Raw genomic sequence first — 115,065 nt, 5'->3', positions numbered from 1 at the left:
GTAAGGTCCTCATGGTTTTACACACCGCGGTCTCCCTCCACTCTCCACAGGAGCTAAAAGCCCCGAAACAGAACGGTAATTGCCCAATTAGGGCCCTCGCTCTGTGGGCTGCAGAGCACTATGCGCCTCCACATGCTCACAGAGTCAGATAATTGAGCTGAAAGCAAATGAACGGATGGCAGACAAACAAGCTACTAGAAAATAATTACTTGGAGTGTTTCTTTTCAGTACCTGTACAGCGAATTTCATTATTGTCAATAGCCTCTAAAGCTGCTCGAAACTGTGGTATTTGTCATTTTCATAGAGACTTGATAATGACATTAATTTGTCTTAATGGGTTGGTTCTATTGTTAAAAATAGTAAAATGAGCAGAAATTGTCTTTCCTCAGCAGGTAGAGAGGACTTCACCACACTCCTGTCAGGCATGAGGAGATAATTTGGTGTGCTTGTCAAATTTCCAATAATTTGTTATATGGAACATGAGTAATGCTAATACCATTAATGTCCATTTTCCTCTAAATTCATTACTGCCCTTTTTCCCTTTTATGTTTTTAATGCCTCTGCCATTTTTCTGTGCTTCAAGAGGTTATACCAGGACTGATTAAAAACATGCACATTTATACTTTCGCCTCATACACACACGTGCATACAGACATAAACACGTCATTTGAAAATCTGTAAGATATGCCTCACATCAGCACTCCTCCTAAACAAGTAAAGTGTCTCTTATGCCTGAAATATCATTTCTGTTTGCTAGACTAATGTTAGACCACAAACAAAAACAATAACAGTATCAGCTATAAATTATAAAATGGTAAATAATCTAAATTGGCCACTTGATTTTGTTTAACATTGCTACGACTGCTACTAGAAGATGAATTTTATAGCGCTATTTATTGTAATTTGCACATTTTAATTTTGTTTAATATTGTACTATATTTTACTACATACCTGTATTATCCGTATTTCACAGACATCATGTGAAAATACTTGTTAAATTTAGCTTTGAAAGCCTAAAGTATAATTTTTCACATACATTTTTTTAAAAAAAGATTTCATTTATGTGTAGATATAATACAAAAATGTAAAATTATTTATTATAAATTGAAATTTTAATAAATAAAAAATTAATTTCCAAAAGTGATATTTCTTTAGTATATGCAAACTAAAAGATTACAGTCACCTTAAATACAAAAGAGCAGTGAGTGAAGTAATTATCCACAAAATAATGACTGTACTTTCTCTTTCTACTAATAATTTTCATCCAAACCAGTAATTCATTTTTAATTTTTATTTATATAAAAAAGTCATTTTACAGTAAAGTTGATTTGTTTAAAAAGTGTACTTAAACTGATACAAGTAATTATTGGAAAGTCATCAAAGAATACTATAAAACAAATGTAAGAACTTAACATTTTTTATTTGAATGTATGTATCCAGTTTTATTTCTAAAACCAAAGGCAACATAAATATATATATAAAAGCACAATGTACTATTTTATTTTCCAGGTATCTCACAGAATAAATAAAATCTTGCTAAAGATCACTAAAAATTGCCGGAAATAAAAATTTAAAGTAAAAAAAAAAGTGTTTACATTTTGAGCAACGGGGTTCTGTTATAGTCGGATATAAAAGAGGCAGCTGCTTGGAGGTGATTCTAAATTTACCTCAGTTGATGGCTCATTGTCCACATGTTGACAAAACATCTCAGTTCTGCTCACAATTAGTCTTTATGGCCAAAATCAAGATGTCAAGTTGAGCAATTTCTCATTTCATTCCTTCACTGTGCTGTCAATAATGTGTGAAGTAGAAGGAAGAAGAAAAGGGCACCAATATTAAATACAAAATCTAATCTGCTGGGGTTTTTTGTTTTTAAAGCAGACACTTTAACAAGCAGTTATTTGATAATTAAATTACTGAACTGGGACTCATCTGGAAATTATTAATCGAATCCTTAATTTATTGTCCCCCAAATGATCTCACACACTTTTACAAGATTTACTAGATTTATAGAAAAATGTTTTATAATGTTTTAAACTTATAGTATATTGCAATTTCAATAGAAATGAAATTAATACAGCTGTTGCTCATTGTATTGTACTATATGTTTTAGTTGAAAGGGCTCTCCTCATTGACTGTTGCCTCAGTGAAAATAACAGCCTGCAGAGGGCGCTGGTAAATAAAATGAGGTGCCTGTGGCAGTTGCATACAGTAACAAATATTGTTTTAAAATGAGTTGCATCAAACATATGTGACTTTATTATTCATTTACACTTGATGTTGGGACTTTGCAGTTTCCATTTTGTACACATTGTAATATTCCCCACACCACCTTTTTTATTTTAATAAACTCAAGACATAATTCAGTATAGGACTTTTATAGTGCTCAGTAATAAAAATGAAATATAAATCAAAATTTTATGTTGTTAAACTTAAAATCTTGTCACTTATCGTCAAGCTTTTATAGTAAGTAGATAGATAAGACGACTAAAAGCATTCAAGAATACTTTTAATAAATTGAAGAATCCAACAACGACCACAGGTTTTCAGGAAAAATGCTTCACATAATATTGTTAGTATGATAAAAGAAATGTATGCTGTATGTCTAGGATTCATTTGCTCATTGCTCTGCATTTTTGTGCAGTATAAAAATGTTACATCCCTGTTTTCATTGCTGTCTAAATCTAATAACAGTAACATCAATTATGGTTAATCCTCTGTCATTTTTTATCTCCCGTTTATATTATGGGCGTCTTTTGATGACAACAATACAGGAAATCAGGGCTGTGTTTGTAGATTGTACTGAAACAAAATGAAGATCATAATTTAACCCATTTCATCTGGGAACAAATATGATTTTATAACACACACATTTTAGTCAGTCTTCTGACTTGAGACAGTTTGCAGTGTTTAGTCATTCACATTTACCAATTATTCAAATATTTTTAGTTGTGTGTGACTCAGATTTAATAACACTCTTTTCACAATCTCAGCTGAACTTCATGTCTTCATCATTTTATAATTTTAATTTGCGTGCACAGTGTTCTGTCATGTGTATAAACGATTGTGCATACAACTTTACAAGCTTGCATTAAAACCAGTGATAAATGAGTTCATTCAAAACTGTAGAAACATTTAAACAAACACAGAAAAATGTGTCTTTATCAAAGGCAGGATTTTTTCACTCCCATGTTGAATTGCACAATAATTCAATAGAACTGCAAAACCCATTTTGCCAAACCCTGTTTTCAGAGGGGAAAAACAATTAAAATGTAGCTTTGCTAGTACAATGAATGCAAGTCTGTTGTTTGAAAATAAGATCAGCATATATTGAAATTTGGTTTTATCTGTAAATAAGACTTATGCAAGCGTAATCCGTAAATCTCTTTTTAAAACTTGCCGGTGAGTCATTTTGAAACCATCATATTATTACAGAAGCATTAATGTAAGCCCAAGTGATACTTCTGTCTGTATTTAGTTGTCTGTGAGTCTTTTTATATTGCTTGAAACGTCACAAAGTGGTTTAAGTGCCAGTGGATCACTGTTTGACATGATGACTGAGCTCGTGATTCATTTGTGAGGCCTGTTTGGAGATTCTTATGTAACACTCGGTTGAATAATACTTTTTAAATAGAGACACTCTTACTTTCCACAACCACTGATAGGATATTATGTCTGAATGTGAGATTTTACAGTGAAAAAAAAAAACAGCATAAAGAGCAAAAAACAAAATGGGATGCAAAATACATACAGTTTGGTCCATATATATTTGGACAGAGACAACTAGTTTTGCTTCTGTACATTACCACAATGAATTTTAAAAGAAACAACTCAGATGCAGTTGAAGTGCAGACTTTCAGCTTTAATTCAGTGGGTTGAACAAAATGACTGCATAAATATGTGAGGAATTCAAGCATTTTCTTTTAACACAAACCCTTCATTTCAGGAGCTCAAAAGAAATTGGTTAAATTATAATAACTGAAAATAAAATGTTCATTTCTAGTACATGGTTGAAAACCCTTCTTGTCTTGAACTCATAAATATCACCAGATGCTGGGTTTCCTCCTTTTTAATGCTCTGTCAGGCCTTTACTGCAGCAGCTTTCAGTTGGTGGTTGTTTGTGGCCTTTTCTGTCCAAAGTTTAGTCTTCAACAAGTAAAATGCATGCTCAGTTGGGTTAAGATCAGGTGACTGACTTGGCCATTCAAGAATATTCCACTTCTTTGCTTTAGTAAACTGCCAGGTTGCTTTGCCTATATGTTTTGGGTCATTCTCAGTCTGTATTATGAAACGCCGTCCAATCAATTTGACTGCATTTAGCTGGATTTGAGCAGACATTATGTGTCTGAATGGCTTAGAATTCAGAAGCCATGCACGCCCAAACCATCACACTGCCTTAGCCGTGTTTTACAGTTGATGTGGTATGCTTTGGATCATGAGCCGTTCCACACCTTCTGTATACTTTTTTCTTGCCATCATTCTGGTAGAGGTTGATCTTGGTTTCATTTGTCCAACGAATATTTTTCCAGAACTGTGCTGGGGTTTTTTTAGATGTTTTTAGCAAAGTCCAATCTAGCCTTTTTATTCTTGAGGCTTATGAGTGGCTTGCACCTTGCAGTGAACCCTTAGTATTTACTTTTATGTAGTCTTCTCTTTATGGTAGACTTGGATATCGATACGTCTATGTCCTGGAGAGTGTTGTTCACTTGGTTGGCTATTGTGGAGGAGCTTCGCATCACCATGGAAATGATTCTGCAGTCATCCACCACTGTGATCTTCCGTGGACATCCAGGTCTTTTTGCATTGCATCAGTGCTTTCTTTCTTTCTCAGGAGTACCAAACTGTAGATTTTGCTGCTTGCTGGGTTTTTTCTGTTTTTGCATCTTAAGGATGGATTTTTTCACCTGCATGGAGAGCTCCTTTGACCGCATGTTGTTTGTTCACAGCAAAATCTTCCAAATGCAAGCACTACACCTCAAATAAACTCCAGCCCTTTTACCTGCTTAATTGATAATGACATAACGAACGAATTATCCACACCTGCCCATAAAATGGCCTTTGAGTCAAATGCCCAATTACTTTTGGACACTCTCCCTTTAAAAAGAGGGTGGCACATGTTAAGAAGCTGAAACTCCTAAACCCATCCAATTCATCCAATTTCAATGTGGATACCCTCAAGTGAATTGTTTATGATATAACTATAATTGTAATATGTTTCAGTAAACAGGTAAAAAAACAAAACTTGTGACAGTGTCCAAATATATATGGACATAACTGTAATGAAATACAACTTTGTTTCCAGTTGTATGCTTACATACAATTTTAAATGTACTTTTTAGATGAATACATTTTTGTGTAAAAGCATTAGGTTCCTAGGAATGTAAACCAATGCATGGAAGTGTGGAAGTGTGTTTTCAGTACATATATTATACAGAAAAAAAGATGGGGGTGGAGGGGACTTCAAGAGCTCTCTGAAAATTGTTTCATGTCCCAGACAATTATGTTTGTGTTTTATTTACACTGTGCAGTCTTGTTCATGTGATCTTTTCAGATCACCTGCGAAATCGTTTTCATGAAGGTGTTCACTAAGGTTGGCCGATATGTAAAAAATATCTGTTTATACCAGCCACAAGTACACCTTCAGAATGCGTCTTCAGCATCGCTGGTAACATTGTTAACCACCTGCGCACACTGCTAAAACCTGATACGGTAAACATGCTTGTTTTCCTGTCAAAGAATTTATAAGTTTGGTTTGGAAGGAATATTTTACCTTCTTTTCTTGTTTGTTTCAGTATTAATATAGCTACTTTTTGGATTATTCATTTATTTATATATTTATTCAAGATGCGCCAAATCACGCAAAAGACTTAACTTTACGTCTGAGATTTTCTTTCTGTTCGCTGGAAGAGACATTTCGATTTTTAACGTACTTTTTGTTTAATTTTGTATTTGTTGTTTGGTCAAGTATGCAAGATGAATAAAGACTAGAACGGCCTGTAAACATGGTTATAGTGGAAAAAAGAAGCCAGTTTCTCTTCATTTCCCTCCCCACCATTGTGTTTTTTTTATTTAAATAAAATGTTTTGTTTTTTTCTGAACATAGGTTACTGCCGTTCTTGCTTTCTGTTATGGGTTTGAGTAAATGATTCGCTGCTGTATCTGGGCGCACTCTGAGGAGGGTGCATTTGCTTGCAGCTGGACTGCTTCTATTAGCTTCAACCAACATTATTAGCAAACTTACTCATGGGCAAATAAATAAATAAATCGCTCTTGTATATTCGTCCAATCGCCCAACCTCAGTGTTTGCACTAAATAAAGTTGTGACATCAAATACAAATGGTTTTTTAATGAGTTAAAAATCTGACCTTTGCTCCTGAACCTGAACAGGAAGGTTACTGGACAGTCTGCTTCAAAAGCTTTGCATTGCAAAGCATAAGCCTTTGTAACATTTCTATTGGAAAGGTCAATAAGAACGTACTCCAGAGTGTAGAGCAGCATTCTCTTCTGACCTCTGGCATCAAGAAGGCATTTTCACTCAGAGAACTTCCACTCACTGGATATTTTGGTTTTTTTTAGACCATTCTTTCTTAACACCTGTGTGAGAAATATGTGTTGAAATTCCAGTAGATCAGCAGTTCCTGAAATACTCAGATCAGCTCGTCTGGCATCAACAACCATGCCACACTCAAAGTCACTTAAATCATATTTGTTTCCCATTCTGATGCTCAGTTTGAACTTCAGCAGGTTGTCTATACGGTCAAGATGATGTGAATGCATTGAATTGCTGCCAAGTGATTGGTTGATTAGGTATATGCTTTAATAGACAGATGCACCTAGTAAAGTGGCCAGTAAGTATATGTAGCCTAGACATGCCACATCCATGTAGTTTTCATTGATTAAAAAAATTTTCTAGTTATTTTTTCTACTTTTTATTGTGATAGTGAAATTTGTATTAATGTTTTAAAATTATCTTAATTATGTACTAGTGTGAAAGGTCCCGTTTTTCTTGATGCCTTCAAAAATATGTTATAAAAGATTTTGTAGTGTCCCTATTGATTTTTAATAATGCTATTTTATTCTAACTCGCTAAGGATAAAATGGTATGTCACGACAATAGAGACCCACTAAACAATATTATCCCAGTATTTAAATTTAATTTAAAGGATATGCCCTGTGTCTCATTTGAATAATTCATTGATGGTGTATCTCCACCTGCTTCTGCCTCCGTGCCAATGTCTGAATTTGTGTGACGGAGCGGCTGAATGGTGATGTGTGACACACTCCAGATGAAAAATAACAGCGGCCCTCAGATCTGCACAACAGCTGATGAAGAATCACTGACTTTTATTGGTGCCGAATAAAAGGATGTGATGAAAGAGTCAAAGGCTGAGGGAGAGAAAGAGGGATTCAGAGGGAGGGGCGGAGGAGTGCAAAACAAGGCCCCATCCATCACATGAGTTGAGAAGACACATTCCAGTGCCCTTAGCAAGAGGATACATTCACTCAAAGTCACAATAGAGGGGGATTCTGGGAGAAGCTGGGAGGGGGACCCATCAATACACAACCTCACCCTTGGGCTCTCTGTGCGCACAAACTCAATGGCCCTTCCAGTCCAATTCATTTCTCTCTATGGGCATGACAAATGTACATTTTGCTGCTGATAAAAGTTTCCATACTAAAACAACAAAACAGATAAAACAAAAAAATGAGGGCATAGTTACAGCTGAAAGTTTAACTGCTCAGCTCTTCCCCAGTCACTTTCTCGCCATCTTTCTGTCCATCTCTTTCTCCCTGGCTCTGTCATTAACTAGATTCGGAGAAATTTGAGCTGGGGTCGTAGGATATCTGTCTGGCAGAGTTAGTGGGGATTTGAGGGTGGAGGGAGCAGGTGATGGCTTTCTGGAGTGCACTCATTTACACTCCTCCTTTTCTCTCGCTGAGCAGCGTGAAGAGGTGGGAGAGATGAGGGGCCGGCTCCTCTCACTCCTGTGAGCTGCACCTGCCAGGGGTGAGAGGATCAATTGTGAACTCTGACCTTATACCTTCCACAGTCCTATATTATTACCCACACCGTGCAATATATACATTAACGATGGACAAAAATGTATATTCACTGGCATGAAGTTCACATTGTTGCGCAGCTCTAGATTTCACTTTCATGAATGGACAGCATGTAAGATAGAAAAATAAAAAAGATATTAAACTGACTACTTGCAAAATCTTTAGGTTTATAAGGTTATACCAGAAAATGGTAAATTGAGCTGTATCTGATTTGTATATTTTAGCACAGTTATAATAAACATTTTAGGTGAAAAATAAATAAATAAATGAGCTTCCCTTGAGGAACAATCAGCATGGATCAATAAATACCAGAAGAAAAGTATTTGGACAAATGATGATCAGCAGGTCCATCACTAATGTTACACCTTTGTCGACTTTAAATGATCACAGAACTCATTTGTTAAAAGCAAAGACAAAGATGAGTGAAACAAGCTCAGCAAAAAGGTCAAGTGATGTTTGTTTGCATGTCAGTTGAATCGTTGAATAAGCAAAAAAAAAGTGTTCTATCAGCCACAGGTGGGCTTACTGTTAAAAAGAAAAATAGAAAATAAAATAGAACACCTGAAGCATATCCAGCCTGATGGTTGTATGGAAACAAATTAAAGATATGTGGGAGAAAAACAGCTTTAAAGATGAGTGAGAGTTACCCAATATGGCATTGTTCATAGACCAATTTAAATATTATCAACAAATATGGGTACACAGGGAGAGTGATTTGATGGTAGAAAGCTTGGGCAGAGAAAGTGACGCAACCCACCCCAGCTGCATTAAGGGTGTGTCAGGAGCAGCAAAGTCTGACTGTGTTTTCCTTCAATAGCAGGTGAACTTTTGTATTGTTAGTCAAGGGAGTCAGTCAGGGATGCACTGAACTGAACTGAATCAGCAGATATCAGTGTGTTTTTAATTCAGTTCAGTATGCTTTATATTGTAAGGTAAAGAGCAATCACTTGGTGACAGTGGAAAGGAAAAAGTTCCTTTTGACAGGAAAAGCCCTCCGACAGAACCAAGCTCAGGGTGGGTCCTCCATCTGCCCCTTCCAGTTGGAGGTGAGCGGAGGAAGAGAAGATAAAAGACACACTGTGGAAGAGAGATTAATAATAACTAATAATTAAATGCATAATGGTGTATAAAAACATAGTGAGTGTAAAAGATGAGTGAAGAAGCAACACTCTCCTACCAACCTTAGCCTGTTGCAATGTAAGTAAGGGAGATTCAGGGTCACCTGATACAGCCCTATAGACTTTATCTAAGTAAACCTGCAATCTGAGAGAAAGGTGCTCTATTTGGGTGATACAGTACTATGAGGTCTTTAAGATAAGATAGGACCTGATTATTCAAAGCCTTGGATTTTAAATTCAGCTCTGCATTTAACAGGGAGCTGAAGAAGAGAAGCCAGTTTGGTAAAATATACTCTCTATTTCTAGTCCCTGTCAGTACTCTTCCCACAGCATTTTGGATCAATTGAAAGCTTTTCAGGGAGTTTTAGTGCAGCCTGGTAATAATGAGTTACAGTAGTCCCGTCTGGAAGTAATAAATGCATGAACTAGTTTTTAAGCGTCACTCTAAGTCGAGATGTTTCTAATTTTAGAGATGTGCAAATGGAAGAAAGCAGTCCTACATATTTGTTTAATATGAGCATTAAAGGACATATCCTGGTAAAAAACGACTCCAAGGTTCCTCACAGTCTTACTTGAGGCCAAGGTAATGCCTTGAGGTCATCCAGGTTTATATTCCTGCAGTTTAAGTAATTGATGTGTGTTATCTGGTTTCTATATAGATAAAGCAGTGTATCATCTCCATAGCAATGATAATGTATGTTATCTCTTCAAATGATGCTGCCTAACGTGCACTAACAGGGACTTAGGAGAGAGAGACCTAATGCTTAATAAGCCACATTTAACTGTTTTACCCTTTGGTACAGCTGAGGATGCTATACTGTGGATGCTAAATTAAATCATACCATATATACAAATGCATAAATGATGCAGACAATAACCTAACTGGTTTACAATAGCAAGAAACGGTTACACCCGCAGAGTCTGAGGACGTAAAAAAGAGACAGACTGATTAAAAAAAGAAATAGTGACTAAAAGCACACCCAACTTCCTGCAGTAGCTTTTTAACGACCACAGAAACGTTGAAGTGGCATTATTGGTATTATTTTTCCCTTATACAAGAAAATAAATTAGCTTATTGAAAATTATTCCATTAAGGCTGAACAAAACTGCACATTTTTTCATTGTATCACATTTTTTAGTGGGAGGAGATAACATTGCATTCATCTAGACACTGTAAACTTGTTGCTTTCATCTTGGATTATGCACAAACATGTAACAGTGCATGTGTTTTCCTAAACTTGTGTTCATCCAAAAATGGGGCCACTTTATTTTTTGTTTTTATAGCATTTTGCTGGCAGCTCATTTTGTGTGTGAACTGGGTACAAATGGTTATTATTCTGTGTGATGGGATCTATTTGGGGTTTTGTCAAGACTTCGAGTGGTGTGAAAGTTGGTGTCAGCGGACCCCTGGCCTAGACCAGCTGAAAGCCAGTGTGTTAGTTTCTATGGTAATGGAGAAATAGTAACTAACTCCCAGCAGCGTCCCGCCGCGTGTCGCCTCCTCAATAGAGCGCATCTGCAGAAAACTGGGGGACCCCGTGAGATGGGCAGTGACCCGTCATCACACTAGCTCTCACATATATGGTCATATTATGGACATTGAATTAGCCTAAATCTCTTTTTCACACTGCTTACGTCATAACTCTTGAGAGACGTTAAGACGGAGCCATATATTCCCAGTTTTTGTCAAAAGCAGAGTGTCAGACTGAGTTAAAAGCCATTGCAGAGGTCATTAGAATGAGGTGGGGGGTGAGGGGTAAGACCAGCGCAACCACAACAACCATAAAGTGGGACAGAAAAAAAAATGAAACAAAAGCTGACTCCAAATCACAATGTTTACAATGAAAATTTGAAAAAAATAGGGGGGGGGGGGGACTCAGTTATGAAAATCACGCAGACGTCTGCTCTCATCCAAATGTTCTTTACTTTCTCACTCTTTGCCCCGAAAGTATGGCTGCCACTCAGGAAACTCAAACAGTTAAAGTGTAGTTACAGTTTAACACTTGAAAAATCTATTTTTCCTTAAGATTTTAAACAGAATAATTAAAACATTTTCCTTCTGTTTTCATTACATGTCTAAAACATCATGTGCATGAAAAGTTGTACCATCAGAGTTTTTAAAAAAAGAAAGCAATTGAAAGTGTCGACACTCAAACCTTTGTGTCCTAAAAAATGAAAACAATTCCAAAAACAATAGTGACTCTTGAATGGAGGCTAATGTGAGATGAATGGAGAGGAAATGGGCCAAGCTGCAGGAGGTCATTAATGAAAAAAAAAACTTTAGAGAATCACAGTGGCTTTAGTCTCTGCTTCCTCATCTTGCTCTTTTAGAGGAAAACACTGAGATGGGGGTAATTATGAACTGCTGAGCTAAAACTGAGTACTTAATGGTAACGTGGGTAGTTTTGGTGGGTGTCTATTCCCCCTCTTCTTGCTGCTCTAAGTCTCTGACCTCCCTCCTCCCAAACACTTACCCCCCTCTGTGATTTCCCATGGGTTTCCAATTGATTCAATTAAGTGAACACTCCAACACCGTATGATTGCAAGATTTTTCTACCAGCGCAAACCAGCCAGGCAGCTGCATCAAGAAAATGCCCATCAATACACGGACATTTTTAAAAAAGTTAAACACAAAATGTAAAACAGTTGTTAATTCAGCTTCAACTCTTCATCTCTAAGCTGTAGAAGAAATCCCACTGGAAACATCAAAGGATCAAAAATCAAAACTTGGAGGAAAAAAAAAGTGAATGAGGGGAGGGAAAGAGGGGAGGGTCAGAAAAGTAAAGTGGTGAAAAGGAGGGAGGAGCAGCGCGTCACCATCAGAAGTTGTTCTGCGCCGTAATTCAGCTTTGTTTTCTCTACAAAAAAGTCTCCAACATGCGCGCCTACAGCATAACATTCGGCGAAGAGAAATGAGGCAAACACAACATCGCAAAAGACGCTTTGCATTCTTCGGCTTTTGTACTTGTGGGACTTGTGAAAGCGCAACGGACACAAAATAGGGAACAAAGGGAGCAGTGTGGATGAAGGCACTATCTCTGACATCCCCAGCACTTTGAACAACTTGTCAGCGCAGACACTGAAGCAACTGCATTCTGTCACATTTGTGTACAAACCCCCTGAAAGGGCTTGCTGACCTGCCCATATCCCTTTATTGGGGTTCAAATGGCAAGAGGCATTCATTGTGTCTGGGAGAGTTCATTAAATTCATTGGTTTGACCTGTTATTTCTAGGCCAAAAGTCTGCTGATTTGGAAAAATGTGAGTCAGCCATACGTAATAGCCTACTGACCTCCGCAGGGTAACAAACCCTTTTGAAGAACATTTCAAGGCCTTCATATGAATAGGGTCAAAGGGAACGTTTGAGACATAACTATAGCAGAACCAATGGATTCACATCAAAAGGAAATTTGAAATCATCCAAAGATATTTAGACCTCTAATGGTTTGTCTAATAATAATTCTGAGCACAGCACGATTTCTAATTATTTTTCATTTATGAGGAGTGAGTGCGAGGACTGGGGCAACTTTGACGTTAAACAGCACAATTTGAAAATTCATTAGCGAACAAATGCTTTGTATACTGGAACGAACGGCAAAGTCGGTAGAAGTCAAAAAGTTCAGGGAAAAGTGCGCTTGACCATTTTAGTTCCCATAGCGTCGTCACATTTAGATGTAAATGGGCTCATTACTGAGGCCAGGCTGCCAAGTTAGCATCTATTTCTCATTTGTTTTTTGTCAAAATAGGCAAAGGCCCAGAGCGTTTGTTTAATTTTATTTATATTACTGTTTTGTTTTTTTTAACTGAAGAATGCAAATTATTTTAGATTGAAGCACAGGGAAGAATAATAAAATTTACTTTATCTACTGTATGTCTCACAGGATTTGGCCCATGGTTTACTCTTGTAACTTGGCCCCTTCTGTATTTTTCTTCTTTTTCCTTTTAGCTATATATGACATTAGGTTGAGTGAGAAAAATGCCAAAAGGCCCCAGGCTCATGATTAAATTATATGATCTGTACGAGTCTTCAATATGAAACAATAATATTTAACATTCACTGGAGGAAACTGTAAATTCTTATGGATTTTTCTCATTATTTTTGTATACTAATTTTTCAGCATTAGTATACAAAACTAATCACAATGCTAAAAATAAAAGCTTCACAAACCAGGGATTTGTGGATTCAACAGTATCAAAATTGCAACCTCTAATCAGTAAAAAGCAAAAGTTGTTAGACAATGATTTTCAGAGGCTCTATGAAAACATTTAGGTATATTAAAATTTTTACCTGAATGTAAATATGTCACACACACTCATACAAGCTTACTGTTGACAGGAAGGTTGAGCATGTCTTAAACTTATGGGGTTTTTAACACTCCTATATCTTCCTCTGTTTGATTTTTGGTCCACATGTATTTCTTTTTACCTTTAACTGCCACATTCTCAGCCAAGACAGAAAATGCATCATAGCTCACTTCATCCACATATTCATGCAAAAGATCAATCTAAATAACCACTGTTATTTTCATTTTTTATAGTTTATAAATAAATAGGTTATTCATCGCTGATTATTCATCCATTCAAAACATTCCAAGGATCTGTTTTTGTCATAATTAGCAGTTATTCATAACTGCACCAGTCGCTGGCACTCACGGTGTGGCTGTCAGCGAGATGCTCTGTGTGGCCAGCTGTGTAGAGACAGACATAGCTTTGATGATGCACCTAGCAACAGCACTTGACCTGGACTCAACCAGATCAGAGAGGCTCTACATGTCTGACTGAGGGATGGATGGATGCAGCAAGCAGATTCACCAACAGGGAAGAGCCAAACTTTTTAACGTGTCATCAACACATCCGCTGGTTTGCTGCTCATTCTAGAAACACTTTAGATTTCTATTTTTAGACCTATGTGTTCATACCTTCTGTATGTTTTTATGTTCACCCCAATACTGATTCACGGTGAGGTTTTCTAAAAGATTTGCAGGATGCACCTCTGGGAGTTCCAGCTACTTGTGTCAGCTTGACGTATGAGAGGTCATTTGTCATGTTTACAAAACACAGAGATGTGTCATTTTTTTTATATAAGTCTCCTCATAAAACCGAAGGGGATTATCTGAGTTTTGGATCAAGTTGTCGTGATCCTGAGTTTGCATCCAGCGTCTTCCTCTTTGGACTCTGTTTTCAGTTTGATATTTTTCTTTGCTTAGGTTATGTTCTCATTTTGATCCTGTAAGTTAGTTTTTCCTGTGCCCCATATGTGTTTCTGTGTTATCTCCTGTGTTAAGTCACTTTTTTCTTTGTGGTTTACTTTTGCCTGTCAAGTTCATGTATCTTAGTTTCTGTATCAGTGTGCTTGTCCCTTCCTGCTTTACTGTGACAGTCATTTGTCCTATGATCTCCATGTTCAGCCTTGTTCCTGTCTCATTAGTTAGATTACGTTCAGCTGTGTTCCCTCCTGTGGTTTGTTAGCACGTTTGTCAATAGCTGTGTCCCAAAACGTAGGCCGCATCCTTGCACTTCCGGCCTTCTCGGTCTTCGAAGGACCCGGCCCACATAGACCGCAAAGGCTGGGTCCTTCGAAGACCGAGAAGGCTGGAAGTGCGAGGCTGTGAAATCGGACAGTCTAGCCTTCAGATTTGCGTCACTGCTGTCTCGGTGGAGTTTAATAAACTCGGCCGTCTGCTCCTTGCTAGCTAAAATATAACAGGACACTGGCGTAAATTCTCGACCGTCTCACACTTTTGTTTAATCAGTTTTCTGTTTGACGTTTATTCAGCTGAGTGAATGGATTAATCCACCGGATGGATTAATAAAGTTCTATTTAATCTAATCTAATCTAATCTAATAACTTTGATCTCAGCCAAACCGATTTACTCCGGAACAAATAAAACACAGAAAAAAGCCAAACAATTACATTTCTAAGTTGTCCGAGTGACTTATATATCATGTTTAACCTTAGTAGTGAAAGACAGCGGGGGTCTGAAAACGATGAAGCCGGCAGTCCGCTGCTCTCGCCGGCTCGAGTGACCATTGAACCCCCCGGCTAGCTATCGAGCGGGTGGGTAACAGACGTCTCCAAAAACGTCGGCGCACTTGATAAACTTGATAAACCAAGCAGATATTTGAAGTTTACACGGCTACTTTTTCGCCTGAAAATATGTTAAAAGTTTATTTTGTGACCCAGAAAGATTAATAAGAGTAATATTAAAACTTAGTAGCACCCGCCATTGTTGGAAACTGGAATGGGCTGGGTCGTGCTATGAATTCTGGGATATGGTGGGCCACGAAGGACACACCCGACCCATCCTTCAAATTCGGGGAAATGAAGGACGCATTTGTCGGCATCCGCATTTGGGACAGCCTTCGTCGCCTGGCTGTGACGTAATTGGCCTTCAAATGTGGCCTCCGAAGGATGCAGCCTACGTTTTGGGACACAGCTCTTGTGTGAATTAATGTCTGCGTCTCCCTCTGTCCTGTTTTGCAATCTCCATCATTCCCAGGCTGTGTGTGCTGCCTGTTTGTCTAGTTTTCCTGTGCCTCATAGTTTAGTTTTTTATTTTTGGCATTCCAGTAATAAAGCTGCTTTAAAGTTAAGTTTTCTGAGAGTCTGCACTTTTGGGTCCAATCAACTCCTTCCCTCTTCACACCACCTCATTTGACACAAATATATATTTTAAAATTCTCAGCAGATTTGATCGTGAATATTAAATATACTAGCGAGTAACCCAAACATTCAGGCTCAGCTTGTGGTCAAATGTCAGACATTTATCCTGCAATTTCTGAACCTAGTTACAGTAATAAAAAATAACTAAGTGACAAAGATTGTGCTCGTGTTACTGATGATTAGAGAGTGTAGTGGAGTATTTCAAGCAATCGGAAAGTATTTGAAAATTACAGAAAAATTAATTAAGAAGGAGGGACAACAAGTTATACACGATTTTAAAGGTTTTATTAAAACAGTAAAAATACTATATTTTTACTTTAAATGGGACTTTGCTAACATCGCAGAGAGCAAGATAAGAAGCCAATGCTTCATATCAGGATGCAGTGATTTCTGATCAGTTATCAGCCAATAACGAGGTTACATTTAGACCACAAATACCACAATCTACTCCAAATGCATTTTCACCGCTTGGCTGATCTAATCATCATTTGAGTTGTTTATATTTTTTACTTCACTTGCCTTAATCATCAGTCCTCTTCAACCCAAAACAAACTAATGGAGGAAAAGGGAAAAAGAAATTACAATAGCATCTTAAAAGGCATTCATAAGCAGTTATGTGTACTTATGGTCTCATCTTTAGAGAGATCTGAAGTTACAATAAAAAGTGTTGTGCATGGTTTACACAACTGTAAGCTTTGATTTATGCTGAAAAAAAGGTTTGTGTACTTGTACTTGTGGACAGATGAAAACTGATTTACAGTGGGAACACTGTGGCAGAGCATTTGGATTTAATGTTTCTGGAAATGTTACATTCATATCAATAAAAGTGGTCCAAGTTAGACATATCAGTGTTGGGCCAAAGACACCAGGAAACTCCAAAGAAAACCTCACATATTCCACCATTTTCAGGCTTGCAAAACAAGAATGAAATAATCAGTTTTAATCACATTTCGACACATTTCTGATCTTCTGAATGTGATTCCTTTAAAAATCAGTTTTACAAAAAGGCAAACCATAATGCATATGTTTTGTAATGCTTTGTAAAATGTTGCTGGTTTGCCTGATTTCCAATCCTGTTGCAGCGACACTGAAACAGGGAATGTAAAAAAGTCCATAGACATGGTATTTTGAGTTTTTCTCATCAGTAAAAAGGCAACCAGATGTCAACAAACGTACAAACCCAACGCAAGGATAAAACATTCATTTTTAAGACTATAAAAATAAAAACACATTTCAACAAAAAAGACATTTTTTTAAGATCAGAAGTGTTGAAAATGTAAGTCTCACTTAGCAGTTTCTTGAAACTTTAGGTAAAGGTTAAATTTGATCTGTTTAATTGTGAGGCCCAGATGAGTTAAGTTGTGATTATGCATAAATTTTGTCATTTTTGAATGTTTCCTCAAATCAAAATAATTACTGACAGGCCACTACTAAAAAAGGTATTCATTTATTTGTATATTTTTAAGAAATTTTCATTACGGTTCTGTTTGAATGTTGAAAACCCATAAAAATATGACACTTATATTTTCAAGAAAATATTTAAGACAAAACTTCTCTGGTCTGCTCAAGTCCCAGTTCACCTGTAGAGCCTTATATCTGTCACATTATGGTACCTTGACTGACAGCTTCTCTTTGTCCATCTCCCTCTCTCTTAAGGATTCATTAGTCCCTATAGACTCCAGCAGCCTAAACATATTGCACCATTCAGCTGGTACTTACGTGTCATCTGTTATCTATTGGACTGGTGTTTCTGGTGAGCATATGAATGATAATCAGGCCTTTGTGTGTCCATAGAGGTGCAGCAGGATCTGCAGCCTGTGATGTTGCCTCAGGGGGAGATTAGGAGGGGCAGCCGGCCCTCTGTGTCACGTCGACAGTCACAGCGCCCATCCGCGGCTGGGCCAAACCCCACTGGGACCTTAAATCCTGTTACACTGTCAGCTAAAACCATCATTTGTATTAGAGATGTGTGGGTGTTTAAGTGTGTGTACATATTAAGTGAGGGAGGGATAGTGTCTTAAACTATGAATTATTCATACCAAAAAGAAAAGGAGATATTGACTACATCTCCATAAACAGACTGCTCTCTTTATGTCATCAGGCACGAGATCTTTGGGTATAATTGCGTAAAAGCCCCTGAAAATGTGCTTCTCCAACAGCACAGCAGGCACTGGTCAGTGTTATCATCAGGGATGAATTTGAGTGATGGCAATTGTTCCAACTTAATATCTTATAAATAATTTACTATTTCAGGGGTATGGCTTCCCCTCCCCATCAAACATTAATGTTAAGAAGCTTTACCAACTCACAGCTGCTAGTTACTGAACACATGAAGCTATGCTGAATTAGTCCGGCTCACAGGTTTGTGACAAAACATTAAATAAATTAACAGAAAAAGAAAAGTGCATGTGGATGTGGAGGTGATGATGCATAAACCTTATAAGTGCCCACAGGTGTATTTTTGCAGCTTGGAACTAGTGCAAAAATGAGCCGTTATAATGTGAGCAGGCTATTTTCCCTCGATTATTTATCTCAGTAACAAGTGATTATGGAGGATGAGATTCTTTGCACTTCTGGCCCGCGCCTCCAGAGGGAGGTCAAAACTATTTGTCAGTCTCCAGTTGGGATTGCAAATTAGGATGAGCCTCCCCTGCGAGAGGACCCATGAAACCTCTATTCCTATCCACGGGATGACTGCTGTACATAATTTGAAAATTAGGGCCTCTGATAACATCTTTATGTCGAGCAATGCGTCAAGCTGCCACCGCGTAGGCTGCATATCTGAGAAAGCTTGATATGAGGCATAATTCTTTTCAAATCTGAAGCGATTAGAGGCCTGAATTGAAAAAGAGAGAGACGCGTTTTACCCCTCCGTTTTCATCATCATTATTATTATTATTATTTTATTTTGGGGGGCTTTAGCGCACAAGCTGGCAAGCTCTCGGTGAGTGTTTTGAGGTATGATGAAAACATGTCATTAACGTATTAACTAATTAGGAATCGTAATAAAAGCGGCAGATTCGTATTTACAGGTTTCAGAGATTGCAGCAAGATTGACAGACTAGTTAATGGCTCATTCCTGGCAGGAAATGAAAGGATGGACTAATGCAAAAAAAAAAAAAAATAAAATCTGAAAATGGCTCTCGCGCATATAACAGGTTTTTGTCCTAATGACGAGATCTCGTTAAAGGGTTTAACTGCTCCTAATTTGTAACTACTTTAATGGCGCCACCTAATTACAGGTCTTGTTTTTTTTTAATTTATTTATTTTTTATGGAAGATTAGTGGTGTGAAGCTGAGCGCATTAAGCCTCTTTTATGAGGAGAGAACAGATAGCATCCCACCGTCATGTGGCTGTGTTGTGTGGAGCTGAAGGACTAATTCCCTGGACGTGACAATTTATGGAAAATGATGCTTAAAGCAGAACACGTAAACAATAAAGCGACAATGAGGAGCCTTTCTTACTTTAAAAAAAAGATGGCCTACGTGTCAAGTATAGGAACATCAGAGGGAAAGAAAAAGAAGGGAAAACAAGCGTCGAGTTTCGCCCTTTATGTCACGTCTAGTCGTACTTTAACGTTGTTGTGTGCTTAGGAAAGAAGCAGCTCTGCAGAAGAAGAATCGCATTCCACTATTTACTCACACATTACGGCTCCAAGTCTCTTTGAAGGTCTTGTTCAGAAAGCCTTAAAGTGAAAGAAAATGTTTTCCTATTACTTAATTCAATCAGAGCGCGAGGCGGGGGCTTCACGCACCGCGCACTGGGCTCCTCTATGACAGAGTCGCCTTTGTTGGGTCTATCCGCCGCTGTCACACACTTTAATTCGACTCTCTTTCTCTCTCATTGAAAACCCTCCACAATGACATTCAATAAGGGCCGCGGAGTGAAAACCTGGTTATTTTTACATATTCTTTCCCCCGACTCGGCAGGGGCCCGAGCAAAGGAATTAATCACTGCTCTTTAACAGCACTGCCTTCAGGCAATGACTTGTCCCTTTTTTTGTGCCCAGAAATGACACATTAACCCTAAAATGGATATGCATAAACTTTACATTCAGCTGTTGCGTTTATGTTTTTTTCTTCTTCTTTCTGCACTGTCAGTAAAGTAGACACACAGACCTGCCGGGATGCAGACGCAAATAATGAGAAATAATTAGAAATAAAGGACGTAGGATTTGGAATAATGTGTATTTTCTCGTGTTAATTAAAAAAGAAAAACTTTAACAATACTTGACGGCTTTGCCTTGACAGCTCCACCAAATATAGACACGATTAACTGTTGATTTTTAAAAGCAACTGCGGGGAAATTGCTCTCTAATTTACCTGCTGGAGTGAAATATTTGAATAAATGTAAATGTGTACCAGCGACTCTCCACCTCTACCTCTCGCCCCGGGACACGTAGACCTACTTTAGACTTTAACTCAGACACACTGGTTAATGTCTAAGACAAAACTTGAATGCACGCCGGCTCTCCAAATGTGACAGAAACGTTTTCTCTCGCAAATTTAAGCTCGTCTCTATGATAAAATGAGAATGATGATAAAAGGGAGAATGGGCTGTGCCGCCTCTTGCGGCGTGGGTGGGGCTGACAAGAATAGACTACATTATGCAGTTCATTTAGTTAACAAGTGAAATAATGGGGAAGCGTGCAGTGGGAATGCCGAGAGAAAGGCACAAAACCCTATTGAGAGCTCTTGGCCGCTTACAGCGTAACCGTCACATGGCCGAACCGAGTCCGCGGCAGCTATTTAAAGAGAGGCTGTGCGCCTTCAGCACCACTTCGCTGTCCACAGTCCCGGAGAGAGCACGCTGACGCAACCAAACGAGCACGAACGACTTAAACTTTCGAGCACGCCGAGCAACAAGTTTGCAAACATGCCGAGATCTTTTCTCGTGGATTCCTTGATTTTAAGGGAGGCCAACGACAAAGGGAACGAGAACAACCCACCTTTATTCCCGTACGCTGTGCACTCGCCGCATCACGCGCACGGGCTGCCGGGCTCCTGCCACTCGAGGAAAGCCGGGCTTTTGTGCTTCTGCCCGCTGTGCATGACTGCCTCCCAGCTCCATCCATCTCCACCGACGCTGCCGCTTCTCAAAGCATCGTTTCCTCCCTTCAGCTCACAGTACTGCCACTCGGCTCTGTCGAGGCAACACTCTTCATCCAACAGCGTCAACCTCAGCCACGGACCGGGGATATACCAGGCTGCCTACTCGGTCCCAGACCCTCGACAGTTCCACTGCATCTCCATCGGTGAGTAGAGGCTGTTTTAACCACTGATCGAGTTCAGAAAACGCTTCATTACATTTGTTTCCATAATTTCCCCCCGTGGCTCACAGTTTATGTTTATTTTCTCAGAAAACAGTAACGGCAAACTTCAGAGCAGCAAGCGCATGCGCACCGCCTTCACCAGCACGCAACTTTTGGAGCTGGAGCGAGAGTTCACCTCCAACATGTACCTCTCCAGACTGAGGCGCATTGAGATCGCCACGTACCTGAACTTGTCCGAGAAGCAGGTGAAAATCTGGTTCCAGAACCGCAGAGTGAAGCACAAAAAGGAGGGAAAGAGCAGCGGTCAAAGGACTGGATCACATAACTGCAAATGCTCGTCCCTGTCAACCGCCAGGTGCTCGGAGGAAGAGGACGATGACATTCCCATATCTCCTTCCTCGTCCGAAAAGGAAGATGTGGACCTGTCCGTCTCCCCCTGAACGCCCCCCTCTTTGATCCCCCCTTTCTGAAAGATTTTGCTCCTGATGATTTTGAATACAGCCAAAAACAAACAGACTGTTCCACTTGTGTTCAGTCGTCTGTACATAGAGAGAGAATATTTTAAAATCAGGGGACTGCCCTGAATTATTGTATAGCTGTATACATGTTGTACGTTTTGTATGTAGTTTTTTCTGAAAACAGTCACTTGTTGTTGCCAATCCGATGAATATGGTAGGCATATTTGTAAAGATACCCCCCAAAAAAAAACCCCCAAACAAACAATAGCAACATTGTTAATGAGTATTTTGGGGAAGACAGTATTTTGTACTATACTTGGTAAATACTGGTTAGATTCATTCTATGTGGATGGAACTGTGACTTAAAATATGGAAAGCTGGAGAGAAATCCGCCGACACCACTCTGAAATTATATCTTCAGTGTAATTGAAAAAAAAATATTTATTTATTTAAAAATGTTCATACTTAAATAAAAATATTTCTGAGCGGTAGACTGCGTTGTCTTGTGAGTTATTATTTTATGGGCTTTTTTGCGCACCACTGAATGCGCACGGGGAAAAACATGAATTCCGCCTGAAAATATTAGTTTGGGTATTAATTTAAAAGGAAAAAGCCAAAAAGGTACAAATACAAATATTGGAAATTGTATCTTGTAACCTTTATTTAAACTAGTAAAATAAGATATAGGGACATTCACATATTAAAACTTTGGATAGCTGCGCTTGCGTGGAAACGTTCGCTTTGCTCGGTTTTTCAGAAATTACACGGTTTCTGTGCAAATTAAACACGCATATTTTAATATTCCCTTACGAAACGTTAAAGCTGCTGGTCGCAGGGTGTGTTGGTGCTTTGGGAAGATTTTAAAGGTGCTTAACAGAGTTCATTTTTCCCCACAGAAACCCCCCAAAAATTTGGTGTTACTATTTTCCCCCCGTGATATTCCCAGACTGCCCTGCGTCGTACATACAAATAAAATGTTCTTGTGCATCGAAGAAGCGCGTTGGATATTACGTGCCTAAGAAGGAGTAAATTAAGTACTTCATAATCTTTATCACTCAGAAGCGATAAATGCATTATCGTGGACACCTCTTACGCGCTTTCCCTGGGGGGCACTCGACCCAGCTATAGCTGCCTGGCCCTTCTGAGTTTTTTCCCCCCCCAAAGTTTCATCCCAGCTGAAACGATCTGTCTCGTGTGACCGAGTAAATAATCACTGTGGGTGTATAATGGTGCATCAGGAATGCGCATAACTTAAGATATCGATCTAACATGAAAATAAATGAGAAAAGGACGCAGTTTAGTGTCCGTGACCCAGATTGTTCTAATTTTTAACGGAGCACTGTGCACAAGATTGTTGTCGGTTTTATAAACTCTGTGTGTTTTAGCCCCATAGAAACCTCTTAAAACTCGACACGTGTAACTTGATAACATAAAAAATATTAATTAGCATAGCATTTTTTAAAATTGTAAATGATTTAAACTACCCAAATGAATTATTTGCCAAATAATACGCGGCAGTCATTAAAAAAAAAGAAACCCAGTCTTCTAGGAAAAAACTAAAATGCTCTCCTGGTGAAAAACGAGTGTAAAATCAGTGTATGTGTAATTTTTTTAAATTTCAGTTTAAAATAAATATTATATTATAAATAAAACACGTCCAAAATATCAAACCACGAGTTAGGTGTATAGTTCCATATTTCTTTGCCCGTTTTACGCACCGCAACAGCGGCTCTTCTTTAGAGCCTTTGACTGCCCAAGTCATATTTATTATGCTGAATAGGCTTTAAATTATATTTACTCCTTATAACATTACAGCTAGAGTTTTCTAAAGAGACTAAAAACTGTTCCTAAATTGCGTACAGCACGTTATCTGCATCAGCGTGCCTTATTTGGATGTGAAGTTCCACTTGTAAACTTTCATTTAATTGTTCACTTAACCATTTTAACAAAACTCTAATATTTGCATTTGTTAAGATATGGGATTAGACCATTTTGTTAATTGCACCATAGAGCTCCATTTTGCTCACAACGTCCTCTGCAAAGCGCCCTTTATCCATTCAATAGCCCGGGGGTATGCGCCCTGGGGGAGCTTATACGCTCGGTGCTTCAAATGCTCAATTTATTTATTCTTAATTTTGTGCCGATCAATTCATTGAAGCAAAAAGGACTACGGTGTCTTTTTAAAAAGAAGAAAAGGGAATTGTGGACGTAACCTTGACGGAGCTGAGGAGAGGGCTCCCCTGACGCTGGAGAGCCGCTTGAGTCAACAGGCGCCCATCTAGCAGACTCGCCCTTGTCTTTATTCTGGCTAATTTTTTATTTACGGCTTTTCTTTGACATGTCTCTTATCTATCAGATTAAAAGAACAGCTTGTAACAAATCAGTCTGCACGATTTACAACAGCATTAAAAGGGGACAAAGGGAGCAGGCAGTCAGTACCTGAGAGTCTGGTAGACGGCGCGGCGCTGCAGCTGATTCGATGGTTTGAAAATACGCACGAAACAAAATACTTGAATCCTGAAAAAGAGCCTTTGTACGTTTCTTTAGAAATCAAGCAATTCTGCATGACAAAGGACAATTAATAAGCCGTCTTTTCACGACCAGCAGCTGGTTTCCCCGTCAAGGAAAGTTGGAAAAAATTCAGACTGAATGCGCGCAAAAGCCCTTTGCGCGCAGACAGCAACCCAAGGTGACCCATTTGGCACAGTTAAAATAACCAAGCCGAGGTAAAAGCGAGGGAACTGTCAAAAACATTTAAGCTGAAATATCTTGAAATTGCAAATCCCTTTATGTGGAGGGACGCTGCCGATGTGGGTTAGTCGTACAAAGGAGGTGGTTAAGTTGGAGAGGCTTTGGAAACGGACACGTGGCTTCTCAATGAGAGCTCTTTTGGACCCGCGTGGCTTGCTGTGGCACTGCACATTCAACTACTTTAAACTTATCCAGCTTAGTAAAAAGTGTGTAGTAAATCTTAACAAGTTAACTCACTAACTTTTTACAAAACAGTTTGTAAACTTTTACACACTTTAACGTGTTTGTTTACTCTCGCCTTAAGAAACAAATACAAGCTGTTCCACACTTCCAACTTGGTTTATAAATGCAGAGTCCAGACTTACTGCTGGAAGGGGGGAAATGAATTCCGGTAGATAATTTTCAATCATGACTTTACCAATTTTAATACACTTTTAGCTTAACATTTCATCACTTGTTGTGTGAGGCGTTTTTAAAAGACTTGTAGCAGTTTTTGTCAGTAAGCCTAAGGAACGCGTTTACTGATATGACTATAGCGCCGAGGGCTTGTTTGTGTGGTTATAAATGAAAAAAAGGTTTAATTTTGCTTTAACATTTAGAAGGCAGAAAAATATTATCCCCGCAGTCTGCAGTCTATCACGGTTATCATTTTATATTTCGCTGCAGCTTCAACTAACATCTCGACCTGCACTGATGGGCTGGAAATGGGTTCAGCTGCTCACGCTGTGTTATAAAATGAATGTTATTTAAAAAAAAAAAAAAAACATAAAAAAGAAAAAAAACGCAAAAGCAACACGTTTCATTACGGAGCTGTTGTTGGTGACAAAGTGTGTTGAGCTTGCTGAAGTGGCAAGGAAGAAAACCGCTCGTCATTGCCTTGAACTCCGGCTGCATTCTGCTGCAACATTTGAACCCATTCAACTGTATATAATCTGTTTAACAGCTAATCAGCAGTGTAAGATGAAGGACTGGCACGCAGCTTCACTTTTCCTCAGTCGCCCCTCGCTAATTGAATATTCAATGCGCGCACTGTGCTCTGCTTGCCTTTTTCAGTGTGCTCAGAATACGCCTTTTTAATTCTCGGCCCATACACAAGCAGTGTCAAAGGTTGAGAAATAATGAACTGCTCAGACATGGAAGAGACCTCTGCGAGCGCCACCACTGACGCAACCTGAATGCCTCCGAGGACGATTTGTCTTTTTTTCTGTCTAAATAGGTATGAGATTTGACATTTGGACAAAGAAACTTATTTGTTTTCTGTCGGCGTTTGACTGTGGCACCTGCACACAGGCTACTGATGTAAATATAAGACTTAGACATAAAAACTGGGGATAACAGAACTGTGCCGTGCGCACTGAGATGCGAAGAAGAAACGTGGTGGTGGTGGTGGCCTATTTATTGTGTCTAGGTTAGAAAAAAGAAAAAATCAATTACAGAGTTTTCATGCGCTTTTGATGGTGTTAAAAAAGACTTGTGTGTCATTGCATCTTAAAGCATTCTGTCAGTTTCTGTTCCAGGTAGTAGCAGAATTGTTGCTGAGGTGCTGCTGCAGTACGTAGACCTTATGCTGTTACTGTGTGGGCATGCAGAAGGAAAACTTTTTTTTTAATTAAAAAAAAGGGTCAGGAGAGAGTACAAGCGGTTGTCTTTCCCCTAAAGACTCACAAACACGCGCAAAGTACACGCACTAAAAACACTCTGGAACCAAAGTGACAGACACCCGAGTGATTCTCTCGGCTGACAGATAAAGGACACCACACATCTACCTTCTCCTTCGCCTTGTATGCCAAGCAGCTGAAACACTTTCACGTGCCTGGAGCGCACACTTTCTCCGTTTTCAGCGCGTTTGTCTGTTTGTTTGTTCCGCAGCTGGGTGGCTTGCGCGGATGTGCACTGTGAAGCAGGAGCGTCACCTGGTGGCAAAGCACAGAGCCAGGAGATTAAAATGGAAGCGTGTGTTCCACCAGGCTTACAGAGTTTTGACATGAAAAATCTCGGGGGGCCCCCTTACAGGAATACTTCTTATTCAGGCAGCAGCACCGGTCAGCTCTGTTATTCTCCTTTCAGGGAGCTGCTTTGAAAAGGAGAGGAAAACAGAGAATTTCTGTTCAACCATCCACTTGTGAAGATGTGAAGATACATTTTTTAAGTAGGGGAGAAAAACAGTCAGGTGGGCACTCTTTAAAAACCTATTAAACTGTATTTAGCCTGCATGTACCTTTCAAAGTGAAAGAAAAGCAATGGTGTAAATATTAAAAATGTGAAAGAATTGGAAATATTAAAGAAAAACAAGTATTTCAGAGGAAAATTGAAAACCCTGCTTTGTTTTTCGTAAATGTGCTTTAGCTGGCAAAGCACAAAAACCAGGAGCTTGACTATCTAACCTTTTTTCAGTCATGCAGATGCAGCCACAGACTTCACTTTTCCTTTCTCTTACTGTAAAGTAGAAGATGAAGTTATCACCAAAAAGTTACAAAGTTGAAGATAAAGCGTTTGTTTCAATATTTAAAGCGAACTTGGTGTACTGATCCTTTGTGCCATGTCAAAGTGGTGAAAAGGAGTGTTGTGCAAAATATGTGCAGCACTCATGACTTTTACCAAAATCTCAGACTTGAATCAGCTTTGTATGGGTGGGCCTTGTTACAGTCATCACTGAAAACTTTGATGATGAAATAAAATAAACAACAAGCATCTGAACATGTTTGGTGGGTTTTTGTGGAGTCTGTGAAGTTCTGAAATGAAAACAGAATTTGCTGGCTGAATTTGGGCTGTTGTTGCAGCCACTGGGTCAGGGGACATTTTACTGGATGAGAAAAGAACAGACTTTTATTAGATATCAGCAAATTCTTGAAGCAAAACACTACAGAGTCTGTAAAAAAAGAGAAAACACCAAAGACAGAAAGGGGATCATTTCCAAATGTTTACCAATATAAAACAGCAGTGGTCAAAGATCACAGCGCTAGAAGCCTTTTGAAATAACAAAGAAGAGCCGAAAGACTTGAAAGATGTGATTCTGAGGGGAATTTCGACTAAGAATCTTTGGAACACAAACTTTTTCTTTGGAAGATATAGCCAGATGAAAAGTTTTATTCCTTAAAATATACCAAAACACTTCATGCTGTCAAAGTGGAAACGTCAGTAAACTAATAATTAACAAATAATTAAACTCTAGCTCTGAAGTGGTGAGCTGGACATGCCGTGTTTTAATAACAGTCATTGACACGCTGATTTATGTAATTTTTTTTTTGAACATTTTATTTTCATAGCTTTCTGTTGTAACAAAACTCATCTTTTATTTACATTACTTTAGGCGCCATAATCAGATAATTGAGGCAAAGCTCATCTCAAAGCCCCCCCCCCCGTGATTACACACAATTCAATCAATAATTTTCAGTATCAACAAGTATACATGAGTTACAAAGTAATTAAACACTATGACACTAATCACACATCCAGGCTGTCCAAACTACAGTATAAAAACACTGCAACCTTTAATTACATGAAGGACATCTTAAATACAATTTAACATACAAAGTGATTAAAAAAAATTTTCTTCTTTTTTTTGGGCTTTTCACTCAAAAATAGCAGAAAATGTAAAACGGAGATGGTGTTGTTCGACTTTTACACAAAGCACCATTAAGATCCAAGCACAGTGAATACAGTCAGCACGCACAAACTCAAGCTCCAGTTTACTGTCTGACGAGCAGCGCCGATCACATCATCAGATGACCAAATAAAACCCTCTCATTAAATCCAAAGTGAAATCCATTCAATCATATTACAGAAAAAAGTGACACATGAATTAAAGCTCTTAATTCATGTGCTGATATATTTACTTTGGAAATAGAAATTTCCTTTTAAATACTTCTTTAAGAAAAAAAAACAGCCACCAGCTCTTCACTGAGCCTGTCGTTGCATGTGTAATATACAGTATCAGGTTTACGTAAAGTCACGTGAAACTTCATAAAGGAATAAATAAAGTCATTTTCCTGTAAAGGATCAGGCTTGACATTGTTAAACTGTTTGCCAGCTCCCTCCACTGACCACCATTATAAACGACCTGTATTCAGGCTATTGAGAACAAACTAGGTTGACACGAGTATGTAAAGAGCTCATAACCTCACGTGGTGTCATCACATCACTCACGAGTTTGGGACAGGTTTCTTTCCAGTGTCTGTATTCTGACATTTTTAGAAATGAGTGTACCAGAATCCAGACAGAGCTCCTGCAGACTCAGCTCTCTCCATAACAAATGACTAACCATCAGTGGTTAGTCACTGCAACCCGTGGAGCTTGCTTTCAGACCACATAGAGGAGCAGAAACTGTAAAGGTATGCTCCTCTACCGTGAGACGAGTTTTCTTCAGCCTTCAGCACAATTGCCTTAGTGTTAAATCAGCAAACTATTTGAACAATTTGGCCTCAATAAAAATCTTGTGGGCTGGATTCTTGACTTGTAAATTGACAGGATGCAGCTAACGGATAACTGAAATGTGCGTATTATTATCTCACTGTTACTGTTTATCCCATGCACAAACATGTGACAGGGCGGGTATGAACACAGGACTATTTAAAGTATCCAGATGACTCTGCTGTTGTTGGTTGGCTCCAGGATAATGAGACCGATCACAAGCTGGTACATTGATGATTTCATTAAATCTATTATTTTTAAAAATTGAAGATAAATACTATGATCCATGATTTTAGAAAATGTACTCATACACAGATGTTTACATCCATCATCCATTTAAATCCTGAAAAATGAAATGATACTAAAATATTCAAACTTATTGAAAAAAAGAGTATTTATTGACTTAATTTTAAAAAATTAAATGTAATTTTGCATATATGAGCTCTCATTTGTTTTAATTTGCTTTTTTTGTATTGTGCAATGTATTTTTTTTAAATTTTACAATTCCCCAAAACTCATGCATCAAATATCCATTCACTAGGGGTTAAGAGGGAATATCTTCAGTTTCATACATTTCTTGGAATAATTATTGATTTAAAGCTGATCTTAATAAACTGTGTAAAAAAAATCATACTCCATCACGTGTCATATTTGCACATTGATAAAGCCACGATGAGTTTATGGTATCATGCTTTTATTGAGGCTGCTTCGCCCTTTTCCTCAGTGCCATTTTTATCTATAAAGAACAGAAACTCACTGAATCAAATGGTCTAACGGGCTGACGGGTGAGCCACGTCTGCAGCCATGTCTGCAGCCACGCTTTCCATCGTGAGTTTCAGTTTCGTCCTTCTGGACAAAGGCTCCGAGTCCCAAGGTGCAGAACAACATGGTTAAAAAAACACAGCTTTGTTCCTGCAGCGATAACTCATTTTCTCAAATCATAGTATAGTTATTTTAAAATCCTACATGCTGCTGTGTGGATCCTCTAGTTTATTATTTATGTCTTCATTATGGTGCATTGTGCTTATCTGCTGTCCATGTATTTCTTTAAATATGCGTGTGAGGATGGATTACCTACTTACTGCATACCAAACCTTCCTAACCCGACCATTTGGAATTAACTAAGTGTGGCTAACTTGAATATTTCCATATCTTTAAACTTCTCCATACTTCTACATTACTGAACTACATTTCTGTTATATCAGACAGATACAGCTACTAACCCTTTTACACACAAATACATCTACTAATCAGTGCAACAGATCTTCTCTTCTTTTTCTTTCCTACTTCATTAATCATCTCCAGACCCCTCAGGTTTCACTTCTAACTGTGGTAGTAAAATGTGGTTTAGACACTGCTACACCAAATAACTTCATACAAAATAAAAAAAATCACTCGCAGGGACATTTTTTCAGAGGACTTTGAAGTCGTGTCGTCTGTGTTGCTGGTAACATTTTACTTTCGTGTATAACTTGGATTTTGAAGCTGTGTATGGTTAAAATGGTACTTCAAGCCTCTGGATAAACAGCCAGTTTTTCAACCCTGAGTTAAGATTTTGTTTTCCTTTTTTTACGGTTTAAAGGGTCAATAGTGATTTTTCATTCATCAAACAATATTTAGCACAGCTCAGTATTTCTTCTATGACAAAAGCTGCCCAGCAGCCAGTTTGCAAGTTTAAAAAAATGTCGTTTTAATAGCAAAAAGATGTTTTTAATAATTTCCAGTCTGGTAGTGATTCTCTTTGACAGGGTAGGATTTAAATCTCAAATATATCATAACGGCCTTGGGAATGAGACAGAATGTCTGTTATCCTAAAATGAATTTTAAATAAATTTCCTAAATGAGTTAAAAACAAATAGATGACAGCAAATCAATCTCTAACACAATAGAGACCAAAATAATAGACTAATGGAGACTTAAAAAAAACACTGGTTGCAGATGTCACTCAAGGATAAATGGCACTCAGGCACATCATGGCTTCCTTTTCCTCTTTCCCACTTACTTCCTGTTTTTAAACCGCCTTTCAAGGAATGTGTGAGTCATACAATTTACGACGGGTTATCATATCATCTTCCTTAGGATCTTGATGTATTGCATCTATTTACATACATGGTCAGTGAGTGGATTTCCAGTCACTCAATCTGCCTGTGGCTCCTGCTGTCAAATATCATCGACCTTCTCTGTGGCTGGTAGAAGCAGCTGGTTGACGTTTCCAGTCTCTGTCCGCTTTTTGGGATAGTCATTTTATTCTGAAGAGCGATCCCCTCTGTTGTCCTGAAATTTTCAGCCATCTCTTTAGAAAAGACATTCGCTGCTGACGCGTCATTCAGGCTCTTGATGGGGGAAAGGAGCTTGCCGTCATCCCCCGACGTTGGATAGTCCATGATGGGAAAAGGAGGGCTGAGCAGGATAAGACTTTGAGGTCTCTGTCTGTTCCTAAAGGACGGTCTTTGTAAGAGGTTCCCTCTGCTGGGTCTGGGACAATCCACAAACACTTCCAGGCTAGGTGTGTGTCTCCTGGTTATCACAGGCAGTTCTGGAGTGGATGAGATCTTCAAATCGGCAGATTTCTCAACACTTGGCTGTTTTTGGAGTATGGGGGCCGGCTCTTTATTCTCCAGCTCCTCCTTTAGGTCTGACACGCTCGGAGGAGGTGCGGCATTGCTTTTCTCTGCGCTCACTTTAGGATTCTCCTTTTCTTGTTCCTTCACTCTGTCAAATTCATTCTCGGGTCTGCAGTGAGGTATCTGGCTGTACTGCACCTTTGGGGGGATGACAGGGACAGCTTTGGCCTGGCATGTTTTTATCATGAAGGCTGTCCGCACAGAAGACACGCTGACCGGGGCCGAGTTTCGCCGGAGAGGCGCCTGCCGATCGTTCAGAAACAGCTCCAACTCTGAGGGCAGCCCGTTGTTCACAGCTCCAGATGAGGCCATTAGCCCCCTCTGACAGGAGGAAAACTCTGATGAAGTACGGTTTTGCTGATTAGAGATGTCTCTGATATATCTATGTCCCAGATCCAAGTTAAGCGAACAGGGCCTGTGTTTAGAAAAGCATTTCTCCTCTCTTTTCTCTGAAGCTGCTGCCTCATACGACATTTGTCTATTAAACCTCTGAGATGACGCTGTGTTCTTCGATTTTGTTGTGCTGCACTTTCCCGTTTGAGGTTGTGTTGTGCTATTGCTGTTCAAGCTCGACCGTGTAGGCGCTGAAGGCACGTACATCCATGTTGTTTCTGGTTTGCTGTTTGTAGTCTGAAGAAGGCTTCCTGGACAGCATTCGGTGCTCCTGAAGAACTTGTTGTTATCAGCTTGAGGAGATGAGCTCTTCTCCACCTCTAAGCTCAAAGTTTCCCCGTGTGAGCTGAAGGGTGACAGGTGGTTAAATAAGTGCTCCACATCAGGTGAGTGGAGTGGGCTTGTAACCCACTGCTTAGTGGAGCTAATATCCTCCCAGGGCTCCACCAGGTCCAGCTCCTCTGAAGTCCCTCCTTCATCATCGTCGAGGTTTGGCAGCTCCAGTGTGTTACGTTTCTCCTCCAAACACACTGAAAGCCTCTGAGGGATCTCCAACTCAGGAATCACAATTTTCTTCGCTCCATCACTGAAGACATTTTGGTTCTGCTGAGGAATTTCGTGTTTGTGAGATTTCCTGTCTATATTATCTGCAACCACAAGAACATCCTCAACTCTTAAATGATTTACGACTTGCTCTGAACTGGCTTCCTTCGGACAAAGCTGGCTCTGCTTGGTGTAAACTGAGTCATCTTTGTTTAAGGGTGGGATTTTAAGATTCAGTTTCTTCTCTTTCTCATCCATTGTGTCAGTAGGCGGTGCATTTTTGTGAAGAGACAGTAAGATGTCTGATTCTGAAGGCTGCTTCTTTGCGGAGACTTCACAATCACTCCGAGAGGTATTTGAAGACTGCTCTCTACATAGCAAAGACAGAGATGGAGAGCTGCGGCTGCGCTTCGCCTTAACATCCATTGTCAACTTAGTGTTCACACAAGTGCTTGTTGAGACGTCAACTTGTTTAACATTCTCATCCAGCAGGTCAAATTCGGGTTCAGTTATTTTCAGTTCCTGGTTTAGGTCAGACCACAGGTCTTTGCCAGTAGAAGATCTCTTATCCTGAGAAGTTATAAGGGATAAGCAAGCAAAGATTAGCAAAGAGTAAAAAATTACAGCAAAGCAGTGTTATTGGGTCTGGTTAGTTACTTTTGTACACGTTGCATGAATCGGGGCTAAACCTGAGTAAATAATGTGAGGCAAAATACTAATAATGCAAGCAAATAAAGTACTTATTCTTTAAAAAATTAATTTCACAAATTATTATGGAGTGTTAAACCTGAACTATAATAAAAGATAACATCTGTAATCGGAGATTATTTACCAGTTGCTTCTCTGTGGGCAGGTTGTGCAGTTCTTTCCCAGAAGATGGCGCTGCATCTTTGTCTTCTCTTGCATTTGCAAGGGACTGCAATTCCAGTTGAGAAATATTCCTCTCTCCTTGACCGTCTTGGACCATTTCTTTCCTTATATCTGAATAAAACATGTTTTTTGTTTTCATTGCAACCGGTTACACAAGTATGACTTTAGATGTGAGCAACAATTCACACAAAAAAAGGAAGATGGCCTTACCTTGTGACGATACCCTGGACGTCACCTCCTCTACGTTATTCTTCTCTGCTCTTTCCTGCCTCTTCCGTTCCAGTTGGGGGAAAGTGTTGCTCTTTCCACTGTTGCCGCTCTGCTCTGAAGTCTCTTTGCAGGGTTTCAGAGTAGCTGCCTTTTCTTTGCCGTGCCCTCTGCATGGCGTGCTGTTAGAGCTGATAACGGCTGACACACGCAGAGGTACAGACACAGCAAAAGGCTCAGATATGTTGACGGCTCTGCGCTGATGCCTCGGCGAAGACTCCAGTGGGAAGAAACTTCCTGGAAAGGAGGGTCGGGAGGAGCTGTTGTGCGAGGAGGCCGAGTACAACATCCTCCTGTTTTTTGGGGAGGTGGGCTTGTAGCCACCGAGGTCGTCACCTTTAAACACCTTGAGCTGCTCTGGCAGGTTTTTCTGAGGGGGCTCAGACCCCTTCTGGTTCTCGCTGACATTCCAGCCACCCGTTGCCCCCCCAGTGTTCTTCCCTTTAAACTCACAGTTTTGATCATGTTCGCTGATGTCACAGAGCGAGTCGGATCCCAGCGTTCTGGATTTTACATCCGGAATGAAAATACTGCCTGGTCCACCAGCTGGACTATTGCTTCCTGTTCTGTCATCATCTGCAATTCAAAGTCCAAAATGATAAATATTAGTATAAGAAAATGTCGTGCCCTTTTACACACACGATTTCTGAGAACTACAGCATATGCAATGGTACTCTCTTATAACGAGGCAAAGAGAAAGTCTTTTGCTAAATTAAAACACCAAAAATTTATGCAGTTTGTTTCAGTTCCATGCAAATAGTTACAACAAGGTTTAAGCCCCACCTGTGTACAAGGACTCCATGCTCCTGGATGGACGGAGAGCAGCTTTTTCTGTAAAAAAAAAAAAAAGAAATATTAAATTAACACTAAGTAACATGGGCTGGATATTGGCTTTAAGGCCTGCATAATTTTGAAACATCATTAAAGAAGGTCAAAGGTAAAGGTAAATCATTTTGTCCAACTGTTTCTAACTTGCTTGGCTGTTCATGTTGCCCGGTCTCTCAGTGGTGGGGACGTATATTTAGCTATTTTTCCTTTAAATAGTTCTCTCCTGTCGGAATCTTTACCTGTCATTCCCTGCGCTCTTATGAGCACACTGCCATTCCGGCTGAGTTTTCCCTTTGGGTCCAAAGACCTTCCGATGTTAAAGATAGACTTCCACTTCTTCGATTTCCCAGAAAACTTTCTCCTGACAAACGAAGAGAGAAGATTAAGCTCAGTGGCATCTGTCACATGTCACAGCATCACAGCACTTTAAACACACGTGAGGCTGAGCCCAGATCTTACTTGTTGTCTGATATGTCTATGACGGTGTGATAGAGAGTAGCCGTGCTTGTATCAGGCAAACTGTTCTCTCGCTGGCGTTCTTTATGGAGAGGGTGGTCTGGACTTAAGGAGCGAGCCTGAGCTTCTTCCAGACTCATCAGTTTCATTGGCCCACACTGGCCACTGATGGGGAGCGTGGCGTACTTTTCCCCACACTTCAATATTGGCCCTGGAGAAATATAAAATGTTGTTTTTTGTGCTGGTAACTGAGAAAATGCTTCAGCTCAACATTTCTCCTCAGCAAAAGAAGTGTCATACCTTCTTTGACTTTAATTTGTTCACTGCTGAAGATCTGATCTGCGTGGTTTAAAATAAACTCAACCACCGACTGTTGTATCCGCACCTCCTGGAAAGCCATGTCTCCATTACCAGATGAAGCCTCAATGTCTTTAGATCTAAAAAAAAAAAGGAAATACACAAATAAGTGTTGAAACCCAACAGTAAAAACTTGCATTGACAGTGGATGGCGTATAATGTGTCTCAAACACATCTAAACTCACCTCAGCAGATTTGGAGCCCACACCAAAGCCAGGTTACGTGTATGCATGTTTGTTTGGGTGCTCAGCGTAGCGAGGTGGGACAAGTGCTTTGCAAGGTACTCCAGAGTCCTAAGGATAGGTGAGAAAAAATGTGTTTTCACACTTATTTAAACATGATTAGTCGAACACAGTAAAGAGTTTGTCAGCAGGACGACTGTCACATTCATTAAAGTTTAAGAAGTTAAAGGTTCACCTGAAGTGAGCAGTCGGCAGTTCTTTGATGACCTTCTGAATGTGTAAAAGTCTCTCATGATCGTCCTGGACTGAGACCACTTCCTGCATGCGAACCACACAAAATAATTCATGTCAGCCTAATTTTTTAACTTTTAGATACATAAACGCCAGCATTGTTTTAAGTATATGTTAGAGGAAGTACATTAGAAGATTGTTTGAATTATAGAGTACCATTATATTAAAAAAATCTTAGCATTTTCTCTGCAGCTCTCTAATCATTAATCAGAGAAAACCTTAATATAGCTGCAGAACGACTTAGATTGCTCTGCACTAAAATAACACTGAACTTTATTTTTCTTTTTTTATCGTAGATTACGCGCGATATGATAAATGTTATAATTATCTGTAGGGTAAAAAAAAATCTAGCTGTCAGGGCTGTTAGCCCTGTTAACAGACAGGCATAGGTTGGATTGTTTGCGGTAAAACTAATGCAGTGGAGCTTCAAACAGCTGAGCTTTTGTAAGTTGCATTTAACTCAAACAGTCAAAGTACAAACAGTCCACCTAAAAATAATGTTTTATGCAAAAAAAAGGAGCAACGTTTGCAATCTGAAAGCAATTTAACACCAACTTTGTTCTTTTAAAGAAAACAATAAAGTTTTCTAAACTGTTCTTATGATGTTTTTAGTGCACCGTGCGAAGGGCAGATTTTTCCTAAAACACTGGAGTCCTGCAGTTTTTCAGGAACCAGCGGCACGAAATGTATGAATGCCAAAGTATGCAAATGCCCCGTGAAAGCACACAGAACGCTGGGCAGAAAATATGATCCTGGTCTTAGAGTTTGATATTCCTCTTTCCTTCTTTCCTACTTTCTTGCCTGCATTTTATCCAGAAAATTCACAAAGGTTCGGAGCTAAAAATCTGAATTTATGAAGATGTGATTACACTTTAACTGTGTTTTTCTAACTTTGTTGTGCATCTGATTCAACAGTGAAACAGACAAGATGTTTTTCATCTTTAAATGAAGCTTTTATCATGGGTAACAAATTTTTTGGAACGGGTTATGGTTATGGTTGTCATTACTGTAAAATTACAGCTGTTATAAACATGAAAAAGTCTTTATGAATAGTGTCATTAGGTCAAAAAATACCATTTAAATGCAAATTAGCCAATATGAAGCTGATATCTGCTAATTGAACCCTTTTCTACAGGGTCTCTCGTGAGTGACATATGACCTGCTGAAGTTGCAGTCAAACCACTTCTGTGTCACACAGGATCCCCCCCTCCCCCATCACGGCAGCAGATGTGACTTGAATGTACTCACGGTGAATTTGCTGTAAAGCTCATATGTGAGCAGAGGATTGGGTAGCTCCCTGAAGTACAGCTTACATAAGGAACCCACACAGTGGATGTCCTGGAGGTACACTTCCTTTGTAAGGTCAGGGCACGCCTCAGAACAAAATTCCTGCCTACACACAAACACACACACAGACTTAGCTGAATGCTTGGATTGTTTAACACCCCTGCTAACTACGGTTGCAGAATGTAGCTGGTAAGATTTAAGTCTATTCAGTCGACTTGTGTTATTTGTGGGGGAAAAAATCAGCAACAAAGACGTTAAAAAAGCAAAAAAGATCTAAGGAAACACTTAACACATAATGCAGATGATTTATGTACGTTGTTTCTTTCAAGAAGGATACATACACCAGTAACTGTTCAGAGAAGCCGCATATAAACAGAAGCGATAGATACAGACCATCAGGATTAGGCTAAGATTTTAAATCATAACTCTTAGCATGTCATGTCTAATTGGTGCAAACCTTCAAAAAAGCATGGTAGGATTACCTGAGACGCTGGATATTTGAGGTAACCCCCGACAGTCTGTAGATCCCGTCCACAATCCCATGCTTCTCAATAAACTCTGCACATTTCTTCAGGACCTGAGGAACTTCATTAAAGAAACAATGTTAATCGTAGAGAAACCTGAACAATTATATTTCATCGTGTTTCACCTTTTTTACACATATCCACATTGCATTACTCTTAAAAGCAAGGGGAGGAAATTGCTGTACGTTGAACTTCTCAGCAGTAACAATGCATATAAGGTCGACTTCATGGTATGTGGTTTGTTCCACTATGACTGTTTTCGACTCCTTGGGGCTGGTGATTGTAGGTGGACAGGAAGTTAAAAATGGTTTGTTTGTTTCAGAGGAAAGTTGACACACCCAGTCCTTGTAGCTGGGATTACTTACGACATTTCCTCTAATAGAAAACGGCTTTTGAAATGTTACCACTGATCTGCGCAGCTTTCTAAACGACGGCACATCACCTTCTGAACACAACTGTGTATTGCGCCACTATTTTAAAACCCTATGAGAATGGACTGCAATTTTCCAGAGTTTATTGAACCATTCGATCCAATCGCAGCTTCCCTTTAACTAATTATGAAAATAACAATTGACTGCGAGTCACTTCCTGGGTCACCTTACTCTTGCTTTGACAAACTTCTGAATGACAGAAATCACTTCCAACATTATATCAGATTTATCATCTTCTGAGTTTCACACAGATCAGCAAACTGCTGTCATTAATTATTATGGTTAATTACCTGTGTATTAATGAAGGTTTAAAGGTTTAAAGAACGTATTTGACATGTTTAGTTGTGTTATTTATGCATGAAAGAATATAATTAAGGCATTATTATTTTAAATGAGTATTTAAGGTTTCTATACTGACTTACAAGTCTTAAAAGTATATTGCTACGTATGACCGAGTGTCAGTCCCCGACTTATTCCATTTGTAGTTATATTGGCTGTACACTGTTGTAAACGTTTGCTGATATTAGCCTTTCAGAAAACCTATGATAGTGTCAGATGTTGAACTGTTTAACTGTGTCATGTCAGTTTCATCCTGGCTAAATAGTCAGTTAAAGTGTGACAGGAAACTGAAAGCAGTGTCTGAAATTAACTTTTTGACTTATTGCCAAAGGAACTGGTAGCTTGGAAAAAAGCCATGCATATTTTTCAACACCACAGTTCCTGAAGAATTGCTTTTTCATGGATACTTACATATACACGCTTGCCATTGCTGCAAAACTACGTTATTAGGCTGAATACAAACTTAAAGGAGAGGCCATAATATACTTTATTAAAATATTGTGACGTTATTGTGTTATGTTGTAAAAAAAACACACTGCCCCATAGAAGGGCAGACTTCTCTAGTCTCTATAAAGTTTAGTCTTTATACTTATCTTTATACTTACTCATTAACTACTTCCATATAGCTAGGAGAAATTAATATTGAAAAAAAAATGCATTTTAAACATAAACACAGGTCTCAGGAAGATAAAGGTTACATTCCAAATTAAAAGTCTACTTATATCTGTTGATTGGAAGGTGTTCTTTTAGGACTCTGACTGATAAGGGCTAAAACAGTAAAAAAAAAAATAAGAATACCATGTTTTGGTTTGCCTGACATAAAAGTATAAATATAAAACAAATTAAAAAGTTTTAATCAACATTTAGCTCTTTTAGATATTGAATTTTATGTAATGTTTCAATTTTTTCGTACAAAACGAATGATCTTGCAAACAAAACATAGACTGCGTCCTCAACAAAATGAATGCTTGAATATTACTTGCAGGAGTTAGTCTCTCATTCATCACCACAGACATCAACAATCTGCTATTTAAATTCTCCTCCTTCTGACTTAATTGGACTTTTAATAGCATGCTTGTGGTTAAATTCTGGACGATGAGGCACTCTGGAGTTTCCATTTTGTGCCTCCGCGTTTCCCGACTTAGAGATTTCTGCGTCTCGCAGAAGGACAAAATGCAATTTGATTTTCATCTGTTTTACAAAGAGGCCTCTGAAACAGGATTTGACAGCACGTGGCAACAAATCAATACACTTTATAAAGAACAGGTATTTGCATGTCCTGCTACTGTCATCTTAAATGTTTCATTTAACACTAAATGTGAGGCTCTTGTGTTGTTGGGCTCCACAAAAATCTACAAAAGTACCCCAGCTTTTCTTTTTGTTTGGTTTTGTAAGTAAATGTTACAGAAACAGTGTTGTACATGGACCCAAGTACTTTTTTAAGATGTTGGGCCAGTACTGTAAAATGAGTGATTAATATAGCAATACTTTTAATACTCTTACAGCTTTTTTTGATGCTGTTATTTTACACAGGCACCATGAGAGGACGTTTCCTAATGTGAAAAACTGAAGAAAACTTACTTCATTCAAGACAGGAAGTGTTTGTTTAAAATTTTCTTGGCACCAAATCAATATTTATTTATTAAATATTCTCACCATTTCTTTTATTTGATCGTTTTGGTTAAAGTTTAATCTTAAAATGCAAAAGTTGGGAGTATTTTTCTGTCAAGTACCATTTATTGTAGGTGTACAAGTGTGCTGAATGCATTATTGTCACTTGTGCACAATGCTGTGCTTGAGTTTTAGAGCAGTTTCAGCACTTAACCATACCAAGAAGAGCAATGCGGAAAACACTTACAAATGCATCAAAATACATAGGTTTTTGAGTCTTTACTCAACTTATCATCTACGTTGTGTTGCTGTGAGTTTGCCGGTTGCTCTCAGGGGTGTGCAGCTACTTTCATGGAGAGGCACTAAGAGTACAAAAGCCCAATATGTCTGCTGCTTCCATGACATAGGAGTACAACCTATACCTCCTCCCTCACTTCCTGTGTTGAATACCCCGCCTTGCAGTGTGTCCACTCTAACAGGTCATCTTTAAAGTTACCCTCTGCGTAGCTATTCATATCTGCACGTGGGAGGGGTTTTTCTTCACTCTTTTCATATTTAACATATGATGTCAAACCTCGCATATGACGGCCGTGATAAAAGAACGAGGGTGACATATACGGACACGAAAAACCCCAGAAACCTAATGAAAACCCGGTTAGTTGAACACTTTGTTGAGCGAGTCAGGAAGTCTTTGTTTCTGCTCTGTTTTTCTTGGCTGGTTATTTTCTCACATAAGCAGGGAGCAGCAGTCCTAGCAAGTCTTTTGTCAGGCACAGAATTACTCATAGGAACTATAGCCACCATAGGAAACTGACACAAAAATGTAAGAGCCACACCCAACGTGGCAAATGACCATTTAATTTAGCCAGTGGGTGAATGAATGACCTTACTAAATGTAAAATACTTGGATACATACAGTGTATATATGTAACCACTGAACAAAGACTGTGTTTGTTACATGAAGGAATGTTTTGTCTTTTACTCATACAATTTTTTTGTTTAAATAGCTACAACAACATAAGAAACGACTAGTAAAGCCTGTTACCCTCATTATCTTCATTAGCCTCTATCTGTATGGGAAGTACTAGTTAATATGAATAGTCTGAGGTTTGGTAATAGTTCTGGTAAAGTAGAATTAGATTTCAAGGAAGCAATTTTTAAAAAGAAAGAAAAGAGTTTACCATCTTGTCCTGAATTCTGGAGATGTTCTATCAGGTCACAGCCGAACGCATTTTCACTTCCTTTCTTCTTGGTCTTCTGCTTTGTCCCTTTATTCTTCATGTGGATCCAGTTAGTAGTCCAGATGATTAAAGCAAAAGGTTCCTTGAGAGCGCACCGAATGATCCATAAGACCTCGAGAAAGTTCAGTTAGTAGATCAAAAAGCAGCCACATAGAAATCCCAGCAAACAGCTCCCAAAAAATCTGCATCCGCTCACATTCTGTCTGACCACACTGCTGGAAGAGGAGAGGAGAAGTGACGTCACTTTTTAAACTCGAAGTCCTTTAAAGTGTTGGCACTTCAACAGAAGACCAAACACAAAAAAGACACGGTGTGACTGTTGGTTCTCTAGGATGTGGCATTATCTCTGAAAGCTCTGCAGAAACTGCGTTAGGATCCGTCGGTTTCCTGTTGTTTTGTTTTTTTTTTAACCCCCAACCAGTCTCGCTCTGTTCCTTCTTTCTCCTCCTCTTTTCCTTCATTCCACACTGTCTCCTTTTCTTCACAGATTCTCTGTAGCTAAGGCGAACACGCGTCAAGAGGGGCAAGACCCCCCCATGAAGAATGGCCCTAGTTTTACACAGATTTCTCTATTTTCACAAATAAATACGTTCACGTAAACGTGTTGATTTGTGGCAGTGGTATGCCTGGGATTTTTTAAATGCTGAGACTATGCAAGGGGAGGGATGTGAAGTTAAGGGAGGGAGAACAGCTGACACTTGTGTTTCTCTCCTAGTTTAGTAATTACTCTCCTCTTCTCCTCATTTTTTTTTTTTTATGTGCCCAAAGTTGGAGCTAACGGGAAAACTTCTCTCTGCCTTCCTGAATGCTCCCAATGTATACAGTTTCCTGTGCAAGAGCCCGGGCTCGAAAACAAAAACAGACGGGTTCTGAAGGAAGAGGGAAGTGGGAGGTGACTGAAGTGAGGGCCTGAAGGGCACAGATGGGAAATGGGGGGAAATGGGGAGGGGTGGCGTGACGAGATGGACAACACATGGTTCTTGTTACTAACTGCTACATATGTAATCTTTGTCTTTTTCAGCCGGACTTCAGTTTCTATTCAAACAAATAATGAATTAATGGCTAAAATACACTGAGTCATGTTAGTTATAGAATGTAAATGATTTCTATGTAATATTTTCCATGTAATACAAACACAATTGCAGGGGGTCATTATGCCCAACTCTATAAATAGTGAGTCTATACATTCACCTGCCACAATATAAGGTACACCTTATATGTACTGGGTTGGGCCCTACTTTTGCCTTTAGAACTGCCTTAATTTTTCATGGAAACATTCCTCAGGAGGTTTTTGTCCGTATAAATATGACAGCATCACACAGTTATTGCTGATTTGTCAACATCCATGAGGTGAATCTCCTGCCTGTCTCCAGACATCAGAAGATGAGTACACTGGAGCCATAAAGGTATGGGCATGGTCAGCATAATACTCAGGTAGGCTGTGGCGTTTATGCTCAGTTGTTACTAAGAAGCCCATATTGTCCAAAGACCACTACACCACCGGCATCATTATGAACTCTAAATCCACAATTTCTTGTTTTCTTTTTCAGACTATTCTCTGTAACCCATAGAAGTGATTGTGTGGGACAAAATAGCAGATCAGCGATTTGTTCAACAACCATTCTATGTTCAAAATGACTGAAATCAGCTGCTACCCCATTCTGATGGTCGGTGTGAACTACAGTAAATCATCTTGACCATGACTACATGCCTTAATGCGTTGAGTCGCTGTGATATGATTATACCTAATAAAATGGCCAGTGAGTGTATTCTTGAGCGTTGTGGACCTCTGACAATTTAACAGGGAAAATTACAGACCCCAAGACACATATTCCACAAATGAGGCTTGGAATTTTACCGCTGTGAAAAATTGAACTTTCCGTGAAGTGACATTTTTTTTACATAATCGTTGATTCGCTCTGACAAACCACCGAGTGCAGTGATTTATTAACTGTAGACATTTATCGAATTAAAACCATTTACTCCTGCCAGAAAAACACGCATATGCAGACACCAAGGAGCATGTTAAACTAGCCTTACATAACTTGGAAAACTGATTTGGATTAAAAGCAACTTTTTCCTATACAGAAATAAAAAGTCAATCTATAGTGGCCACTGTCAGGCAGCAGGAACAAGCTGCAAACCAAACATTAAAAACATAAACATCACTTTTTAATGGTAAACCAGATAGGGAGTAATGCTGCCTTTTACATGTCTAGGAGATATGGAGTAACGTTAGCATTAATCTGGAGTTTTGTTTTTTGTCCACCCCATGACTTAAGCCTAATAAGCCTAATAATCATGCTTCTTTTAGCTGTGTCCTGGCCTCCTCCTGCTCCCTGGGGAAATATCTGGCTCCTTAGCTGTTAAATGCTCAGCTCTGTTTACCAGCTCATTGCTGACATTGTCTGCCTCCCGCCCAGTCGCTAACACGAGCAGTGTGAGTGAACCAAAGTAAAATAACAGGCCGGAAAACCAAAACAATGAGCTGACAGAAGCTCGAATTCTCAGTAGAGCAGAGAGAAAACGGCAGACTTGGGTGATGATTCTATGCGGATTCTTTACATACAAATAATCCTTTGTTTCTATAAAATATTAACCACCGCTTTTTACCACAGCTGTCAAAAATGCCAGTTTCCATATCTTTCTTTTTTTTTCCCTCTGACCACATTTTCTTAATCCATCCATCTGTTCTCCTCACTTCTACGTATTTATGAAAACAAGGAATCCTTTTCCCAGGATCTAGTTGTTCTAAACGTGGCTGATACTAACATTCAGGCACAAACACACCTACACACACACACAAAATTCAGATTCAACTCATCTGACCTGTGTAACTGAACACTTTGAAACAACTGGAGCAAAAAGAGGAAACTTCCACATACTTAAATGACTGTTCTGCTACAAATAGAGATGAGAACATCTGACAAAGGAGTTCTTACACAAGTGATATAGTATTTAAAAGCAAGAACAATGAGGTACACACAGTAGGTAGCTGTGGACCTTTTTTTAAATATCTGAACTGTGTGGTTTGTTGAGTAGATCACAGCTTGCAGAGTTGATATTTTTGTGTTTTGTGAATGTCACATGTGAGCTACATGACCAAGCTTGGCCTCAGCAAGACAAAGCTTTCATTCTGCACCATAGGAAGAGGAGATGACATCATGCTGTTCATACAAAGCCTCAGACATCCCGCTCTTTCTTTGCACTGGTTAATAATAAAAAAGTGTCTATGCTAAGAGACCATTTCATTGTGTGTGCGACTAATAAGGAGTTATTCTTGTCCTTACTTTGAGTCTTTTAGAACAAGTTCTCCATGTTCTCAGAGTGATGCAATGCCTGATCTGCAGCACAATTTGGCTCCAGCTAAATGTGGAAGAAGGGAAATGACACAACTAGGGAGAAAATGCTCTTTACATATAAAAAAAACTGTTGATTTCGCGTGAGGATATAAGGTTTTAAAGACAGAAGATTGATATTTCAGCTGTATTTGATGCAACACAGGTGGCTATATTCTGGCTTTAGTGATTTGAATAGGCGTGAGGTGCTATGTCAATTTGATTAAACTATATCAACAGAGAGTTTAACTCTTTGTTTGCATAGCCTATTCATGCCAAACCTGAAAAGGCCATGTTTTCTAACTGAGGAGGAATATTAGAATCCTAGAAAATAAGAAATAAGTTTACATTATTTGAACATCAAGAAAGATCATTTATTGTTTTTTCTTTTCTTTTCTTCTATTATTATGTTCCATGTCTGAGCTGATTGTCTTTGCACAGCCAAAATACTTAATCCTGTTATTATTATAATGAATTGAGGCCACTGTTGCCCCAGTTGTTTGGCAATAAATGCAATTTTCTTAAATACCTTGAGATGCCTTCTTTAAACTGGAAGTTGTGCTCTCCACGCCCCCCTCTGGTCAAATGTTTGCACTACAGCAAGTTGCACAGTGAGGTTGTGTTTCTTATGTAATGTACAGTTACAACAAATAAGCATAGATATGTACAAAATCGAATGTGTCACAAACAGCTGGACGTTGCACGTCTTTACTGAACACATTCAGTAACCGTTCACTGTGTAGGGCAGTGATTCTGGTAACTCACAGACCTCCTCTAGGAGCAATAACCTGCGTTTTTAATTAATTATGAACATTAAATGCCTCATAGTACTTTGACTTGACCGTTCCATTTTTCCTTCCTATGCACCAATTTTTTTTAACAAGTGCATAAGATCAGGGTCCTGTGGTAATCACAGGAGGCCCAAACAAGGACATTTTGGTGTTTTGTGTTGATGTTCAGTGCCCTTTTCCTCCAGATACAATAGAAATCATTTCCAAGAAGCGAAACTTCCTTCTTATTTGTCATCTGAGATGAGCTGCAGATGAACACTTGCTTTTGGGAAATTGTTTTCCGCAGTTGTTTTTCCCGTTATCCTCAGGTTCAGCTTTTCATTTCTCTCAAATGTGCATGGCGTGCGCTTCATGAGATCTTTGCAGACTGTTGTTACTAAATAATTTAGAGCAGGCCTGAGTTCCCTTCATATGTAAATAATTTGTCTTATTGTGAAACTGATAAACACTCTGCTCTCCAGACATGCCTTTGAAGTCTTTTCCAGCTTTGTGCATATTTACAATGAGGGAAATAATTATTTGATCCCCTGGTGAATTTGTAAGTTTGCTCACTTACTTAATAAACAGTCCCTAATTTTGTGTTAGTTTAATTTTAATGGTGAGAGAAAGAGACCAAAACCAAATAAACCAAAAATCCAGAAAAATAAAACCAATACATAGAAGTTGTAACTTGGTCACCAGGTCTGCACACATCTCAGGAAGGATTTTGGTCTACTTCTCTTTACAGAAACTATAAATCCTTTAGTTTTCTTAGCTAAGCTTCAGCTTCCTCCACAGATTTTCTATGGGACTGAGGTCTGCAGACTGGCCTGGCCACTCCATGACCTCATGAGCTCTTTGGCCTTACCCATGAAGAATGAGTTTGGACTGGAAGAAACTGATTCTACAGAAAGCTGTGCTTTATAAACATAAGTTAAGTTGAGGTCAGGAGTATTGTGATTGTATTCTGTATGGCAATGTGGGGAAGCCATAATTTTAGCTAAGTTGTAGGGGATCAAATACTTATTTTACTCAATGACACGCAACCCGGAATCAGAATCTTTTAACGTCATTATGCAAAAATCACAAAAAATTTTATGGAAGTTGTGCTTTATCAACCTTATATGCTTTCCCCGTCAAAGAAAGTAATCTAACTATTCTTAAACTTTTATTCCATGCACAAAAATCAAGAGTATCTAATAAGTACAACATAAAACTATAAATAAATGCATGCATGTTTGAGTAATTGTTGTTTGAAGAGGTTGGAGATACAGAGGTTAGTGACAGGGGGACAAACGAATGTTCATTTATATTTTATTTATTATTGTAACACATCTACTTTTTTCAGTCTGTTTGTTTTAGCTTTTATTGTCCTGTGCTGCCTTCCTGGAATAGGTGATGTGCTGGGTGGGATGTGTCGTTCTGGAAATCTTTTTGTAACCTTGTAATGTTTTTTTTCTGGATTTGATATTCTCTCTCTCTCTCTCTCTCTCTCTCTCTCTCTCTCTCTCTCTCTCCATTAAAATAGAACTACCATTAAAAAAAGACTTTTTTTGTAAGTGAGTGAACAAATCAATTCAGCAGGAGATCAATTAATTATTTCCCTGTAGTAATTTGTAAGTTATGATAAATGAATCAATTTTTCTTTTGGCTTTCCAAGCAGCCAGGTTTTTTTTTGTTTGTTTGTTTGTTTGTTTGTTTGTTTGTTTTAATGGCTCCATTTAGAGCAGGGGTCGGCAACCTTGTGCACGCGTGCCAGAATGGTTAACTGATGGCACGACCATAGCTGGATTGCCCGGTATGCCAATGGTGTTTTTTCGTTTTTATGGGCCGATGAACGGATGAGGTGGATGAGGAAAAGGGGAGGCAGGAGGAGGAGACTGCCGGTCCGTGTGTCAGGTGAACTGAACTTCAGGTAAGAAGTTATGACCTGCAGTCTATCTGGGTCAGATACAAACCAAGTTTAGGTGTCGTTTATTTTCGTTGTGCTGACTTTTTACCGTCAGTTACAATAACTCGTACTGCGTACTGGCATGACAGAGTTTCTATACAGCTGGGTGATGTTACTGATAGTGAACTATTTTATTCATAAGGTTAGTTAGTAGAGTTGCCAACCGTCCCGTAAAAAACGGAATCGTCCCGCATTCAGAGAAAATATTACGCGCTTCGTATTGAGGTGAAAAGGAACACAGTTTGCTGATCGGTATTTCTGTCGCAAGTCCTGTCTCTCTTGTCTATCGCCCACTTTGCGCCAGAAAGAGGAAACCAGCGGATGTCGCGCTGTTGGATGATGTAAGCTGTTGTTAGAATTTATTTAATATTAATTTCTAGTATCAGCTGATGTTTGCTGGAGCCACAGCTGTAAAAGCTGCTCGGTTTGGATATGTGGTGAGAGGGAAACACGACGATGAAACCAGGAGATGTTCTTACTGAATCATCAGAGCTGAACAGGTGATGAAGAAACAGGTTTACCTTTTAGGTGACATGAATGAGTTGAAGGGAAGTTATGAACTGTTTCTGAGAGACAAATAACACCAGGATCCTTTTCTAAGTAGCTGACAGCTGGTAACTGTGCAGGGGCGAGTCTAGGAAAGTTTTGCCAGGGGGCCAGGTTCAAAATGTATAGAAATCATACATATACCAACAAGACAGCGTACATCACTGTCACAACAGCGTTTGTTTTCATTGAAAGCCTTTATGGCTTTTCCTATAATACCTGGTGGGCCGGTCTCTAGTTAAAATGCCTGGGCCGATTTTTTGTCCCAGTCCAGCCCTGGGAACGACACGCAGTGAATTAATCTGAGAAGGTGCATTAAAAAATAAATGGCCGGGCCAGCGGTGCACATCGCAAATTAGCTTGCATAGACACATTAGTTGTGCGGCTTCTTAATGACAGTATCTTAGCTAACAACCCCAACTATCAGATTCAACTTGTAATTGGCTAAAAATAACTTACTACTAGTGAGAGGGACGTTGCTAGCTGGCAGTTTTTTCAAGCGAAATTTCCACATTCTGTCACTTCAAATGCTTCAGGAGCTGTCCGCTCAGCGCAGCATCAGCACCACGGACTTACATGGATACATCCGTAGACTCCAGACAGAATTCACAATGGGTTTTCAGGACTTTCAGGTGTATGGACCAATGTTTTCTTTTCTGATCAAACCAGAAAGCTTTAATGAGCAGCTGGATTTGTCTCGCATTAACTGGCTGAGTTAATGCCAGTTAATGCAACATTGAAATGTAGCTGATTGAACTGAAAAGCTCGACTCTGTGGGGGTCAAAGTTTGCAGAACTACGATCGCAGCTGGAATCCACAGCTGTGCGTGTTCATGGAGCTTGCATTTTCACCTGCTGGACATCACTACCTGACAAGATTAACTGTCTTCAGAACATTGCAGAGGCCTTATTGACAGTATTTGGTTCTACATATCTGTGTGAGCAGATTTTCTCTCACACGAAGAGCGTCCTCAGGTAGCCATCTTAATGCTGGACATTCGGAGACCTGCGTCTCTGAATGGGAGACCAGAGATCACATTAAAATGTGCATCCCTGTATTAACAAACATGCCATATTGGCCCAGTTTATTTTTCTTATCATTGTTGTGAGGAGACCATAAATAGCATTTGCATTTTCTGTTGTACAGTTCATTCGCTGTTGTGGAGTTCTTGTTATGGATAAAAAGTGTATTTTTTTTGTTTCAAATTAGCTGATAACCATTCGCTGATAGCTGCCAACAAATATAATTCTATAAAGTTGTTCTATATAGTGTGTAACTGTTCATATAGAGCGTTATTAAATTTATTGCTAATGCAATCATATGGCACATTGACTTCTGAGGAAATTTTAGATGGCACTCATCATCAGAAAGGTTGCCTACCCCTGCAATACAGTATATTGTACAAGATTATCCAAAACTGTATTTTAAGCACTGAAACACAAAATAATAAGACTGTTCATAAGAGAAAATATTTTTATTATGTTGTCTAAAGAGAAAATACTATTTCAAGTCAATCAAATTGTGTCCCTTTTTTTCTTCAGAACTCCCATAATCCAAAACAAAAACGAAAAAAAATTACCACATCACATTCTAAAACACTTTGAATTCGAGAGAATGTAAGTTTAGGTTCTTAATGCTACAATATCACAACATGATTTTGTCAGTCCTGATCAAGAAGTTACAGCTCAAAATTTGTACTTCAAATATTTCAGTCATAGGAAATAAAAGATTTAAAACCACAGTACATATAAAAAACAAACAAACAAAACCAACATTCATCAAGGAGTGTAAATAGAACTGCAATAACAGACAGTATGGCCACCAACAACATAGAGAACTTGTATTCAGAATGGCTACAACACACTGCAGATTTAAAAAGTAGTTGGTTCATCAACAGTGCAAGAATACACGTACACACACGCGCGCACACACACGTAATTCATTCCCACCTGTATCTTACAATCATCTAACAGCAGAAGTAATCTATATCCCAGTATAGTTAGTAATATTGCTCATTGAAAAAGATACAAATAAGAACATATCTTAATAACATCTTAACAGCTATACTACCTTGCATTAAAATAAAAACATGACAAATTTATGTATCAAACATGTTTTTAGACAGCATGCAATGATCAAAGCACATATGCAATTTGCTCCAGTCTGAGATGCCATTACATAATAATAATATTAATATGTTAGTCGTTATAGAACCACGCTGCATCAGAAAACATGGCTCACAATGCTAATTTTGTAGTTGTGTGTATTAATGCAGCAAAGCTGTTTTTTGTTTTTTTATAGCAATTTTAATGTAGAATCATTTACTGTGATCCTAGAGGAGCTTACAGTGTGCACTAAAACACAACTTAGGCATAGTTGACCTAATAGACAATATTCACAGTATTATGGTGTGAAAATGCACAGGTTCCATCAATAGCAATCGTGATAATAAGGCAGCTTACTGTCCTATACTTGTTTTCATAATGACTGGTATAATTAACTCCTTGAATTCGTTCATTACATCACCCCGTTTTTTTCCTAAATCTTAAGTCCTTTCATTTTCAAAATAACATATCTGAATGGAATGCTTTATATATTATTATTGCATGAGATTTTAATCTTTCTGCTTCATCTGTAATCTGATGTAGTAGTGGTTTAAAAGACGATTATCATGCTGAACTTAAAGTGGTTGTTTACCACTCACTGAACAAAGCAAGCATAAAAAGCATACAAACGCTAGAATACCGCTGCCAAATTTAGAATAAGGAAGACCTTAGATAGCATCATTACTATGATTACTGTGATTTTACTAACATTCCAAACATGTCCTTGTTTTTGCTAGAAAAGTAAGAAACCAAGTGTTGAATCCCACAAATACAGGTGTAATTTATCTATAAACAGCTAAATGATGATTTAAAATATGTGCTGTTTATTAGGCACTTTGTGCTTTTGTATTGAAATTATGTTTTAAGTAATAATATAAGCTAGTTTGTAGTTTGGGGATTTATCAAAATTAATAATACAGCTTTAGTGCACATTACATTCATAATCCAATTCTCAACTGCCATCAGACTTGAACATTAACGTTGTCAGATGTCTTCTCAGTTATCTGACTCATGAGCCAGTTGCTCAAGTTAAAGCTGGCGAAAATATGCTGTGACATGCTGTGTTAGTGGAGTGGAAAACCTGAAGCAAACATCTAAGAGGTGTTAGATTGAGATGCATGTCAAAAAATCGTAACAATTGTAACTACCAAACTGTAACTGTAGGAATAGTTGTATGATATTGCACTCGTAATAAAACACGTAAGACACACGCTGTTAACAAATGTTAAGGCAGGAGCGTAAATTAATCAATGTTTGGCAGCTGAAGGCTTATCAAAAACTTGAAATTGCCAGGTAGGGTGAGGCAGAGCTGCAGATTAAAAAAACAGGTTTATCTAGCAGTAGCAGCACATTATAAGCCGTCACTTTGTTTTCTATGGGATCTTGTTTCAGTTTACTTTAATTGCGCCCCTCCTCTCCACCGTTGCACTGTGTATGTGTCTCTGCTGAGCTCTGCTTGCATTACAGAGACACGGATAAAGCAAAGGGTAGGCAGACAGGTGAAGAAAGTGTTTCTTGAATTGATGGGAACTTATGACATGTAATAAATGTGTAATAAATCTCAATTACTGTTACTCCATCTACACAGTTTAGTTTAGTTTAGTTTAACCAGAACCAAGCAGTTATCCAGTTTGCTCCTGGCACTGTCTATACTGATGTCCACCATGATATTTTCTCTCCCCTAAGCATTTGTTTTTACTCTGCTTCTTAACAAGACAGGCTGCAGAGGTGTGGACCGGAGTCGGGTCTCTCACAAGAGCAGAGTCGAGGAATGCTCATAAATCAAGCGTTAGCCAACTGCCAACCTAGCGGCCAACTGTGAAATGCCGGGGTGGGGGCTAAGTTGCATATTTATAGTAGATAAGCACATAAAGGTTGATGAGGAAAATGTGTAGAGTTAGCCATTGTAAGGCACAAAGATTATTTAAATGGAGAAAAAAAATGTGCACTGATTTTAATTATCATAGACGACTTTTTAAATGGTTTAGACAATTTCAAATGAGGGATTTGGATACTTTTTTGACAAAAGCAAAACTTTCCTTGTCAGAAAAATCTTTTGGTTATTTACATGCTGGTAACACTATGAAGATTGGACATAACTCAAATGTTTCAGCTAACTCTGAACGCAGCTGCTGGTTTAATTTGATTCTAGTATTTAAACTAAATCAAAACAATGTGCATTTTGCATGCTCAACATATTGTCTTCTGCATGTGTTGCAGTTTTTCCTGCACTCTGTTGTCTGTAAATCTAGCAAAGTACTTTTTGGTCACAGGAAGGCTTACTATTTAAGATTTCAACTTAATCGCTTGCCAATGTCCACGGTAACATTCACATAGAGAGGCATCCTCTCAACTGATAAAGTCTTATATGAGCAGCTGTTTAATCCATCTTTCCTCCATGACTGTGGTGTTCGACCCAACAACCTCATCCTGGAAAGCACAAAATCCATACTATAAAATGACCTGTAACATGCTACACACACGTTATTGCCATCTCTACACTACTGACCTGTCCCGGTTTACTTCATTGCCACTGTCTCGTTTGTGAAACACCATCGTGTAGCGAGCTACGTTCTTGGGCGGCCGAACGATCTTCATTTTCTGTAACTCAACCCTGCATGAGACAAAAACACGCATGCTGAATGAATATGTACTCCGAGCAATGTTTAAAATGTCATCATGTTTTCAGTTATTGATGCCTCACCTGATGCGAAGGTCATCATCTTCTCCACCCCAGCCCCAGTATGCATTTGAAAACCCATTCACTTTAAAAAACTGGTCTCTGCTCAAGGCTGTGACTCCTCCAAAGTAGCCTTTATAACGCAACCTGAAAGTGAACAAACATGAGAGAAAAAAATTAAAGACAATAAAACCTCTGAACATATCATCATTGCCTTTTTCATGACTTTTCATGACTTACAGTAAATTTCCTCTTAGTCATTCTTACCTGTATCCCGTTGCATTGCGGCCAACCACCAAGTGTTTGGGCTGCGTGTCACAAACATATAAATTATGATCATTTTCAGGTACCAGGTCCACATCATGGAAGATGAAGCAATCCCAGTTGTAGTCTTTTAGTGCCTCCAAGTATCCAATATTTAGTAACTTGGCACGATTAAAAGTTACATCACCAGCCTTTAAAAAAATAAAAAAAAGAACAAGAACAACAACAGAAGTACAAAGATTACAACATGCAAGACACCGTGGAAAGTTCAGAGCTTATTGCAGATGTCTGTGTTCTCCTGGTGTATGCGATGGGCTGCTATGCATTACTCACTGCAAAGGAAAAAAAAGGGCTTTTACATGTAAAAGTGATTAGGGACAAAGTATGATTTAATGGTGCTTGTTTGTGTAAGTAGAAATAATAATCTTGCATATCATTGCATATCTTTCTTCATCAAGAATAAAGTTATTCATTACTGAAAGCCTATTATACCCATTAGTGATGAATAATCAGCCTATTTTGGGAAAACCTCTGAGACTAAAAAAAAAAAAAAGCAGTCACCCTGAAAGTGCCAAAAAATATTGTTCCTCTATTACAATTGAGGGTTCCTCCTGTACAGAAACAGTAAGGAGGGTGAATTCGTTTGATGTCTAGGGCTACAATAATTCACTAACTCAAATAACTCCATCCATCCACTTTCCTCCCCATATCAAATACAGTGATCCAGGGGGGCTGGAGTCTAATCCCAGCGACCATAGAGCGTGAGGCAGGGTACTTTACTGGACAGGTCGCCAGTCTGATGTAGAGCTATCATAGAGATACAGAAAACCATTCACACTCACACTCACATCTGTGGTTAAATTAGAATTACCAATTCACCTAACCTAACTATGAAGTGTGAGAGGAAGCTGGAGCACCCAGAGAGAAACCACAGAGGGTTATGGTTAGGCTGAACAGAAACTTTGCTCATAAAGGCCCCGGCTAGATGGTGGTTGAACTGAGGACCTTCTTGTTGTGAGGCAAAAGTGTTAACCACTGTGCTGCCCAACTCCAGCTCGACTTGATTATATAAAAAAAATTAAAAAAAGAAAAAGAAACGCCCATACATAGGCCAATAAAATTCTAATCCACTGATGTAGGGCTATTAGGTTGGAAAGCGAACTATTATTAGCATTAAGATTAACATCTTTACTTATTCTTAACACCCGGAAACATCCGTGAGAAACTTTGGAGACATGAGAGAACAGGTCAAAGGTGACATGCTTGCTTTTCCTGTCTGCAGTCACTACATACATGCAGACACACCCTCCAAATCTATGTGGTACTGACTGTCCAAGAAGTTTGTGCTTCAGTTTTAGTGATTGAAATTCTAGCACTTTACTAGCAGGGGTGCCTCTAGAATTGTTTCATAGGGATGGGGCCACTAAATATATTGGGCTGGCACACCAATAACAGAATTTCCTGTTTTATTATGCTGTTGTCAAATATAGGTTACTTGAAAAATATGGCAAAAAGAGAGAAAGAAAAGAATTATATGGCCAGGTAATTTCTTGCTATTAAAGTGGATATTACTGAAAATAGGTACATATGAAAACCAAATAAGATTTTGTTATCTATAATAATCTTTTTTGATTGAGTGATTGACTGGAAGTCCCAGCCATCGCTTTAATGAGTCTCAGCAGAGCTGAGCAGAAACAGTTTAAGATTCACTCTGCCAGCTAAGTTTAAGTTTACCTTAAAGTTAACTCCAAATAAGTATTAGATCAAGTAAGAGTTTGAACTTCTGGCTGTTGGCCCTGAGGGCTTTTCGGAGCATGACTGTCTTTTTTCATTCAGTTCCTCCAGTGTTACCGGTTATATTTTTCCCAGTAATGTTTAGGTAGAGAAAAACACGTTGTAACACTATGTATGTAACCAGGAGCTTTCAAAAGCTTTATGCAAAATAAGCGAGAAATATCTGTTCCACAAGCATAAGAACTGAATCAGCATGACCTTATATAAAAGCTGTTCACAAAGTTGACAAATACCTGCTGGATGACATAAATGGCATAATGTAGTTGCTGTCTCTGCAAGAAGGGGTGCAAGTGATGCAGGAGGTAGAGGAGGTGTCGCTCTCGGTTGCGATGAGGGATTAGGATTGCTACGCTCTGCCTCGCTGTGCAATCCGAGGGCTTATACTCGCCTTCATTTACTTCTTCATTGTCTTTCTCTACATCCTTCAGTTTCAGAGAGGACTCAAAGGACAGTTTCACAGCCCCCACTAGAGAAACAACATTCACATGTTTAACAGTGAACATTTGTTTTAATGTGTATTAACACTTGTTAGCATGACATGTTCGACGTAAAGGGTTGATTGATGGATTCCTTGAGTTATATGGTAGTTCTTTCATCTATACAAAGGCATCTAGATAGCATTTTGTTCTATACTTACACAGCAATGGTGACACCTGAGGGCACTTGGTTTTTTGTGGTGGGGTATTTATTTCATTAGCTGCTTCTATCTGCAAGTCGACCTCTTTCCTCTGACTCTCTTCTTTGACATGAGTTTGTTGAGTGGTGGGGTAGATAGGTTTCACCATGTCTCTTGAAAATATTGCTATCCATGCCAGTAGTGACAGCACAAGAATGAGCAGTATGACGTACTTGCTCTTGCGTGAAATCTTCCTTATACTTGAACAATAGCCCATGGCTATGTGACTTTGCTGATGTGAAGGCAGAAAAAGTGAATGTAGATTCTGTAAGCTATAGTTTAAGCTACTTCTTTCACAAAGAGCGTTTCAGCAAAAACAGTGACAGCCACAGATTCGCTGACCTGTCATCCCATACTGATGAGACATGCTCCTTGACTATATAGAAACTAATTATTATAATCACTATTATATAGAGCAAGCACTTATTTGTGAAATTCCACTGGTGAATCCGCAAAATCCACTTTCAAGGGGGAAGGCCATAAGCTTGGGCACTCCACCAACTGGGAATAGATGAACAGGAAATAAAAATGTTAGAACCAAAAAAAGGGTGTGTTTTTGCTTGGAAACATGCAACACATTTTGAGGGCAGGTTTTAGCTAACAATATGTGACATATTAGCAGGAAAAACCACATTAAGGTAGCAAGCAGTTTACCCTGTTACTTGAACTGATGCATCTACCTTCTGAACCTGTACTACCATTTGAGCGGTTTATTGCTCAAATGATAGTTTCGCTGGTAAAGTATTCATTACAGAAAATGTCTGCGTAATAAAACAAACTATCCTGTTTCAAAAACAGAAAATCCCTGAAGATATAGAAACAGCTAAGTTGATCAAAACTGACAACTGCTTGTTAATAGCAGTAATTTTCTTTAGATCCTCCTGAGAACCGAGGGGAAAAAAAGCATCTTAAAGCTGAACCTTTTTTGTGCTTTCCTTTCTCTTTCGAGCTAAAAGAGCCCACCCATAACACATGAGAGACCAATGGAAAGCCCTGGATGTCCTCTATTAAGGACATCAGGATTTAGTAGGGTAGCTGAAATAAGTCAAAAGACATAGAACAAAAACAAATGTCCATTACAGAGGAGATAAATGAATAAGCTTTTTTTCAGGTCTCATATTTAACCCAAAAACATGTAAAAAAAGAGTAACTCCAGTTTCATTGACATACTACTATAATAATACACTCGCTCCATTAAATCAAACACACATGTCATAAGCTGACATAACAATTAATGCCAACTCTTTTTTTCCGCTATCATTACGATCATTATGATTAGGATTTTTTAAACTCACAACCAGCGACAAACAAAACAAGTGAAAGCCATTATGCTACTGCTAGCACGGTTGTCCTCTCTTGGGATGCTAGCAGGAAAGTGTTTTACAATTTAAATATTAAAGCTCTGCCATTTTTTAGTAAGATTTCACTGTGTTAATTTTGAGAACACAGTCAAGCTAACGTCGACTAGTTCGTCCATAACACGAGGTGCAGATCAACGAAAACAGTACCTTAGTGTTTTCCTTATACTGGTGCCAGCTCCTCTCTCTTTTGTCTGCAGTCCTTTTTATGACTACAGAAGCTCACAACTTACACGTTGATGCCCTCACAGAAACTCCACCTGTAGTTATAGCTTACCTACTAGCTAGCTGACGAATGCGGATGTAATGGTTATTAAAAATAAAACATTAGCATTAAAACAGACACGTGTCTTGGAAGCTGAGCACAGTCTGGCCTTCTTTCAATTTAACAGTAATTTCCTTACCTGATAATGAAGTAACCTTTCATACACTACAACATCGCTGTAATTAGCCAGTCAACCACCCAACCTGTCAAGTAAACGTAAATTAGTAAGGACTTCCGTTCCATGCATTTCATAATAAAGGTTTACACAAAGCCCTTTAAGACCTTAACGAGACCTCGGGGGTGGGGGTTAACGGTTATATTATTTATTATGAGTCCATAAAATCTTCTTTCATTTCTGCTTTTTATATTATTTGTTTATGCCTCATATACGCCGTTTTACTGTTGAGGCAAAAAGTCGGCGAGTTGATGATCATGTGCGTCACATAAATACTTCCGGTGTGAAAATTTCAAAATACAAGTTTGCGATATTTTGATGACGCCAAAAACTACTGCAGGACAAAACTCACGGACATATTTTTGCTGTCAGTCATTGCTCTACACACAGTGCTTCTGTTTCTTCTCATAGTTCTAAAAAAGCAGAAGAATTTTGACCAAGATTAATAAAGTTTTTATCTTTTCTTATCTTTATTTCCACTTAAATGTCTTATAAATGACTCTAGCCTAATTTGTGTCTATTCTACCTATGCAAATTGGTATATATGGACTATAATATGGACTTGTTTATTTATTTGAATTTATATTTGTATTTGGGGTTTTCTTGTTTGTTTTTTGCTAATTCTGAGCATTGATGGAGAGTCATAAATAAACAGCTTGTAGAAAAGCTAAATAAAACTGCACTACAGCCTTTGAAAGTTTGCTTTACAGTTTTTTTTCTTTCCACATTTAATTTTGTGAGTGTTTTATGTGAATAAAATATGAAAGATTTAGCTTAAATAAATTTTGTGAAAGGGTAAATTTCATACTCCACTGTAGTTAAAATTCAGTGAAATTCCTATTTCCACTTGAATAATTACAGTACTTTGACAAAACTCTCTCCTTTTTCAGCTAGGGCAAGCTTTGACAGATGTGCACAGCATGCAATGCTTCCTGGTTATTTTGTTCAGTCTATGGCTCGTCCCACCCTAGAGTTCAGATGTCAGCAACATGCTGGTCGTGCAGCAGAGCTATATTTGTGCCTCTACAGATAAAGCTTGTTTCGTCCTGTCAACAGAGGAGTTGGTTGTCCAGCTGCACCTCAGCCAGTTTCAGGTCGAGTGTGGTCCTGGATAACTGAGCATGCTGACCTTTTATTGGGACATGTGGGAGGTCTGGCGCTTGTGAGATGCCCTTTTACCTTATTTTTGTAATATAGTTTACATATATTATGTTATATTAATATGCTATTACATAGCTTGTGGGATTTTATTATATTTTGAGACTTGGATGTGGGGTTGTGGTTTTGACTTCAGTTGTGGAGGGCATTGAAACAATAGATGTCACTACTTTTCAGAGGAATATTTCCTTGGCCGCGTTCCTAGATGGTGGTGTTGAGCTATAAATTTCCAAGTCTTGGCTTTCATGTTCACACAGTGTGGGCTAAATAATTCCTGTTTTAATTAGTCATAAAATATGATTGGACTTTCATCTAAGTCACAAAAATAGACAAAGTCAGTGTACTGACACTAATAATATGTAAACCATCGTGGCTATCTCCGCCTTTATTAAATACACACGTTAAACATTCACAGCAGGAAAATTAAAGAAACCATTTCATTTCATAACTGGTCAAACATCCATTATCAGCATTCACTTGAAACACGCACTTCTTTCTGGTGTAGTTCAGACTTCAACTGACAAGAGACATTTATGACTCTATATTCAGATTGAACTGCTGAAACTCAACTATATTGTGGTGTATCATTTACAGGTGATTTGGCACCATCAAAGAAGCCTTACATTATGATACCTTCTCTATTGTATTTCACTTTTGTGTCGATAATTTCATATGCATGTTAATACTCAGTTCTCTATCCTTTATTATTCTTAAGGAGTTCAACCTTAATTTAAAGTAGAAAGTTCACCAAAAATATCATTAGCTTTGTGGAGGTACAAGGTGCTCTTTCACAATATTCTGGTAACAAATGATGGGATTTTTTTGGAGAACAGACTCCACATAGCCATATACTATTATTTGTGCTCAGTACATCCATGAACACGTACATTTATGGGTGTCCTGTATTGTCTGTTCAATAAATGTTCATTGATTTGTTAGAAAGCTTTATATGTAAAATGATCTCTGCAGCCCTGAAATAAACACGTCCCATAGAGTTTAGAAAAGTTACGGATTTTACAGTTTGCAAGCAGATGGCTGCTCCTCCTACCACTTTACATCTCACGCACATTGTAAAGAAATGACTGCGGGGCAGGACTACTGCACGAATGACACTAAGATGTGAGATAGGCCTGCACTGTTTGCAGTTGTCAGATACTTGTGATAAGCAAACCACAAGCAGAGAGAGTTCTTAGAAAGATCAGAATCCCCTTTAGTCAGTGTGTTCACCAGATTTTCTAGTAATAAGATCCAAGAGAATTTAGGTCATTTTTACTTGCATCTTGGTTCATTTTTATTATATACAACACAAAATCGGTAGTTAGTTTGTATTTTACAAGCTCATAATGTCATAACAAAATATAATAGAGGGATTATAGGAGGATGTTTATCAGAGGAGGGAGCATTGTGCCATAAAACAGTGCGAACGCCTTTTAGAAAGTGGATAATCCTCTAAAGAACAAGCAACAATTGAAAATATTGCCTGTATTGTGTTTTACCATATTAGCGGAGTCAACTTTAATCAGAAATACTAAAGGTAACAGAATTCAAGTACAGTATATTGTTTGGACTCATCATTCTGATAAAATATATAGAGAAAAAACATTCTAAAAGTCTAAAAAAAATACACTCCTACTTAATTTGGATCAGTGAAGGTGACACATCAACACCTAGCGATTACATCAGAGAATTCCTCCTGGACTCCTCGAAACTCAAGGACAAAGTAACCGTTCCACTGCCAAAGCTCACCCTTGGCCTGTGCTTTCCTGAAGCAGTGTCGTAGTCATTGCCATTGGTCTTGACGCTGATGGATGAGGAAGGAGTTGAGGCAGAAGACCCACCGAGGCTGCCGGACTTCTTTCTTGAAGTTGTGCTGTGTTTTAATGTAGCTTTGGCAGCCACTTTGAAAGCATGGGCTGCAGTGCTGCATCTGACTTCCTCAATCGTGTTCCTGGAGGGTTTGAAGAGGATGATGTAGACCTTGTTGAAGAAGATACAGGCTAGCATCCCAAAGCTAGAAGCCAGGATAGCAATGACCTCCACAGCTGAAACAAACTTGCCGTAAGTACTGAAGTATGCGGGAATAAAAGAGATCCAAACAATAAAGAATATGAGCATGCTAAAAGTAATGAACTTGGCCTCTGTAAAGTTTTCTGGAAGTTTCCGTGACTTAAATGCAAAGAAGAAACATATGGCTGCCAATATGCATGTGTAGCCAATTAAAAACCCTAGAGCCATCACGGAGCCCTCATTGCATGTGATAAAAATGATCTCATCGATGTCATGATTTTGGTAGCTAGAAGGAGGGGCATTGTAAAGCCAGACCACACATATCATGACTTGGACAAATGTGCACAGAAACACCAGGAGAAACTGCAGATTCAATCCCCACCATTTACGATGGAGACTCGTAGGAATCTTGGCCTCAAATACCAAAAGGACTCTGTTAGTTTTCACAAGGATGCAGGAGATGCAGAGAACAAAACTGACCCCAAAGGCGGGTTGGCGTAAACGGCATGTCCAGTCTTGTGGCTCTCCAATAAAGATGAGAGAGCTGGAGAAGCAACAGATAAGTGAGAAAAGGAGCACATACGATAGTTCTCGGTTTGTGGCCTTCACAATTGGGGTGTTGCGAAATCTGACAAAGACTCCAATCACAAAGGCTGTCAAGACAACACCCAGAACTGCACATATAGCCAGAGCTATCCCAAATGGTTCTGTCCAGGAGAGAAACTCGACTTCCTTGAGGAAGCAGAATGTGTGGTTCCCATTTGACCAGGAGTTATTTGGACACTTGGCGCAAACACTGGCATCTGTATAAGAGAAACTGTGTTAAAACTCTATCTGTAATAAAGTCTAACATTAGCAGAGAGTGTTTTGCATCTACCTACATACCTTTATGATTACTGTATTCACCATCAGAACACTCTGTGCATTCAAAGCAGCAAGTAGGCATGCTGTCTATGATCCCCTTTCTTGTGCCAGGTTCACAGTCCTCACTGCAATTAGAGAACGGCACCTTTCGAAGATAAAACAAACAAGACGGTTAATGAGAAGGGTTGATTTAGATGGGCATTCAAATGTAAAATTAAAGATAATTTATCTCTGTGATGGTGTATATTGTATATACAGCTGTTTTTAACATCACTGTAAAAAGTTATTGTCTTTAAAAGGTAGACAGACGTGAAGTACATCTGTCTACCTTTTAAAGACCAGTCCAGCTTTATCAAGTCCAAGTTTTGCCATCTTTACCTTAAGTCAGGAATCAATATGCATATAATAGCATATTGAATGATGACAGGAAAGCTGTGTGGCAATCGTGCATAAAAGATGGTTGTTGCCTGTGTCTCTGAAATGTAAAACCAGTGGAACTATCTTGGTGCGTGGATTATACTGTGTTGTGGACACGGACACAGCAATCTTAAAGAAATCCCCCAGTACTTATTTAAAAAGAAGTCTACATTACAGAAGCAGAAGGCATGGGGCTTCACACACACCATCTTACATAACAGAGACCAAAGCAGACACCACCTGACTTATGGATGTGGAAACTATACCATACATGTGAGTCTCAGTGTTTACTCTGTCCTAATGGGTTAAATATAGTGTGATGTTCATTTTATCCAGAGAAGGGTAACAGATGCAGAAGGGTAACAAATACTGGCCCTGTAAGGTGGGCCATACACTGCATTTCCAGTGGTGGGAACAGGAGGCCAACCGGGGAACTACATCCCCAGAAGGCAAAGGCTGACATGCAAAACTCAGAGCTGAAAAATGGTAATCCACAACCACAGAGGTGACATCTGTATTTAGCTTCACATAAAATCACAATTTTAGTTTTGGTTCACTCTTATTGCTCCGATAGTACTTGTGCAGACAGCTGTTTTACCTTAAAAAGTACCATTTAGCAGCTGAGACACTGATATGTCAGTGCCGTGTTTCCTTGTTTCTGCTCAATGACAAGAAATAACAGTGTTTTAATGGACATACAAAAGAGTTTCACTGACCTCTGTGCTATAGCCATTCCAAAGAATCTTTGTCCTGTCAATGAACAGCTTGGCTCCTCTCTTGGCATGCATGTTGTAATATCCAACCTCCTCAAAAACCACAGAGCCATCTTCAGTAGACCTGTGCCAGTTTATAATGGTGTAATTTGCTTCCATATCTGAGTTCTCGTCAAAGCGCATCTTTTCTCCCATGCTGTTGGTGTAGTTCAAATGCCTAAGCTGCTTAAGGACCTGAGAAATAGAAGAACATGCTTTCATGATTCACACATTGGCATATCTAATTTTTAACTCCTTTTATTAAATATAAATTAAATACATTGTACCTGCCATGCTTCCATTTTTTTTATATCTGCGCAGGAATTGTTTGCAAAAAGTCCACGCCCAGGTGTGCATGTGAGTATGTCCTGTAGCGCCTGTGCAATGGAATAAACTGCAACATAAACGTTATAGGAGATACGAAGGTGTTTGTAGTCCAGGTATGGTGTTTCAACACTTGCGATGTCCTCCTCACCACTACACAAAGGCCTGAAACTAGTGCTGCCATTCTCACTTTCTTGGAATCTTGGACTATCTTCTAGATAGCAGTTGAAGGTTTCTTCCCAAAACTCTCTGACAAATTCATTATGACTGTCTTTCTTTGGTTGGACGTGCTGTAAGAACTCTCTAAAGCCAGGTATACGACCTGCCTTTAAAGCAAAACCAATAGTCCCTGCCATAACATCAAGATATTTTGGTTTAGCAACAAGGGAGGAGATTGCCCAAGCTTCACTGGCTAACCAGATCCGATCTGTGATGTTTCTCCTAACCATCTCCTTGATTAGAGGTTCAACATCTGGGCCACTGGCAAACACAACGATTACTTTAGCTGTGGAATTCTCAATCCTGTCAACCAGAGCTTTGATTTCATGATCCTCAAAGTACTGAGAAATAAGTTCATTTAGATGAATGCAGATGTCTCGCTCTTCCATCTCCTTCTCAAACTTTTCAATCCCTGGACGCCCATACTCATCATCGGAGGCCACAGCAATGACCCAGTTCCACTGAAAGTACTCAATAATGTCTGCCATGGCTGTGGCCTGGTACTCATCTGTAGGAATGGTTCTCATGAATGACTTGTACTGATTCTTGTTGCTCAGTAGGCGGCTAGACGAGGCGTAGCTGATCTGAAACAGGAAATTGCTCAGTTAATCTATCAGGTTTTCATTGCATCTTCTTAATTATCTTTAGCCACTTTCAAGTCATTTATTGAACAAACACGAAAATCATTATGTGTAGACTTAATTTTTATGGATGTAGATAATGAAGTAATGATGTGTTGTTGACATAGCTATTACCCAGCAACTCACCTGAGGGATATAAAAAAGACCCAGCAAGTTTGCAACTGCTGTGGAGACAGCAGATCCAGCAGCTCCTACTACTGCAATGGTTGATGGTATGTGATCAGTGCAGTTGCAAAACTCATCTAAATTTAAAGAGTCAATCTTATTTTGGGCCACAAAACTTAGGGTGGCTTCCAAGGCTTTTGACACAGTGTTGCATGTGTCAAAAATCCTGTAGCCCAGCGTGATGTTGGGAAGGAGCGTACTGCTGTTGTTAATCTCTTCAATCGCGAAAATCATGGCCTGGAGCCAACGAAAACCACGGAAATTGAACCTGTGCAAAGAAAAAAAACGCATGAGTACAACACACTTGGTTTTCAAAAGCGTTTTTTGTTAACTCGGAGCATAAATTACCTGACACACTGGGTGGATTCTGGCCGGGCTGCAAGGTCTTGATCTTTGGATGCAATGCCAAAGTGTAAGGGGAAAAGACCTCCAAGTAAAATATCACCAGTCATCTGTGCTCTCTGGTGGGGTCCGTACGTTGAAATCACATAACTGGACCCCAGCAGTGTCAAATAATACAGAAGCAGTCTCATGGTTTTTTTTCTTTGATTGGATACGATTGTTTTCTGTGACTTCCCAGGGTGAAGAAAATTTCAGTATTAACTTCTCCCATCAATCTGCCTGCTGTGTTGTTTTGTGTTATTCATGTTTATGCTGATGAAGGTCTACCTGTTTGAAACATAGAGATGAACAACTCATTGGTTAGAAATAAGTACCGCTGGTGAAATCATTAGAGTTTTCAGTTTTTAATTCAGAAAAACACAGGAATATGCCGAGTGCGTAATACTGATTTAACTCCAATTATTGAGTTCACTTTCCAGCTTAAGCAGGACAAAATATTGTAATGAGCCATCATGGCCTAAGGCTATATTTCGTGCTGAGCCAGACCACTCAGATACAGAAGTTTTCTAAGAGTTAGGATTTTTCTTAATGAGCTGACTTCCTTAGTTGTAATTCTAAGAAGAGATAAATTTGAATATTTCACACCTCACTAACAGTGTCATAGTGTTCTTGAAATATCCTAGATGAACTGAAACAAGCACAGGATATACATGAGCCAAGAGAGAAGTCACACTCTAATGACCTTCCTGCAAATGCTATGGCCAGTGAACCCAGTCACCATGGAGAAAAGCCATAGCGGCCCTGCTGCAGCTGGCTAATACTGCTGGAAAAATGCTGGGGCAGAGCCGTGATAATGAAGTAACTACAACCCCTAGGAGCCATTGTTTGTCACATTACGGAGAAGAAGAAGAATTTTTATTGCACTAAGGAGAAACAAAAAGAACACATTAATTTTCCACAATTAGGATTTATTACATCTTGCAGGTAAATGTTTAAAAAAAACAGAGAGTAACTCAGTTAATTCAAAGAACAGCTTTAACTAAACTGTGATTAAAAATTGATTCAAAAGCGTTTTAAAATCAATAAAGCCACTAACCATGGTTTTATTACTGGTTTCAAATGATTGAAACCTAAATCAGAAAGTAGTTATGGGTCTACTGGTTAAAATAATGTCCTGCTTTTTAAACATCCATTTAAAACAACAAAAATATGGCATTTAAGCTCAAATAAAACTTACCTCCCAAATTCCCGAGTGTTACTTAAGGACATGCGAAACAGTCAATCTGCAGCTATTCACCGATTTTAAGGACTTTTCCCCAAATATCCTGGCTGCTGAATGATTTCACGAGACAATGCTGCTGGCTTCTGAACCTCTTTCTGCAGATGAATCATTAACAAAGAGAAGGATAGGCCATTTCCTTCAGCTAATGAAGTCAGCTCACAGTTCACTCCTCCTGAAAGAAATCACATCTAAAGTGGCAGAGAATAGGTTGGGGCTGAAATCTATTCTTTTGTCTACGCTATTACAAATGAAAATTACTGTATTTACTAGGACACAGCCTCATTGTTGGATTAAAAAAGACGAGTTGTGGAGATTGCCTTTCTGTACGGGCTTTGATAAAAGTTATATTTTAAACTGGATTTGGAACAGGCTTGGGTGTATTATTAGTATTAGTAGTAGCAGTAGTAATAGTAATAGTATTATTACTATTTTTATTATGTAATAACCAAGTGCCTTTTTCACGTTTACATTTTTATTGTATTTTATCTGCATTGTGATTCCATGAAGCCCTGGAAGCAATGGATTGTACCCTTATGTTCTACTAATTGTTCTCCAAACAATTAGTTGATTCCCGCTCTGATGAACAAGTCAATTTGTTGCTGAGGAGATGTCTCCAGTGAAAACCATTTCACTTTACAACATGTTGACTTACCAGGGTCCCAAGGCAACTGTGTGTTCACGAGACATCAGGCACACAGAAGCTCTCCAGAGGTTACAATAAGTCTAATAAGTCTGTTCTAAGTTTCTGTCAACTTCTTTATAGCTAGAGGAAGGTCGTCATACTGCATGCAGACCTCGGTATGCTAATCAGCAGGCGTATAAAGTACTGTGAGAACCATTAACAGTAACATTTGGTAAATGAGGCCAATAATCTTACAGCAAATTAGTGCATGGTTAATTTGTTCACATATCATTGAAAGAAATGACAATAAATGAGTAAATGTGTTTCTAGATTTGAAGCGAAAATAAATTATAGAGTGAATTAATAAATTCACCAGCACCTCTTTATGACCGAATGTATGAATCAGTAAGAGCAATTCATCATTAAGGTCTCAATAGCTTATTTTCATAGCAGTCAGTTTAATTCAAATGTAAAAACATGTTTAGTATAAATGTCATCTACTCACACAAACAGCTAAAATAAACATTTGTTTTTTGCTTCCTCCCACCTTTATAAAGTCTTGATATGTGAGTGCTCACACAAATCATTCTGATCCACTCTTTTTCAGAAATGGCACATAAGTCTGAAATGTAACATAATGTGTAAAAAAATGTTGGGCTGTGAAGAGTTCACAGTGAATGAATTTATCCTCATACACAGTGTGGAGTGGGACAGATCAAAACAGACTCACACAGAGTGCAGCATTCAGCTAGAAAGGTAAGGAATGTCTCTCTGTTTTTATTGATGCGGCTATAATATATCAGCTGTAATCTCAGCTGGTTAGTTTGTGTAATTAGTTTGCATGGCTTATTTTATAATGACATCTTATCTGACTCACGGTGAATCATCTGTACATTATATAAACACTGTAAAATCATAAATTTATTATGATAGAGCACTATCTGCTCTCATTTACTCAGTAAATAGACCATGAAATATACTTGTCAAATTATTGCATGAATAACAAAGTAAAAATTAGTGCTTATAGTTTCTACTGTTTAGGAAAGTTTCTGTATGTGTAGTTGTAGCTTACTGTTGATGGTATGAAATGTGAGCTTGGTCATATGTGAAATCATATGGTGATTTATACAACTAATAATTATTATTATTAAATGCATAAAGGCTTTGAGTGCTCAAGTAGAGCAGAAACGTGCTATGTAAGAAAGAGTCTGTTTATCATTTACCAACTCTGATTAAATGAACTATAAAACAAAACAAATTTACTTTGTTTAATCAGAAAACAGCATTAAATATCATTCAAAACTACTCCTGGTTGTATTCACAATTTTCTCACTGCCACTTCTCAATTTTGGGTGTTCTTCTAGTACCCACACAATTAACTGAATAATTCCTGATTATCATAGATGTCCGGTGCAAAGGTGCTGCAGTTCCTGCAGAATATTTCACGTAGAAAACCTCTGGAGCCTGAGGGTGAAGTGTCCAACTTTCGCCGGTGTCTGACTACCCTTGATTTGGTGGCTCTTGGGGTCGGCAGCACACTGGGTGCCGGTGTGTATGTGCTTTCGGGAGAAGTGGCCAGAGCTGTGGCCGGGCCAAGTATCATAATCTCCTTCCTGATAGCAGCAGTGGCCTCCATCTTTGCAGGACTGTGTTATGCTGAATTTGGAGCTCGTGTTCCCAAAACTGGCTCTGCTTATCTCTATAGCTACGTGACTGTGGGTGAGATATGGGCTTTTGTCTCAGGCTGGAACCTCCTGCTGTCTTATGTCATAGGTAACAATAAGGCCATTGAGTGAATATTAATCCTGGAAAAAACATAGATTAAAATAATATTTGTCAAGTGATTTTAAGTAACACCAGGTACTGTTTGCTAATGGCTTCTGTTGTTAAGGTACATCAAGTGTAGCCAGAGCATGGAGTGGGACCTTTGATGATCTCATTGGAAATGTCATTGCCAACTCTTTGGGCAAACAGGTTGCAATGGATTTACCTGGATTGGCTCCCTATCCAGACTTCTTTGCAGCAAGTATCATAATGCTCTTGGCAGGTAGGTTTCATATAGTAAAAACCTAATTATTTATCAACATAATACAGGTACTCTTAGTTTATTGTAAGTTTAAAAAATGATAAAAAAAAAAAAAACACAAGAGGCCGAAGTCTCCTACATATTTTTGACTAAAATAAATATTTGACAAATGAGTTTCCACTGGGTTCATTGACATGGTGAAATTAATTCTTATATATTTTTCTTTCAAGGGATTCTTGCATTTGGTGTTAAAGAGTCGGCCACTGTAAATAAGGTTTTTACAGCAGTTAACATCCTAGTGTTGCTCTTTGTTATCCTCTCTGGGTTCACAAAGGGGGACATCAACAACTGGTACAGATATGAAGACACCCTTCCAAACAAGTATGGCCTCCCCCTTTCCCCCGTTATTTTGGCTTCTGCTGTATTTTTCTTTCTTATTTTTTAGCTGCTTGACTGTTGATCACTGTTTACAGGAACTATACGACCCTGAATAAAACCACCACATATGGCAGTGGAGGATTTTTCCCTTTTGGTTTTGAGGGGACATTAGCAGGAGCAGCCACTTGCTTTTATGCATTTGTTGGATTTGACTGCATTGCCACAACAGGTAACTTTTAGGATTTGTGTTTCAAAACCCTTTAAATGCAAAGCCAGTAATTATGATGCACTCCATAAGGAAAGTGAAAATTTGATCACAATTACTTCAGAATATGTTTGTGGCAATTTCAATTGTCCAGAAAAACACAGAGATCTTTGCACAGTAGAATATTCTCTACAGCATATACATTTTGTAAAATAGTTTATTTTAGAGACATGGAGCTATGTCATAAAAATGCATCTAAAGATTAAATGATGACATAAACCAAACTGGGATAATTTTGTTTTTTTCTTTAGGAGAGGAGGTTCAGAACCCTCAGAAGTCAATCCCACTCGGGATTGTGGCATCTCTCCTTATCTGCTTCTTGGCTTATTTTGGTGTGTCTGCTACCCTGACTCTTTTGATGCCATACTATTTGCTCAGCGTTCACAGCCCACTGCCTGTGGCCTTTACATACATCGGTTGGGGCCCTGCAAAGTATGCAGTTGCTGTGGGATCACTCTGTGCGCTCTCAACAAGGTATAATGCATTAAGCACCACCTATAAACAGAACTACAATTCTTCATACCTTACCATATTCCTTTGGTGACATTTATAGCACATACACTAAATAAAATCACTGGGATCATTACTAGGAATTAAAACAGGGACACGTGAATAACTGAATTGCTGTTAATGAGCTATGAGCTTTTTTCCGAAGCCTTCTAGGATCAATGTTCCCGATGCCTCGTGTTCTCTATGCCATGGCCCGGGATGGACTGCTCTTCAGACCTCTCAGTAACATGAGTGACAGACAAAGTCCTGTCATTGCTACACTGGCTTCAGGGATTGTAGCAGGTATAACTAACTTTAGAAGAGATTATAATATAATTTTTTTAATTGCATTTTTTAATTATTTGATTTTGCTAAGGTCATCAGCTACTAGATTGATAAAATGGTTGCAGAATTTTATAAGCATATTTCATTTCTCCTACTTCTTTGCAGCTATCATGGCTTTATTGTTTGACCTGAAGTCGTTGGTTGACATGATGTCAATTGGAACCCTGTTTGCCTACACACTTGTTGCCATTTGCATTCTCATATTAAGGTACAGATCATCACAAGTATGCATGTTGGCACTGCACTTATTACTGCTTATTATTAGTAGTAGTGTTAGCATTTCTTATTACTCTGATCCAAAGTAATTGCTACAGCACTGGGGAAAAAAATCCACTTATTTCTTTATATTTTGCACCTAACAAACAAGACTTTCTTGCATTTTCTAAAAGTGATCTTCACCATTAGTATTCCGACTTTCTGAAGGTCTTTCAAAGTTTTTCTTTGGACACTGACTGCTTTCTCACTCAGTTTGAGTCCAGTCCTTGTACCTGACCATTTTCAGAGGAATGTTTTTTGTTTGTTAAATCACTAACCTATGAATCCTTCAAATATAAAAGGGTTTCTAACTGAAAGGATGAAATATGCCATAACAGACAAAGCATCAGTTTAAAACTGTATCTTGACGGGCTTTGTTCCTACCGGCCTGTCGGACCCCCCCAACATCATTGGTTGCCATTTTTTTCAGTTAATGCCAAAGATAACACAAAGAGCTATTAGCCAGAAATTGGCATATCTTTATCTTTGACCCAGTATTGGAGTTTGACAGGACTTGTTAGTTATTTCTTTGGAGAAGTATAAGATGATTTATATATATATGGTTACTGAGTGTATTATTCTCTTGTGCTTCTGAGTTTGGTTATAGTCCTTGATTTCTTGCTATGCTAGTCACTCCTCGTGTGCATTCTCCCTCTCTCTCTTTCTGTCCCTTGCTTGCTCTCTCTCCCTTGGCTCAGTCATGCCTCTGTGTTTGTTTACCCTTTCCTTGTCTTGGGTTCTGTGTCTTGAGTCTCTGTCCCCATCCCTGTGTTTATGCTTCGTCTCTTATTTTGATAGTCTCATGTCCTGTGTGAATTGTGTTCAGTTTTGCTCTGTCTTGTTTCCCTGATTTAGTTCAGCTGTGTCCACGTATGTGTTTGATCTCCCTGTTTGCCTCAAGTGTATATTTAGGACCATCGTTTCCTTAGTTCCTTGTCCCAACCACCATCATGCTGTGTCTCCCTCGTGTTTTGTTCTCCTTGTTGATTATTAATTCCATTCTGAGTTTCCAGGTTTTCTAGTTTGTGGTTTTCCTGTAAGTCCAGCAATAAATCTGCTTTTTGAGTCCAGGTCTGCCTCTGAATCCTGCATAAAGCTTCAGCCTGCCAAACACAACACTACACCACAATCTTGGCATGGCGTCCAGTTTGTCCTTAATAAGTGAAGAAACTGGAGAAAATATTACCTACAGCTAATGAACAGTATCTGAAAGTCATGTCCTTAAGACATAGAAAAATATACAAAGAGCCAGCACAGGATTTGAGAGATCCATCTGCCCCTTCAGTTGTTCCATCCACTGGATGATCTCACTGGAATGATGGCTGTCCTTCAAAAGCGATTCTTAATGAAGGGAGCAAGGAGTAAATGCTGAGGTTTGCCAAATACCTCAACACAAGACAAGAGCTAGACTAAAAACCAGTGGCAACAGGTCTTATGGAGTGATGTCTGCAGCTAAAACACGGTGGAGACCTTGTCATGTTGTGGGGCTGCATTATAGCCAGTGCCGTTGGAGATCTTGTCCAAACTGAGTGGCAGCTAGTGGTAGCTCATTAATAGAGCGTGCTAGGGCGTAACAAAATATATGGAAACAAGGAGTCACTCAAGACATATATGCACAGGGTTGTATATTTGTTATTGAAAGAAGCTTACCTTTATGAGTGGTTACAAAGAACCTGTGATAAGAAACAGAATTAAGTTGTTTATACAACTGAATGAGTATTATCACTGCCTTCTATGACGCATGTAGTATACCTAATAATATTTTTAGATATACAGGTTAGTCACAAAGTTGCCATCTTCTCAACAAACTCAAAATATTGACTATGATACGGTCATATTACTGTCATAAAATGTGTGAGTACGCTAGGTAGGGAAACAATAATGCACAATAATGAGCTTAATGAAATTAAACAGATGAATGACTCAGGGTTTGCTTTGTTGAAGAGTTTATGAAGACATCAGGTTTTCTTTACTTTAATTAGTCACTAATAATTACAAAAGATCATGTAATGAAGTGCTGTTGACGTGATGTGTGTTGTTCAGACATTAAAAATAGACTCCAGGGTGTGAAAAAGAAAAAAAACAGGAATTATTATTATTATTATAAGCAGAAAAAACTAAACACCTTAAATGTTTTCACATTTTTTAATTATATTTCCTTAATTTTACAGGTACCAAACTGACCTCAGTAATGGTTCTAGTTTAAACAAAGCAGAACCTTTTACCATTGGAGGGATATTATGTCCTCCATACCGAGCCACTACAAGGACATCAAAAAATGTGTCCCTTTTAACTGTTGTTATTAGTGAGTTATCATCTTTCTGTTGTACTTTACATAGATCTTTTTATTTATTTAATTTTTGATTAATAGAACTCAAACTTATTGACATATTGATTCTCCTCAGTCTTTTTAGCAGTTGTTCTCAGCGTCTTCGTATCTGAGGCTGTAGATTACCTGCAAGCCCTGCAGTGGTGGAGCCTACTTTGTCTTTCTGTGATAGTAGCAATGATTTTTCTCATCATCCTCATCGTCTGGAAGCAGCCGCAGAATACAGCAGAAGCTGCTTTCATGGTATGAAAGAAAGACAGTGAAGACTTATTAAAGAAAGCATAGAAATAGAAAAAGAAATTTAGCCAACCTGTATTAGCATAACATGTTTATTTATTTTTTAGCTCTAAAGTTCTGAATTTGTTTTTGTTTTCTTTAATATCTTTTAACTCTTCTATTTCCCCAGGTTCCTTTTGTCCCATTACTTCCTATTTTTAGTACCTTTGTCAATGTCCATCTTATGGTTCAGCTTGGATCAGACACTTGGATCCGCTATACAGTGTGGATGGGAGTAGGTATGTGCAGCACATTTCTGTTACAAAATACATAAAAAAAGATTATACATGTGCAAAAATACCTCTTTTTATGTGTGTGACCGCTACGTTTCTTTTAAAATTTTGAACAGGTTTGATCATCTACTTTTGTTATGGTGTTCGCCACAGTGTGCAGAAACAAAGGCTTGAAAATTCACACGATCGAGTCAGTATTCACAGCATCACTGCTGCTATGGAACAAAGCACGAAACCTGGACAAGATGTAACTGGATAAATACAGTGTGTATTCAATGACGTAAATTTTAAAAAGAATACCTGATTTGCTTAAATCTCACAATGGTGATTGTCTCAGGAATTCACAAACTTTTATTTGGCAGAATCCAGCAATGCAAGGCTTTATGCAATACTCTGCTTTTATACTACTGTTTTGTATAAGACATAATTAAAGAAAAGAATGAGGAAGGATTCAGCAAGTATTTCAAGTATAATCACATAGTTATTAGTACTATATAACAAAAAAACCCCAAAACATTTAGCTTATATATTAAATGGAAGATAATTTAAAGAAATGTGGATTTTGTGAACAACAGAGTAGAAGATGACAATGTTTTTAGTAGAAGTGACCAGAATGGACAGAAGGACAGCTCAGGTTGAGCCATTTGGACACAAAGTCAGAAAGCCAAAATGGCCTGGACATGTGCAGAAGAGGGATGGTGTATACACTGGACAAACGATGTTGAAGATGGAACTTCCAGGGAGGAAGAAAAAAGGAAGACCAAAGAGAGGGTTCATGGAAGGTTCATGTAGTGAAATAGGAGGACAGAAAAGTATGCTAGGGACAGGGTGAGATGGAGACAGATGATCCCCTATGCTGAGCCCTAAAGGGGGGATTTTGTGATTAACCTGTCACAGCTGTTCAAAAGGAATTGTACTCATGATGCCCATTTCTTTTATGTGACAGAGTCATATTCATGTTTAAATGCAATTTTTCTGTATATAATACATTGCAATGGCATGGGTTTAGTTTGTTTGCCTTGTACTTAACTGCCAATATAGCCAATACTGTGTTATTAAATGGACTTTAAAGTAATAATTTTCTATTGTCATAAACATTTGATAGGCATGAAATTAAAAAGGCATTGTAAGTTTTGAATGAGATACTCTGCACTTCATGACTCCTGTCTCCCTATTTTAAGTTTTATTTATTTTTTTACATACCTTCCTTATGACAACCTTTGTAAACATGCCCATACACAGCCATGCTGCCTCCACGCTATGATCAAATGCCACATTTATTTACAACACGTGATATGAAAGGAACCAATGAAATGTGTGCTTTGTTTAAGCAGGCACCGTTTTTAAAAAATGCTCTCGATCAAAACATAAACAGACCGTCTGTAGTGAAAGGCAAAAGAAGCCGTCCTCCAAAAAGAAAAATTCCACCTGCTACTCTGGAGGAGTTGTCACTGCTACTGGATACACTGCTGGAACACAGTAAAGCTGTGGGTTTGTCAGGAATGGAAATATCACACTAAATACACTGTATATTCACCTACTTTACCCCAGTCTCTGGCATTTTTACACAACAAATGCACACAGTCCCTTGGCCTTACAGATCTACAGCTGCACTGTGTAAAGTACCTAAACGCTCCAACAGTGACTGAAAAGCAGGCAGAAGCTATTGAAGGGCACACAAGATTTCAGCACAAGAGCCCTGATTGGTTTCGATGGCGTGCAGGAAGAATTACAGCTTCAGTGATGCACGCTGTATTTGCCACAAGTTTGGAAACACCAGCCCAAAGTGTTGTTAATTGTGTGTGCTACCCTGAAAACTGTGTCTGTTACACAAACAAGATGGGGAGTGGAGCATGAAGAGGACGCACGAAAGACCTACACCAAAAAAATTGCAGCACATCACTACAAACTGCAGGTTCGTATATGGGGTTTTATTGTGAACACCATTTTTCCTGAACTTGGAGCATCTCCTGACAGACTCACAATGTGTGACTGTTGTGGGAAGGGGTGCCTGGAGATTAAGTGTCCTTTTAAATACACAACGGACAGCATTAAGCAGACATTGGATGCACAGGATAAAGACTTCTGCCTGGAGTCAGCTGCAAATGGACTTCACTTAAAGAGGATGCACCCCTACTACTCACAGGTGCAAACACAAATCTTTGTCACCAGCTCCAACCACTGTGACCTCGTTGTATGGACCCAAAGAGACATGGCTGTGGTACGCATCTTCCCTGATGTGTATTTCTGGGAACCACGTTTGAAGAGAGCACAAGAGTTCTTCAAAAAAAAAGTGTGCCTTCCAGAACTGGTGGAAAAATATTTCTCCAAGCATAGTTCTGTTCTTAACGCCCCATAATTTTTTATTTAGGGGGTCTAGATTTATGCCTGAAGTGCATTGCCATGCAAATAATTTGCATTTACTGAATATGTACTTACTAAGTACCACTGTTCAAAAGTTGAATAAAGAAACAAAGAAATTTCTGCCCTTTTTATTAAAACCACTTTATAGAACATCAAATCAGTTACAATGTAGAATAGTTTACAAATGACAACATTTTTACATAAAATAATGACAGCGTTTACTAACACCCACTACTAACATTCTGTAAATTTACTGTATCTTTTGAAAAATTATAGCTATATATACACAGCACAAGACTTTTAAGAGTACTTAAAAGTAAGTTTCATTTTTCCCTGGTTTTACTACCACACACTGGGGCATATGTTCACCAAAACGCAGCAAACATTCACTATCTTATCCAGAAGGGTCACCTCTTCACCCTCACATGGAAGAAGTAATCTGATTGGCATGGTGGTATGTAGCATTTTGTACTTGGTGCTCAAACTACCTACAACTTGCCCAACATGAATTATTAGGTGGGCAATAGCTCTTGTATCTTCAATGTCCTTGGCATCAAGTTGACAGAAGCCTTTTGTAAATGCAGGGATCTTAACCTCTGCACACATCACTCCCACAGCATCTCTGATGTCAAAGCCTCTGTTGGCCAAACCTACATCACCTGGTAACAGCCTGTGAAGAATACCACATTTCTCTACATCATTTTCTACATTTGCTGCTACTACCTCAGCCTCCACTTGTCCAACAACTCTTGTCCACAGCCTCCATCACATGGTGATTATGGTGTTGGTCTTCTGTCGTGTCCATCTCTGGCAGCTCTTCATGTAACTTCTATGCAGGCCTCACCTTCAGACTCTGCTCCTCCATTACTAAAGCCTGTCAGATACAATGAGTGCATACATATAAGGCAAATGTTCACCAGAAATCCAATTAAAAGTGCATGACTCGTCAAAAAGCTATGTGCTGATTACCTGACAGCGAGAGCATTTTTTTATGTTGGTGGTGGTGGGAGTTGTATTTACCTCCGACTAGGGCTGTGCGATATGACCAAAATCTCATATCCCGATATAAGACATCTATCGTCTGATAACCATATAAATCACAAAAATTTAACATTTTCTGTAAATTATGTGAATGTCGGGCAGCTCGACTTGCGTGAAGTGTTTCCAGCTGGGCGTCGTGTACCTGGAGTCGAGTGTTTTAACTGATGCATGAAACGATACATTTTTAGACATAAGTTGTAACAGCCGCCGTTTTCTTTGTGAGTATTTATTACACAGCGTGCTGCGGGGAAAAGCCTGTTCTAACGTTTGAGTCAAAGGTTTATTTTTTAGCTCTTTTTTTGCTTCTCATCCGTAAATACTCTGCACTCTTTCACGTGATTTAGTTGATTTTGAAAAGTCTCAACAGGATCTTGAGCTTTATTGTGAAAGGTTTGCTAACGACAACGCATAAAAACAGGCGCTTGTCCGTCCGTAGTGTGGTTATATTAAAAATAAGAGAAAGAGAGAACTTTAAGAAATTAATATAGCCACTACAGTGACCATCAAAACGATGAAAAAAATATTGCCGTAAACAGTTTATTTTGCGACACCACGAAACAAACGTAAAATGAAACGATAGACGTTTTTATATCTCATCCGATATATATCGTTATATGAACAGCCCTACCTCCGACTGCTGCTCTTTGTTGCTTTCGTCGCATTCGTCGTCTGTGACGGTCCAAGTTTGAAGCAGGGATTTCGGAGTGCCCCATGTATAGCGTTGGAACCCAGTCAGGATTTGTTTCATCCATTTCATAGGCTGGTTTGCCTGCAATTATGCTAAATAATTAGCAACTCCATAAACAGAACGCAGTTCTGCAAAATCCCTCATTAAGATGTTTGTTCTAATTTGCTATGACTTCATAGCGCATCGAAAATAAAACGAATATGAACTTATTTAGAACTTACCCGAATGAAAATGTCTGGAACACACCAGCAGATATCTGGGGATGGTAGTGAACTGGATATCAGCACGTCTCACAGCTGCTATCCAGGCTAGACGCCTTCTTTTGGTAACATCCGATACAATAGCTCCCTCGCGTTGCCTCCAGGTGGGGAAACAATGAAAAGATAGCCCATTTTCAAGCTTATTCCCTTGCCGGTCGTGCGATCTAACGTTACAACCCAGCACACAGCAAGTACGAACCATAGCTGATGTTATTCGCGTGCTTTGTTTGGCCTACTAAAATGGCACCTCGACCAAAACTCCTGGCCACACCCCCTCCCACGACGTCACGTTCCAAAGCCCATGCGCCATGCGAGGTCCTGTTAACCAATCAAAGGGAAGACAGCGATACACTTTACCCAATCGTCGAGCCTCCCTGTGGGGAAGCGCATTGTTCAAAAACCCAAAAAGCAATCGGGTAAAGCGGCTCAGCTGGTGCTAAGAGATCCAGACAAAGAGGTTTTGCTGAACTGATACAGTTTTACCTCACCGTTGGTTTTTGGCGATCTATCGTAAACATTAAGCTAACGAGCTTACTGGAAACCAGGCACATTTTGGACATTCCAGGCAAGTTAAAGTGAGTTCTACTTAAATGTGGGCCATACGACGTTAAACAAGTTAAATTAATAGTTACAAAAATTAATATTAGATTGTAACTATAACTGTTTGACGGAGGTTATGTAAGTGTGTGTTAAGCTAAATGCAATATCCACGTGTTTTGTGTGCTTGTTTTTGGTTTTGAGTGACTGCACGATTTTCCCATTTAAAACCAGGAAGCAAATCTCTTAGTTAGCATATATTGGTATATTGGTAGAAATCATTGTTATTACTTTATGTTAGCTAGTATAAACATTAAAGTGACTCTGTTTAATTCACTGCAATATAGGCTCCGTTTACTACGTCCTCACTGGGGGCTAAACTTGGCTACTTGCACATGTAAAAGTGCAGCATTGAGGGTTTTTTTTTAGTTGCACTCAGTTCTGAGACATCTTCTTTTAAAGGCACAAAGTTGGCTTGCTTTAACAAGCAGTGAAAGGTGAAGATGCCTCGAGTGACTTTTGAATGCTAAACGTGGATTTTATACTTTTTTAATGCTGCTCAGTGTAACACGAATACCATTTGAATTTTTAAAAAAGGGAATGAAATTGAAAAACCGAGACTTCTAAAATCGCTCATCTTAATAGCTACAAAGAATAAGCACTACAGAAACCCAGTGCCGTAGGACCTGCTGTAGAGCAGTTGTATTGATCAGCACTAATGCCAAACTTGTCTGGTCTGGTGAAAGCCTGGGAAATATTTCCTGTTTGACTACTTAAGCAGGTTCAATTTGGCTTTAAACAGTAAACTAGTGTTCCTTTACCTGTCAGCTTGTTTGATGACGACACACCCATGTTTAACTAATTCATAGCAATGAAATGCTGCTTGAACAGAGAATAATCCCATTTACTACTGGACATCATTACATCATTATAACAAACAACACTCACACACTCGTGAGTAAGTTTAGTTTTTCATCTTTTATTGTATATTGCTGCTTTTCCAACACAAGCCTATATTATTCTTTCGAAGTGACTTGTGCACATGCCCTCAGTCAAGCCCATGTTTGAAACTTTTGCAATCCTCTTTTAATAGAATTACTACATACTAATGAAAATGTGTTATTCTTGGAACAGATAGACGGGCATGGCGCTGTCTTTGTCATCTCCGTGTGGATGCCCCTCTGATGAGGAGGAGGAAATGGCTGTGTTTGAATCTACAGCAGCAGAGCACGGAGGTTTGGCCAGACCACGTCTACCAGAGATCTCTGTTATTTCCCCGGGCCTGGACACAAGGCCATCCATTACAGGGCTGGTAAGAGTTCCCAATAAAAAAACATCATACGTCCCTCAGGTATAACAAAACATGTTCAGAGCAAATCTATATTAGATTTTTTGTTTTTTGTGTGTGTCTATATATATAATTGATCAATATTGCCAGAGGTGTAACAGTTTTTCAAAGCCATAATTTCATACCTCGCTTTTCTTTCAGAGGAGATGTATAACATTCTGTTTAAACTATATCATTCTGACACATTTCCAGTTCACGTGTTACCTCACTGATTCTTAAACACTGCTGCTTTCTTCAGTCTGGCAGGCTTTAAATAGGCACTAAAAGCCCAGATGGGTATTGCAGTAGAGCGAGATGCAATATGTAAAATTCTAAACCCTGGGATTGCAGTTTGGTGGTGTTACACTTGTTAATATTTTTCCATTCTACCATCAAAACATTTACAAAGATGCTTGTGTGTTTAGAAAGTAGCAGTGAAACCTCAAAGCTGCGATGAAGGGGCCGCTGAGAGGGTGAAGGTTTTCCTGCGCATCCGACCACTTACAGACATGGAGAGATCCAGAGGGGAAGAGCAGGTAAGACATTAAGGTCAACATTGTCGTTTCTTCTGGGATAAAAGCTTTCAGTACTCTGTAACTGTACTTGAGAGTCTATTTTGTTTTTCCTTTAGGGTTGTGTGGCTATCCAAGACGAAGAGACCCTGCTGCTTAAAGCTCCAAACGACTCTCAGAACATGAGAGCAGCAGAACGAGGCATCACTCCGAGTATTCACAAGTTCAGTTTCACGAAGGTAGGACAGTCATATTTGTAGCTCCTCTTTACTTAAACATATTGTTTCAAACCTGAAAACCCATTCAGAAAAAGAAACTGTGGTAATCACGTGATAATATTTTCAGAGAAGAACTTTAATGTAGTGGGGAAAATGGGAATGCTAGAGTAAAACAGTGAAGATGTTTTTTTCTTTAAATTTCCCCTTAGATATTTGGTCCTGAGACAGCGCAGCAACAGTTTTATGAGAGCACAATGAAGGCGATGATAAACGATGTGCTTCGAGGAGAAAATAGACTTCTCTACACTTACGGTGTAACCAATTCTGGAAAGACGTACACCATTCAGGGTGAGTTATTTTCTGTTCTGCAGATATTACTTGGACACATCAATCCCAGGGTTAATTATGAGGTTTGTTCGTTATGTAATGCACAACATAAACCATGCTTATCAAACTTTGGCCTGCAGGCAGCGGTCGAGAGGCAGGCCTGCTGCCCCGGGCTTTAGTGTCCCTGTTTAGGAAACTGCAGGGCCGTCTGTACGGTGGCATGAACCTGAAGCCCGTCTTGTATCAGGATGTGAGGCAGCTCAGTGCCAGTGAAGTCAAGGCAGAAGAAATCCGCAGAAACTCTCTGCTCAAAGAGGTAAACAGAAATATGACTTTTAAAGGCCTTACAGCTTTACTCTGGAACACATTGTAGCAACAAGGTGAACTTTAGGATACATTTGGACATTGTGGTGTTCCAAATGTATGTGACTACACTTATATTGGCATATTTGTTTCCTTGCAGGCTGCTACTTGGTTAAATGTTTCCCTGCAGATGATTGTTTTCATGATAATGTTCCAGTTATTTTAAGTGTAAAACAATCAGTAACAAATGCTGATTGTTAAAAGTCTGTCCTCTGACTTAATGACTGTTTTGAATTATGTATCTTCTGATTCTCCTTCCTCTTGTGGATTTCAGGATGGGAATTCTCGTTGCACCGGCACCACCACAATCTGGGATAGTGGCATCGGAGGACTCTCTGCTACCACTACCTTTGCCACTCAGCTGGAAGGTGAGGATAAAGGCGAAATTTTCATTCCTAAATGGAGTAAATTTTCTGCTAAACACACCACATACTGTATTTGGAGTAGAATAGTTGGTGTTTGATGAGTGCACAGCTCTGTTTACAATATAAGAACACAAAAAGAAGTCAACATCAGCGTTGTTTGTGCAGCACAAACCAATTTCCAGTTTAAACACCGCTTTCTTTATATTAAAATCATTACTGCCTTAAAAAACAAACAAACATGTGACTTTAATTTGCTTCTGCAGACACGGACAGTGTTTGTCTGGAGCCGGACAGCCTGTCGCACAGCGGAGGGGAAGATCTGGAGGAAGGAGTGCAGTTTTCAATCTGGGTGTCCTTTTATGAAATCTACAACGAGTTCCTGTACGACCTACTGGATGCCTCGCCCTCCCAGCAGCCCCGGAAAAGAGTCACATTGCGGCTAAGCGACGACAAGCAGGGCAACCCCTACGTGAAAGGTAACAGTGGCTCATTCACAGGAATGGAGTTAAAACTAGATCAAAGTATGCACGTCGGCCTGAACGTCCTGAGGCTCATTCCCACCAGGCAGCTTCTCTCATCTGATGTATGTTACGCTTCATCAGGCAGGAAATGATGTTTAAAAGCTGTAAATTGCTTCTTTCATTTTCCCCCTGCCTTTTCCTCAATTCTACCTGCAGTTTTTGTACACTTTGTGTTTGTGGGAGTGCAACAACACACCACAATGAATGAATGCATGAATAAAGAACTGTGCAAAAGATGGTTAAGACTTTGAACACTACTTTAGCTTTATTCATGTGTTTCCGGTATAACAGCATGTGTAACTACTGCTGCAGCTCCTTCACGTGCACCACATTGTGCTTCTTCCTGTTGTATCAGATCTGACCTGGATCCAGATCCGCAGCGCCGAGGAAGCCTGGAGGATTCTGAGAGTTGGGCGTCGCAACCAAAGCTTCGCCAGCACTCACCTCAACCAGAACTCCAGTCGCAGGTAGGAGCATGTTAAATGGCGTGTTTACCTATTGAAACCTTACTTTGATTTACACTTGCAGCCTCTCTGATTAAAGACTCTCCCTTACATAGCCACAGCATCTTTTCCCTCCGTGTCCTGCACGTCCACCCTGGAGAAAATTCAGGCCAGGCCATGCACATCAGCGAGTAAGTTTGCTTTTAATTACCCAGTCTTGATTTCAGTTTCGGATCATTTTAACTTATATTGATTAGAGTTTGTAAAGGTGATAATGTAAGTTTCTCCTTTTTAGGCTGACTGTGTGTGATTTGGCTGGGTCCGAACGCTGTAAAGATCAGCGTAATGGTGAGAGGATGAAGGAGGCCAACAATATTAACACCTCCCTCCTAACACTGGGGCGCTGCATTGCTGCCCTGAGGCACAACCAGAGCAATAAGTACGTTTTAAATTTTTTAGGTGGTGTAGTAAATTAGAGAAATGGTTGAAACAGATCATCTTGTGGAGCTTTTTACTGCTTTTCTGCTCTCAAGATCGAAAATACTAAATTGCTATAAATTATCTTCACGTCAGCTTCTGCAGTAATTAAATTATTGATCCGCTAATTTATGGCGTGTTGATTTCCTACACTAAATCAACTTTTACAGCCTGTAGGGCGTTTTTGGTTTTTACATATAAAGATGTAATGACCAAATGGTTTTACTATATATGTGTTCCTACTACATCAACAGGTCACGGCCTCCTCAAGTGGTGCCTTTCAGGGACAGTAAGCTGACTCGTGTCCTGCAGGGTTTCTTCTGTGGGCGAGGAACCTCCACCATGGTGGTCAACATCAATCCATGTGCATCCATCTATGACGAGACCCTCCAGGCCCTCAAATTCTCTGCTATTGCTACCCAAGTAAGAAACTGACTTGTACATGAGTACCTGAGTGGCTGGTTTAGTTTTGCGTCCTGTGTGAGATCGATCAAATGTGCCGTTTCTCTTCTTTAAGCTCGTCCACGGCCCGTCCACGAAGACCAGGGTGGCCTACATCCTGTCTCTCCTTCGTGATCCAACAGGAAATGGTAATGACAGCACGGTGATGGAGGAGGAAGAGGATGAGAGTGATGTCGACGATGGAGATATCACCATGTTAGATACTAAGGTAACATCCTCTGCTTTCTGTGTAACATCTAAATGTTAAGCACTTTTATTTCACTGACAAAATAAATCAACCTTTTATTTTAAAACACTACTTAAACCAAATAACCTTAAGATCTTAAATGTGTCAAAAACTGTCAAAAGTCCATTGTTCTAACAGCTGACTGTTCTACATTAAGGCTTTGCTGCAGGCCATTGATGTTCTGAAGAGAGAGGTGCAGCGTCAGCGGGAAGAGAAAGAAGTCCTAGAAGCAAATGTGAGAGAGCAGGTGGTCTCTGAGATGATGGAGGTCATCTCTAGAATGCAAGATGGTTTCAGGTGTGTGTGTGTGCTAGTTTAAATCTGAAATGCCAATTTAAAGGCTTTTTTTGTAATACTTTTTAGTGGTAAGGAGCAGTAGGCACATCTAATGGTGTTTTCTTAGCAGGGATTTAGGAGAAATGTGTTGTTTAACTGATTTTGTAATGACTACATATAGCAAAATTTCATATCTGCTCACCCTGTAGTGAGACACTGGATGCTGAGAGGGCGCTCATTGAAGAGAGGTATGAAGACAAGATAAATAGCCTGCAGAAACACCTGAAGAAATTCTACACCCAGGAGCTGAAGGTCAGTTTGTAATGCTTTGCATTCTCTGCAAATTAAGCATTCGCAACGGTTTGCGATGCTCTTGCTGAATCTCTACCAAATTTATTTCTGTTCTCCCAGGAACGTGATCAGGAGATTGAAGCTCTGTCTGCTGCTCTTGAGGAAAAAAAGAAGGCAAATGAAGCAGCCCCCATGACGGCGCCACCTGGAGACTCTGAGGGCCCTCGCCGCTCTCAGCGCGTCAGTACGCAGAATGAACTCGGCAGACTGCGCGCTGAACTCGACCAGTGCCGCGCTGAGCTGTGCACCAAGACTCAAGGTACAGTCTGACTGGAAGATTTCTGATTATATGCACAAGGATACTGTTCATGATGGCTGACTGATTTGTTCTGGTTGTCTGTGCAGAGGTGACAAAGCTTAAGATGCAGCTAGAAGTGCCAGGTAGTGCTGGCACTCTCACCTCTGCTGCTGACCGCAAGCTGGAGGAGGGTCAGCGGGTCAGTACATGCTCTACACAAACTCACTGCTGCATGTGAGTCTCTGGACTCCTCGAAAGATTAAAATCTGTGTGTGTATATATTTTGTTTTGTTTTTACAACAGAACCTGCGTCAGCTGCGGCTGAATCTGCAGAGGCTGGGGCTGGACCTGCAGTCTGGTGAAAGAGCCTGCTGTCGCAACACAGGAGGGGAAAGGCTGCGCCACGCTTTAACAGCTGCAGATGAGACTCTAGCCAAACAGGTAGAGTCAAGCAATGTGGAATTTGCAACGAGCTTCAGTTTTACTTGTAAACTAAGATTTTGTTTAAATCATTTAACAGGGTGCTCAGCCCTCTGTGTTCTGCAACAGCTGAAAAAGTACTGAACACATTTTGCAAACTGCATGTTAAATTTCCGTCAGTGCAGAGATTAAAAGTGCCGTTTTCTCTTAGTTAGAAGCAGCTTTTGAGGCTAAAATGCAAGAACTCTTTAATAAACTTATTATATTATGAGCAGTTCTCACTTTAAACTGTCGTTTTCTTCTCTTTCTAACTCACTTGCACCGCCAGATTTTAAACTAAAACAAGGTTTCTAACATCTGCACCAAGCTGTCACTGAGCTAGAGCATGTTTAGCTGTTGCTTTTTGCCTCACCTTCTGAAACTAAACACCCCTCCCCTCCCTCTCTGCTCCTGTCTAACCCCACCCCCTGTCAACTGACTTCTTCTTCTCAGGGCCAGATCCTTATGGAGCTCCAGAACGACCTGATGCTGGTCAAAGCCGACTTGAGGCGGAAAGCGCAGACCCTGGCCCAAACACAGTCCCTCCCTCCCCAGCTGCCCCCGTCTGGCTTTGCGGCCCCCAGCATGCCGGGCTCCTGCAAAAAGAGAGGCTGTGGCGCCGGCGCACCGAGCGACCCCGAAAACCGTCCGCCGCAAAAACGACAATTTTTCCAGTCTCTGTTCCCATCTCGCACCCCAACACGTAAATACAACACCCGTACTGCCGAGGATGCAAACCTGACCCCCTCCTCAAGGATTTTGCGGTCCCGCCAGCCATCTCCACCTCCTAGTCCGGTCGTCACCCCTCGTAATTTCAGGGGGAAGTACTGAGCTTTAAAGCAAAACTAAGTTGCTGTTGTCTTTATAATATTCTTTGTTGTTTTTCTACTTTAACTGTTTTATTGGCATCAACAGAACTGTTAATGCTTTAAGCTGAGGTAAAGCTGCTCAGTGGCTTAGTGACTGTATGGTTAAAATAGTGCATGTGTGTTAATCAACCTGCTCTGCCTCTGCAACTCCACTTTGTGCCTTTGTGCTGTACTCTCCCCCCACCAAACAATAAATCCTACAAACACATTTGACCAGCCTAAATATAATCATGCTTTAAAACTGTAGTAAATTATTTTAGCCTTTGCAGTCAGTCCCTGCAAAGACTGGATGCTGTAAACTATTTACATATAAACAGTACTGATGAGCAATGAAGTGAGAAGTCAAATTCCCATTTGTATGCTTTGTGCTGTAAACTTTAGACTGTAGTGTGTGTTCGTGTTCGTATATACATGTTAATCTTGTCTGAATGTTTGCTCTTGAACATTTTATTTGGGATTCTTTTTGTACTATTGCACCATTAAACCTTATCAAAACCAAGAAATGGGTATTTACTGTATGCAATGCTGCACCGTGCATACTGACCTGTCCAGTGCTTACTGCAGGTATGTTGATTGTCTTTGCTGGAAGTGTGAAAACAATGTCATGGGCTGGACAAAAATGGTCAGGATTGCTAGTTTTACAAAAACAAATGCAGTTTATTATGTAAATTCCAACGCAGCCCTCGTCAGATAAACTCCAGAGCAGTTTCATGTCACAGGATAGATAAATTGTCCATTTTTTTTTAAACAATGAAGAAGAAAGTTGGTGTCAGGGTGTAAATGAGATGAGGTTCAGGGGAGACACCCTCCTGACTGGAGTGTTGTTGTTTGAGAGTGGTGCAAACAGGTCTGCTGAAGGCGTCTCGATCTGATCTCTGACCTGTGAGATCTGCCGCAACAGAGCCTTTCCTTCCTCACGTGCCTGCAAGGCGAGACACGACCGATCAGTACCGACCACACAACAACTAAAACAAGATGCTCAAATCGTACAGGAACACTTACGTCATTGTAGTCACAACAACGCTGAGCGCAAAGGGATGCCTCATCATAGAGCTTGTTCTTGAAATAGTACTGGCCCAGGTACCGCAGGGCTGTGCTCACCTCAGCGTGCTCCAGTTGTTCCTGACAAGTTTAGTTTGGTTAGAACTATATTCCTTTATATTAATGCAATACATGACCTGGAGCACAAACGGGAAAAATAGAGCTAGAGGGCTGGAACCTCCAGCCACCAATCTCGTCATCTTAGTTGTTCCCATTTGGCTAATTAACACATGAGTAAAACAGCAGAAAATGAACTAATGTAATGATGGATTTCTGTATTTCATTGGTATTTAAGTCTGAGTTATCCTTACAAGCAAAAACAATCTGCTGGCTTTGCCCCTTGGGGGGGCAACAGCTAATTTTGGAGGCCTTCTAATAATTTAGCCAATACTTGGGTCAAGATTTCCATTGCTCTGGCCATTATTTATTAATACACACAAAGTATTAAAAGCTAAATTGTTGCAGAACAATAGCTAAGTTGTGTTAGTCATGTGACGCATTCCTCTACACAGATTTCACTTGCATGCAACTGAAGCCTGTCCAAATACTCAAAGCACAAAATCTTGTCTCCTGTCAACAGTTTCTCTATATTAAAGAATCGGTTTATGGAGATCACCTAAATAACAGCATAATTGGATTTCTTTCATATTTAAGATCATGTATTAGCTTAATTAGTGTCTTAATTTGCAGTCATGTTCTGTAAGGGTAATGCTGGATTTTGATGACGGCTGAACAGTTGTCTGGAGTCAATATTTATAACATAAAACATTGTGTTAAATCAGTTGCCTGTGCAGCGGTGATAATCAGACAGACACTGTGTGGACGTAGGCTAAAGTTGATATAACATTTAAAGGGATTATTTTATTTAATGAACCTTTTCACTGTAAACCAGACAGCCACGAACAAGAGTTTTAAAAAGTGAAATGCCTTTTTCAAGATCTGGCCTTTGTTTGGTCCCCTGGAAAAGAAACATGCTGGCCCATTTTGTTTGTAGTAGATAAAATGAAACCCATTAACGATTCCAAATCCACACACATTAATAGACTGGATCTAAAGCCCCTTCTGTTTGGGAAGAAACATGAAAGGATGCTGCATTCAGTGACGCTGGGAGACAAAACCTGGCTTACAGTTTACCAAGTCATCTCTGCTGGCCAGTCAGGCTCTATCACATGAAACAAATTAATAATAATGCATAATAACTAATACATAATAATAGCAAGCTGGAGCATCGTGATCTCACTTGAAAGAGCAAATCATCGCAATCCTAGACCCTGAGAATATGAGTGTCAGAGCTTAATTTAAAGTGCTTACCCCACAAGAGAAAATGTCTTGAATGTAAAGCATGTAACACTGGGCAGCATCATCAGACTCATTCAGCTGTTCGTGGAGCCTGACAAAAATAACAAACAACCAGAAAAATAAATATATAAAAAAGGAAAATAAATATCGAGCAGCAGATCAGAGCTTCGTTTCTTCAGAGCACTGTTGTTCAGCTCAATATAGTGATAAACACTTACTTTGCCAGTTTGAGCAGAGCCATTTTCTCTACATCTCCGACAGAATATGCCCTCCAGTAGCACTTCACAAAAACAAATCCATGACACAAGTTAAAATCAAGCCAAAAGCTTTGGAACTGACTACAGAAACTACTGTTAAGTACTGGCAGTGGGTAGATGTGTACCTTCTTGGCTTCGGCTTGCTGTGATAGTTTTTCGTAGCTTTCACCCAGTGCAACCAACATGCGAGAGTCATTCGGCCTGAGAAAAAAAAACAACAACAACAAATATATATATATATATATATATATATATATATATATATATATATATATATATATATATATATATATATATATATATATATATATATATATATATATATATATATATATATATATATATATATATATATATATATATATATATATATATATATATATATATATATATATATATATATATATATATATATATATATATATATATATATATATATATATATATATATATATATATATATATATATATATATATATATATATATATATATATATATATATATATATATATATATATATATATATATATATATATATATATATATATATATATATATATATACACACATATGTATATATATATATATATATATATATATATATATATATATATATATATATATATATATATATATATATATATATATATATATATATATATATATATATATATATATATATATATATATATATATATATATATATATATATATATATATATATATATATATATATATATATATATATATATATATATATATATATATATACACACATATATATACACATATATATATATATATATATACACACATATATATACATATACACACATATATATATATATACATATATACACACACAGCAGCATGAAATATCATCTGCTTAGCTGAAGTCCATACCTGAGCTGGTGAGCCTTTCGATAATAGTACAAACAGTAAAAGGGCATCTTGAGGATCTCGTATGTCTGACCCAGACCATACCAAGCACGGTAGTCTCGCTTATTCACTTCAATGGCATGTCTGAGGAAGAAAAGGACACAAGACTTATATCATAATACTCATTTAAATCTCCAGACATGTGTCACCTGATAAGAAATACATCCTGATGATCCAGATGCTGAGCGCGACTGTGAGATATCCAGACTGACCTGTAGGCTTGAATGGCAGCTGAAGTGTTTTTCATTTCCATGTACTCGTGTCCCATGAGTGTCCAGGCACCGAGACAGCGAGGGTTCAGTTTGAGGGCCCGCTGGAAGTAGAGAGCTGCTTTCTCATGCTGAGAGCGTAAGCTGTAATAGTTACCTGTGGATCAGACACATGACTTACTGCAGTGCAGGAAACAGTTTTCTTTTACAACATATATTATGGATTACATGTATATAATGAGCGATCCATTTGTTTTAAAACTAGCATAAGTAACGTCCTCTTGCAGCCGGTGACCTCTAATCTGATTAATTCAATGCTTACCGATAACGCAGCACGTCTCCACTCTGTACTTGTCAATCTCCACCAGGTTGTGGGCCAAATAGCTCAACTCTGGCTTCATGCTCTGTGGAAACATGGATTACAATCAGCAACACTACAAAATTTCAGTTATGATACTGACTTTCCCCCCTTTTTTATAAGAAAAAAACCCTATTTTCTACATTTTTATTTACTTTGATCCCTCACTGAAGTAATGCAGAAACTGGCCCCCATGTCTTTGTACAAACCACATCAGTCCTACTGATTATTGACTAATGTTCTTTAGATCTCACATTGCAATTGGCATACACTTACTTTGACATAAAGCAGATTTGAGAATGTGTCCATGTTGTCGATACGATACGGATCCTGCTCCCTCAACTCGTTGAACAGAGCCAAAGCTTGATCAATATCTGAAAGAAGGGGAGACAGCGTGCTGTAAGACTAGGCCCGCTTACATGCCATTCATCAGAAATTCAAAATTTCCACTGAAAAAGTAGAAAAAACAAACCTCTGATATTGTGGTAGGCCACAGCAATCTGTGAGATGATGTAGGTACTCTTCGAAAAGCCAGCCTCTATTAGGTTCTGGTATTTTTGCAATGCTTCTTTGATCATCTGCAGCTCTGTGTACATGTGGGCCATGAAGAAGTCTTTAATCCAGCAGTCTGGCAGAGACAGTGACTTCAGCTGAGGGGAAGCGGTAGAAGCAGACAGAATCACTTCAAGGTATAAATATTTCTGAACATTTATTGAATATGTGGATCCTGTATTTTTAAATAGTCTTTAAAAAAGGACTGAATTGCGGACTTGGCGAGTTAGCTTATGGAAATAAATGATATCAGTTTCAACAGTTTCTGTATGTCAGAACATAAGGCTTGTTACCATTTCAATATTGGTGACAAGGTTACTGAGCTCCAGCCATGCGCCCCAGTGCAGTGGAAGTGCATGTATTCCCTCAACAAACACGTCCACGGCCTCTTTCGGAAGATCCAGCTTTCTTAGAACCACCCCATACCTGTGTTTTCACATACACACAAACATGATATCATCTGTAAGTAATCCACTGTATACGTCTGCATAATGGCAGTAATGTGTTTCACTATAGAGGAGCAATCTTACAGATAGAGGGTGAAGCCGTCCAACTCTCCTGCAGTATGCTTCTTACTGAGCTCGACCCTTAGCTCGCGCAAAGCTTCATTGCGCACCTGACCCTTCTCCAGAGGGCCTAAAACACAGAAAATATACAAATACGCTATAAAGACAAATAAAATTCCTCATTTTTATCTTTTATGGGTCTAAAAGAAGAATTCCTCACCCAGGCTGTCCACAGTCTCATCATCCTTCTTTTTCTCGCCCGACTGAAAAAATGACAAAATGTGTTACAAATACAACGATCAAAGTAAAATCAAGCTTCCTATGAAATAAAAAGGAAGGATCAAAAGGACGTGGGCATGCTCGACATCTACAGAATCTTACCAGATAGCGAGAATACATATAGAGGAAATAAGCTTTCTGACTGCGACAGCCTTTCAGAAAGTAAGCAGCACGATCATATTCTTTCAGGTCAAAGTATGATTTGGCCAGCGTAAGTGCATCCAGGTCTTGCGCATCTTCCTGCATGATGACAAATAAGAGCCATTTGAATAACATCATTAAGTTATTACATGATCATCTTAATATCTACATTGCAAGAACTGTCAACAGGGGGCAATATATACATGCAAAAATAATATGCAGCCATATGTGCCAAATGTGTACTGTCTGTCTTTATTGTTTTTTTAATTCTTACAAAACATCAGATAAAATCTAATGCATTATCTATTCATATTATATTATAGTATGTAAATTATCACCACACCCATTCAACATATCCTAAAAGATCAACTACATACACATTTTGAAAAGACTGTGTGTGCAGACATATACTGATATAGCCAACTCCTGTTATCCCGTTATCTCCTGTTCCCACAATGCCACTGAGTGACTTTATCAAGATAGACACTGGCATTGGGGTTTATTTTGAGATTCCACACAACATCCTTCAAGTGTATACACAAACATGCAAGTGTCATTAATGAAAATATAACAAATACAGCATTTTAATTAATAATTGCTATTTTCATTTTAGTAAATGTAATAACCTTTTAACACCCATATAAAATCTTCATTATACTCCAGTGGCATTGAAGCTCACTGATGAGCCTAGAGTTCAATTTTTTTGCACAACTAGGGTGTCGCTTTTTCTATGAAAATAATACTCCAGAAAGGTTTCTACAAAACCTTAAGTACTCCGAATCTGCAGTTCACTTGCACTAGTATTTCTGGAGGAGTCCAAACACAAAACTGAACCTGAGCCATAAAGCATAAGAGTTTTCCACAACACGAAGGGACTCATGCCACAGGTAATATATCAGATTCCAATGTAATGTAGTAATAATGTAGCTATAAAACACGTGTTTACAAGTCACAATTTTGCACCGTTTCACAGACACGAATGAAGAACTGGAACAAACTGTACTGCATGTGTATCATTAAAAATATGTAAAAGAAAGAACGAAGAAATAAGAAACAAATATCAGTAACAACTGAAACCCAGAAAGGTCCTCAGTCATGACAGTTTTACAAACCTCTGTTAAAGGGGATGTTGGTGGCAGTTCATCCTTTGGCAGAGGAGCCAAAGCAAATGCCAATTCAGAAGCCCTAAAATGTAAAGGAACAACCCCAATTTTAATATTTACATTTAACATTTAGCATTAGATTTCTTCCTCATCTGACATCAGTTCGTTAATTTCCATTAATCTAAACTCTCCGGTTTTAATTTACTGATCAAAAACAACTGACTAGAGACGACCTGAATTAAGTTATGCCTCAGGCACAGGCAACACTGACGTTACACATAGTGGACTTTGTCAACACAACTAGTAAATCTACATATACGGTCTGCTTATGTTTAAGGTGACACTGACAGCAAAGTTAACGGCAATAAACAGCTAGCTAATACAGAGACAGATTTTTTTTTAATCAGTGCTAACGCAGCTAACACGTAACTAGACGTCAACGCTTACTGTAAAGAGCAAAAAGACAGCCAGCTAATGGCACATTATTCACTGGGATTCTCACCACTTTGCGCTGTGTAAAAGTCCTCTTTCTTTGCAAAGCGATATCACCGATATTAGCTGTTTTTTGATTTGTACCAGATCCCCAAACTCACTACAGAGAGCCGCCATTTTCATATTTTACCAAGCAAGTACGCTATTGGTGGAAGTTTCAAAGAGGCTGTCCCTCTTCCTCTTCCGCTTTTCCTCCAAAATAAAACCCTCTCTGTCAATATTCCGTCTCAAAACTAGTAAAAAGGTAAAAACTTGCTAAAAAGGAAAGTACACCCTCGTTCAGTTCTAAGGTTTTGCATAAAAGGACATAATAAAATGGATCTGTCCTGGATTTTAAAATGAGGTCAATTCAATTCAGTTTTATTTATATGGCTTCAAATCACAACAACATATAGTCTTTATAGTGCCAGGTAAAGAAGGATTATAATAATAGAGAGAAACCCTTAACAATCATATTATCCCCAATAAGCAAGCTCTTGGCGACAGTGGGAAGGAAAAACTTCCTTTTAACGGGGAAAAATCTCAGGGAGGGACAGCCATCTGTCTCCACCCATTGGGAGTGAGTTGAGGAAGGCAGGATAAAAGGCACACTGTGGAAGAGAGTGAAAGATTAATAATAACAAAATAAAATGCTAAATGCAAAGCGGTTGAAAAACTAATTACACACCATGGTTTTATAGTTTGTAGTTCAATTTTTAGCAGCAATAGCAAATTAGCTTGAAGAAATCTTTTTCTGTATGACTTTATCAGTCTCTCACATTATTTTGAAGGAGTTTTAGCCCACTCATTCCAACACTGTTTGAGTTCATGAGGTTTGCAGGCATTTGTTTATGCACAAAGACCACCCTTACTGTCTCACCACAACATTTTCCTGGGCCATTGCAACACCTTCATTCTTATCATTTTCTGCCATTAAGTCAGATGACCTCACAGTTGGCGCTAGAATACTTTGGTATACAGAGGAGTTCATGGCTGACACAGAGACTACAAGGCACACAGGTCCTGTGGTTGCAAAACAATTCCAAATCATCACTCCTCCACCACCGTGGAGTTGTTATGAGATGTTTGTGCTGATATGCTGTGTTTGGTTTTCATCGGACTTGGCACTGTATTATGGTCAAGCATTTCAGAATGCAATTTTGCAAACCTAAGCTGTGCTTTCATGTTCTTTCGCAATCAAAACCATACTTGTTCAGTCTTTTTCTAATTGTACTGTCATGAACTTTAAAGCTAACGGCTTTAGCTGTGGCCTGCTGTAGAGTCTGAGGTGTAGCTCTTGTTTGTTTGTTTTTTTGTTTTTTAAATTTTATTTTTTACAATTTCTCTGACCATTTCATGGTCTGATCCCGAATTTGCTGGAACATTCAGTCCCGGGAACATTGCCATCTGTCTTGAATGTTTTCCACTTGTGAATAATCTTTTTCAGTGTAGAATGATGGAGTTCAGATTGTTTGGAAATGGCTTTATGACCCTTCCCAAATTGATGGGCAGTAACAATTGCTTCGCTAAAATCACTGCTGAGATCTTCCCTCCTTGGCATTCTGTTAACACACACTGAATGCTCCACACCAAACCAAGACTTTTGATTTTTATAAAGGTGCTCACACTTGCTGATGATCAGTTAATCAAGTGCTGATTAGAAGCACCTGGATGCTATTTAATCTCTTAATTTCTGTGGAAGATAATTTACTCTGTACTTAGACATACAATGTTTCTGCATTTTGGCAACATTTTTATCAAACAAACAAAGACATGCTGTTACATGTCATGTTATGTAGTTCATTTCAGGTTCTATTTCCTACTTACGTAATTTTAAGACCTGGTAAGGACTGGAGGTTTAACAAAAATTGAAATCACATGGCCCTTCAACTTGTTTCACAATCCCGTCTCAGTAATCATACACATATCACCACTCCTCACAACATCAGAGCATGGTCTGGTTGAAAACGTGGATGGTGTTCTGAGGTCTCTCCACTCCCGGACAGTTTGTGGGACTATTTTAATGTGTTGGAGGCACCGATAAATAATATCAGATGTTCTCAGCTGGATTCTGGTCTGATGAATATGACCAGTCAGTGGCATGAACACCTTCACTGTCCTGGAACTGCCTACATATTCTGGCCACATGAATCCTGGCATTGTCTTGTACCAGCAGGACCCCAGGGCTCACTGACAGTGGATATGAGGATTTAATCACAGCACCTAGAAACTGTGAGGATATTGCTGGCTAACATGTGGTGGTGTATGTGACCTTCCAAGAATACGAGACCACCACTAGACCTAATGCCAGACAAGAAGGTTTTGGGTTCAAGTCCAGTTTTGGGGCCTTTCTGTATGGAGATGCATATTCTCCCCATGTCTGCATGAGTTCTCCCCAGTACTCCTCCCACAGTCCAAAAACATGCATGGATTGAGGTTAAATGGTGCAAGCAGTATAAAGTTTACACACTGTCTCAAGACCATTTCACATCTGTCACACGAGGGCAGTGTGAGCATGGTGGGACCTTGAGGCTCTGATGTTCTCTGGCAAATGTCAGTCAAGCATTATGGTGCTCGGCTGTGAGCACAGGTCCCACCAAAGGACACCGGGACCTCATTTTACCCTTACGGAGTCTGTTTCAGACAGTCCAGTCTGAAACACGCACATGAGAGGTCCACTGGAGGTCATTTCGTAGGTCTCTGGTGGTGCTAATTCTGTTCCATCTTGCACAAAGGAGCTAAGCTGATGCTCTGCCCAGCTCTCCTCGTGTAGTGGCTCATCTCTTGTATCCTCCACACTCTTGACACTGCACTAGGGGAAACAGCAAACCTTTTTGTGGCGGCACATATCCTGGAGGAGTGAGGATATCTGTGCAACAAGAATGCGCGCTCTCATACTCCCAGTATTGACAAAAAAAGCAAAACTAGAGAAAAATCACCCAGGATAGATAAAGAGAGGGATGGTCTGTGGCTACTACCTTAAAAAAAAAAAACAACTAAAAACTTTCCTTTTTGCATGTTGTTCTGTTATTGCCTCTCCAGTGCACCCGCACTTTCATTTGCATCAAAGCAGGTGAAATAAAGCCGCTATTGTTTCTGCTTTCTACCTGGATAGATCAATATGTCTGAAGTTTGAATCTCTGTGATGATCAAATGTTTTGCATTTTTCATAGGAGCTGATGACATCAAGAAAACCCTGTGGGCTATAATGAGGGACAAGATGTTCTTTTTTAGTAAGGAATGATACACCAACAAAAAATCACTAAAGGCCCTGTCTAAAGAAAAATGTGTTCGATCAATTAATTTAATAAAAAATTATGACTCTATTTACCTCCCAAAAGACCCCGGGGCAACAATTTATTTGTGGTCCCCTAATGACACTGTACATAACAGCGGTAATATTATTTTGAATGATTACTCTGCAGGTGAAATGATTAAACAGTCAATTATTATTTGTTTGAAAGGGCAATGCATCATTTTATAAATCTCTTAAGCCATTTAAATAATATTAATAATGTCAAGATCCATAAATATCATCTTGCCAACGCATGCACCGGAGTCATGGCAGTCTGAATAGGACCTTAACTGCGTTACCTCAGCAACTCAGTGCAACGCAGCTGTTATTTTAAACACAGTAACTTATTTTCCGAGCCAGTGCAGCTCTGTAAGGGCTACCTCGTCTTATAGGAAGCTTCGAGGCAGTTTCGTTTTTGTCTAAATAAATACGGCTGTTTGTAACAGAAATAAACATAATAAAAAATGAGGTATTTAAACCAATAAAGCCCCATCTCACAAGTGTTTTGTAGCAATCACATTGAGTACTGCTGTCCAGTATGCTCATTGGTTTTTAAATACAATTGGGAGAAGTACCACTCTGCTTTCGTGTCTGCAATCAAATACTGGATAAAGACATCGCAGCATCATCAGGACTTTTCACTCTATATTTAGCTGTTGGTTGAGATGCCTGTTAGCTCAAGGCTTACAGCTCTGTTGGCCCACAGCTTACTGCTATTTCACACTCAGAACTTCAAATATCCCCACCACCAACCCAGGCTTAACCCTGCTACGAAGAGGCTTGATCCCTGAATTCTACAGGGTAGCATCCCCAGAGGATCAGATTTAAAGCAACTGATGCGAGGGGAAATTAGAACAAAGCACTGGGATGTTTGTTGTCCAATCAAATCATTATGACGAGCTCTGTGTTTTCAAATGTGAGCATGCAATGCCTTTCTTTACTAATGAACACTAGAGTTCAGCTTAATCCTAAAAGTCTCTGAGTATTTCATATTTTCATCAAGTCACAGTGAGAGTTTAGGCCATTGGCACCACAATGGTTTAACCACTAATTTTTACAGTCTCTGCTTAATGATGACCTGATTGCACACCTGAAGTCTTTTTAAAAATCTTTCTTTCTTTCGTGTCTGTTTTCTGTTGGTTAGACTTTCTTTCACTATACAGACAGTAACATTGTAATAAAAAAAGAATTAAAGCTTTGATAGAAATCGGGATCAATCTCAGATTAATTTGCTGTGCATCAGTTGTATTGAAGACTTTGATGGGGATATTAATGCCAAGTTCATGCCCCAGTAAATCCTGTCACTGCTCTGTTAAAATCTGCAATTTATTATAGAGAAACAATAGCTACTTATTGCAGCAATATCTAAGTCAGCAGTGAGTTTGAAAAGAGCAGAATCATTATGGTTCTTTCTTGTACCAATAATGAATGTTACTTGATTGCCTGCCCAGCTCCTGTCACTGGCATCTGTGCTCAACCCTGCTTCACTGGTGCAGAGCTGACATAGCTCATCATGTCCTTGTCTGTCAAAATCAGCAGTGTCACTGGCTTTGGGATTTCCACCACGCTGCACACGAGTACTGGCGCAGAATTTTTATCTATACTACTCTTTTTTCCTAATTTAAAATCTAATGATTCACATAATGGCTTAGGTATCACACAGAGACTCACTAAATAAAAATGGAAGCTTTTTCAACTACAAATTCAGCGTGGCTCGCCTCATGCTGAAGCTCAAAAGTTGCAAGTTAGAGGAAATCTAAAGCCACTTTTTCCAAAGACTTAACTAATGACAAAGTCTTGAGCGCCATCAATAAATCCATGACCAGCATGCACCCTTGAAATAGTACACCAACAGCCGTTTACACTCTGAGCAGCCGCTAAAACCAACATGAAACCTGCCAACTGCACTTTGATCATAAAGAAAGGTCATTCTTCAAGTGCTAAGATTTTTCTCATGCCATGCTTTGTGCACACGGAGACCAAAAGATGCAGTCTCATGACAGACCTCACACAGGCTGATGCATCAACAGTGGGCAAGGAAGGATCGATAAACTTTCACATGTTCCTCTTTAACATTTGTTACGCTGTAATGTGCAAAAAGATAAATAGATCTGGTATTTATAAACAGCTCGTATTACAGTTTGAAATGAAAAGGAACCATCCATCGCAGACACAGGGAGAACACGCAAACTGGCCCTGGTGGGATGATGGATTTGAACCCAGGACTTGCTTGCTGTAAGACAACAGTGGTAGCCAATACACAACTTTACTGCTCAAAAAACAAAAACGGGATGGACAGAAAAAAAATCCATCTATTTTTTTTTTTTTTACCTGCTCATCCAATTGAGGGGTGCAGGAGGGCTGGCGTCTATTGCAGCCCTCCTGCAGGAGGAGAGGAAGGGTACAAACTGAATGAGTCGCCAGTGTATAGCAGGGTAAAGTAATCATTTCTGCAGCAAAATAATGTTTCACTGCAGTAGTTTAGTTCCTATCTTTAAGTTGAGTGTAGATCTTAGTCCTTGTATTATTGTTATTAAATACATAAAAGCTTAATATATAGAAATATTATATAAATATTAAGCATATATACATCCCCACCCTCGTCCCAGTAGAGAGTGTGAATGTTTTTTGTGTGTCATGGTTGTTTTTATGATGAAGCCTTTTCCCCTCTATGTTCTTTCCTTCACAAATACACTGAGTCAGTTGGTTTTGCATGGATAAATTGTACAGTGAGCATAATTCTGGCAGTTGTACGGACCGCATGAGGAAAAGCGTGCCTATTTTTGCCAAGAGGTGGCACTGTCTAACTGGATTCCCAAATTCCCAAATTTTCACTCACTCACTGCAAAACTGTGATGTTTAATCGTTACGGAAATCACACAAAGGAACGAAAAATAAGTTTTATTTTTATGTGAGTTTCCAGGAAAGTGCTGGAGTGAAATTATCTCCCTGTATCATCATAATTCTCCTGCAATTCAGACAGCGACCGTAGCCATCCAAACCCTCCCTTTTCTGAAAGGTAGCTTAAGAGTGGTGTGTTTGAGATGTCTTTTATTACTTGCTTGAATTTTATTAAAAGAACTGAACTGGGATTTGGTATGAGAAATAAATTGTCTCCTCTCCCTCAGGACTCCTTAGGGGGATGAGAAGATGACAGAACAGTTTTAACTATGGGCACAGCAAAGTGAGATTAAAGCCCTCCACAGGAGTGCCGCGTGATTCTGGTTGCAAGGTTCTGGTTGCTCGAATTGATACAACGCTTATAGTACATTAAGAAGAAAAAAAACTTGGCAAGGCTGATGATACGGTGCTCACAAGACAGCAAAATATAATTTCCCTTTTTTTCCTGGTGCAGTGTCTCCAGTAATCTCTACACTCTCTGTTGGACATCCTCTGTCAGACATGTCTCCCTATTTTTTTCCACAGTGCAAAAGCCACTTAAGGAGACTGACAAAGTAATAAAGCAGCACTGCAGTTTACAGGACTGAGCACATGGCTCACTGAGCAGGTTGAAATAGGTGCAGAGACAGTCCGTATAGTCTATTCCTTCTACTCAGCTTTTCCTTGCTTCCACAGTTATGCACACAACCATCTCTGAAGTCTTTTTTCCCCCTACTTTACCTAAACATCCAAAACACCTTAGCTGCAGGTATGGGGCAGTGAAGGGCAGGATGATATTTGAAGGGAATATATGGCAATAATGACTGGTTTGTTAGTTGGTGTTTGTGCACCTTCACATTGGGACTAGCCATTTATTTATCCATATAATACACGCTTATCTAATCTAAAATATGCATAATATGCAAGTGTTTTTATTTAGAGCTGATAAGTACTGATTTTCTCTTTGCCAAAAAAAAGAAGAAGAAATAAAATAAATAAAACAAATAGCCTACTGCCTCCAAAATGTAAAGTTCAAAGAGTTCCAATTAATGCGAAGTTCTTTATGTGTTCCCACTCACAAGCTATGTATTCTTCCCCAGGAAAGAGTCTATTACTTATTTCTCACTCCTATTTTTCTTTTCAGCAGGCAGTATATCAAAGGAGATGGTGGAGTAGATTTGTCTCCAGCGGTACAGAAGAGAAATAGGAACTTGAAAATATTATCAGCCAAGAATGTCTGAGGCAAAAAAAAAAAAAGACAACATATTGCTGGGTGAAAAAAAAGGCAACATTTCTACACTTTTGTACATCTGTTACATTTATGTAAGTAAGCGTGAAAAGCGGCTTTACAGACACGCTCAGTCCCTGTGGTTTTGATCTTCAGGGTCGTGTGCAGGACCTTGTGATTGGCCACTGATGATGCTGTTTCACTGGACTGAGAACAGCCAACAGCCATGTCTCATCAGGGCAGCCACCACCTGAGCACTGGGCACTGCACCACATTGCCTTCTCATGGATATAGTCACGCACTGGTTTTGCTCTGGGTCTTTTTTTTTCTTTCCACGAGATAGTGAAATGCACACTTTCCAAAGAAGGAAAAAGAGTGCTATTCACTTCATGATACTAAAGCAATTTCAAGGTCTTATTTCTCCCCCCCTTGTTCCGTCTTCAAGTGCACAATTGTGTTGTGAACAACTCTCAACAACATTTTTCCCTTATTTCTTTTTTTATTCTTTTCTATGAAGAAAGTGTTTTGAGTGAGGTCATATGAGGAGATAGCGGGTGGGGGGGATGAAAGAAGCATCAAGCATGAGATGTGAGACCAAATGCTGCAGTAACTATATCCTCCATTTGAAGGTGTCATGTGATGTATCCCAGCAACATGTCACGCCATGGATAATGGCTGAGACAGATGTGTCATGTCTGTGCACAGCAAAGAGAGAGCGGGATATGTTTTGGTTATGGGATTAATTTGCCTTTTGGGACAGGTGCTGCGAGGGCCAGGAACAGACACAATAACTCTAATGTTACATGCAACCCCCTCTAAAGTCCCTCCCAAGTCCCGCCCCCTTCCCATTTAAACAACTCCACAAGGCCACTGGGAACATGTAACTGACAAAATTCATATGGAAAATCTCTGTCAGTAATGGGCTTTTACACCGCTGTTATTACATCCTGTAACGTGATACCATTTGTTCTCGTGGTCTGTGAGAAACTTGGACTTTAGCTGATGGCACCGACGTAGCCAGATGGTCTCAACAAATTATACTAAACCAGTCTGAGTCACCCCTGATTTAAACCACACGCTGCCTCATATTTTAACCACACAGAAGAACAACTGTGCTCCTCTTCAGTGAGTAACGGTTTTATATATTCAAGTTTTAATAATTTTACATGAAGGGGTCCTTGGTCAACTCAAGGATTATGTTGTGCAGATGAATCTAGACATGTAATAAGCCCCTCAAATATAATTATCAGCAGATGTAATTCAGAAACGGCAGCGCAGAATGTGGATGAGATGATGGGTTGCTGCGCCCAAGGCTATGTATATACATTATTTAATATTTTATGATGCATGACTTTATACATGAATTCTGATATCAATTCTCTTTCCTCCATAAAACCCAGAAGAAATATGACTAATTTATAATTGGACTATGCTCTCTCTCTCTCTTTCCTCCACTAAGTGGCACAGTGCTGATAATTAATAAAAAGAGATCAACAATAATATTATTACTATTAATATGATCACCAGCCCTTTTCTTGCTGGTTAAAAGCTACAAAATCAACAGATTAAATTGTTTTATCTGTTAATTTGAATGTTTAAGTGTTCCTTTTCCAGTGCTGAACTAGACACTGATGAGGATCTCAGCTGATAATAAACATAATCTTGGAACCAGTATGTGAAATCCCCAAACATCAGTAAACGAAGGGCTTAAAGTTTTGTTTTTTCATCTCCCCCCCGAGGCACTCGGTGCTGTTAGAGATCTGACTTTTCTTGTATCAGCAGCTGCGTCTTTGACCCCTTCAGCCTCACTGCTCACTCATTAGCGATCTTAAGCTGGACGCTTCCAACCATTGTTCAAATCGACAAGGCTTTAATCAAAATTTTGGCAAAGCCCCAAATAGACGAGAGTGAAGATAATACAGTGAGACCTAGACACGAAAGGAAAGACATTTAATATCCAACAAGTGTAAGCAGGACTACTTGCAAACTATTAGGACTGAAAACACCTGTACCAGAGCTTACACTCCGCCATTCCACGCTATTTTTCATGTTGACAAGTGACTTTAATTTTAAAGGTGAGGTTATTTGCTTCGTGGTTATGCACTGCTGCTGCCGTTTCTCCCTTTCCTGCCTTTTACAATTTTATTCCCTTGACTGGAAGCACAAACAAAGTCCATTCTTCCTTTGTGGTTCATTCCCATTGTCGTGACCTTTGTATACATCCTACTGGAAGCCGCTGCCTACTTTAGTGAAATGACTCACCTCATGTACTCAGTTGCAGTCACTGTTAACATACGTAGTAATATTAACCACCCCAACCCGCCTTTTAAGTTCCCTGACAAGCCACAGATGACACGTCCCTGTGGACAAAACACTCGAGCTTGCTTCAGCGAACTCTGCTGGGACTGTCTGACCATGTCATGCTACTCCTCGCGGGGACTATTTTAAGTGTATAAAATGGGTTATGTTCACTGCGGCTCAACTGGGACACTTTTGATGAGTTCTGTGGCAACAAGGCGTCAAATTGCACATCGTTGTGCGTGAAGATATGTGCACCGCCGCTGACAGTGAACTGCCCTTTTTTTTTTAGAAGAAGAAGTCCAGAAGTAGCAGCATGGTGTAGACCTCATCAAGGTTTGAGGAGAACAGAAACATCGCAGAGTCCCCATTATGCCACTATTTTATCCCTCAAATTCAGACTGCTGCTGGTGTTTGTAATGTGGGTACATGGTGAGCCACTCTGAGCTTTTAAAGGCTGAGGAAGTTATATTCATTTAGAAATCAAAAGAACACCCATCCCTCTTTCTATCTCTCTCCCACTTTCTTTTTCTCTCTGCGTTTCACACTTTGTTTCATTTTCTTAAATGCACACAGTGGCCTTGAAACAAATTAATTAAAAACTTAGCAGAACAATTAAAAACTGATGTGAATGAGGACAAAAAGAATCATTAAGATGACCAAACAGCTGATTTCACAGACGACGCACTTCTATGTATGTGTTTTTTTTTAATTTTCAAAAAGCATTTGATCTACAACTGCACATAAAGTCTTTTTTTATTATTTTGAATGGCATCTTTCATTTATTAAGGGAGTTAAAATTAACTGCAGCTCTTCTTCACAATGATGGGGTTATTAACAAACCTATGCAGTACTATCAGGAAGGGGAAATTTCTATTCTGCTGTTTCTGTTTTCTGCATTTACAATGTGTTATTGTTACTCAAGATGAATCGACAGCACAAACCGAGCTTTTGTTGTAAATTCTGATTTAATTATTGTTCAATAATGACTTGCAGGGTTTTGTGGTAGGGCCCGAGTGAGAGAAAGAAGTGTATTCATTTTAACATTATGTATGTAGAACTTGTCAGTCAAATGAGCTGAGGTTCTTGTTCATCATCTACATCCTGACATTTTTTTGTTAAAGAGTAAGAATTTACTAATGAAGCTAATAATACTGATTACTTTGTATCACTGGAGAACGATGCTTACCCCAACTTAGGGTTAAAACGCAGTATTATGTACCAAATCTACCTGAAATGAGTAAATATATAAAAGCAGAGGTCCATTTAAATCCCATGGCTTAAATGACAGGTCTTTGACTCCAGCAAGGAAATACAATGCACTACTGTACTACTGCCAATTTCATTGTCTTAAATTATACACAAGTGCTAAAAGTGACTGTAAGATATGAAGAAATGCCATCATCATTACACAAGCTAAACTCACTGCGTGACCCGCAATCATATGTTGGCTCTCAGTCATCAAAACTAAAATTTTATACTTATTTTGAAACTGATGCTAGCACCATGTTTTGAAACTGTTTGGACAGGGAAACAAAAAGCTGAGGAAGTTGTCTAATTCCAAAAAGAAAAAAAAATCCTAGTAAAATCTCAGTTTTTTCTTCTTGCTGCAGCTCCCTTTAGCCGCTGCCACATGGGATTATCTGCCTCCGTCTGACCCTATCCCTTGCATCCATCAGCTCTCTGTATGTCTTCCTTCCCTACATCATGAATCTTCTCTGTGCTCTTCCTCTTTTCCTCCAGTCTGGCAGCTCCACATTCAGCATCCTTTGTTTAATATATCCACCATCTCTCCTCTGCACATGTCCAAACCACCTTTGCCTCTCGATCTTTGTCTCGGAACTACTCAACCTGAGCTGTCCCTCTGATATACTCAGTTCTAGTCCTGTCCATTCTGCCACTCCAAAAAAAAATGTTTTTACATCTTCAACTCTGTCACCTCCAGCTCGGCCTCCTGTCTTTGTGCCATCATATCCAAACACACAAATCATAGCAGGTCTCACTATCTTGCAAACCTTCCCTTTCACTCATGCTGCAATATTTCTGTCACAAATCATCCTGAAACTTGATTCCACTGTCTGTTGCCTTGAATGGTTGACCCCAGGTATTTAAACTCAACTGCATCTCTACACCTTGCTGCTTCACCGTTACACCATTCTCCCTCTCATTCACGCACATGTATTCTGTCTTGCTTTTCTCTTTTGAGTATACCTCCACCTCTCTAAGCTCTCTTCTAACTGCTCCCTTTCACTACAGAGCTCAATGTCATCTGCAAACATCGTACTCCACGGAGACTCCTCCCTGACCTCATCTGTCAACCTGTCCATCACCTCTGCAAAGAAGAAGGGGCTCTGAGCTGATCCCTGATGTAAACCCATCTGTGGCTCCTACCATACACCTCTCCACTTTCTCTCTGTCCTTGATTAATTTCTTGCACCACCTTCACATACTTCTCTTCAACTCCTGACTTCCTCATGATACAGTTCCTCTCTTGGTACCCGATCATATGCTTTCTCTAGATCATCAAGGACACAGTGCAACTCCTTCTGACCTTCTCTGTATTTCTTCATCAGCAGTCTCAAAGTAAACATTGTAAACAAGTAAACATCTCTCATGGTCGTTCTCAGCATGTAGCCATACTGCTTCTTGCTGTCTCTCTTCAACAACTCGTTGCCATAGCGTCATTGTGTGGCTCATCAGTTTTATCCTTCTGTAGTTACTACAGCTCAGCACTTGTTCTTGAAAATCAGTACCAGTACACTTATTCTCCATTCCTCATGGATCTTCTCACTCTGCAATATTGTGTTAAACAAACTGATTAAAAAGTCCACTGCCCTCCTAAACAGCTCAGTTCCTCCACAGGTATGTCAGGAGCACTCTATATTTTCTTGATAGTTGCCTTCAGTTCCTCCTAACTAATCCTCTGCACTCACTTTTTCACTAACTGTCCTCTATCCGACCTCTTCTCACTCTCATTTTCTTCATTCATGAGCTCCTCAAAGAATTCCTTCCACCTTCCCAGCACACTCTCTTCCCTTGTTAGTACATTTCCATCTCTATCCGTACCCTGACCTGCTTCAAATCTTTTGCAGTCCAATCTTTGTGCCTGTCCACTTGATAAAGCTCCCCCTTTCTTGAGTGTCCAGCCTTTCGTACAACTCACTATAAGCCTTTGGATTTGCCACCTCTCTATTAGACGTGAGTAGCTTCCCAGTACTCCTGTCTACTTTCTTCATCTCTCTGACTATCCCACTTTTTCTTTGCCAGCCTCTTCCTACTTTCCAGTACTTCCTCATTCCACCACCCAGTCTCCTTGTTCTCTGGCCAAGGACACACCAAACCCCTCCTTGACAATTTGACTCACTTCGTCATCTGGTAACTCTTCTCTACCAACCAGAGCACATCTCATCTCTTCTTGAACTCTGTGCAATATTATTCCTTCTTTGAATTTCCACCATTTAACCCTTGTCTTCACTTGCTTTATCTTGTTGATGTCCAAAGCATCCTGCAGACTACCACAAGATAGAGACTAGTCGTATTCTCCCCAACACCCTCTTGCAGTCGTCTGTCTTTCCAATTGCACCTTCCCCAGAAGATATATTCTATCTGTGCGAAACTACGTCCACTTTTATATGTTACCCTATGTTCCTCACTCTTCCAGAAATATGTATTTACCACGATCATTTCATCAGTTTTCACAGTCCAAAACCATCTGTCCTTCCACATTTCTCTCCTGAACACCATACCTACCCATCACATCCTCATCACCTCTGTTCCCTTGACCTACATATGTCCACTGAAGTCTATCAATCACCAGTGGTGACTGGACTTCATCCAGGTTACTCCATAGTTCTTTTTCCTACTTTAACTGACATCCAACTTGTGGGTCATACCCAATCTGCTTCACCCCTTCAATTTCTAGCTTCAAACTCATGGCTCTGCCCGACACTCTCTTCAACTCCACCTGCCACAAGCCACTGTGTAGTCCCCAGCTCAGATAAAGGCAGAGGGTTGCATCAAGAAAGACATCCTTGCCAAATCAAACATGCAGATCACCGTTTCACCTGTAACCTAACTGACTCTGACACCAGGCCATTACTTCATATGGTGTAGGTAACTTGTTCAGCAAAGGCACCATTAATGCTGAATGACGCTTACAAGTTTTGGAGCAACATTTTCCAGAAACACCTTTCTTGCTTCACTAACGCAAAATTAAACCCCATTCTTCATGTATTCCTTAGTAAAAGACCCCAAGTACTGAAACTTTAAGCCCTGCCTTTCTGAAGCCCAGACTTGTCACCCACTGAAATCCTGCTGCTGAGTGTAAAATGAAGGCCCAAGACTGTTGAGCAGCTATCAGGCAAGAATGGGAAAACAGTTTGCCTTCAAATCTACAGCAATTGGTCTCCTCAGTTCCCAAACACATGCAGAGTGTTATTTTAAAAAGAAAAGGTGATGCAACACAGTGGTAAACATGCCCCTATCACAACGTTTTTGAAACATGTTGCCGGCATTAAATTGAAACTGAGCACTTTTTTTAAGCAATTCGTTTTCTCATTTTCAATTAATATTGGCAATTCTCAGTTAAGTACAAATGATATGAAAATACTTAAATTTTGTTTATAATTCACTTTTTTTTTTGGAAACACGGTTGTATTATGTAACTTCTTTGATGCATCTGACTTCACTGCTTTTCTTTGACCGTGGAACAGAGAACTACATAACCCAAAGGAATAATTACATTAATCACACTCACCATGTCACCCTCGCGAAGTTTTAACATCTGATGTAATTATTATTTTCTTTCAACTTGGGAGGTGTGGTATTGCAAGTAATTATAGAAAGTGGCAAAAGAGAGGAGAAAGGAATACTCGGCTGGATCTCTGATGCCTCGCGGAAGCTGCATTTGATCTGCTCTAGCACGATACCAGATCCTTAGAAACCCACTGAGCTGGGCAGAGACTCGTGATACGGTCAATTAATGTTACAATACTCTAAATGTCAAAAGTGTAAAATCCAAAACATAGTGTCTCATTTTTTATTTCGCTTGTGTCAGAAAGCAGAGGTACTCTAAAGGACAATTCTTGAGTCAGCTCTTGATTAAATAGATCTATGGATCAATTTTTCATCCTAAAACCTCTTTTTCAAATGACTAGAGGCAATTACTTCAGAGTTTGTCAAAGGTCTCCTCTCTCTTCCCTCTCTCTGTCTCTCGCTCCTTTGCTTTCTCTTTGCTTGCATCACTCACATCTGCCTTTGTAGAGTGCATAAGTAAAAAGACGGCACTAATAAAAGAGCAGCCATCCAGAGCTGACTGATTGAATTAATAAGCAACATAATCATGGCTGATCTGTAAAGTTATCTACAAGCCAAAGCATTAGGGGAGTTCGGTGTAGCACACTGGAGTGCGTCTGGCTGCCTGTCACATCTCTGCATCTGCTTTCTGCTGCTGTCAATCCTATCCTCGCCTAATTGCTTGAGATAGAGGATTGCAAATGGTCTTAAAGAGCTCCCTCTCTATTTAATTTGCATCAAATAAAAAGTTTGAGATGCCTGGCTTGTTTATGCCTGTCTGCTTTGAATGTTTACTTCCGTGGAATCAAAATAAACAACAATTTCAAGTACCTTAGATTTCTGAAACCGAGTTGCTCTTGCAGTTATTGTTTGAGAAGGTTTGCTTTCGGCTGTCATCAAACGGCAGAATTCAGTATTTGACGACTGGCTCGTGTCGCCATTAAAGAAGCTTTTTGTCCGTGTGTTATTTGTGTGGCATCTGAAGCATCCAAGCCACGAGAATAGTGTGCTTCATCAGTGATTTGAATTCAAATTCATGGCTTTGAGGCTCTGTGTTAACAGTGGCTTAAAAGACAGAACATCAATCAGCTAGCCTTTATCGTAATGTCGTCGGAATGCTTCAGACAAAATCGCTCTCATTGTGAGCGGACTTCAGTGATCCCTCTGGTGATGCATGGCCGTGAGGCTGGCATTTGTGGCTTGGAGTAAAATACAGCTGCTGAATGAAGTGCTATGGGAATTGATATTCCCCTAGCGATGGCTTTAGTAAGTGTCAATTACATCATATTATTAATTACATTCCCATGAGCCTCGGCTGTACTGTGTGTTTGGTGGAAGCTAGGAAAATGTGCTAACACACTCAAATAAGGTGACTAAGAAAGCAACATAAAGCGCTAAACAGCTCCATATTAGGGTTCCCATTTGGAGCACGTTAGCATCTTGACAGTAGTGTTTAAACATGACTGTGCTCAAGTACAGCTTATTCAATTTTTAAAGGTAATTTTATACAGTCTATGGATCCACAGTATGGCTGTAGGATGCTACTGTAGAAAATGTTTTTTGAGAATTTGAAGGCAGAAACCTCATTATTTTAGTATAATTGAGGGTGAATGAGGTTGTAATGTTCAAGGACAGAACCACATTCAGAACAACAAATATAGGCTAGTACTAGTTATTTTACACTGATAAATAAAACAAGCCTGTGCATGTGCACCGTACAGGCATGTGTTTGATCCAATGACGTTGTGATTATTGCACAGCGTGGTCCCTCAAAAAGATACAAATGTGTTTTTGCTTTATATGCAAAGATGGGTTTTTTATAGAAGCATGCAGATGCCAGTAGATGCCTTTTATGAGCGATGCCATAGTAAAGGTTTGCCTAATTTGACAGACAGGATCTGAACTTTTTGTCTAAATGAGAAGCCCGCTCCTCCTTGCTTAAGAATTGCTATGGCAGAAGAAAGGCGGAAGATAAACCGAGATCCAGAGCTGACATCACGTCTCTCTCTTTGATTACGCCTACACAGAAATACCATTAAACTGCTTCACACCATTGGCCACACATTCGACATGGCAAGAAATTCTGCACACTCATTAGTGCTTACACCCCTGGCTGTACCTCAGGCTGTGGCCATGTTAGTAATTTCTATGTAGATCTATATATTTACAAGAGTCCTGCATCACAGTTAGTAATGTTTGAAAGTTTGAATTGGATTATGGATTAGCATGTTTCTCATGTGGGTGCTCAAACATCCTAAACAGTAATAACATTTCAATAATAAGATTTTGACAGTTTCCAAACCCATGTGCAAGGGCTAGCACCTCAAAATAACCGCACCCATAAATTCAGAGAGACTCATTATTAGCACTCACAGTATAAAAGATGGACACAGCTTCTGGGTCTGGAAATTGATGGTGTGTTCCTGAATAAGTTGGAAGATGGAATTTCTGAGGTCCCAGGAGGAATTTTAATCTAGACTACCACCTTTAATTCTGATTTCCTGGTCAGAAAGTCAGAGCTGCCTCAGCAACCATAAGCTAACAATCAAAAGATGGTTGAAGTGAATGTAAACAGACATAAAACTTTTAATTTGCCCTGCCACTGTTGTATATGTGTAAATATGCAAAAATGGAGCACTTTAAAACTGACCAAGTTATATCCATGATAAGTTCTACCTTGCTAAGAACTAAAACCAACCCTTTTCTTCATCCTTTCTCTAGAACATGCTAATGCTAACTTCAATCAGTGTAGATATCTGGAAATACCCTTAACCAGGGGTGTCAAATATAAGACTTGGGGTCCAGAATCGGCCCAGCCATGACTCTAATCCGGCCTGCTCAGTGACTTTGAAAAACATGAAGGAGGGAATACATTTTTGGATTTTTAACTGCATTTTAATTTGAGAAGTTTTACAGATTTATACCTCCCTTACAGCCATTTAAACTGCTAAAAGTAAGTAGTTAAGTAATAGATTGACAATTAAATAATAGAAATTTCCTGTTTTTACTGTCTACTATAGAAATTTTGGTTATATTTCTATAATATTTTCATTAATCAAAACACATTTTTGTTTTATAAATAGGGGACAAACCTGCATTCTTTTTAAAGGCCACCAGGGAGCGATATCTTCGGTTGCAAAAGGAGTTTCGGTTGTACATGTACAGACATTTATGGGAAGACTGCCCTCTGTGAACGATGTCCTGCCAAGCTTATGGTCTCAGTCACTCATTTATAAAATGGACTCACACTGAGACCATTTTATGAATGTTGTAATTTTGCTAACCGCTTACGATCGACAAATCACTAGCCAATGATGGCAGTTTCATAGTCAGACCATTCCTTCATCTGGTTTGAAAATATCAAGATGCTGAGGGCAAAAACAGGACTTTACAAACCAGTGGGTGACGTCATGGTAACTACATCCTTCTTTTACACTTTCTTTTACTGACACCGAGAGAGCTAAATGCTCAAAAGTGCGGTTTAGAGCAGATGCACTCTAAAGAAGTTATGGTCTTGGGTATGTCTAATTGAATCTGCAAACATTAACATAAATGTGCTGCTACCAAAAAAAAAATTAAAACATTGAGAAAGCCAGAAATGTTACTTATGCAACATTTGAAAAAGATCTTGGTTTAGGGTTAAAATAAGTGCTTAATTCACTTTAAAGGTCATCATTTGTCATCATTGTTATATTTAAAAAAAACTCTGTATGAATAGAGCATGAACAGAACAACAGCAGTACGTGACGCCCTGGCTTGTGTTTGTGTTTTTTTCTTCTTTTTAATTATTTATATTTTTTCTAAATTATACTGTGACTTTACTTTGATTTTCCATTAGAAGAAAGGCTGAAGATAAACCGAGATCCAGAGCTGACATCATGTCTCTCTCTTAGCATTACGCCTACACAGAAATACCATTAAACTGCTTCACACCATTGGCCACACATTCGACATGGCAAGAAATTCTACACACTCATTAATGCTTACACCCCTGGCTGTACCTCAGGCTGTGACCATATTATTAATTTCTACGAAGAGGGATCTATGTATATCTATCCACAAAATTCCAGTAAATAATTGGTGTTTGTGGTGGAGAGCAGCAGTGTGAAAGAGTCACTGATACCCAGTCTATTAACTTGTTGACACTTTGGGGTCGGTCTGACTCTGGGCTAATGTGGAGTGTGACCGAGCAGAACCATCTTCATTATCCTGGCGTAATGTTTCATTGCTTCAGGCTTGTGCACTGATGGCTAGCCACCCACTCCTGTGCCTGTACCTCTCTTCTACTACTGCCCCATGTAACTGTCTGTTCTGTGAACGGCTGCTTGACATTCAGCATTTATATATATATATATATATAGATAGATATATAAACATAAAAGAAAACCACTGATTTCAAGTTTGTTCTCACCCCTCCATCCATCCATTCATCCATCCATCCATTCATCCATCTCCTTCTACTTCCATCCTTCTCAGTAGTGTCAGAGCTTTCTTGCATCATCTTTCTTTGGTGTATGCGTGCTCATTTTTCTTCCTCTCATTTTGCTTTGCCTTGAGATGCTGCCATATGTCTGCATCCTCTGGCCTGACTGCGCTTTGTATTATTTGTACATCTTCTTCACAATTTTGCAGGGCTAAATCACAGCTGCTCTCTGTAATTTTCTCTTTCCTCTGACTTATTTTGTCGCCTTTGCACTTTGGGGTTTTCAACTGATTTTAAGGTAACAGACTCGGCCAGCGGGGCGCCTCTTGATAACTGAAAAGAATTTGTGATTGACAGCTGCTTGAAAATATTATATTTCCATGTCAAAAGAGACAGTTATGCATTCCTCTTATATCGGAAAAGCAGAGCTATAAAGCTGAAAATTGCATGCTATGCTTTTAGTACAATTTCACCATTCGTAGCTGTGACGGGTTGTCAGAAGAGTACAGCCTTTGAAACATGTCCCCATTTTACTTTATTTGCATTCTTGATACTTATTGTAAATCACAGCACATCTACACAAGCGGTGCCAATTAAAGTTCAGGGCGTAAACAGCTTTGGAATCATTATGCATTAGAGGAATATCAAGCAATATGATGCTGTCCGGAAGAATCTCTCACTGTCTTTCTACTGTTTCCCAAGACTGTCATTTTGTCACTCGGTCTGTCAGGAGCTCTTAAATCAAACTAACATGATGTATTAAGAAAAAACAGACTCAGAATAAATGACGCAGAAGCAAGGAGTAGAAAGAATACAAAGCGAAAATAAAACAGAACAGTCAACCAGGTGCAGACAGTTGATTTAAATACAAAACATGACCTTTACAGTGCATTCACTCTGGCTTTCCTGCTCTAATAAGGTATAAACACCACATGCTAATCTTTGAACGCCTTATTTTTCCTCTTTGTATCACTGAAGTAACTGCAGCAGAAAATAATAGACAAAAGTGTAAAACTTATTTGCTTTTTGTACCATAAACACACAAAGCAGCAATCTAAAGGGACCTGAAAATGAATAGGTAATGCATCACAAACAAGACAGTGGGGAGGGAAAATGAATAAAATACTATCTGATTTGTTGCCATTCATTTAATTATGCTGTTTGTGTCTGGAAAGTCTAAATCTATAAAATAAGACAGGTAGTTTTAGCAGTGACAGCATAGCTTTGTAAGTTGAGTGTTTATATTATAGGCTGTGGATGGAGACCAAACACTGTACTCAATGGACGGATGCCTACATGCACAAGCTGATGACATGAAGACTCCAGCGACACTTAAAGTAACAGCTTTCGGCTTGTGGCCTTCATCAGGGTCATTGCTAAATACACAATTTAACTAAATGGGTCATTTAATCAAGAGGGTCATTTAACTAAATACAAAAATTTAGTTAAAAACATAGATTTTTGTATTGATTCTCCCTCTTTTAATGTTCCTGTACGTTAGTTTTATATAAACTTATTTGCATTTTTCGGTGTAATTTTCAGTATGTATTTCTTTTAGACCTGCAGGGAATTTTTATTATTTTTCCCCCTTTTAATCTGTAGTGGTTCAGTCCAAAATCTATTTGGGCTGTAGCTTAACCAATTGACCAATTAGCCAGTACCACCTCGTTAAATGTTAATTGGTCAGTTTGTTTATTTGTGAAGGTGTGACTGGTCCTGTTTTTTATTTAAACCCAAACTGTTTGACATTCTGCAACGATGGTCAGCTAATAAAGCTGTTCCCTATTACTTTAAGTGTTGCTGGAGTCTTCACGTCATCAGATCTTTGTCCTCTCCATGCACTTTGGAAGTAGGTGAAGTTGTGCCAGAAAAATGTGTTGCTATACATGCATAAGCTCCCAGAAGACTTTGTAAATAAAATCTGTTTTAAATAGAGATGCTAAATCAAAGCTGATTCTAAAAAAACGATGCATCTTTAATAGTTTAAATTGCAAGAATTCAAGACGCTTTTCGTGTGGTTGTGGTTGAGATTTGATTGACAAGCTGTTGATTCAAACTCAAAAACACTCCCTTTTTGGAAAATGAAATCCAACTATTTCAATGTGGACTGAACTGACAAAATGGAAACAGACTAATGCTTACATTTAGTTGAAGACTCAAAATGCTTTCGCAAGTGTCAGTCACTCAATCATGTAACATTTTTATCTTTGTCTAAGTGCTTTCTCACATTTGGATACATCCTGAGCAACTTGGGGTCCAGTATCTTGCCCAAGGATACTTTGGCATGCAGACTGACTGAGGCAGAGATTGATCCACTGGCCTTCCCACTGGTAGGCAATACGCTTTACCATCTGAGCCACATCCCCCTAAAACTTACTTTACTAAAATGTTGTATTTAAATAGAACAGTTTTGCTCATAAGATACAGAAAAAAGATATAGAGGAACTATTACTCATTATTAAGGCATGCAGCTGGAGAAGCTGTGTCAACACATCCACTCACTCCCAGTGAGTGTGACCTGATAAAGACCATCCTCATGCTTTCTGCTGTAATTGGAGGAGGCTACAGTCCAGGTCAGCCTTGCTAAACCTGCAGGGGAAAAAGTTCAGCTGGATGACAATGGAGACAAAAATGTAGGCTGCCTACCAACTTAACTTATTAACCTTGCAACTCAACCACTGTTAATGTTGTTGATCTACAAAGAGAAGCTTGTCAATTCACGTTTGATAATGCATGTTGGCAAAAAACAAACAGTTACTGTAGCTGCCACAGCTGTAATGTAGTAAAAGAACTCACTTCCATCAAACATTATCACTGAAACTGTCATTATAAAAGTACTCTAATGAGAGAGAGTCTGACTGAAAAAAACAAAAGAAAAATTAACGCTCAAAAATTAAAATGAAAAATTATGCACCAGAGTGATAAATGACTGGTAAGACAGGAGACAGAACACTTACAGACCAAAACAAAAATACATGTCAGGAGACATTTGGGGTAGTGGATAGCACAATCACTAACACACAACCTCCAATAATTTCTGAGAATGCTGTTTTTCAAGTCACGTCTGTTTTTGGTTTTTGACTTTCCTTTTCCCGTCGCTCTTTATTTAGGGTAAGGCACTAAAGTCAGAGTCCAAACACAGGCATTCACCCACCGTAACACACGTTAAAGGGCAGTATTTCCCACAGATATTTCTTTATTACTTTGGCTGAATGCACAGCAACAGTTATGTCCCTGAACTCTGTCAGGCTGTCTTTAAAATGTGAAGGCTATAATGTCCTGACCACGCATCAGTCTGTGATGAGTGTGAACAGGGTGTATAAACATTAAAAAGAGTATACTGTGTGTTCCATGGGTGTCAACAACTCTATTCAATCCGCCAGCTGCAAATAAAGGGACAACAAAAGCAACAGGGTATGTAATACAAAAGGACCTGACACACACAGCGTTGCAGGATAGATGAATGTTTATTTACAGTGTTTCTTTGCCACTTTGTGTTTGCACAGCTTTCCAGCTGCCTCCTCCAGTTCAGCACACCACACAGCTCTCTCGTCAGGTCCTGGCATTCTATTCAAATAGGGGAGGCATGATTAGATGATGGAAATATGGAAATCCGCAGCATTGGTGTCAGCCTCAGCTGACACCACACCTTGAACCCAGAAGCAGGAGAATGTTTGCATGCGATGGAGCCACTGGAGTGGGGCATGATCCGAACAGAGGGTGAATGGACGTTCCAGGAAGTACAGCAAGTATTATCAAAGAGAGTCAAGTGCTCTCACCAGATGGCCAGGAACTCCTTCTCTACTGTACTGTACCTGGCCTCTCAGCTCCAACAAATCCCCACTGATATATTTCAGAGGGCAGTTGACCCCCACTTACCTGCTGGGATAAAACAGCCACCAGCCTTCTGTTCAAGATCAGAATGCAGAATGAAGTGGAGGGAGAAGTTAGGAGTGTGGAGCAGCATTTCCCTACAGAGAGCCTTCTTTACCTGCACGAATGCTGCCTGGCACTGCTCTGTCAACTGACCAGATCTGGGGTGACCTTTCAGGGGAGGTCAGTCAAAGGTCTAGTCAGCTCTGCAACAGCTCTGGAGACAAGAGAATCAGTTGGTAGCCCTTGGTTAAATCCAATGTCATGGAAAAACGACCAGTCCCTAACCGGCCCATGAGCTCATCGACCCGGAGCATGGCATCAAATCATGGCATCTCATTTACTTTGCGGTTGTCAGCACAATGTTATAGACCCACCTTTCTTCACCACAAGAACTGTGGGGCTACACCATGCACTGTGGGACTGTTCTGTTACTCCCATCTTCAGCAGTTCCCCCATTTCCTCCTAACTATTTCTCTTTTTTCCCCCTTTTTTTGTCTTCTGT

At 39.2% G+C, this 115,065-nt stretch overlaps 7 protein-coding genes and 1 long non-coding RNA gene across 10 annotated transcripts; 3 read left to right on the top strand and 5 right to left on the bottom strand.

Moving 5' to 3' along the window:
- Positions 1-20,448: 20,448 nt before the first annotated feature.
- On the top strand, positions 20,449-21,613 carry gsx1 (GS homeobox 1). The gene is made up of 2 exons (XM_031759965.2): positions 20,449-21,097; positions 21,203-21,613. Exons 1-2 carry the CDS (start codon positions 20,719-20,721, stop codon positions 21,553-21,555), a joined length of 732 nt encoding a protein of 243 aa, XP_031615825.1. The 5' UTR covers positions 20,449-20,718; the 3' UTR covers positions 21,556-21,613.
- Positions 21,614-27,556: 5,943 nt separating this feature from the next.
- arhgap31 (Rho GTPase activating protein 31) lies at positions 27,557-41,690 on the bottom strand. Its single transcript, XM_031760093.2, has 12 exons — positions 40,919-41,690; positions 37,315-37,417; positions 36,794-36,938; positions 35,490-35,572; positions 35,258-35,365; positions 35,016-35,152; positions 34,719-34,926; positions 34,499-34,620; positions 34,215-34,262; positions 33,375-34,007; positions 33,127-33,275; positions 27,557-32,864 (listed from the first exon to the last, which is right to left on the bottom strand). Exons 1-12 carry the CDS (start codon positions 41,016-41,018, stop codon positions 30,867-30,869), a joined length of 3,834 nt encoding a protein of 1,277 aa, XP_031615953.2. The 5' UTR covers positions 41,019-41,690; the 3' UTR covers positions 27,557-30,866.
- A 7,352-nt stretch (positions 41,691-49,042) lies between these two features.
- b4galt4 (UDP-Gal:betaGlcNAc beta 1,4- galactosyltransferase, polypeptide 4) lies at positions 49,043-56,934 on the bottom strand. Of its 2 annotated transcripts, none has more exons than XM_031759943.2 (7): positions 56,865-56,934; positions 55,064-55,603; positions 54,660-54,892; positions 52,636-52,823; positions 52,393-52,515; positions 52,198-52,302; positions 49,043-52,118 (listed from the first exon to the last, which is right to left on the bottom strand). In XM_031759943.2, the coding sequence occupies exons 2-7, from the start codon at positions 55,317-55,319 to the stop codon at positions 51,983-51,985; spliced, it is 1,041 nt and encodes a 346-aa protein (XP_031615803.1). In that variant the 5' UTR covers positions 55,320-55,603; positions 56,865-56,934; the 3' UTR covers positions 49,043-51,982. The 2 variants fall into 2 exon arrangements, with proteins under 2 accessions (XP_031615803.1, XP_039474266.1); XM_039618332.1 differs by having other exon boundaries at positions 56,611-56,928.
- Positions 56,935-58,418: 1,484 nt separating this feature from the next.
- Positions 58,419-65,575, bottom strand: casr (calcium-sensing receptor). Its single transcript, XM_031759932.2, has 7 exons — positions 65,027-65,575; positions 63,796-64,116; positions 63,409-63,715; positions 62,386-63,225; positions 62,063-62,293; positions 60,951-61,074; positions 58,419-60,868 (listed from the first exon to the last, which is right to left on the bottom strand). The coding sequence occupies exons 2-7, from the start codon at positions 63,978-63,980 to the stop codon at positions 59,733-59,735; spliced, it is 2,823 nt and encodes a 940-aa protein (XP_031615792.2). The 5' UTR covers positions 63,981-64,116; positions 65,027-65,575; the 3' UTR covers positions 58,419-59,732.
- A 1,070-nt stretch (positions 65,576-66,645) lies between these two features.
- On the top strand, positions 66,646-73,341 carry zgc:175280 (cationic amino acid transporter 2 family protein). The gene is made up of 11 exons (XM_039618330.1): positions 66,646-67,466; positions 67,585-67,740; positions 67,950-68,100; positions 68,193-68,326; positions 68,614-68,836; positions 69,018-69,154; positions 69,302-69,404; positions 71,623-71,756; positions 71,857-72,023; positions 72,187-72,295; positions 72,406-73,341. Exons 1-11 carry the CDS (start codon positions 67,097-67,099, stop codon positions 72,546-72,548), a joined length of 1,827 nt encoding a protein of 608 aa, XP_039474264.1. The 5' UTR covers positions 66,646-67,096; the 3' UTR covers positions 72,549-73,341.
- On the bottom strand, positions 69,526-72,314 carry LOC120442258. Its single transcript, XR_005614596.1, has 3 exons — positions 72,222-72,314; positions 71,907-72,012; positions 69,526-71,124 (listed from the first exon to the last, which is right to left on the bottom strand). It is a non-coding gene; the product is annotated as an uncharacterized LOC120442258 (long non-coding RNA).
- Positions 73,342-77,027: 3,686 nt separating the features above from the next.
- On the top strand, positions 77,028-84,906 carry kif20a (kinesin family member 20A). 2 transcript variants are annotated; one of them, XM_031760044.2, is made up of 19 exons: positions 77,028-77,207; positions 78,314-78,491; positions 78,932-79,042; positions 79,138-79,257; positions 79,446-79,584; positions 79,704-79,879; positions 80,201-80,294; positions 80,555-80,767; positions 81,168-81,279; positions 81,372-81,446; positions 81,551-81,694; positions 81,987-82,155; positions 82,250-82,402; positions 82,578-82,717; positions 82,906-83,008; positions 83,108-83,306; positions 83,393-83,484; positions 83,589-83,726; positions 84,198-84,906. In XM_031760044.2, exons 2-19 carry the CDS (start codon positions 78,324-78,326, stop codon positions 84,573-84,575), a joined length of 2,724 nt encoding a protein of 907 aa, XP_031615904.2. In that variant the 5' UTR covers positions 77,028-77,207; positions 78,314-78,323; the 3' UTR covers positions 84,576-84,906. The 2 variants fall into 2 exon arrangements, with proteins under 2 accessions (XP_031615904.2, XP_031615905.2); XM_031760045.2 differs by having other exon boundaries at positions 77,028-77,217.
- Positions 84,907-85,044: 138 nt separating this feature from the next.
- Positions 85,045-91,953, bottom strand: cdc23 (CDC23 (cell division cycle 23, yeast, homolog)). The gene is made up of 16 exons (XM_031760046.2): positions 91,801-91,953; positions 91,308-91,380; positions 90,157-90,294; positions 89,996-90,038; positions 89,800-89,905; positions 89,563-89,695; positions 89,190-89,367; positions 88,994-89,091; positions 88,682-88,763; positions 88,363-88,516; positions 88,115-88,234; positions 87,336-87,411; positions 87,172-87,233; positions 86,966-87,044; positions 85,616-85,735; positions 85,045-85,535 (listed from the first exon to the last, which is right to left on the bottom strand). The coding sequence occupies exons 1-16, from the start codon at positions 91,911-91,913 to the stop codon at positions 85,383-85,385; spliced, it is 1,728 nt and encodes a 575-aa protein (XP_031615906.2). The 5' UTR covers positions 91,914-91,953; the 3' UTR covers positions 85,045-85,382.
- Positions 91,954-115,065: the final 23,112 nt, after the last annotated feature.

This window comes from Oreochromis aureus, linkage group 10 (assembly GCF_013358895.1).
Source record: "Oreochromis aureus strain Israel breed Guangdong linkage group 10, ZZ_aureus, whole genome shotgun sequence".
In the NCBI taxonomy this organism is placed as follows: Eukaryota; Metazoa; Chordata; class Actinopteri; order Cichliformes; family Cichlidae; genus Oreochromis; species Oreochromis aureus.
Note: the sequence above shows the minus strand (reverse complement) of the source record. Positions and strands in the feature narration are given on the sequence as shown.

What these genes read in the sequence shown, in the direction of transcription:
- gsx1 (XM_031759965.2), top strand. Translation starts at nt 20,719, where the DNA reads ATGCCGAGATCTTTTCTCGTGGATTCCTTGATTTTAAGGGAGGCCAAC. An exon ending in GTTCCACTGCATCTCCATCG is followed by an intron (nt 21,098 to 21,202) that starts GTGAGTAGAGGC and finishes TTATTTTCTCAG; the next exon opens with AAAACAGTAACGGCAAACTT.
- arhgap31 (XM_031760093.2), bottom strand. Translation starts at nt 41,018, where the DNA reads ATGAAGAATAAAGGGACAAAGCAGAAGACCAAGAAGAAAGGAAGTGAA. An exon ending in ATAGACATATCAGACAACAA is followed by an intron (nt 34,621 to 34,718) that starts GTAAGATCTGGG and finishes TTCGTTTGTCAG; the next exon opens with GAGAAAGTTTTCTGGGAAAT. An exon ending in CATGGAGTCCTTGTACACAG is followed by an intron (nt 34,008 to 34,214) that starts GTGGGGCTTAAA and finishes TTTGAATTGCAG; the next exon opens with ATGATGACAGAACAGGAAGC.
- b4galt4 (XM_031759943.2), bottom strand. Translation starts at nt 55,319, where the DNA reads ATGGGCTATTGTTCAAGTATAAGGAAGATTTCACGCAAGAGCAAGTAC. An exon ending in CCATTTATGTCATCCAGCAG is followed by an intron (nt 52,824 to 54,659) that starts GTATTTGTCAAC and finishes ATTTTTTTAAAG; the next exon opens with GCTGGTGATGTAACTTTTAA. An exon ending in GATGATGACCTTCGCATCAG is followed by an intron (nt 52,303 to 52,392) that starts GTGAGGCATCAA and finishes TGTCTCATGCAG; the next exon opens with GGTTGAGTTACAGAAAATGA.
- casr (XM_031759932.2), bottom strand. Translation starts at nt 63,980, where the DNA reads ATGAGACTGCTTCTGTATTATTTGACACTGCTGGGGTCCAGTTATGTG. An exon ending in GTCTTTTTTATATCCCTCAG is followed by an intron (nt 63,226 to 63,408) that starts GTGAGTTGCTGG and finishes TTCCTGTTTCAG; the next exon opens with ATCAGCTACGCCTCGTCTAG. An exon ending in TGAATACAGTAATCATAAAG is followed by an intron (nt 60,869 to 60,950) that starts GTATGTAGGTAG and finishes TCTCTTATACAG; the next exon opens with ATGCCAGTGTTTGCGCCAAG.
- zgc:175280 (XM_039618330.1), top strand. Translation starts at nt 67,097, where the DNA reads ATGTCCGGTGCAAAGGTGCTGCAGTTCCTGCAGAATATTTCACGTAGA. An exon ending in GGCTTCAGGGATTGTAGCAG is followed by an intron (nt 69,155 to 69,301) that starts GTATAACTAACT and finishes ACTTCTTTGCAG; the next exon opens with CTATCATGGCTTTATTGTTT. An exon ending in ATTTGCATTCTCATATTAAG is followed by an intron (nt 69,405 to 71,622) that starts GTACAGATCATC and finishes TTAATTTTACAG; the next exon opens with GTACCAAACTGACCTCAGTA.
- kif20a (XM_031760044.2), top strand. Translation starts at nt 78,324, where the DNA reads ATGGCGCTGTCTTTGTCATCTCCGTGTGGATGCCCCTCTGATGAGGAG. An exon ending in AACCAGAACTCCAGTCGCAG is followed by an intron (nt 81,280 to 81,371) that starts GTAGGAGCATGT and finishes TCCCTTACATAG; the next exon opens with CCACAGCATCTTTTCCCTCC. An exon ending in CAGGCCATGCACATCAGCGA is followed by an intron (nt 81,447 to 81,550) that starts GTAAGTTTGCTT and finishes TCTCCTTTTTAG; the next exon opens with GCTGACTGTGTGTGATTTGG.
- cdc23 (XM_031760046.2), bottom strand. Translation starts at nt 91,913, where the DNA reads ATGAAAATGGCGGCTCTCTGTAGTGAGTTTGGGGATCTGGTACAAATC. An exon ending in TGAGACTGTGGACAGCCTGG is followed by an intron (nt 89,906 to 89,995) that starts GTGAGGAATTCT and finishes TCTGTGTTTTAG; the next exon opens with GCCCTCTGGAGAAGGGTCAG. An exon ending in AGCAAGCCGAAGCCAAGAAG is followed by an intron (nt 87,234 to 87,335) that starts GTACACATCTAC and finishes GTTTTTGTGAAG; the next exon opens with TGCTACTGGAGGGCATATTC.